Source organism: Coffea arabica, chromosome 2e, assembly GCF_036785885.1.
Source record: "Coffea arabica cultivar ET-39 chromosome 2e, Coffea Arabica ET-39 HiFi, whole genome shotgun sequence".
NCBI classification, from domain to species: Eukaryota; Viridiplantae; Streptophyta; class Magnoliopsida; order Gentianales; family Rubiaceae; genus Coffea; species Coffea arabica.
Window position 1 is genome coordinate 73,587,883 of NC_092313.1, and position 141,296 is coordinate 73,729,178.

The window sequence follows — 141,296 nt, forward strand, 5'->3', positions numbered from 1 at the left end:
AAAAGAAAAGGGGGAAAAAGGGCAAGCAGCGGGTAAGAAAAGAAGTAAGAAAGAAGAAAAGAAGGAAAGAAAGAATACAATTTTGTTTTGTTTTTTTTTTTTTTTTTTTTTTTTTTCGAGCATTCTGGACAGAATCCGGATTTATGGCTCAGAAAACGCGGCTCAAGAAAACGCGCCTCAAGGTGCGTTTTGTGAATGTCGCGTTTTTTTCACAAAACTTGCAGCATCGAAAACGCGACTACGTGAGAAAACGCGACTTTAAGTCGCGTATTTGAAGGCGCGTTTTTGGTTTCTGAACAGGCTGGAAAACGCGACTTGGTAGAAAACGCGACTTCCTGTCGCGTTTTGAAGGCGCGTTTTCTTAATTATAGGCGCAGATTTGAAAACGCGATTCTATGAAAACGCGATTCAGTGGCGCGTTTTCTTGAAAAACGCGTTTTCTGCTGCAAAATTTAGCAGAAATTCAACTTTTGAATATTTACAAATGATACCCCAATTTCCCAAAATGCATCATAGATCATTTCTATGTCAAAATAAACCATTCACGCATATGTAAAATGATCTATACATGCATTCTAAACCTCTTTAATGCATCAAAAACCACAATTACTGAATTTGAGGTATTGAGATCTTTGATCAAATTTCGCCTTTTTTGCCTCATTTGGTCACTTTTCCAAAACCTACAAATGAAAAATAACAAAATTACTCAAACTTATACTTTAAACATAAAATCACTCCAAAGTAACAGCAACTTAAAAAAAAATTGGGTTGCCTCCCAAAAGCGCCTTTCTTTAACGTCTTTGGCTAGACGGAGTCCAGAATTTGCTTAAACTAAGCAAATCGGGTCTTCCAGTTGCATCATCTCCACCCGTTCAATTGAAAATCTTTCATAATACGGCTTGAGACGATGACCATTCACCACAAATTTCTTCTCCGTTTTCAAACTTTGGATCTCTACTGCACCATAATGAAAGACATTAGTCACAACAAAAGGGCCAATCCAACGAGAACGTAATTTACCTGGAAATAGTTTCAATTTGGAGTGGTATAGTAAAACTTTTTGCCCGCAGACGAATGTCTTCCTAGAGATCTGTTGGTCATGAAAGATCCGATTCTTCTCCTTATAGATCACTGCATTCTCGTATGCTTCATTTCGAATTTCTTCCAACTCTAGTAATTGTAACTTTCTTTGAATTCCGCCTTCCTCGATATCCATGTTGCATTGTTTGACCGCCCAAAATGCTCTATGCTCAAACTCGACCGGGAGATGACATGGCTTTCCAAATACCAATCGGTAAGGGGACATGCCAATGGGTGTCTTGTATGCCGTCCTATATGCCCATAGTGCATCATCTAGTCTCACACTCCAATCCTTCCTATCGGGTCGGACCATCTTTTCTAGAATTGATTTGATCTCTCGGTTTGATGCTTCCGCCTGACCATTTGTTTGAGGATGGTAGGATGTAGAGACTTTGTGCAAGACACCATATCTCCTAAAAATTGCAGCGATCGTTTTGTTGCAGAAATGAGTACCCCGATCACTTACAATTGCTCGCGGCATCCCAAAGCGAACAAAAATATTAGACTTAACGAATTCTGCAACCACTTTGGAATCATTAGTGCGGGTAGCCTTTGCTTCTACCCACTTCGAAACATAATCTACAGCAAGCAATATATACAAAAAACCAAAGGACGAAGGAAAAGGACCCATAAAATCAATGCCCCAAACGTCAAAAATTTCAACAAAAATCATTGGGGTTTGAGTCATTTGATCCCTACGAGAGATATTACCCACTCTTTGACACTTATCACATGACTTACAAAATGAGTAGGCATCCTTGAATAGAGTTGGCCAATAGAATCCACTCTCTAGCACCTTACGAGCCGTTCTCTTTGGTCCAAAGTGACCTCCACATGCAAAAGAGTGACAATAGGCTAGAATAGATTGAAATTCAACTTCACTTACACATCTACGGATGATTTGATCAGCACCCCGCTTCCAGAGGTAAGGATCATCCCAAATGTAGAACTTTGCATCGCTCCTCAACTTGTCTCTCTTTGCCTTAGGCCATCCTGTAGGAAATTTGTCAGTGACTAGAAAATTAACAATATCTGCATACCAAGGCAAAGATGAGTTAATAGAAAATAAATGCTCCTCGGGGAATGCTTCTCTCAATGGGATGTCATCTTCGACGACTTGTACTCGACTCAAGTGATCTGCTACCAGATTCTCCGCCCCTTTCTTATCTCGGATCTCCAGGTTGAACTCCTGTAGCAATAATATCCACCGTATCAATCGCGGTTTTGCCTCTTTTTTTGTCAACAAATACCGCAAAGCTGCATGATCAGAAAAAATAATAACTTTAGCACCAAGTAAATAAGACCGAAATTTTTCTAAGGCAAAAACAACTGCTAAAAGCTCTTTTTCGGTGGTTGAATAGTTCAATTGAGCTCCGTTCAAGGCTCGAGATGCGTAGTAGATAGCATGAGCTGCCTTTCCTACTCTTTGACCCAATACCGCACCCACTGCATAGTCGCTGGCGTCACACATGATCTCGAATGGGAGGTTCCAGTCAGGGGGTTGGATAATAGGTGAGGTGATCAATAACTCCTTTAACTTATTGAATGCCCCCTTACATGCTTCATCAAATTCGAAGGATACATCTTTTTGCAAAAGTTGGAACAAGGGTGCTCCAATTTTCGAGAAATCCTTGATGAACCTTCTATAGAAACCTGCGTGACCCAAGAAAGAACGAACTTCCCGCACACTCGCGGGGTAAGGTAAAGTAGATATAACATCTATTTTTGCCTTATCAACCTCAATACCTGTAGATGATACAACATGACCCAAAACTATCCCGTGTTCAACCATAAAATGACATTTTTCCCAATTAAGCACGAGATTAGTTTCTATACACCTTACTAAGATCAATTTCAGGTTATCTAGACAGTTTTCAAAACTTTCACCATATACACTGAAATCGTCCATGAAAACCTCAATAATTTTCTCAACATATTCTGAAAAAATACTTACCATGCATCTTTGGAAGGTAGCAGGTGCATTACATAATCCAAATGGCATCCTTCGGTATGCAAATGTTCCAAATGGGCAGGTGAAAGTAGTCTTCTCTTGGTCCTCGGGTGCGATGGCAATTTGAAAATAACCTGAAAATCCATCCAAAAAACAATAGTAAGCTCGACCTGCTAATCGCTCCACCATCTGGTCAATGAAAGGGAGGGGAAAATGGTCCTTTTTCGTGACGGCATTTAGCTTTCGGTAATCGATACACTGTCGCCATCCGGTGGGCTTTCGAATTGGTACGAGCTCACCCTCTTGGTTTGATTCCACTGTCACCCCTGCCTTCTTCGGGACCACCTGTACTGGACTTACCCACGGGCTATCTGATATTGCAAATATAATTCCAACGTCCAGCAGTTTTAAAATCTCTTTCTTTACGACTTCCATCATGAGAGGATTTAATCTCCGTTGAGCTTGCCGTACGGGTTTAGCATTCTCCTCGAGTCGAATTCGGTGCATACACACCGCAGGGCTAATTCCCTTGATGTCGGCGATGGTCCATCCTATCGCCTGCTTATGTTCCCTAAGAACTCGAAGTAGTTTCTCTTCTTGCACCTTTGATAAACCCGCGGAGATGATCACTGGAAGTGTCTCCCCTTCACCTAAGTATACATACTTTAGGTGTTTCGGCAGTGGTTTTAGTTCCAAGACAGGTGCCTGCACCACAGATGGAAGTAACCTTTGGTGAGGTTCGGGTATGAAAATCGGTGCAAGATCATACCTTGTCTTCGTGGTTGGTAACGTTTGCAACGATCCAATCACGCATTTAAGCTCTTCACTCAACTCTACCCTAGAAGTTGTTTCGGACTCAAAGTGCCTGGTCAGGACGACCTCTAGTTCATCCCTGCCTTCAATTTCAAAAACCTCCTGTATAGCAGGGTCAATAACATTTATCGAGAAAACAGAGCCAATATTTGAATCGGATGGATATTTCATGGTCTCAAAGATGTTAAAGTGAACAATCTCACCATCAAATTCCATAGACAAAGTACCCTTATTAACATCAATTTTGGTTCGGGCTGTACTCAAAAAGGGTCTACCTAACAACACAGGTGACGGATCACGGGAGTGTTCATCCTCCATGTCGAGCACATAAAAATCAGCTGGAAAAACCAATTCATTAATTTTTACCAAAACATCTTCAATCAACCCGTCAGGGTATGCATTGGTCCTATCAGCTAATTGAATTATTATCCCAGTCTCTTTCAAAGGGCCTAAGTTTAAGGAGGCATAAATGGACTTTGGCATGACATTAATTGAGGCTCCCAGGTCTAACATGGCCTTCCCAATCAAAGTATTACCTATCCTACAAGGAATAGTAAACATACCTGGATCTCCGCATTTCGGTGGAAGCTTTCTTTGTAGAATTGCTGAAACATTCTCCCCAACTATAACTCGTTCATCCCCCTTCAACCGCTTGCGGTTGGCACACAGGTCCCTCAAAAATTTTGCGTACCTGGGTACTTGTTTAATCGCATCCAGTAGGGGTATGTTGATCTCCACCTTGCGAAAAATCTCCAGGACCTCTTTTTCCTTGTCTTGCTTCTTTGGTTTCTCTAACCTGCTAGGAAAGGGAGGTGGATTAGTTTTAGCTGTAGGAATTGGGTTCGAGGGTACCTTTGCATTTTTGTTGTCTGTGCCCTCCTCTTCCAATTCTTTCTCAATCCGTTCCTCGTCCTTGTCTTTAGGAATCACCGGTTCGGGTCCTTGAACTTCCTTGCCACTCCTTAAAGTCATTGCACTTACATTCTTTGGATTTGCCTCAGGTTGAGATGGCAATTTTCCTTGAACTTGGGACTCCAAACGGTTGATTGTTATAGCCATTTGATTCATTTGATTTTGCAATGATTGCACCTGTCCCAGTTGATTTCTCATGCTTTGCAGGTCTGAATCCGTCTTTTGTTGATTAGCAAGTAATTGCTTCATCATCTCTTCCATGGACGGACTTGAGTTTGAAAGTGGTGGTGGGCGATGATGGTACTGCTGTTGGTGTCCTTGCTGTCTATTTGGCACAAAGTTAGACTGCCTATTTCCTCCATAACTAAGGTTGGGGTGATCCCTCCAACCAGGATTGTAGGTACTTGAGTATGGGTCGTACGGCTTTCTTGGCGCGGGCGCGTGGCCCGCCATGTTCACCTGTTCAGCAGTTTCTTCTTGAACCATTGGACACATTTCCGTAGGATGACCCACGGCAGTGCATACCCCGCACGCTTTGACATGTGAAGCACTCCCCACAGCTAATTGTCTTACGAAAGATGTTAATTCGGAGATCTGCTGTTGGATAGAGGACGTTTCCACCTCATTCACCCTACGCGTCGGGATGTCCTCTCTTGAACCAAACTGCTGTGAGTTCTCAGCCATCCCTTCAATCAACTCCCATGCTCCTCGAGGGGTTTTGTTCACTAACGCCCCTCCACTTGCAGCATCGATTATGCTTCTGTCCCTGAAAAGCAACCCCTCATAGAAATATTGAATGAGCAGTTGCTCACTTATCTGATGCTGAGGGCATTTGGTGCACAATTTCTTAAACCTCTCCCAGTACTCATAGAGTGACTCGCCTGGGTGTTGTTTGATACCACATATCTCTTTCCTCAGGCTCGCAGCTCGAGACGCCGGAAAGTATTTGTCCAGAAATTTTTTCTTCAATTGATCCCACGTGGTGATACTACCAGGCGGTAGGTAGTAGAGCCAGTCTTTTGCAGAGTCCTTCAAAGAGAAGGGGAAAGCCCTCATCTTTATTTGCTCTTCTGTAATTCCCGGAGGCTTCATACTGTTGCAAACGACGTCGAACTCTTGCAAGTGCTTGTAGGGCTCCTCACCTGGTAGACCATGGAAAGATGGCAAGAGATGAATTAGACCAGATTTTAGTTCAAAGGGAGTGTCATCATTTAAATGTGGAAAAGTAATGCACAAGGGCTGCTGATTTAAATCAGGAGCAGCCAACTCCCTTAGTGTTCGTGCATTTGCCATAGTGACTTCCTCTTGGTCTGAATCACTTGAATTGTCACCAGACAAATTTGTCGGCTCAACCTCTGGATCAAGTTCCTGAGGTGCAATATCGTATTGCTCCTCCCTGAGCCGCCTGGTTTCTTTTCTCGTTCTACGCGCGGTCTTCTCTACTTCAGGGTCGAAAATTAATTCGCCTGTACGAGAAGAGCGAGGCATAAACTAGAAAAATACCAGAAAAAAAAATGAACTTAAAAAGAAACAAATGATTAACGCCAGTCCCCGGCAACGGCGCCAAAAATTGACAGGTGTCGAGCCTGTGCAATAATAAATAACTACTCGAGAAAAATGAATTTTCTGTGTATAGTAGTGAGTAGGGTCGAATCCACAGGGACTGGGAAAAATTCGATTCTTTTCAAGTTCGGGACACGGGGGATTTTTATCAGAAATAAACTAAAAATTAAACAATTTAACTAAAAATAATTAATTAATTAATACAAATTTAAATAGCAATCAAATAAATAATAAGTAAATTCTAGCCAAGGATACAACTACGCAGACACAGTCCATTCATCTTATCATTGATGCAAAGAAGGTTCACTTAATTTTATTAATAGGCTAGTTATAGTCGCCGAAAAACTCTAACGACCAGCTTTTCCTTAATTTATTGATAACCAAGGTACGACCGTTGATTACCTCTAACCAGGAAATACTCATAGGTACGACCGTAGGAATTAATTTCCTAATTGCATTAAAAACTAGAAAAGCCTAACCCAAATTAATAACACGCTACGAGGGTTATTTAAATCAGATTGCATGTTCTCCTAGTATGTGAAAATACTAGTTGTCACTAATATTAACCGACTAAACAATTACGGATTTAATTGATTAATTTGACAGGAGATTAATAAGTCAAATTGCACATCGGGCCCTTGATATCCAACTAACAAAATAATTCCATGGAAATTAAAATAGAAAACATGCAAATATTAACAAATTAAGGAACACGTAAAATTAATTAGATCTCACAGATATTTGGGACTGCGTCTTCGCGTTGATCCTTGACTAGATGAGAAAATTAGCCACGCCTCATAAGAAAATTCCCACGCAATTTAATTGAACTCAAAGACATTTATCTCTTACTAATAATTGAAAATAAGAATTGTATTCTCTGTAGTCTAATACAATAAAAATAGTTTCATGGAAGAGACGGAAGAAAACAAGACACGCAAGAAATCTTCACCCCAAAACTAAAACTTCTCTGCCTAGACGGAAGAGAAGAAGAAAAACTGACTCTGGCCAAATGTGCGGCTTCCCCCATAAAACACACCAATTCCCCAAACTTCACTCTACGCTGACCAAAGAAAACATTCCTTTCCCTACCTAATCAACTCCACCGAAAACAAAAGCAAAGGCTACTTTCCACAAAGGCACCGTGAATCAAGAAAGGAAATGGTCTTTACACAATGGTCAAGTCTTCGCGGTCCCCACCTAATTGAGATGTTGGCCAGCCAAATTGAATTCCCAAATGCAATTCCATTCTTTCTCGTTGGTTTGCACCAGAATTGTGTAAAGCTTCACAATAATCTTCTCAAGAGGTTTCTGCTCCAATTTCTGAAATTATATCCAAATACCAAATATAAATATATATTGACAATTAAAGCAAATTAAAGCAATATTTGGCAAGGATAAAAAGGAATATTAACAATAAAATTACTAACAATTAACACCTTATCACCCGCGGGCACCCGCCCCCATTGCCATCCCTATATTTAATATGTAATATATATTATATTTATATAAAATATTATTATAATTAATATTTGTATATATTATATATTTATATTATAACATTTGTATATTTATATTTAATTATTTATATAATATTTAATTTAATTAGTTACAAACTTATAATAATAATATTATTATTTATATGTATTATATAATGTATATTAATTTATGTAATATAATTAATATTATCCATTATACTAATAATTATACATGTTTACTAATAGAAATTATTAATTAGTTAGACTAAATTTACTAATACATTTATACTAATATATTTAATTAGTGAAGATTTCTTATATTCCATTTACAAAGAGCCAATAATTATCATTTACGATGGGGTTTATAATATATTTATTATATTCCATTCCGAAAGAGTCGACGAACCAAACATCAACTATAGTAATGATACACATTCCAGGTACTTGAACCAAACAAATGTATTGGAATGAATGACCTCATTCCAAACCCAAACTATCCGATTCCGAATCCGAATCCAATACCGATGTGCGAACCAAACGCCACCTTAATGAATCAATCGTGGGTTTCTTTTACTTTCTAGAAACAAGAAAAAGCATCGTTCCAGCGGCTAACCTCGAGAAGAAACGAAAGAGGGAGAAAATGTGAATTAGGAGAAAAGAAGCTAGAGAGAGAATAACTTTAAAGTCTGATTGGACGGGGATTTGAAACTCAATTGAAATGAAACTTTATTCACGCGATCCTCTCGTCAATCTTTACTCATTTATTGCTTTCATCCGCCGATTTCATAGATTTGAAGAATTCTTTGTTATTGCAAAAATGTCGTGTAACTTCAGAATCAACCCACTAACTAAAATTATTTTTTACCAAGTTGGTTTCAGAGATCATACCAATCTGATTTTTGCTTGCATAGTTGTATTGTTGGAAGAGTCTTACTTCTCCTTCTCCTTTTTGTTTATAAGGATTTTGCATTCAAACTTGTAGTGTCCTTCCTTTTTGCAATAGAAGCATTTGTCTTTCTTCCTTTATTTTTTATTTTTTTGGTTGACTCTTTGATTGTTGGCCTCTTTTGCTACCTTGAAATTTGCTTGATTATTCCTTTCCAATCACGTGTACTTTTGTAGTAGAGTGTTTATTTTTTTCTAGAATTTGATTATCTTTCTTTTACTATGTGCGAATTTCCTCTTCTAGATGAAGAAACTTATCAAGAGTTTTAAAAGAGATTTTCTCTTTTTTATGTTTGAGATCTCTTTTAAAATCTTTTCAAGAAAGTGATAATTTATCTGTCATGGAACACATGGTTTCATCCATGTGTAAGTTATGTTGATTATAATGGTTAAGAAGCCTTTCAAGTTCAACAAATTATTCCGTAACAGGTTTATTATCTACAATCTTGTAATTATTAAGAAACATCTTACTTGTTGCGTCCTCACGCATGTATTTTGCCTCTAATTGATCCCAAAGTTCCTTTGCGATTGTAATGGTGTGGTAGACATCAAACAGCCCGTCACTTATAGCATTGAAAATATGTCCATGACAAATTTTATTATCGTTCTCCCACTTTTGATGCTTTCGAATGCCATCAAGAGTCCCTTCCTTAGAATTGATAATGAGCGGTTTTGGAGTGATTAATACATAAACCACTTGCAGGATGTGAAAAGGAAATGAACTCATTTTTATCATCTTATGAAGTTTCCTCCATCAAATTGATCAAACATCACAATGTTGGTAGCTAATTCGTTTCATTAACTTGCCATTGTTATATAGGAAGAATAAAATCTAAAGATTAATGGGGATAATATAATAGAGAATGGCTAAAAGTTACAAAATAAATTATGCAAAAAAATTTCAATCGTGACTCAAGATCACTTTCCTTTAGACTTTATTTGTCCAAAATTTTATATGCAAAGATTTTGGACAAATATCCTTTAGAATAATTTGAAGAGTGTTTGTATTAATTCTTGCACAAAGTTAGATAAACTTACTTAAACTATGGTGTGTTCTTGCAAAGAATTCTAATAGTAGGAAAATGATTTTCTACAGCAAACCATCCCTACCAGACCTTTATAGAGTTGAGACTTGAGATTGGAAATGATCAAGAATTGCAATTTTTCACCACTAATTTGTGTATTAGTATTGGTAAAAGATTCCTTAACATCATTACAAGTGTTCAAATAGTTTTTGAATATTTAAACATCATTTGGATGATAATTAACTGTCAAAAACGTGAAGAGGTGTCAAATAAACTTGATCAATTTTTGACCATTGTATGAACCAGGGAAGGATGGGTCTTATATCGAATCCTAAAACGGACTCGTCATGCAAATGATCGAATTTTGAAAAATATCTAATATATCATCAGTCCAAAACATTCTGCAACTTACGAACCGCATGCAAGAAATTTTATATGAATACAACTGAACTGCGCATCTTCGAGGCAACCATTAAAAAAGCTAATTCTCTTCAAACCACCATAAAAAAAAAAAATAGACTCCGCTTAATTCTTCTTAGATTTGCCTTGCATGAGTGAATTCATATTGACCATCTTCCGACGAGGGAATGGTATATGACATTAGAAAAAACTGATTGTATCTCAATCGAATGAATGCGCACAGCGCATCATGCCTCTCAAATCTTGGTGTTCAGTCTAGCATTTGGAAATTTTCATTTTCCTGTCCCGAGTTTTACACAACAATGTAAGAGAATCAAACAATCTGGCAAAACAATTCGGCATAATTAAACAGCAGCTCAATTGAGCTTGCCTTTGGAAAATTATACATTACAACGATAGAAGAAAAAGCCAGTCACTTAATTTGCAATCCAGGCGGCATTTACAGAAAACCCTTTTGCTTGCAACACTGAATTGCTGCATCAAACATGTCTTCAATGCCATACTTGAATTTGAATCCAGTGTCCAAGAGTTTCTTGGATGACAGGCTACCAGATTCTCCTGATCCTGTAATCTCCTTCAAGGAACTGTAAGGAACTGACTTCCCTTAGATTTTCATTTTATCAGTATGTATTCAAATAACAATAAAACAAAAGAACTTACTCAGCAGTTGGTATTGGATATTCAGGATATCTAGCCGACAGACGCTCAGCCAACTTATCAACAGTAATTTCAACAGCAGAACATATGTACCTCCCTTTGGCTTCAGGATACTCAAACAGGAAGATGTGTGCCCTGGCCACATCATCAGTATGCACAAAAGATGTTCTATAAAGATTCTTGTAGCTGTTTTTGTCTTGATGACCTGCACAATCAGAAAAGTTTCAGGGAAATAGGATCTGAATTGAAACTTCTGATGACTAGCATTGTTAGACTTGAGACCATTCTTTGCCTTCTTCAAGTTGATGCAGAGGTTGTTGATGATAGCTATTTCTGAGGCAGCTCTGCAAATTAATTAAGAAAGCATTCTTCACTACTCGTGAAATATGTTTACCTAGTTACATTTCTTGCAAACTTCAACCTAAAATTCATGTGCTATCTGAAACTTTTCAAATAATGCAGACAAATTCAAGATAAGAAATACTTAATTTTGTCTTTCTGATGCTTGCAAACTAATTAAGAGAGAGTAACAGAAAGAAGTGAGTCATGCTATTCTGATAAACAAAAGCTTACCAATGATCATTGCCATTGAGGAGCGTACAGAGCCAGGCAGAAAAGGGCATACAAAGGGGCCATGTATCCAAGCTGGAATTATGCACACAAGATCAAGCCCATTTTTTTCTGCAAATTCTAAGGCAGCCTTTTCTGTTAACGTCTTGCTGATTGCATAAGAAGCAATCCCACTGCTGAAGCTCCTTCTAACATGATCTACATCACTCCAGATGCTTTCATCCACTATGCTTTCATTCTCATTAATAGAAATGACAGTGGATATACCGGAAGTATAAACAACTCACTTCACTGTCTTTGAATTAACGCATGCTTGAAGAATCCCAATTGTTCCCCTGATAGATCTATTGATCTTTGTTTCCTCGGTTTCTTTGCCCTCAAAATCCATAGGGTGAGCAACATGAAAGACTCCAATGCAGCCTTCAATTGCTGCATTAAAGCTATCTGGTTTATCAAGATCAGCATTGATAACTCGTAGTCTTTCTAATGCACCAGGTAGTTCTGTGAGGTGGTTAATGTTTTTCTTTGGATCTGGCAGTGAGTTTCAAATGTCAATTTTTGATAGTAACAGTCCGATAACACTCAGAACTAGCACTCAGTCTACAAATGGAGATTAAAAAACTTTCAAAATTCAACTTTTTGTCCCGTGATGTTCAATTGAGTATTCTTGGATAAGCTCAAACTTCACTCATGTCGCAGCTTTGCTAATATAAGCCTTCCTTTAGCATGTATAGAAACAAAATTGAAAAACCATTTTTGTTTAATCTGATCTCAGAGATCCAATCTCATAGATGTGCTGTTGCATGCATAAATTCTTACAGAGTTTAAGCAAGGATAGGTTATCATGCAGCATTGGTAGAATTGTAGGCTACATATACACTACTGTTTTTGTGGGAAAGTGTAGCCTAAATATCTCAAACACATTATTATTATCTACCAATATTGGTTACAAGATTCTTGTTTTTAAATCCCTCCCACCCCACCTTCTCGACTTCCATCTGCTTGGTTCAGGATTTAAACCTTGGACTCGAAACTCCCTGACCTCGGTCTCAATGGTTTTAAAAGACACCAAAATCATTCTGAAGTCATAAAGTATGGGACATCTATTTGCATCCTTGAAATATAGCTACATCTTGCTAGAACTATCGCCCTGTCCCAGCTATTGCTTAACGGGGGAAAACATCAATAAAACCATCAAGGGGAACCTCAACGGAGATCGGGTGCATTTTTTTTTTCTTTCTTTTGGTGTCTTTCTTATGGTAACTAAAATTAACAGCACATATTGTATGTCTAATCAGATGGTGTTTTGATCCTGGGAGTACATTTGTGGTTTTATCATAGCTTTGTTATCATGAAACAATAACATTACACATAAAACAAAAATGCTTCAATAGTGTTTCTGTTTCACGAGATTAGTTTGAGGGTTATTTGCCAGACAGGATAAGTACATTTTGGAGCACAGAAATTTTCATATTCACATTCGATCATCAACAACCAATTGTCTTATACAGATGAAAACAACGGCTAAAGAATAGAAAAGATTATTATCCATTACCATTACAAGTACAGGCATGCTAACGTAATCTTGGTTGGTTTTTACTTGGGGTGCTAGAAAAGAAGTGGATTTCTGGCATAATCAGCAGGGTTCAATTCTTATAGTACTTGGTTCGTTTACTAAAATGGCAAGTTGTATATAGTTGGCGAGGGAGGAAACGATACAGACAGAAATGGAAAAGTAGGAGAAGTAGAGAACTGATTACTAGTAAATTAACAAACATGAAAACCTGAAGAGGACCTAATTGTAGCGTTGACAGAATAACCATCTTCAAGAAGCCTTTTGATCAACCATGATGCCAAAAATCCAGTTCCACCTGTTACACATACTCTCCCCTTCTCCATCTTCTCCCCTTCCATTAATTTGTGTCCCTCTAGCCTTTAATACCAGTATAGTACTGTTTCGGCTCTTTGCAGTGGATTGTCAGTTTAAACTTGAAGAATTAATGGATATAATTGTTAGCCCTCAGTCAGGAATCAACCACGTTCACTCGTTCGTTTATTGTTGTCAGATCGATGTCAAATAGTACTAAGAATGCTAGTGGAATTAAAAGTCAAAATAGACAACTGTTCATTGGTTATAATCTATGTTTTCAGAACCGGACCGGGTATCGATTCGGTCAAACTCAGGGGTCAGGGATCAATGGATTCAACCGACTTCGATAGGGGTTGAACCGGATAACGTCATAAATAAAAATTATTTAAAAATTAAAATATTATATGTAAAATACCTAATAATATGTTAATATTAATAAAGGTATATTTATATATATTTGATATTTTAAATATATTTAACAAGAGAATACAAAGAAATTAGAACAATCAAGTAACAATTTATATTATTTAATGAGCATTAACAAGTTTAGAATTAAAATTATGTACTTAATTGAAAAATAATACCAAACTTTAAGAAAATATTAATAAAGTATGAAATATTTGAGATATATTAATAATTTTTAATAATCTAGGGGTCAAAACATAATATTGAAAAAGTTTGAGTTTTTTTTTAAAAAAAAAACTGTTTGAACCGGAAAATCTGATTTTTTCCGGTCAAACCCGATTTTTGATCGGCTTTGACAGGGTTTTTACTTACCCAGTTTTTAAACATGACTCGGACCGGACACTTGGCCGGTTCTCGATTCGATCGGTCGAACCGGCCGGTCCGGTCCGAGTTTTAAAACACAGGTTATAATGGTTGAAAGGTAATGCTGCTGGTCCAATAGACATACCTATTGGGAGCTGAACCAGCCTGGTAGGGCCAACATGCCAAATACTTTGTCATTAGTACTCCATCATTTTATTAGTCTTGATTTCTATTTTAACTTGTCCTAAAGTATTTGTCACAAATGCTAAAGGAATATCCATATATGTGCAACTTAAGAATAAATTAATTTTTAAGATAATTTTTTTTAATGAATTGATAGTTATTTTAGTAGTTATGTCAATTGGTAGTTATCTTGTCTTGTGGTAATTAAGGGTTAATGGATAAAGTTAACACCAAGTTAACTATACAGACACTTTGGGTCTGTTTGGTTGGAAGTAAAATATTTTCCTTGGGAAAATATTTTACGTGGAAGTAATTTTCCATGAAAATCATTTCCCTTTCATCATTTTCAGGTGTTTAGTTAGTTTATTGAAAATATTTTCTTACTTCATTTTTCTGGTGTTTGTTTAACTTTTGAAATATTTTCACTTTTATCTCTATCTTTACTTTCTACACATTATAATTACATACTTCTTCCCATGCAAAATAAGAAAATTTATCTCATTGTTTAACTTTAAAAAATCTTGGAGAAATGTATATATGAATAAAAAATATCTCCTTAAGCAATAAACAAATTGCTGGCCATTTAGTGTCAAATATTAATCACATGCAATGTTTATTGTGACATATATCTTGCACTCTCACTGCTGAAAGTTTCTCTAGAAAAGAATGTTCCTATTATACATAATTAATTACTAGCATAGGATGAGCATGATGAGGTTTTTTTTTTATTTTGAATATACTAGGGGGAGGGTTGGATTGGGTGGTACGGGGGAGGGAGTGTAAGGAAGAGGCCTTAGGTTCAAGTCCTCCTATTTACACTAAAAAAAAAAAAGAACATACTACAAGATATTTTCAGTAAGTTTGGAACATACTACAGGCGGGATGTATGCATTTCGGAAAACAATTTCAGTAAGTTTCAAAGGGAAGTTGTTTTCCATAAGATGAGTGAAAATATTTTACATAGGAAAATGTTTTCAGTAACTTTTGTGCAACCAAACACGGAAAATTAGGAAAATATTTTCCTGGAAAACATTTTCACCCGAAACAAACGGACCCTCAATGTAAAATATTTTCAACGGAAAATGTCTTCCATAGAAAATTTTATCTAGGAAAATAATTACTTTCTCCATGTTTTTTCCAATGTTTGGGAGGAGATAAGACTACAAATCTTTAGTGGGGTATTGCACAAGTGGTAGGTTTTGTTCTGAATCTTAAGGCTGGTGGGGGAACATGAATGGATAGTCTTACGATTTACGAGACGGATATGGAAAATAACTTCAGTTCATTTACATGGGAAGTCATTTTACAGCATCTGATGTAAAATATTTTCAGTAGGAAAAAATTTTCCCAAAGCAATAACCCAACCAAACAATAGAAAATCAGGAAAACATTTTCTGGAAAATATTTTCTTTCCAAACAAACAGACCCTTTATTTTTGTAAAGATAGTATTAAAAGGGAAATGAAAAAAAGACTAAGCTCCCAACTCTACCTTTCATTCAATTTTCAAAAAGAGCATTAAAATTATTTTTCAACATTAGATGCTCTAATGAACTAACATGAAATTCAAAAATTCAAAAAAATAACTAACGAAATTTGAATTTAAATTAAGGGATAATCATGAATTCAAAATGCTTTGTAATTAAGGGTTAATGGATAAAGTTAACACCAAGTTGACTATACAGACACTTTATTTTTGTAAAGATAGTATTAAAAGGGAAATGAAAAAAAGACTAACCTCGCATCTCTACCTTTCTTTCAATTTTCAAAAAGAGCATTAAAATTATTTTTCAACATTAGATGCTCTAATGAACTAACATGAAATTCAAAAATTCAAAAAAATAACTAACGAAATTTGAATTTAAATTAAGGGATAATCATGAATTCAAAATGCTTTGTAATTAGTACTCCCTCTGTTGGATTTTATTAGTCTTGATTTCTATTTAGATTGTTTTAAATTATTTGTCACTAGTACTAAAGGCAAACCCATGTATGTGGAACTTAAGAATAAATTAATTTTTAAGATAATTTTTTTTAATGAATTGATAGTTATGTCATTTGGCAGTTTCTACCTGAAACAGTAATAGAGTCCTATTGCGTAGGGCACAAGATAGGGATGGTTGTTAGATCAACGGTCCTGAACAATTTTATATTTTTGAAACGTTTTATAATTCTAAATGAGTTTCATGCAGAATAATTGTGTTTTTATTGTCAAATTTTACAAGTAATTTACATAAAATTACACGATTTAAAAAATATTACACCGTTCAAAATGACAACCGATCACCCCCTGGGTATAATTGTTAGCCCTCAGTCAGGAATCAACCACGTTCACTCATTCATTTACTGTTGTCAGATTGATGTCAAATAGTACTAAGATTGCTAGTGGAGTTATTTTCCTGGGAAAAAATTGTTAATTAAATGTGATTTGTTGGGTGACAAAAAAAATGACATTATTAATTAGTTATTAACAATTAATTGTCAAAATTGATAATTAAATGTGATTTGTTGGACAACAAAAAAAAGGAGCCCAAATTTTTGTTAATGTGATTTGTTGGGAAAAAAACAATTAATACAAAAAATCGATAATTAAACATGGTTTGTTAGGAGACAAAAAATGAAATTATTAATTAACTATTAATAATGATATATTGTTAAAAATTGGTAGCTAAACATGATTTGTTAAACAATAAAAAAAAGGGAGCCCAATTTGTTGTCAACAAGATTTATTGTTGAAGATAAAAGACCAAATTTTAGCACCATTCATCTAATCAAAACTCGCCACATCACCATTTTCATATGCAATTAGGAGGACTACCACCAATTGATCAATCACAAGGCGACACCTTATCAATTTAGAATCAATTGGAGGACTACCACTAATTGACCAATGAGGCAACACCATCTCAGCAATTGGAGGACTACCACTAATTGACCAATGAGGCAACACCATCTCAGCAATTGAACTCAATTGGGAAGTCTCTCATTCCCCAATAGACTAGATACGTTAATAAAAGTGGTAAATCAAGGAAAATACTTGGGGTTACCAATGGTCATCACAAGAACCAAAGATTATGACTCTGTTTGAATTAGCTGTTTTTGAAAGTGTTTTTGAAATATTTTACTGTAACAATGTATATGGAAAACTTTTACTGCAGATGTTTTTTGTGATATTTTTGGAGATATTTTTGGAATATATTTTAGAGTATTTTTAAAGTTTACAAATTTTTAGGGTATATTCTAAAAATTAACACTACTACTCATCACCACCACCCCTCTCCCTTCTCATCTTCCATTTCTTTCTTCGTTCTCCTCCCTCTTCCTTTTCTCTCTCCCCTCTTCTCTTCCCCTTTCCCGCGATACCCTGCTCCTTCAATTTGGCTTTGATGGGTGTGGCGGGAAAAAGGAGTGGAAGGGGAAGGGAGGAGGAAGAAAGGAGAAGGGGAAGAGAGGAGGAAGAGGGAGGGAGAGGAAAGAGGAGGAGGGAGAGGATGGCGGCGATGGTGGGTAGTGATGATCTTTTAAAGAAGAAGATGATGTAAATTTTTAAAATTTTTTTATATATTTGGAGTTCTTTTTATATATTAAATGGATGTGATGTTTTTGAAATTATTTTTATTTATGTATTACTGTGACATTATATATAAAAAACTTGTTTTTCAAAAAATGAAGAACCCAAACAGAGGCCAAGTTTTTGGTTTCATCAGAGAAAACTGTAAGAAAACTATTTCAAGCTGGAGGAACAAAATGCGAAGCTAGACAGGGAAAGAGGTTTTACTGAAAGCAATAATCATGACAATGCCAACTTATGCAATGTCATGTTTCAAGCTTCCAATGAAACTATCTGAGACATAAATGCAATTGTGGCAAACTTTTGGTGGAGAGAAGAAAATGGAAAAAGGAAAATCCACTGGTGCTCATAGAAGAAGATGACAAATGATAAGGATACTGCTAGACTAGGTTTCAAAGATCTCCAAAGATTCAACAAAGCTCTGCTGGGCAAACAGATTTGGAGGTTTCTCACATGCCCAAATCTTCTGAGGAGCAAAGTGATGAAAGTTAGGTACTATCCCATGGAGTCACCCCTGAACTATAAAGTCAAGAGCAATTCATCTTGGATATGGCAAATTTTGATGGGAGGTAGAAATGAAGTAAATAGAGGAGCGAGAAAGAAAATTGGGAACGGTAAGAACACTAAAATTTGGGAAGATGCTTGGATACAGGATTGCAAAACCTCCAGGTTGCCAGATTAGCAAAGTGAGTAAGTTAATAATCTTTGGAATTTGACTCATTGGTACTAGAGGTGGCAATTTGTCCCAAGTCCCAATAGGTTACCCATGTCCAAAAAGACTTTGGGTGAGATGGATATTGCAATTTGATATTGGGTTTAAAATGGGATGCATCCCAATTATACCCATTATTTGATGGGAAATGTTGGGAAATACTTGGGTACCCATTGGGCCCAAATATCTTTTCAAAAAATTTCATTTATCAAAAAATTCTTCTTTGATTTTTTTTTTTTTTTTTTGCAAAAATCTGATTTTTTTTCACTTCCATTTTCTTTCTTTTCCTTTCTTCACTTTCCTACAAAAGAAAACCAATTAAGTAAAAATGATTTCATTTAAACAACTTTAAAAAAACAAAGATAACAATAAAAATAAAATGAATTGGTAAAACTTTGGTGTCGACAAGAATCAATGCTTTACTAACAACTGTTAGCATCCTCTATGTTGATTTTATACTAATTGTTGAACTATCTATATAGATTTCTATATGCAATCCTGTTATCAATTTTTAATCAGGTTCTTCGTTTCTGTGCTAGCTTTATTCAACATTTAATGTGAATTTCGTTTGTATCAAATTTTGGAAATTTTAAGAATGTCAGTAAGAATGAATTTGGTGTTAAAAAAATCTTGTTTCTAGTCCTTGTGTCAGACAATATTATGGGTAAGGTTGGAATATTGCTGTATATCTATCTTTTCCTTTATTTGTTAATCCAATTTTTGGTTTAATTCAGGGAGAAGATATGTTCATTCTTACCAAAATGTTATGTCTTTTAAAAGTAACTGTTGATCGTTCTAAAGTGTAAATGAATTCAGGAAAATATAAATTCACAATAAGATCAAAAGAAATTTAATAAATAAAAATATTAAAGTTATATAAAAAATAAAAAAGAATTAAAGAAAAAAAATATAGAAAATAGATTTGGGTATTGGGCGGGATCAATCTAAACTCATTCCAAAGTGATCCCGCCTAAGTTAATCCCAAAACACATATGGGTAAGGTTAGACCCAATCCCATATGATTCGGTTTCATTTTCTGTCCAAGCAAATCCCGTCCATCCCGCCCATTTTGCCACCTCTAATTGGTACTATTTATTTCTTTTTTGATGCCCTCGACATCCGCTCCATACATTTTCATTGTTTTGATTACTTGCTTCTTCTTCTTTTTCTTTTTTTTTTTTTTGAGGTAGGGGGGGAACTTCCTAATCAAATGTGCATGCAGATGGCTAAAACATATGCATAGATTAAAAAAACGAGTAAATATATATATATATATATATATATATATATATATATATATATATATATATATATATATATATATATATATATATATATTGACAGTATATACACTATCACTGTTGAATTTATAATATACGTGTAAAAGTTGAATTTCAATTCAAATTTTGTATAATTTATCATTCATCTGACAGTGTATAGAAGATTAATTCTTTAAAAAAATCAAATATTCCAACGTAAGTCTCATCGGGAAATCAGATTTCACTTCTCAATAGCTGAGCAAAATGAAATATTCCAAATGCCCAGAGCAGCAATATTTTGACCATGGATAAAAACCAAACGGTCTAAACAAAAAAAACTTACAGAAACGAATAGAAAGGAATCCATAACAAGCCCAGAACCAATACAAATTCCACTTAGGCAAAAAAGATTTGGTAACTACCACTGCATATCAGTTTCTCCTTCAAGAAAAAATTACCAATATTTACATGTAAATATGTAATAAGATTATCTCTATAGTAGGTAAAGTTGAGATTTCAAGAATTAGACGTTTTAGATTCAAAAGTGGTGTTCGCTATTCTTTTCTTGACCGTTTGGGACTTTTTTTTCTTGTGTTGATCCTTGCCATATAACTACATATTTTCTTTTTAAGCTGTTAGTTTTAAGTTCATGGTCATGCAGAAAGAAATATAGTAATATCATGAATTGGCCTTCTCAAATCATTTGCTGGATTTTTAAGTGCAATAAGTGAAAAAAAAAAATATAGCTTAATCACAATCTGCTAAAGGCTAATTAAGGAAAGAGCATTACTACCTCAAGCACATGATTGCCATGCCAAATCAACTAATTAAGTTTTCTCTGGTGCACTCCTTTAATTGTTTAAGCGACCAAGGACCCCATTGTAAATTAATCGAATCTCCTTGGATTGATCAGGTTTTGTTTTGGCCTCTGCTGCATTATTTCCTACGAATCAACTATACAATCTGGTTTGTGTTGAACTCTTGAGTAGCAATACCCAGAATGAATGTTATTTTTTGGGGTTGTTTCAGACGTCCTATCTGAATGGAGAAGGAAAGTTTCTGTCATCAGTTTTCTCCTGAATTCGGTTTTAGAGTAAAGCAGCTTATGATCTTCTTTTGACCAAAGTAGAGGCAACGATCTTATTAGCAAGCAGGCTAATACTTTAATTTCATCACTGCATGATATACTATGGTTATTAAGAAATAAGAGTTTCATTTTCCAGTCCTCAGCGGTCAACAACTATATTGGAGAATCAAAAAAAATATCTGGTGACACAATTTTCCTTTAATTAAACGGATGCGAGGATGAAATAAGTAATCCTGTTTTCTACACTGAACAAAACGTAACAACGAGTGGTAGCCTTTGGAAAATCATGCACTATGACAGTGGAAGATAAATCAAAGTCACTCATTTTGCAATCCAAACAGCAGTTATAGAAAACCATTTTGTTTGCAACACTGAATTGCTGCATCAAACATGTCTTCAATGCTGTATTTGTATTCGAATCCAGTGTCCAAAAGTTTCTTGGAAGAAAGGCTACCAGATTCTTCGGATCCTGTCATCTCCTTCAAGGAACTGTAAGGAACTGACTTCACTTAGATTTTCATTTCATCAATATGTATTCAAATAACAGTAAGATAACAGAACTTACTCAGCAGTTGGTATTGGATACTCAGGGTACCTAGCGGACAGGCATTCGGCTAACTTATCAATAGTGACTTCAACAGCAGAACAAATATACCTCCCTTTAGCTTCAGGATACTCAAACAGAAAGATGTGTGCCCTGGCCACATCATCAGTATGCACAAATGGTGTTTTATAATGATACTTAATGCTGAATTCATCTTGATGACCTGCACAATAAGAAAAGTTCCAGGCTGAGAGGATCCTCAAGTGAAACTTTTGATGACTAGCATTCTTAGACTTTAAACCATTCTTTGCCTGTTTCAAGCTAATGCAGAGTTGATGATAGCTATTTCTGAGGTAGTGCAGGCAAATTAGTCAGACAAGCATTCCTCAGTGAAATATGTTTGCCTAGTTATATTTCTTGCAAAGTTCAACCTAAAATTCATGTGCTATCTGAAACTTTTCAAATAATGCAGACAAATTCAAGTGAAGAAATACTTAATTTTGTCTTTCTGATGCTTGCAAACTAATTAAGAAAGGGTAACAGAAAGAAGTGAGTCATGCTATTCTGATAAACAAAAGCTTACCAATGATCATTGCCATTGAGGAGCGTACAGAGCCAGGCATAAAAGGGCATACAAAGGGGCCATGTATCCAGGTAGGAATTATGCTCACAAGATCAAGCCCATTTTTCTCTGCAAATTCCAATGCAGCTTTTTCTGTTAACGTCTTGGTGATTGCATAAGAGACCGGCCCACTACCACCAAAGATCCTCCTAATATGATCTACATCACTCCAGATGCTTTCATCCACCATGTTTAGGCCCTTATCATTTGACCAGACAGTGGATGCACTGGAAGTATAAACAACTCGCTTCACTGTCTTGGAATTAAGGCATGCCTGAAGAATCCCAATTGTTCCCCTGATAGATCTATTGATCTTTGTTTCCTCGGTTTCTTTGCCCTCAAAATCCATAGGGTGAGCAACATGAAAGACTCCAATGCAGCCTTCAATTGCTGCATTAAAGCTGTCTGGTTTATCAAGATCAGCGTTGATAACTCGTAGTCTTTCTAATGCACCAGGTAGTTCTGTGAGGTGGTTAATGTTTTTCTTTGGATCTGGCAGTGAGTTTCAAATGTCAATTTTTGATAGTAACAGTCCGATAACACTCAGAACTAGCACTCAGTCTACAAATGGAGATTAAAAAACTTTCAAAATTCAACTTTTTGTCCCGTGATGTTCAATTGAGTATTCTTGGATAAGCTCAAACTTCACTCATGTCGCAGCTTTGCTAATATAAGCCTTCCTTTAGCATGTATAGAAACAAAATTGAAAAACCATTTTTGTTTAATCTGATCTCAGAGATCCAATCTCATAGATGTGCTGTTGCATGCATAAATTCTTACAGAGTTTAAGCAAGGATAGATTATCATGCAGCATTGGTAGAATTGTAGGCTACATATACACTACCGTTTTTGTGGGAAAGTGTAGACTGAATATCTCAAACACATTAGTATTATCTACCAATATTGGTTATAAGATTCTTGTTTTTAAATCCCTCCCACCCCACCTTCTCAACTTCCATCTGCTATGTTCAGGATTTAAACCTTGGAATCGAAACTCCCTGACCTCGGTCTCAATGGTTTTAAAAGACACCAAAATTATTCTGAAGTCATAAAGTATGGGACATCTATTTGCATCCTGGAAATATAGCTACATCTTGCTAGAACTATCGCCCTGTCCCAGCTATGACTTAACGGGGGGAAAACATCAATAAAACCATCAAGGGGAACCTCCACGAAGATTGGGTGCATTCACTTTTTTTTTTTTTTTGGTGTCTTTCTTATGGTAACTACAATTAACAGTACATATTGTATGTCTAATCAGATGGTGTTTTGATCCTGGGAGTACATTTGTGGCTTTATCATAGCTTTGTTATCATGAAACAATAACATTACACATAAAAAAAATGCTTCAATAGCGTTTCTGTTTCATGAGATTAATTTGAGGGTTTTGGAGCACAGAGACTTTCATATTCACATTCGACCATCAACAACCAATTGACTTAGTCAGATGAAAACAAGGGCTAAAGAATAGAAAAGATTATTATTATCCATTACAAGTACATGCATGCTAACGTAATCTTGGTTGGTTTTTACTTGGCGTGCCAGAAAAGAAGTGGATTTCTGGCATAATCAGCAGGGTTCAATTCTTATAGTACTTGGTTCGTTTACTAAAATGGCAAGTTGTATATAGTTGGCGAGGGAGGAAACGATACAGACGGAAATGGTAAAGTAGGAGAAGTAGAGAACTGATTACTAGTAAATCAACAAACATGAAAACCTGAAGAGGGCCTAATTGTAGCGTTGACAGAATAACCATCTTCAAGCAGCCTTTTGATCAACCATGATGCCAAAAATCCAGTTCCACCAGTTACACATACTCTCCCCTTCTCCATCTTCTCCCCTTCCATTAATTTGTGTCCCTCTAGCCTTTAATACCAGTCTAGTATTGTTTGGGCTCTTTAATTTGCAGTGGATTGCAAGTTTCAACTTGAAGAATTAATGGAGATATTTCTTAGCCCTCAGTCAGGAATCAACCACGTTCACTCGTTCATGTATTGTTGTCAGATCGATGTCAAAATAGTACTAAGATTGCTAGTGGAGTTATTTTCCTAGGAATAAAAGTCAAAATAGACACCTGTTCATTGGTTAGAATGATTGAAAAGGTGATGTTGCTGGTCCAATAGACACCTGTTTGGAGCTGAGCCACAGCCTGAGAGTGCCCAACGTACCAAATGCTTTGTAATTAGTTTGGTAGTTAATTAAAACCACAAAGGCTATGCGTTTTAATGAACTACAACAATAACATATTAAAAATTAATTTAGCTTTGTTTGGAGGATTTGGATATAAATAGAAGAAGATATAAATTGGGATTAAAAAGGATAAAACTAGTATTAAAAGGGAAATGAAAAAAAGACTAACCTCCCAACTCTGCCTTTCATTGAATTTTCAAAAAGAGCATTAAAATTATTTTTCAACATTATTATGTTTCGACATTAGATGCTCTAACGAACTAACATGAAATTCGAAAATTCAAAAAAATAACTAATTAAATTTGTATTTAAATTAAGGGATAATCATGGAAGGGAATTTAAATTTGAATAACAAACAAAAATAACTAGCATTAGATGCTCTAAACAAATTGTATACATCGTGGTGCATTTATTTGCTGGAGTGAGGCGTCCAACAAATTGAGACTGATTGATGTGATGCCTCTCCACATTAGCTATTCTGGGAAAGACATGCTACATATTATCCTTGCATTCCCAGAAATCATAGGGAGACACGGACTAATATCTCAGCCATGACAAGTTTTGACACTATTGTAGCCTATCTAGATAAACAGCTGCACTTTGCAACTGCAGATTCGCAAGTCATCATCTCAAAGCTTTCAATTAACCGCATCGGGTTGTCTTTCGGGCAGAGAATCAAGAAATTCTGGTAAAGCCTTGTATGAATTGAATATCCTGCTCAATGTAGGGAACTTAGACTGCAAAAGAACAAGAAAAGGGACAATATGATACTTAAAAATCACCATATTGCACCAAAGAAGGAAACTATCTTCAGAAGCACAGTGCAGGAAACATGTATAAACTCTAAAGGAAACAATGGTCGTGTTTCTGGGACATGAATATTCCTGCTTGTGGGCATCCAGAAACAAATTTCACAACATACCAAGTATGTTCTTTTAGAGGTTTACAATGGGATGCAGCTATGAGTTAACAAACAAATGGAGTAAAACTCAAAAGGCTTTGGTGTGGAGGCAAACACAAAACAAGCAATGTCTCAGTGCATGACAGGTACATGTATGTATTGTTGCGTTGGGACTTACCATGTCAATATTAAACCTTTTTATTGCAACAGCAATTTGCGGTGCCAAAAATACATCAGCCTGCAACATCCACAAGTCCAAGTTCAATAATGACCGTTGAAACCATCAGATTTCAACTTTCTGTTCGTTGTTTCCTGGGACAGATTTTTAGCTGCAGGTAGTTTCAATTCCAAAAACAACAAAGCAGTTTTCATTTCTGTTCCATCCAAATTCATTTGGTGATCTCCACATTTATACGACTTTCAGTAACAAAAGAATATTCTCACATATTCATACATGCACAACGTTCTTAACAGTTCAGGTTGTTGGAAGATGACTCTATTTGATACTCGACTATCTCCATACTCAAATCCAAAATAAAAAGATAATCAGACATGAATTACTACTATACCAAGTATATTTCATCTCCTGTAGCATATTTCCCAGCAAGGCTGTTTAGCAACTTCTCAAGAGCTGCACAGAAACAAGATCCAATTCGTATTACAACTACCCCAAAAAATTACGGCAATAGATGAACACTGAGGTGCAAAATGCAAGATACAAGCAGTGTCCATTTAAAGCATGACCCCAATGTTCCTCATCGATCAAGAATACCAGACCTCAAAATGTCACAGACAAGAATTGACTAGATCAGTCATTCTCTAGTTCCGTAAGCAACAGTTTGAAAGAGTTTTTTTTCCACATTTTCCAGTAATTAGATTTTTTTGATTGATTTATCAATTATTTAAACATCTGTTTTAGTCCATTTCATATGATAAACTCATAAAACTCTATGTTTAATCTAACAAGAATCTAAACAGTTTTTGTCCAGTTAACAACAACATCTTGTGAGTAGTCCCTGAATCAGAACCAATTTGTGATTACCATGATTCCTCAGTGATAAATCAGAGTTTTTTTGACTAACTCATCTGCACAAGTTCCAATCATTATAAGAAAGTAAGCCAGTGTATCTACATGATTGGCTTGAGTAACAAGAACTCTAGAAGACAATGCAATAGTACCAATTCTTTCTTCCCCGAAACACAATATCTGAAGATCTCGGAGAAAGCAAGGGCAGTTAAATCGTTCAATATGTCATGATGAAAGACAAAACTCTCTGCAGGACAAGTTCAAAGAATACATTGCCATTTAATTGTTTTTCCAAATACTACATTTGCTAGGATAAAGAAAGAACACATTTGGGATGTCATTTGTGTCATCTATTAAGTGGTCTTCATCCACGTATGAGATAAGAGCAGTAGTTTCATCTAAACAGATGAAAATGGCTGGTGAACTTAAAGAGCGTTGACTGTGATGTGTATAGCTGCACCAACACAGCTAAGACAGATTTCAGACCCATAGAAGCCCAGTGAAATCATAGGCAAATCTACATCATGATTTTGGACTTGAGGGGATACAAGAAAATGCGATCTCCCTTTTGAAATAGAAGAAGTTTGAGCACTTGGGATAACTAGAAAGGACAAAACAGATGGCAAAATGAAGTTTATGTTTTGAATTTTTCCTAAAAGTACTTGCGATTTAATCATCAAAACTCAGTTACTAAAGCATGGTAAGAACTAAGAAGGGATCACTTCAAGCCTGGAAACATAAGAAAAGCAGTAACCAGAATGACAGATTCCAACATAAATACTCACCAAAGAAGCCTGTCTCTATCTTAGATTGAGCCCATGATGATCTTTCTTCGGAACCAAATTTTTCCTCAATATTCCTCTATAAAATGGAAAAGAGATGAGAAACTAAACCTAAAGGTTCTATCCTGCCTAAAATATCAAAATGGCGGTGAGGAACTTTATACCAGCACTGACACCATATGCAGAGGCTGTATGCTGGAGGAGACAATGTTTGCAGCCTGTAAGAGAAACATACCTCCTCCAATGAGCGAAGAAGAAGTTTGCTTGAACAAGTAATCTCAAGCATCAGCGTTATTTACTTAGCGCAGAAAAACATCAATAGGTAAACAGCATGAGCTGTCCATGTGAAACACTTAATGTTCCTGTCTTGATGGAAACTTATGTTTGAAATAACAAGCCAGCAAATGTTGTTTTACCGCATCACAAACTATACTTCACAAATTAGTATGAGTAACTCCCTATTCTTGCTTCTCTTAAAGGTGAACTTATGTATTGGCCCCGTTGGTAATGCAATGCTTACAGGTACAACCATATCTTGGTCATCCTAAGGCCTTTCATGGAATTATTCAGAAGTCCTTGGAGCTAACCTGAAGATTGAGGGCTCGTAGTCCAGGATCAAGGGGCATTAATGCTTTGTGGGGATACTTCTCCTCCAGATACTAGCCAATAGTTGCCAGCAGAGAATTTGCACAGAAGTTAGAAAAGCATTAAAAGGAAAACCTTATCGGGGAAAATAAGTAGGAAGAACAGAGTAAACAGTCATTTAGAGCAAACCAGCAATATTGCCAATGAATCAGACACCACCAAATCTGCATCAGCCAACGCAGGAACATAATGTAGTGGATTTATTTTCTCAAACTCTGCACAACATTTCCATGAAAATGAATGAATAGCAGTATTTCTCAACCACATGTACAATAGCACGACTCTAACAGTGTATCTTGGATTACATGAAAGTAAAGAGCAGGCAAAAAACTTGATACAACAATCATTTGATAAGTACTATGAAATAGGCATCAGGTTTATGGAAATCTTATCGCACTGTTTGTTGCAGTTGACTTCTAATACTAAAATGACACATTTTATAAAATATCTGTTTTTTTGTTTGGTTCTAGATTTTTATCAAAACTTTATTAACTTCTCATTGAAAAACAAGTAAAGAATAGTTTTCCTCCAAATGTTTCACGATTCTAAACGTATCAAAACATAATGAAATTGTCGAAAAAAACAAGAAAAAGCAAAAGGAGTGATGAGTATGACAGATGCAATGTTGTTAAGAGCACTAAACAACTCAAATGACTCAATCGAAAGGCCAGAAGAAGGAGACAGAGAGAACCTGGGCTGAATTGCTCTCCTTTCCTAAGATTTACTGCTCTATAGTCATACGGAAGCCCTGTACTCCCAAAGAAAGAACAAATAAATGAGTCAACAACAGCAAAATTAAAAGAGTTCCTAGTCGCATACCAAAAATAAGTTCTTGAGCAAGAAATGAAAACAGGATTGATGGAGAACCTTTAAGATTCAAAGCAAAGCGGACTCTCCAAGAGCATGAACTCTGCCAGAAAGAGTAGAGTATAAGCTTTGGAGGGGCTGTTGATGTTGAATTATCAACAGGGCTCGCACTCTTCTGCTGCATTTGGATTGACTTAATGATTTACAATCACCAAACAAGCTAATACTGTAATCACTGGGCAAGAAGAGGTTGCTCCTCGTAGTGACTAACCAAATTGAAAGAGAAAAACGTTATTCAATGAGTTTGGTTGTGAAAAGTTCAAGAACTGTTAGGAAATAATTACAGGGGCAAGACAGATCCTAGGAAAGGCTAAACTCATTAGTCAGCTAAAATGTACAAAGGATTGGCCTAGGAGGTACGGTGCTTGGCCCTCTTGGTTTTGGATATGGTTTTGGATATGGATATAGGGGTGCTTGGTTTCTCGGTGGATATATTCGGTTATTCTCATGTATGGGGAATTTACTGAGCTATGCTGCCACTGCCCCTAATCCACTTTGTGTAGCAACTAATCCTTGTTTGGAATGTTAGTTTCCGTAGAAAAATGTTTATGTTTCCGTGAATATATTTTTTAATTATCTTTTTATCTCATATTAGGGGTGGACACATGTCGGGTACCCACCCCTAATAAGATTTGGCTGACCCGATTCTAAAATATCGGATCAGCCATTTTGCGACCCTAACCCGCTCCTAATATTTTCGGGTACTCGAAAAAAATGGACGGGTCATAGGGTACTCGCCCCTAAAAAAAACTATTTTTCAATAAAAAAATATTTTTCACTTAATATCAACATGTTTTCCAATAAAAAAAAAGTATGTTTTGCAATTAACATTGGTAGAGATATTATAATTAAAATCCATACATCACCATTCTCACACATTTCATCCAATAATCAAACCGATTTCATAAATTTAGTATATATTAGAATTATAATATCTAATAGATAAAACGAAATTTTATGATAATTTTGAGTACATCACCATTCTCACGCATTTCATCCTTTTACAACATAACAAACACAAGGATAATAAGTATATGACAACTTTTTCAACTTCCTTAAGGATATTATGGTACAAAATTGCATCCAAAATGAGTTGATTGTGGAATCAAGTCCGGAAAAGAATTGAACAGAACTAATAATTTTTGAAGAAAGTATAACCAAAATAATTTTGAAAAATTTTCCCCAACATTCTTACATCTTTGGAATAGACCTTGTTGCATTAAATGTGATGAAAAAGAAAAATAAATTTCTTGCACTAAAATAAATGAGACAAATTTAAGAGACACAATTGCAATAAAATAAATAAATAAATGAAAGACACAAATGTTTTAATTATCTAGCTAACAGAAAATTGGAGCTCCAAACACAAATTTTTGATTGAATTGAAGAAAAATTTGCAGGACAGATCGATCGAAGTAGAATAAAAATGAAAAAAAATGAAAGGGATGAACAATTTTTATGATAGAGTTTCACAAATTTTTCTTTGTTTTATTCATTTGGTTCAAGTTTCACCAAGAATATTGGTTTTTTTTAGACAAGATGAGGAGAGGCGGATCATATGAGATTAAAATATGAGATTGTGAACCACTTTACTTACACTTAGGATTAAAAATTATAAAATTATATAATGAACCCTTATTTTTTTAATATTTATATAATATACCCTGCGGGTCGGATACCCGCGGACATTTATTTTGCTGATCCGTATCCGTATCCGTTTTTGCGGGTACCCGACCTGCATCTGCCGCTCTAAGAAAACTAGGATCGAATATCCTATTTTTCGGATCGGATTGGGTTAGTCAGGTTTCGGATTGAATCGAATTTTTTTGCCCACCCCTATCTCATATTCATCAAATCGTTACAGTATATTTTTTTTTATAAAAATTCCTAAAAATAGCAATCCAAACAGAGTAGGAACCAAAAAATATATATATATATATATATAATTAGTACTTGTTAGGTGTAATGTTAGTATTTCCTAATGATAAATGCTTATCTAACTGCATTGTTATATTTGGCACTATAGTGCGTAGAACTTTTCAAATAATTGTGACAAAAACAAAAAACAAAAACAAAAAAACTAGTAATAACTCACCTTCGTAGAACTTGAAAGGAAAAGAAGAACACATCAATTTTTTGTGCAGACGATTTCTAGAAAGTTTTATACCAAATGGTAACAATGATAAATTATCTACTTTCAACTGAAATTTAGAGTTTTCCTTTAAGATTTATTATTTGCACGACCAATTTTGGTTCTCTGAACAATATTATGATTTACTATTAATTAAATATTAAATGTGCCCTTCCTATGTATATGTTTCAGTTGCACTCTAAATTACCTTGACGTATGATCATTCACTTTGGGGCCAAAAGATGCTAAGAAACACATTCGAAAAAGGCAATACTTGTTAATCAATTTAATAATTACTCCACTATTTGTTTTAACTTTTAAGTAAGTTCTGAGTCTAAATGAATCCCCCATGGTTAATTCACAAGGGTTCATCAATCGCTATCTTTCTCTTTCCCCTGACTTTTTTCCTTTAACAATTAATTAATTTTGTGAAATAAATTCTTGTGTTCCTGATTACAAACAGAAATCTATTGGGTTTCTGTATAATTTTCTAAAGTCTAGGTGCATTTCTGTTATTTCGCAAAAATATTCAGCCCTTCTAAGTAATAGCTTAGCAGCCCAAGAAGTCGAAGATCTCCCGCCCGTATCAGACCTATAAATACTCCAGGGGTTAAGAGCAGTATTAAGCCAAAGGTCCAGAACCTTCAAATCTTTGTTACACTTTCCTTTCTCCTGGGTTTGAAGATTTCAGACAGAAAAACAAATTAATCAAGCCCTGAATAGTTCAAAACTTTTCTTCTACAAGAATGGCTTTCTGGGGTCAGTTGCTGCGTTGTTATATTGGTGATATACTTTATTATTACGTCCCCAGTTTAACCCACTAACAATATTGGATTTTTTGTTCTTTTCTTTTTCTGATTACATTTTTCAGGAATTGAAGTGAAACCGGGAAAGCCCGTTACTCATTCTTTTGATAAAGTACGTCGAAGGCTACGAATTTCCCAGGTAATAATTCTCAAGAATGCATATTTGAATGATTGGTTTTTCGCATTTTTCCAGTTTGTATTTGCTATTCCAGTGCTTTTTTTTTCCTTCCTCTAAAAAAATTTCGGCCCATTTTTCGGAATTTCATAATTAAGAATTAATTGGGTTTTTCTGTGATGGATTTTCTATTGAGTATCCATGTTTGACATTGAATTTAAGAAAAGGAGAGAGAAGGGAAAACTATTAGAAGAAAAAGAAAGAAAGAGGAGAATCACTGAAAGTTATGTAGATTTTTGTGTCATATCTGATACTGGATCTGAAAATTTGATTATCTTTGTTGCACGCTTTCTTTTCTTTCATGATGGTATGGTGTACGAGGATTACATTTTTGTCATTTAATTGGATTTCTTGTTATATTGTTTAGGCCACACTGGGAATCGGATCAGCAATAACAAAGAGTTTAGTCCAATGTAATGTGGGGAACAAGAGTCCTGTTTTTCTATGTGCATTATTGCCTGATAAGACAGAATCATGCCACTTGGATTTGGAATTTGAGGAGGCGGATGATGTGGTTTTTTCTGTTATTGGTCCTCGAGGCGTTTACCTGACTGGTTACTATGTTAGCAATGATCAGCATCCAGCTCTGAACAGTGATACGTATCCTTTCCTGTTTGTTTTTTGTCTTTTTTGGTTCTCATTGCTTTCTACAAAAGCATTAGAGGCACGGCATGTCATTTGAATTATCTTTCCTTGACTTTGCTCTTAAGTCGCATAGTCATTACAATCTTGGTGATATTATGATGTTCCTTTACCACACTCCCTCCTTCGAGGAAACATGCTTTTTGTCATTTTGTTGCTTTGAGGTAGATGCTTGAAACTTCTAAATTTCCTTCATTTATTGCAAAAGAGAGTCGTATGGTGAGGATATTGCAAATACTGAGACAGAAGAATCTGGTTTGCGTAGTGATGAGGATGAATATGAAGATAGCTTTATTGATGATAGTGATCCGGTGGTGTCACCACCCTCAGCTGATGGAGGTATATGCAGCATAACCCTTCTTTAATTTCATTCTTTCTCTGCAGAAGTTCAGCATCATTGACTCAAAATCTTCTCTTAAGCTGATTGTTGATATGTTTAACAAAAATCACAAATCTTCGCTGCGTATGTTTGCACTGTTTAGTGTTTTTAGCTGATCAGATCTTCTTCAGTATAACAAATAAGGTATCAGTGTTAATCATTCGGCAGTGATGGATGATTACATTACAACAGTATGTGTTTCTAAATAAGTTGTTTGACCGTGTTGGATTGAAGCAATGGCTGATTATTTTCTTTATCTGGACTTGTGTGTTTCCTCCGTCTATCAGCTTTTTGTCATCAATTATCTGTCTTTTCTTTTTTGCATGCTTTCTGTGATATTTTTCATATTTTATTAGTCAGAATCTTACTGAAGTCTAGATTTGTTGATGATCCAGTTGTTAAGGAGATGGACAATGAGAAGGAGATGAGAGAAAGGAAAGGCAGTAAACGACTGCAAGGGAAGAAATTTGTTATAATTGATTCTGATGACGAAACTACTTCTCAGGAGAGTGAAGATGAGGATAATCACCTTATATCTGCATCTAAGAATAATATGGTTGCAAAAGACAAGGTAACAGTTGAAACAATTGCTGAGCCAGCAGATTGTGGTGCTTCTGGCCATGTATCAAAGGAAAAAGCTGATCCTGTTACCATGCCAAAAGAACCGAAGAGGTGGCTTTTAGTTGCATTACTTCTCACATTATCTCTTTTAGTGAACTTAGTTATGTTCATGTACCTCCATCAAACTAGAATGCATGTATGAAGTTTACTCTTCCTAATTTTGCTCATTTTTTCATTTTCTATGTTGCTTTCTTTGTTAACTTCAGAATTCAATCTCACTATACAGTACGGTGACCTGTGTAGTGGATAAATTCTTTCAAGTTGTTCCCCATAGTACAAATTTAGGTACTATTATTCATTGGGTCCCTGTTGATTGTTTTTCAAAATTCCTGGGTACAGGAAAACCCTACCATGTAATGCATCATTTCCTGCTGATGAAGTCAAATTAGATAAAGAGATGGAGCCACAGGAAATCAGGTGCCTCTCCCAGGAGGCAGAAACTTTTGAAGATAATTCTGTTAACCCTATTGATTCCCCTGTACATCAAGTTCATGCAAATTTGGCAAAGGTTGATGACGCATCTGGGAGTCTGCATGCAAGTAAAAAAGAAGATAAGAGGCAAGCGATTTCATTTTCTAGCACTCTTTCCTTCTGCATCTTGTCTACCTAATTTATGCATGCATATGCCATCTTTAGGAGACATGAATGCACATAGAGTAAGAAAAAATAGAACAATAAGCATTAGCAGGGCCATATTTAATCAAGTTGGCTTAATTTATCTGATCACGTTGCAAAAGAGATCAAATATTTGGTTCAGTATAATTTTGTGATCATTTGTTTTCTTGACATGCTACAGAGGTAGTATGAAAAGTTAAAAAGAATGGCCAACAGGCGTAGTATTCTGACTGGAAGAAAGAAAAATTAGAGATAGATAATTATGCATAGTCAGGCATGGAACAATCTATCATATGGATATTCATTTTTTTTTGTATTCAAGCAACAAAACCATGTGTATTAGACCATTGCTGTGTATGAGATGAAAGTCCCCTAAAACCAGGAGCACTTTCAGTTTTAGGAATTGAACTCTCCAGATTGGATGTGGATGAGTTGAAAATTTCAATGTGTGAGCAGAAAAAACTGTGATACTTTCTGCATGATGATGTGCTATCCTAAAGGTTACTTTCATCCCTCAATGTTAGCTGAGGGGATTCACTGTCATCATTGTGGATGTATCGAGCCTTTTATGATTCTCTTTAAGAAAGTAAAACAGGGGAACATTTTTAAACTTTCTCATAAGGTTTCTGACTGAACATGTTCCATCATGTCTTCCATCTTGCTCAACAATGACTCCTTTTTGCAGTGCAAGTGGGGCGGGCATCTTACTTGTATATATCTTTATGCGACTTCTGGAAGTTATTAGTGCTCCTTATATGATATTTTTAGATACATAGTAGCTGTGTCTGATTTTCATTCTGTTTACGTGAACACTACTAGCGAACTTGCTCCTTTAAACAACAAAAAGTCGAAGAGAAAAAGGAAAGAACAAGCTGATGGTGACAAAATTATTGAAGGCAGCAATAGTAATCACAAGAAGTCCCTAAAAGAGGATAAAGTCATGCAAGCTGTAGCTGAGACTGATAACAAGGAACAAGATCTTCCTATGCCCAATGAATCTAACCAAGAACCAACTATTAATGGGTAAGATATTTTTGTTATATCACTGTTGACTGTATGTTTGCACTATTTTTCTTTTAACAGTCATATGTCTACTATATATACGCTTACTTCATTGACATTAGGAGTAGTATTTTGTTTGGCAGATCTGGGAGGATTTGGTGATGGTAATTGTCTTATGTGACTTTACGCATGCAGGAAAATTGATCTTGATGGTCCTAGTTCATTGCCTCATCCTGAGAAAGACCAACCTTCAAAGAAAAGAAGGAAAAAGGGTAGCATCAAAGAGAGGTCTGATGGAAGTAATGATGCTACCTCTAAAAGAATTCTTGTGGATGATCAGTTGAAGGAAAATCTCCTAAAGGATGAGAAAATTGTCAGTGATATGCCTGCAACAACTTCAGAAGATAAGAAACAGACTGGTGATGAGTGAGAATTTGGGCTTTCTCTTTCCTTTTTCTTTATCTTTGTGCACACTTCTATTTATTTTAATGACTTATTTTTAGTTGTTGTATCACTAAACTATGAGTCCCTCTCTACCTAGAGAAAGAAGATATAAAATTCTTTTGTAGAAAGTATTCTAATTTTATCCTGATCTACAATTAACTGGTTCAGTTATGTAAAATTGCAGAGGCACAAACTTCGACTTTGCAGCTGAAGGAAATCAACTTGAGAAACCCAAAAAGAAGAAAAAGAAGGCCAAAACTGTTGACAATAAAGAAAGCATGAATGTGAGTGGATCACTTTTGTCTGAAAATGAGTCTAGAGAACCATCCAAATCATGTCAAGTAAGGACCTTGTCAAATGGATTAGTTATAGAGCAGCTGGCATTGGGCGAACAAGAAGGAAAAATAGCTGCTATTGGGAAAAAGGTAATTCTTTGTCTAATCAGTGCATTACAGTAGCATGAATCCCAACTTCTTAACACACTATGAAAAAGTGATACTGATTGTTGAAATGGGTTAATGTTGATGCAGGTCAAAGTTTATTATACTGGCATGCTAAAGGAGAGTGGACATGTATTTGACTCTAATGTTGGCAACTCCCCCTACAAGTTTCGTCTAGGTATAAAACAAAGCACATCTGTTCACCCCACCTTTTAAGAATATAAAACCCCAAAATGAAACAATAAAACGTTCTAGAAAACTGCTTTTTTTTTTTTCATTTTCAAATCTCTAAATTGGGCCACTCATTTTGTTTGGTTGAATAATAACAAACAGGAGATGAAGCAATTATTGGGGGATGGAATATTGGTCTCGAAGGTAGGCTCTTCTTGAACTGGAAATATTTCGATCTTCCCTATACATCTTTCATTGGCAGCATTATAACTCCATTGCCATGTACACAATTCTCAGGCATGCATGTCGGTGATAAGAGAAGACTAATCATCCCACCAGCATTGGGGTATATGCTTCCTTCTGTTCAGATGTTTTTAGACTGCCACTTTCTATGTTTTGGTTATTTTGAATCTCAAATATCTGTGTGGAGCTTAATACCAATATTAAGCTCGCATGTTGAAAGACATTAGACACTACTTAAAGAAATTCAATAGACAATAGACTGTACTAAAATGTTGTTTCTATGGCAGTTATGGGAGCAAGGGAGCTGGAGAAAATGTGCCGCCAAATTCGTGGCTGGTGTATGATGTTGAATTAGCTGGTGTCCGTTGATATAATGGTTTTATTTCCACAAAGAGGGAAAAAAAAAAGAACCTCATGCAAGGAGAGGCAGCCTAAAGTAAAATGGTGTTTTAATTTGGGATCTGAAGTAAGCTTGTTAGAGTACTAGATGATCAATGGGTTCTGAAAAGATGTATTTTTGTGTAACAATGGATCATGCAGGAGGATTTTATTGTGGAACACATATGTCTATAGTGATGCTAAAAGCTAGAAGGAAGACACTGGGGCATCACCCTGAAGAATATTGTATCATCACCCTACCTCAATCCTGCAACGTTATTGAATCTACAAATTTCTTATCTTTGCCAAAGGAAACAACTTGTGGAGCAATTGTCAGTATATCCATAATCAACTTATGTCTTAGGCTCTGAAGCTAATATGACTATATCCTGTTTCTTTTTATATAATATTCTGGTCTTAAAATAAGCAATATTCTGAGAAAATGTGATTGTGCCCCTAAATCTGTTCTAATACACCATCTGAGTATTACATAGATGCATCAAAATGGTGATCGCGTCCCTGATAAGTCATGTAGGAGCTAACAAGCTTCAAGTGGATGAAAAACGATCATTGATTGAAAGGGCTGGTAATGCATGGATTTGTTGGTGCACCTTAATTTCTATGTTTCGTATCACCTGAACCAAGAGAAACGCAAAAACACATTTTGACTAGCTTAGAAGGATTGATCAAACTGATGTAAAATCCGTCCACAAATTGAGATTCATTTTTGTCAACAGGAAATACTCCAATTTGCACAAACCTCCACAGCTGTCGTCTGATGGTACAGGTGCACAATTCATCCGTCTTCAGGCAAAATTTTTAATTCTGGACAAGATGGTGGGAGCAGTAGATTCATTTTATATCTGACAGGTACAGCAATCAGGGTTCATAAAATGGACTTGCATTACTAGATCGAGACGTGAGTCCAGAATTATTGGTCCTACAGCAAAACACACGCACAATCTCCTGGAAAGTAACAGTAGATGCACTTCAATTCCTTGTTCAGATATCAATAATACTTCGATATCTATGTATGGTTGATACTAGTAGAAAGGTCCATCTGCGCCTGTGTATTAAGAATCTTAAATGGAAGTAAACATTTCTGTCTTGAATACAAACTACCAACTTTTTTACATGTATCAAGAAATTGAGAACACGACCATCTTGATTCCCTATTTCCACTTTACAACAACATGCAAAACCATTCAAAATCCTTGCTCAGATTTGACAATGAAGGTTTTGGCCTCATCTTCTGTAACTTCACTGCAAGAATATGCGCATAAAAACAGGGAATAAGCAATTTCGGGCATTTAAAGAAAGAAAATTAGAAACAGAAGTACACACATATAATCAGACCTGTCAGCAGCTTCTGTCTTGCTAATTAGTGTGATACCGTGAGAAGCAAGATATTCGCAAAAACTTTTAAGGTCTTTTTGCTGACAGAATTTGTAAAGATGCAGTATGAAATCATTGAACTTTTTCGGCTCCTGCAAAAGAAGAATTGCACATATTAGGACCCGTCGACATGCATATAAATATACATGAAAAAACAGTTAACAAATCCTTATTCACCAAAAAAATGATAAATAAATAGATTCTTATGTCAAATTGGCAGAGTTTGGAAGGGAAGAGACAACAACAGATGCATGGAACCTGTATACAGGGATATTTATCTTACTGGGGGTTGTATTGTTCTGGATGTCCTTAAGCTTATAGAATAAGTTAATTTTATTCCCAGACATATAAAATTCTTCAAATAGGTACTAAAACATCACATCAAGCCCAAATTAAACCTTGACCCTGTATATGTTACAATGGTCAAACAACTATCACAAATTTATCACACCCAACTTTCTCCTTATATCATATAAGGCCACCCATAATCTACTTCACATGGATGATAAACTCTACTCTATTGTACATAAAGTTTTAAGTAATTTAAAATAGAGATCCACCAAAAATCACTTAAAGCCAATTAACTGATATGAGGATTTAATTCTGGCATCATGAAATTTAGCAAATAAAGAAGTCCTCCAAATTTCCGGATTTCCTAGAGTACTCTAAAAGGGAGGATCTCATGCCTCAATCTAGTTTATTTAAGCACCACAAGAGTACATAAATTGCACAAATTTGTAGGGGAAATGCTCCACCTTAACATTTTGAGTTCAAATTGCCATGAGAAAAATTAATACTAGGATTTGATCTTAAACAATTGCAGTGAATGTGAAATTCAACACCTAGCTAAATGATGACCTGGTCATACAGTTCTAGGCAAATTTTGAAACAATCAAACGAATGCAAGCTGCCTGATGGCAAGAGGAATAGAAGAAAAGTATTTAGCACTTGAGCATCCTTTGTTGGAAACCAGAATAGTACAAGCTGTAAGGTTACTTGGAGAATCAGAGTATTAAGCAATCGGACATCTCTTATTGAAAATCTAAATAGTAAAAGCTGCAGGATAAGTATGGTATATTTCGAGATACAGAGCAACCAAAGAGTGAATATAAGTTTACCTGTTCAAGGATACAGCCCTTCCGCAAAGCCGTTAGACATTCCAATGCTTTCTGATATGAATCACCTTCACAGGAGTTCTCCACTAATTCAAAGACTTTATCTTTCATACATTGAATAGCTTTGCTAACCCACTCTGGACTATCTCTTCTAGACATCATTGCTTCAAAGTCTTGAACAGGATTTGCATCCCCAATTTTCTCAGTTTTAATTTTGCATGGGTACTCTATTGCATCCATTGGCTGGGCATCAGAACCATTACCTAAGACCTCTCTTTCGTCGTCCGATCCAGATGGTTTTTCTTTCAATAACCTTCTAGTTGATTTCTTCAGCTGCAGAACCAATCAAGAGGACTCTGTAAAGATGAACAGCTAGCATAATTGAATTCATGAATATATAATGACTCATGAAAGACCTTTGGGTTCTCCTTGAGCTCAAAGCACCTTCGGAAGTCTTCAATAACAGACTTGTTCTGGAAAAGGATTTCAGGATCAGGCTCCGTTATTTTCTTGAGTGTCTCATCAAGTGGAGGAACAGCTGCATCTTTGTCCTTTGATTTCAATTCCAGATAACGATAAAACCGCTGCAAATTCCAAGCGAACTCTGAAAATTAGGGAAACATCACCGAAACAAAGAAAACCACCAAACAGGAACAATTTGAATAGAGTAATGCACAACACTTGGTATCAGAAATTAACTCCCAAGTATATTCCTTTGTTGATGGTGATGTAATTCATATCTTGGGATCTCATTCCAAGCCAAACTTGTCCAACATCAATATTCTGTACCATATAGCACATCTTGGCAAAAATCTCTTCAGATGTTTCCAGTCACACATCATTCCTTATACTTAGTCACTCATCTATAGCATCTATACGAATCTAGTATTTGATGAGGCATTTAATTTGCCAGTCCCAAGATCCTACAGATGCAAGTTTACAATCCATTGTAAACTTTAACAGAAAAGGAAAAAATGAACAAAAAAACTCTCCTTTTCTTTATTTTCCCACTAACTAAATATGCTTACAAGGTAGGCATATATAGGACAACCCTATCATAGTTCTGCCACCACTTAAGGTAATAGAACCATGATTTTAGGGATTACATAATCAACTCATATCCTATCTATTCAAACTTGATTGATCATAAGCAATATAATCCCATAATTATGGGAGGTAATTATGGAAGATAATATCTCCCATAATCATAGGAGATAATATCTTCGACACCCCCCCTCAAGTTGGTGCGTATATATTTATCATGTCCAACTTGCTTGTAAGAAGTTCAAAATTTGGTCTGAGGAGTCCTTTGGTGAGAATGTCAGCTATTTGCTGAGCTGATGGAACGAATGGCATGCAGATAATTCCTCCTTCAAGTTTCTCTTTTATGAAGTGGCGGTCAATCTCAATATGTTTGGTTCTATCATGTTGCACAGGATTATGAGCTATGCTAATTGCCGCCTGGTTATCACAATAGAGCCTCATTGGAAGTTCAATAGGTCTTTTCAGCTCCTCTAAAACTCTCTTCAGCCATAACATCTCACACACACCATGTGCCATAGCTCGGTACTCTGCCTCTGCACTACTACGAGCTACAACACTTTGTTTCTTACTTCTCCAAGTAACCAAATTGCCCCATACAAAGGTACAATACCCCGAGGTTGATCTTCTATCAATGACTGATCCTGCCCAATCAGCATCTGTATAAGCTTCAATGGTCTTTCGATCTCCTCTTTTAAAGAACAATCCCTTTCCTGGAGTACTTTTTAAGTACCTCAGAATTCGATATACTGCATCAAGGTGCTCTTCATATGGAGAATGCATAAACTGGCTCACAACACTCACTGAAAAAGCTATATCAGGACGAGTGTGAGCCAAGTAAATTAGCTTGCCTACTAACTTTTGGTATCGAGCAGTATCAACTGGTGTTCCACCTTTTATATCTGCTAACTTGTGATTCGGATCCATAGGAGTGTCTGCAGGTCGACATCCACTCATCCCTGTTTCCTTTAAAAGATCCAAAACATACTTGCGTTGGGACACAACAATGCCCTTCTTGGACCGAGCTACCTCCATCCCTAAGAAATATCGTAGTGTTCCCAAATCTTTGATTTCAAAGCTAGAAGCAAGACTTTTCTTCAGCCGTTCCATCTCAATTAAGTCATCTCCTGTGAGGATGATATCATCCACGTACACAATGAGTACTGCTATCTTCCCGTCCTTGGAGTGTTTAACAAACATGGTGTGATCACTCTGAGCTTGGGTATAGCCTTGATTCTTTACCGACCTAGTAAATTTTTCAAACCAGGCCCTAGGAGATTGTTTGAGACCATATAACGATTTTCTTAGCTTGCAAACTCTAGACTGAAACTTCCCTTCAAATCCAGGGGGAGACTCCATGTACACCTCTTCCTCCAGATCACCATTTAAAAATGCATTCTTGACATCAAGTTGTTGGAGCGGCCAATCAAGGTTTACTGCTATTGAGAGAAGCACCCTAACAGTGTTTAATTTTGCCACTGGAGCAAAAGTTTCAAGATAATCGATCCCGTAGGTTTGAGTGAACCCTTTAGCCACCAATCGAGCTTTGTACCGTTCCAATGTCCCATCGGAATTATACTTGATGGTAAAGACCCATTTACATCCTACTGTCCTTTTCCCTTGTGGCAGGTTTGTTACTTCCCATGTTTGATTCTTCTCAAGAGCATACATCTCTTCTTCAATAGCCTTTCTCCACTCTGGAACTTGTAATGCTTCCTGTACATTCTTTGGAATTTCCACAGAAGAAAGTTGTGAAGTAAATGTCAAGAAGGTAGGGGATAACTTTTCATAAGAGACATAGTTAGTCATAGGGTGTTTGGTACAAGAACGCACTCCCTTTCGAAGTGCAATAGGAAGATCCAAATCAGCAATCTTTGAATCAGAGGAAACTTTATCTAATGACTCAAAAACATTAAATTCTGTCCTAGGTTCGGATTCCTTGTCGTGAAGAGAAGGGGGAGCTTTATCTTTTCCTCGATGATTTTTCCGGACATAGGTTTTCAAGGTTTTTTCAGTTACATTCCCATCTCTTTCACTAAGAGAATTCGACTCTGTTATTGGCACTAAAGACAAGAGATCCTCTTCTAATCCCTGATCAATTTTTTCACGTTTTTCAAAATCCTTTTGACGGGCAAATTGAAGAGTGTCATTTGTTTTTTCAGGATTATTATCTTGAAAAGATTCGTGTTGAGGAAATTGTGCTGCAGATTCTTCTAAAAAATCAGAAAAATCAATTCTCCTATCAACAAAATTTTGATCAGGAATTTGATTTTCAATACGAAAAACATCATCATCTTCTACAAGTTCTTCTACATGCCGAGTCCCCCCCTGAAGAGGATCTCCAAAGAAAGGTTTATCTTCAAAAAATGTTACATCCATGGTTACAAACATTTTTTTCGAAATGGGGTCAAAGCATTTATACCCCTTTTGCGTGGGTGCATATCCAACAAAAATGCATTTCCTTGCTCGAGGGTCTAACTTACTTCGACCTTGTTCATGATTGTGAACAAAGGATATGCACCCAAACACCTTTAATGAGACTTCATATGTTAATCGAGACATGGGATAAATGGTTTTGAAAAAATTCAGAGAAGTTTGGAAATTCAAGGTTCTTGAGGGCATTCTGTTTATGAGATATGTAGCAGTTAAAATTGCTTCGCCCCATAGATATTTAGGAACATTTCTTGAAAAAAGTAATGCCCTCGCCACTTCTAAAAGATGTTTATTTTTTCTTTCAGCTACCCCATTCTGTTGTGGGGTATCATTGCAGGAGCTTTGATGCACAATCCCTTTTTCAAGAAAAAAACTTCCCAAAATTTTATTGAAATATTCTTTTCCATTGTCACTCCGAACAATTTTGACTTTTTCTTGAAATTGTGTCAAAACCATGCTGTAGAATTTTTGAAACACACTTGCAACCTCTGATTTCTCTCTTAACAAATACACCCAACAAACTCTTGTGTGATCATCGATGAATGTAACAAACCATTTTTTTCCAGATGAAGTTGAAATTCTAGAGGGACCCCAAACATCAGTATGTAATAGAAAAAACGGTTTTGAGGGCTGATAAGGATGTATAGAAAATGTAGACCGATGATGTTTAGCCAATTCGCAGATTTCACATTGAAAAGAAGATGAATCTTTATTCTTAAACAAATCTGGAAATAAGTATTTCATGTAATAAAAACTAGGATGTCCTAGTCTAAAGTGCCATAACATAATCTCTTTATTACTAGTAATAGAGACAGACCCGTAACATGTGTTTTTGATTGGTGTTGTCATATCTGATCCATCTTCAAGGAAGTAAAGTCCCCCATTTTCTCTAGCACATCCAATCATCCTCCCCGTGGTCAGTTCCTGAAACTCACAAAAAGAGGGGAAAAAATTAATCCGACACATGAGATCCCTAGTTAATTTACTTATGGACAGCAAATTGCATGATAACTTTGGAACATGAAGAACTCTATGAAGTGTTAGAGTAGGAGAGATGACAACGGAACCTATGCCAGCTATGACGGATAATGATCCGTCAGCAACCTTGACCCTTTTATTGCCTGCACATGGACTGTAGGTAGAAAATAATTGTGACACACTAGTCATATGGTCAGTGGCCCCAGAATCAATAACCCATATAACCCGTGGACAAGATGCATTTGATGTTTTACATGAAAGAGCAATAGTAAAAGGTTTACCATTTTTAGCAAAAGAACAGAAAGGAGTGAAGCTTTTTGGCTCAGTGACTGAAAATTGTGGAGACTTAAAGAGTTTGTACAGTTGGCTTAATTGTTCCTTTGTGAAGGCTGGTGTCTCAAAGTCAGTTTGTTGCTTTTGAGAATCCTCATTCACAGTCTGCAACACCTTGCTATCACCTCCATTTTTCTTCTTGAAATTCGATGGTTTCCCATGTAATTTCCAGCATGTGTCCTTTGTGTGCCACGACTTTTTACAGTGTTCACACCAAGGCTTCCTTCTTTTATCCCCGTCCAAATCTGTCCCCTTAGAAACCAATGCTGAAGTCTCAACTTCATCCTCTGCCTTGGACTTTGGTGATGACTTCAGCATCACCTTACGCCTTGATTCTTCTCTTCTGACTTCAGAAAATACTTCACGAATGGAGGGGAGAGGCTTCCTGCCCAAAATACGACCTCGCACCTCATCGAGTTCTTGATTTAGTCCAGCCAAGAAGACATAGACTCTGTCGTTCTCCTCCCGTTTCTTGTATCGAACACTGTCTGCACGGCAGTCCCATTCATCCTCATAACAAAGATCCAATTCCTGCCATAAAGTTACCATCTGATTGTAATAGGTTGTAACATCTCTATCTTCTTGTCTTGATTTCCACAATTTCGTCTTGAGATTGAAAATTTGAGACGAATTCTCTATATCGGAATACATATCCCGGACAGCGTCCCACACATCCTTGGCTGTGGGCAGAAATAAGTGTGGCTTTCCTATTGCTGGTTCCATAGAGTTTATCAACCAAGCGATAACTAGAGAGTTCTCTGAATGCCATCTCTTCAAATTGGGATCTTCAGCAGCTGGTTGTTGAATTTCTCCAGTAAGGTGGCCGAGTTTACCTCTGCCATCGATAGCCAGCTTTACAGATTGAGCCCATTCCAGATAATTGGAACCATTTAATTTATGAACGGTTATTTGTAGGGAAGAAGAATTTGAAGCGGAGTAATCTGTAGTTTGGATAACTACTGAAGACGAGGATGAGTCTTCTCTTGTGTGAGCAGTCGATCCAGTCATGGCTGCTCGGTAGTTCATGGCAGGAATTGGTACAGAGCCGGAGCTCTGATACCATGTAAACTTTAACAGAAAAGGAAAAAATGAACAAAAAAACTCTCCTTTTCTTTATTTTCCCACTAACTAAATATGCTTACAAGGTAGGCATATATAGGACAACCCTATCATAGTTCTGCCACCACTTAAGGTAATAGAACCATGATTTTAGGGATTACATAATCAACTCATATCCTATCTATTCAAACTTGATTGATCATAAGCAATATAATCCCATAATTATGGGAGGTAATTATGGAAGATAATATCTCCCATAATCATAGGAGATAATATCTTCGACATCCATAAATGTACATGTTTTCGTTGATAAATTAAAATCAATTTGCTACACAATGTCCAGTTCTTTTTCCAGCAAAGAGAGGGCATGGTCAGAAGGTAATTGTATTTTGTTTCCTCTGCTGATGTGAGGGAGAAAATTTTGTATAGTGATAGAAAAACTAAATTACGCATACAGATAGCACTCCACAGGCAGCATGACATAATTACCAGACATATAGATGCTTCAGAACATACACAAGTAAAGGATAAAAAGTCTTTAATGGGATACTTCCGTAATTCATTACCTCCAGGATAGGATTTGGTGTGAAGTCGGGCTGCAAAATTTCCTCTTTGCCAAGTGGTGCAAGATCAAGCATTCTAACCAATCTATCCGCTGCTTCCTGCTGTTGTTGGTTTGGCTGCATTGACGAAGGTAAATTGCTAAAAGATGGAAACTGGAATTCCCTAACATCCTCAGCAAAAGGAAGAACGTTGAAGTAAAATGAATCAGGCTGCAGTTTGAAAAGTATCAAATCAGCAGGAGAATGTGGAATTACAAACCAAACATAAATTATCTAATTAAAGGGGAGGACTTACAATATTTTCATTGTCTGAAACATTAGGAGTTAAGACCCCCACAACGACATTACCCTGTCCTTGTCTCCACACACACCGAACAATTGCTACTTTCATCATTTCCTTCATTGCCCTTGCTAGAGCAGAAACAGCAAGGATGGCTTTTGCGTTGCCTGGTTCAGCAATAAATATGTTGACATCTTTCATATAATAGTGTCTTCAAGAGCGTGAGGTTGGAGAGCACATGTACACATGCAATTATTCAATCCATTCAATTAGGAATATACCATATAAGTCTAACTCAAAGAATCTAGAAATAATTTGGCTATTTTTGCATGATGTATAAATTTCTTACCGCATTATATTTGAAGCATTAGCAAATCCTAGAAGCTTTACACTCTTATCCGGTTTGAACTTCACAGCCTCCAACTCTGCTGATGATATAGGAACAACTTGAGGACCATACCGATAACCTTTAATCCTCTGTTCTGGTGGTACAACTCTAGTAGGATCTTCAATACTTTTATATTCATAGTCAACCTTGACTTCATGTGTGGCAAATTTATCCGTTGGTGGTGCTTTGTTAGAGTATCTTTTCAAAGTGGGAAACTTTTCTTCAGATGTCTTTTTGTAGACCCAAACCTGCATGCAAAATTATAAGCAGCAATAAAACATTCCCTGAAGGCCGATAAGAAATAGTGGATAACATGTCAAAAATACCCAGAAAAGAATTCAAACCAAATATCAAGCACTCAAATGGTTATAGATTTGCGCTATATTGCATCAAAATGGAGACACGTACTATACATATAAGAAAAATAGCATAACTGCAAGATTAACAGAAAGAAGAAAGAAAGATGAACACAATTCCATTTCCATTCCATTTGCCTATATAAGAAAATCTTCTAATAGTGCACAGAAAGGCAAAACAGAAATGGTTAGTGGTGAATAATATCCCAATCCACAAAGTCTTGTAGCCATAACAAGCATTAGATACTTTTGCAAGGAAAATCAACTTATGCTATTAATATGCCTAAGAAAATTTTCGTCCACATCAAGATTACATGTAGAAACACATCGAATACCAAAGTTTTTGACTGACACATCACATTAAGTTGCACACTGGCCACAATTTCACATTGCCATTTCTGTTAAACAGCATTGCCCCTAGCAGAGGAATAACACAGAAAATTATTCCTTATTAAAAAATTACACTGAATTGTGGCCATTCGTGTCTCAATCACAACAACGCCATTAATGGTGATCAAGCATTAAGCGGGAAAACAGAAAGCAACATGATAGGAGGAAAGAAATAAAATTAACTAATTTCTTGGTACAAGTATAATGATATTCTTGTCAAACGCTGTCCCAAATCACACTATCTGTAATAAAAGATGTAAAGAATTCAAGTGTACAAAAATAATTATTCATCAAGGAGAAAACAGATCACGGATAAACTTATCCGCAATGTTAAGTCAGGCAACAATCTGTTCTCACCTTGATGTTCAGCTTTGGGCTCAGTTCCAAGTCACCTCTGTATATTGTAACAGGAGATATATTACGAGTTCTAAGTGCACCCAACAATTTTGTCGGGCTTTCCACATATACTGTTTTTGAAGATGATTTATTTGAAAACACCCTTAGCAGTAAATCATTCTCCTCCATTATTCTCTTATTTGCTTCCATATTTTGTGTTAGCCTAGCAATTACACAATCCATTTTCATGCCCTGTGCCATCATCTGTGAAGCAATGGTGCTCACTTGATCTTCTTTTGTTCCTTCATATGGATCTTTAATGGGGTGAAGTGCATTTGTGATGAGACAAAGACGTTTTTTCCCCTTGTTAGTTGGTCCAAACTTTTTAATCAGCATATCCATTCCAACAACAATAGCATCAAGAACTATCAAAATGGTTAAGGCAGCAAGGAATCAAGAGATGACAACTCTTACTAAAATACTGTCATGGCCATATGGCTGTAAGTGAAAAGAAACACAATAATCTTCGAAGTTAATATAGTAACTGCTCGATAGCTATAGTAGTAATTTTGATGGGTGCTCCCGGTAAGAGTCACTCTCTCAAGAAGTCACATTCTCCCCTAAAATTAGTCAAAACATTACCAAGTTGAAATTTTTTATTATTGTCTAGATGCTCTGTTTCAAATACCGAAATGCTATATGGAAGAAGTGAAGCACATTTCAAAGAACATTAATAAGTAAATGAGAGGATACAATCACCATCAACACTTTCTCGAGGAAGGTTTTGTAAAGCTTGAAGTAGATCTCCATCAACAACTTTTATATGGCGTAAAACCGTTATATGTTCATATCCACCAACTTCCTTTGTCAACTCGTTTTCAGTAGCTGAAGAACATTAAACACAATCAACCAACAAGGCCTTTGACAAATTTAACAAACGGGTGAACAAAAACAGATGAACTTTCAAAAACTTCATTATCAGACGTGGCACAAAGTCATGTAAAACAAGCAACCAAAAAAAATTGTGGGTGACACATTAAAAACACTAAGACAATAATAGATGAACAAGAAAACTCTGAAATACCTTCAGTTCCAAATAATACAACTCCTACTTCATCACTTTTGCTGTAAATCAGCTGCAAAGTTGTAAACAGTATCACTGCAAAAGCAATTCTTGAAAAGGGACACTATACACAACAAGCTACAGAGTTTCTACATTGAAAAGATTGAAAACCATAAAAAAGAAAAAAAATACCTTCTTCTCAATTAGCATAGAACAAACTTTTTCAATTTGTGGAAGAATAGCATGCATGGTTGGACCAACATCAAGCACCAAGACCAATGCTTCCTGTCAAAATTTGGAAAGTTAACAATCATTAAACCAAAAAAAAAAAAGGTATTATATCCATGCACTAACAAGGAGAAGGACGCAAGTTTAAAAATTCCATGGTTCTAGAGCATTTAGCTCAACCATTTTCACCCATAACCAAATGAAAAACCAAATGAAAATTTGCCGTTCCTTTCACTTTCATCAAGATTAAGGGTATAAACAACATGATGAAGTCATGAAACATATTGGTTTATAAAACTAACCGCAATTACAAATTTTGATGTTTAATCTTTCTCCTGGTATTTTGTGTGTCAACCAATCAGTAAAATTCCACATATTTTTCTCTTAATTTTCCGAATCAAAAATCAATTTTAAGCTAAGAATTATTGCACTCCTCTATATTGTATCTAAGTTTAGACTTAGCAATAAAGTTTCAATATTGCTTCTTGTACAGGCATCCTGAAATTTTTATCAATTTAAGCTAAAAAAGAAATTTTTAAAAAAAAAATCACTTTTTTGACCACCCACATTTTCAATCAAAAGTTGTTCACTTTTTTCATGTTTACATTCTCCTCCTACATCTTCTCTTTCAGAGGGGATAAAAAAACCAGATCAAACCCTGATAGAATTGAATGGGAGAATGCGAAATCAAACTTAGCACTGACCTATATATCCATATGGTTTTGCAACCCAATCAGTTTAAGAAAGGAAACCAAGATCCCAACAAAACCCCCATTCCATGGATTTCTACGTCGATTTTATAGTATACTTAATGCAATTCATATTGAAGCATACTTAAGCTGCGTTAGACAATCAGCATACTCAAAGGACTAAAGCCTACAGCAGAAACAACTTGCCCGAAACGAAATTAGAAAACCCAAAAAAAGAAAACCCACATTTTCTAATATTACAAAGATAATAAAAAACTAGCTTAATTCGTCACTGGTTTCTGATGCAAGGAAGAGGAATCCACTAAGAACTAAATACAAATTAAAACTTTCAAATAAGAAAAAGCAAAGAAAAGACTGATCAAGGGAAATAATAGAGCGATAGTTACCTTGTTTCGAGCCATTTCCAAAGTAAACAACACGTTCCAGTAGTAATTTCCTTCTAAGTTAATGGATTTTATTTTCGAACTTTTAGAAGTAGAACTCCACTGTTGGGGCACCACAGTAGTAGTTCATCTTCGGTGCTTCTTTCTTCCTTTCTTTCTTCTCTTCCCGCGCCTGGTAATATATGGTGTATTCTTTTGGTAAAATTACGATTTTATCCTTTTCTGCTCCACAGTCCAACAGTCCGTACCGCTTCAAAGCTTCCACTGGAATCCTACCAGACCACAACTAAATTGACATTTTATTTTATTTTATTTTTTAAAAAAAAAAGAGGAAAAAGGGAAGGAAGGGTTTTAATCTACGACCTTTAATTTCTCCATTCTTGAATTTTAATCATAAACTTCGTTTACTTCAATTAAAAACTAAAATTAACTTCAAGGAAAAGAAAAAAACTTCTCAACTCACCATAATTAATTAACTCGATACTATTAGAAAATTTTGTATAGTATAATTTTTTATTGTTCAGTTGCACTTTTACTAACCATTGCTAGACTATTTAGTCTACGAATATTTGGACTCTCAAATTTCCTAAAAAAAAAAAAAGTCTAGAAAGACCCGTAATTTAATTATTCCTTCCAACTTGAACTGACATATTATCAAAAGTTGAATAATTGTAAAGAAAAGAAAATTGCATAAACTGCATAATTTGATCTTATCGTTTGTGTTTTAACCTCTCAATTCATTCATCTCATCTGATTGACATATTGGATTTTTTTTAAGTAATAGTGCAGTTGACATATATTTAACTTAATACATGAATATACATATTCACAATTATTGCACCTTACATTTAGATACTTTTTCAATTAACTGTACTTGTACTTTTGTGAAGATTAATACCTCAAACTTCTCTTAATGTGAATTCAAGCACCCGTTAATCAAAACCTAACTTTTTTTTTTAAACAAACAACATGAGTTTCTTCAAAAATTTTACCAAAAACAACGGAATTGCGTATGAAAATAACAAGTTTACCGTTTATTTTGACATGACCTTTTTAGCCGAAGCAGCTTTTGAGCTTTGGGAAATTTTGCGGCTTTTAATTCAAAATCTTCAATTTTTTTTTTTGCTCTAACACCTCCTTTGAATTTTTTTTTGCTGCAGGTGGGGTTCGAACCTCCGACATACAGCTCAAAGAGAGATTTAGTCTCATTTAATAACCCAATTCAGTACTTAAATTTAATGGATTCAGATTTTAACATATTCAGACCATTTGACAACAAAAAAAATGAACATCTGAATTAATTAAGTGACACTAAATTTTCTAAACAAAATTTGATCATCCCAAAATTAAGTAATAAGCTATTCACTTATCATTGAATGTGATATGCATTCAAATGTATTAAATTTAATACTTAACAATTTAATAATTTCAAATTTCAGACTTCAATTTCAAACTTCAATCTTATCAAACACAAACCTTAGTCCCTCTCCCAAAGCTCAGTGGTTTGCTTCTGGCATTCTAATCCCCAATTTTCTAACTCATGAAAGTTGTGTTGCGCATTTTTTGGACGGTGTCGGGTACCGACCACCAACAAACACGGGAAAGTCCAACGTATCTTTAGTTTATGCTGCACACCCACGGGATAGGACTCAGAAAGGACAGGACGTAGCGTATAAAAATTGGTAATGCGAGGTGGGAAGGAATCCAGGAGGAGTCCCCCACCACCCCAGATCAGAAACAAGTCAACAACCTCCCCATCCTCCAGAGGAAGAACCTGAGCGAGACAGAGAAAGACGACGAGAACTAGCCAGCATCGTTAGCTTGCACTAATGGCGGCGTCTATGGCGACTCCGGGCATCCACTGTGCCCACAACCCAAAATACCAGAGTAGACGTTTATATGCTTTTTCCTCTTCCCGCATCATTAGAGCTGAGCAACTGCAGCCTCAGCCTCAGCCGCAGCCACAGAACCAGCAAGCGGGTCGCAGGTAGGTACCATTACCATATACACCTCGAACAGCCTCCTCCACCCCCCTATTGTCCTTAATTCTTGTTTGCCGTCTTCATCTTTCGTAAAATTGACCAGAAATGGAAACGTACTCGCAATTTTTACAGGGAAATAGTTCTCAGAAGCAGTGAATTAGCAGTTCTTGGAGCCATCTTTCACTTCAGGTTCTCCTATTTTGATGTTTACCAACACAGATGATGTTTATTAAGCCCATGCCATACGTGCATAAAATTGTTGAATGCTGAAAATTGTTTTCTTTTCTATATGTTTCTGATGCAGCGGAACAAAGCCAAACTATTTGGGGATACAGAAGAATCCTCCTAGCCTGGCGCTTTGTCCAGCCACCAACAATTGTGTGTCTACTTCTGAAAATACCAGCGATCTCACACACTATGCGCCGCCTTGGTATTTCTTCTCATCTCCATTTGTTCATACATCTTCTTCTTCTTTCTCCCGAATTTAGGACGTTCGTAGTCAAAAAGTTCTGGTCGGTGGTGTTTGGAAAAACAAATACGCACGTGTTCTTTTGGAGAGTCTGTACTGTATGAACTTGTTTGTCAAAGAGGAGGAGCGAGCAGACAACACAAAAAAGTGAAATTTGATTGCGACATGAAAGAAAGAATACATTTCTCATTTCCAACGTGGGTCGTCATTCTTTGTAGGAACTACAATCCTGAAGAGGGGCGCGGAAGTATGAACCCTGTGAGTAGGGAAGTGGCCATGCAAGAGCTTCTTGAAGTGGTAGGGAACTGCTTCAAGTGAAGCTTGAGATTGTAAGACAACCAACGATGCTACCATTCCAGTCTTTCTATCATCTGATTCAGCGCTAACTCATCTTGCAGATAAAATCAACAAAACCTGACAACTTCACTCCAAGAATAGTGGAGCAGAAAGATGATTATGTGCGCGTGGAATATGAAAGCCCTATCATGGGGGTACGTGTTCTCTGCAATAATTTACGCTACTGATTTCTTACACACTACCCTCCTGCCAACCAAAATCACAAAATCCTAAAGATCAAGAATTTATGCATATTCTCTGTTGCCAGTTTGTGGATGATGTCGAATTTTGGTTCCCACCGGGCAAGAAATCTCTTGTTCAGTATAGATCAGCATCTCGTTTGGGAAATTTTGACTTTGATGTGAATCGAAAAAGAATTAAGGTATGAGCCTCTCATTACCGTAAGCTTATCTGTATTCATGCATCTTTATGACGCATTGCTCTCCTCCACCCCCACCCCCCTGCCGGGCCCCCAAAGAAGCTAAAGATCTATTATTGACTATTGAAACAGGCCTTGAGGTTGAAATTAGAGAAGAAAGGATGGGCATCAGAAGTCAGCACTTGAGGAACTACACAGCAGAAAGAGAAATATTCAGCCTCTAATGCTACAAGATGACCATCAACTTCATCTATCAGACCTGAAATTCTTTCTGTACTGTGCCTTTCACTTGCTGAAGCTTGATTAAGTTTAGTTTACCTTTTAGCCTTTTAGAAGAAAAATCCAGGTCCTGTAGCTTCTTGGAGAAAAATAATGGTAACATGTAAGCATACTTTATTGAGGTGAGGTAATTTTATCACACGCAACTGCAATGAAAACAGAATAGTTCCTTGATGGGCTACAGCTACATACATTCTCAACAATAATACTAGTTGCCATCGAGTATGAGAACTACAATTTAACTTGCTACATAATGGTTTTCTAGGTTGAAGAATATATCATTAGCACCCAAATGCAGTAGCTTTGCAGTAAATAATTTCAAGTACAACAAAAGAAGATTAAAAGGAAAACAGGGGACCATTTCAACAGAATGGTTATGAGAAGGTGTTGGAAGTCATGATCGCAGCATTCCCTCATAAAGAAAATATTCAAATTGTATGGTCAGAAAGCCCATATGCGATTACAATCCATGCAAAAACCAGATTCTGTCCAATCAATTACCAGCTTAATATACCCTGAGCGTCCAAATTGGAGGATATTGAAAACAGAAACTGCAACATGGTGTAGAAAGTCAATCTTTTCTCAGCTCCATGTATTCACGACGAATGCCTTCAGCATTCAACACAAGGATTTCCAGCTTGTCGCCCTGTTTAACAAATAAAGTTTCAGATGAGCAGAAAAAACTGCAAACCATTCACAGATATTCAGAGAAATTCACAAATTATAGTTACACTAATGGAACTGCACTTAGCTCCAACGAGAGTTGCAGTGGAGTTAGATCACTATATAGATGCCTCTAGTAAGAATGAAATTCTGGAATTCTTGGTAATCATATCCAGAGCTATGACCACAAGAGGAACGAAGGCTAAAGAACGAAATCATAAGATTACTACCATCAGCCTCCCCCCAAATAAACCAAATTCAAATGTAAGTTTATGAAGGCAAATTTTGAGAGGACAAAATTCATAAAGAATCTTGAGATTGTTCTTTTATATGCATAGTGATGCAGGTCAAATAGAACAATAATACCCAGAATCTGGGTCATCATTGAACTATTTCTACACAATTCCAGAACTCAGTGGATTATGTAACCAATTCACTTTTACATTGGCCTGTTATGAAAGCAAACACACATATATGGATGAATAAACCATGGAAGCTCTCACCAGGTGGGTTTACTATCTCTCCTATTCTATCAGATGCTGGTTCAAGTAAGGATTCAATGCCACTGGAGCAAAATTTTTCAGCTCAGGGTCCTCCTAGAAGAATCTTGGGATTTCTAAATTATTGAACTTCTACCATTGACTTTTACATTCTCTTTTTCACAGAAAGAAGAGAAAAAAAATTAGAAATCAAACTCACAGTGTAGATATCCCTTTCTGTTGCTGAAGCAAAACATGTTTTCACCAAGTCTGCAGCTTCTGATTCTGAAAGTGGTGTAACAGCATCCTGCATATATCAAGCAGCATTAGTTTTGGAAATTTATTACTAGGCATGAGTCTGATGTAACAAGTATGGAGGTGCAGACCTTAGCAGGTAATAGCAGTGGACTTGGAGATTTCAGTTGATTGTCCAAAAAGGGCATAATGAGTGTGGAACCGGAACCTTGGGAACTATATCCAACCCTTTCATAAGATCCAACAGCATCATATGTAAAGACGCAACCCTTACCTTTTCAAAAAGACCAACATAATGATGGAAAAATTAAAAAAGAAGGAAAAAAAAAGAAACTTGGAACAAATTCACATCTCATGCAAACTTTTGAAGTCTTACCTTCACTGTCAAGACCACCTAGAACGTTGAAAGAATAATAAGGGAAGAAACGCTTGTAATAGAGGGTATTTGAGAGCAGCTGGGCCATAGCAGGGCAGCTCATCTGTTTGTTATGCTGATGTTGATATACCTACATTTTCAGACCAACATAATAAAAAGTCCTGAATTACATAACCTTGCATTCACTTGCAATTCATTTCCCTTTAAAAGATCAAGCAGCACAAGAAAAATAGGACAGGAAGCTCAAAAGAGCTCACAGAGTAAATACTGTCCTCTGCATTTCCCCATGTTTGTCTCATTCAGTTGAAACGAGAAGCATCTTACTGTTTGAGAAGAGGGAAAATTTTGATACTCATGGTACCAACCACAATAGATCACAAGGGGGAAATATTCCCAGAGTCCCAAAAAGAGAACTCTTTTGTTTTTCTTTTTATTCTGAGGTAAAACTTCCATGCATATCTCTGGGTCCAAAGCAAGCTGTTTGAATAGACTTTTAAGAACTCACCAAGTGCCTAGCTTCCAGAACCTTTTGTAAAGCCCTCACATCAGCCTGAAAACCTGAGGAAGCCATCACAGATTTGTCCGCTCTACAAGATCATCAAAGAAAATAAAAAAAAAAAAAAGAAAATAACTGAGCCTTGTGGCCAAACAAAACTTAAACAGCCTATAAAGATTGAAGCTTGATAACATATCACAAACAAACAGAGACTTGCGTAGAAACTAAGAAACAGCAGAAGTTGTAATATATGAAAAGGGGACTTTTCCCATGCTATTGGGAGGAATGACTTAAGATTGTAGCCATGTAAACAAATGTTGGCCTGACATCTGCACAGATCAAATTACAGAGAGGATTAATTAGACTAAAATAAAGCTAAAGATAGTACACCTTTTCTACTTCTGCTATTCACAGCATTCTTGTTCAACATCAATCAACCCCAATTATTTGCACTAGGCACATTTGTCATGTAGCAAACACTAGCCATTTTCAAATTTCAAGTCGTACAATAAATCACTCTAAAACCAACTGACTCTTTCTCAAATGAACTTGCTTACGTGGGTCATAACCCATGTTTTAAATTGCGGCTTGTGTTTGTGACATCTAGTGTTGTATGTGAACTACAAGAATTTTTTTCCCCTCCCAGTGAAGCTACAGGTTTTCCTTCTCTAAAATGCAGAAGCAAGATTTACACAATTCAAAACTTGAAGCAAATTTTTTTTTCCCCCCTCAATAAGCAAAGATGACAACTTGATTGAAATTGGACAATAGCTTAGTTGTTAAAAGTCCCGTTAAACAGGGTTTGGATTCTTTCCCTCATTGCACCCCTTCCCTGCTTCTTCCCTCTCCCCCCTCTCCCCACCCCACCAAAAAAAAAAATTAAAAAAATATAACAAAAAATATAATAACAAAAAAGAAATCAACTTGATTGCAGATTAAGAATGGTAAGATTGATAACGCCAACTTTCATCACAAACATCGTTCTGGAAATATAAGAACTGAGCATTTAAATCAAGTGAAAAGCATACATAAAAAGAATAAATCAACTAAAAAGGATTACAGCTGAATGATTTTGGAATAATCGCGAGTAAGAATATTGTAGCCAGTAGACATTCGAGTATCGGCCGCAATCACACAGTAATCTGCACCTGCAATCGCCACACAAGTCCTGCACATATTCCAAATTCATCATCAGATAATCACAATTACTCTTGTAAATTCGACAAATTTGGGAAGATTGTCAGATTGGGTGGACTGGAGAAGTAGTACCCTCCATTGTTGTCATACGGAGACCAGTTTGCTTGCTGAATCGGCATCGTCGAATCCAAGATATGAAAAGAAAAAAGCTGGGATTTTCAGAGAAATCTATGAACGATTGAATCGCTTAATCCAAGTTGTTCCTCCCTCTTTCTGCTGTTTTGCTGCTTCTGTTTATATAATCTATTATGGATTTTCTTTTCTTTTCTTTTCTTTTTCCTCAAGACAAAGATGTAAAGAAAATTCGAATTGGAAAAAATGAAACGAGGTCGTTTCGGTCTTTTGACACAACCCGTGGGGCAGAACAGGATTGATGTAATTTTCGATCGTCTCCCCTCTAGTTCTTTAAATTACGTTGACCTCCACTCAAGTTTCATGTTCTACAAGTGTCTTTAGGAATGGCAATTGGGACCAATGTTTTTAAACTCGGACCGGTCAGTGAACCGGAGAGGTGGCCGGTTCGCGGTTCGACCGGTCCGACCGGTCCAATCGGCCGGTTCAAAGGTTCACTGTTTTTTTTTATTATTTTTTTTATTTTAGTGTTAAGTACTAAGCAGGTTTCATTCTACACTTGAACTTTACCAACATAACTTAATTTAAGTTATGATAATAATAAATTTTCTAAAAGTTATACACAAAACATGGAATGATAAATATAATTAAAATATCATAATTCACCACAAGTTTTCATAAATTCATTATAAACATAAATAGATACAATCCAAATGTGCACCAATTATCACAAATAAAAACACAAAAAATAAATAAATTAAATATTGAAATTCTTTTACAACCCTTAAAAAAATTCATAAAAGAGTTCAAGTTAAGACAAATTATTTGAATAGCAAACTTTTATCAGTGGCATGATAAGCAACCACACCACCTTCACAATTTCATCAACTTAAGCTGAAAAAGTTAAAATTTTATTATAAAAATATAAATCTAATTTCTCAAACTAAAAAAAACTAAAAATTTTTGAAAAACAAATATACAGTTAAACACATAAAAAATTAATTGCTACTAAACATTACTAATTAACATGTTATATTAAATTCAATGATCCTATACCATTAATTATTTTAAATTCAATTATCAATAGCTTCGATTATGTGCCAACTACCATATTTTTGACCAACCCAATGTTATTATTTGTAATTCCTACCCAATTCCTACACGGATGTGCACTACTTTTGCAAAAATTTCATCCTTAATTAATCGAATAAAAATAAAACAAAAATGAGGGAAACATATGAAAATTGAGGGGAAAAAGAAGAAAATGCAAAAAATCAACTAAAGATAATAATATAGAAAAAAACCTTGAAAAGAAAAAAATTAAACTTACTAAAATGTTAGAAAACAAGAAAAGTTGAAATTTTCAACTTGTTTACAATCTGCTAAAGATAATAACTTGATAATAATGGTGAAGACTTGAGAAAATCTTGTTGTGGATATTTGGGTTAAAAATGGTTAAGAAGAAAAAATTGAAAAAAAAATTAAGAGAAGAACTTGATGTTTTAATATATTTTTTAGTCAAGTAGAATTCTCAACAAACTTAAGTACAGTCTAGCGGTAAGATTGTCATATTTAAACTTGGAGACCCAGGTTCGAATCTTAGCTACACCATTCTTGATATTTTGTTGAAGAATTTAAAAAATCGCCGGTTCACGGTTCTTAACGGTTCGTCCGATTCGTCCGGGTTTCAACGGTTCTCCATGAACTTCCGGCTTTAACATTATACCGGACCGGTGACATGGTCGGTTCGCGGTCCAACCGGTCGAAGCGGCCGGTCCGGTCCGATTCTGAAAACATTGATTGGGACAGGTATCTACAGGGGGCTAATGAGGTGGGGGTGGGGGCGGCGCAGGGGGAATTTTTGCATCCCTTTAGAAATGGGGCGGGGGGACGGGGGACACCCCACCCCCCACTCATTAAAAAATGTTAATAAATATACAAATATATATAATATTTAAATTAATTAGTTACAACCTTATAATAATGATATTATTAGTTATATATATTATTTATTGTATATTAGTACATGTAATATAATTGATACTATCAATTATACTAATAATTATATATGTCTACTAATAGAAATTATTAATTAATTATAATAAATTTACTAATATATTTATACTAAATTTCTAATTACACTTGGCACAATAACACTTTTTTCTCAAAAAATACAATAAGGATTTAGTAATTGTATTTGTATCAAAAGTGAAAACTTAATTACTTTAGTTGTATTTGTTTTGTCATGTTAGATTGTATTCAAATAACTTTTGTTTGATTGTTTTTATGAGTTTCAATTGTAAAATTATAATGAATAATAACTTTGTGATATATTGATATTTTATTACTTGATTATTTGCTAAAATTTGACTATAATAAAATTATATAACAAATTTTGATTATCCCCGAGAAGAAGCAAGGCGGGGTGTCCTACCCCCATCTTGCCCCGTTACCATTCCTAGTGTTTTTGCCAGTAATACTCGTATAATTGTCTTGTTTGGAAAAAGTTTTTGGGTTTTTGTGAGATTATTCTTTTTAACATTTTCCACCACTATTTATTTCACATATATGACATCTCAAAAAAGTTTTTTATTAATTTTTCTACAAAAACTCTTCAAAAAATCCAATCCAAACGCCCTCTAAATTTGAAAATTATCTTTATCAATAGTACAAAATGAAAGGTAAAATATAGTTATATCTCACTAGAAGAAGAAACTAGTTCTTCCATATGAAACAAACTATGAAGAGCCGGTATAATTGCAACTTAACCTTTGCAATTTGTCATAGTGAATTTCATGTATTTGTTATAAAGGATAGAAATTATAAAGAGTAGAATAATAAGAAAAAAAAAAGAGCAAATAAATATTGGCATTTAACTTTGTGGGAAATGGGTTCAAATCATTGATTTTGATTCCCATAAGTTGTATTCTTCTATCAAAACTCTAGTTATAATTTTAACTTTTCTTGTATCAATAGCAATGTATTGTTGCTATTGTGTTAAATATAAACACACCATTATCATATTTCTCAATTTTTCTTGATTAATTTAGAAATTGGAGTAAGGATTTGAAAATATAAAATCTAATACAGCAAGTAATAAAAATTTATAACCACCAAGCCCTTGGGCTGGTGGCCACCACCAAGCCCTTAAGGCTTGGTGGGGTGGGAGGCAAGGGTTCAAACCTTGCCTCCCACCAATATGCCATTCTTGTGGCTTGCTTCAAATCCAGACGGGTGCGTCGTGCACCCGTTTGGTCCGGTGGTGGTTCTGTCCCCATCGGTCCCCATAGGCTCAGTTGAGCCTCCCCGTAGATAGAGTAGGAGTAGGAGTAGGGTTGACAATTGACAAAAAAAAAAAAAAAGTAATAAAAATTTATATAAAGATAATGAATAGAGGTGGCAAAATGGGCGGGATGGGCGGGATTTGCTTGGGTTTGAGATGGAACCGAGTCATATGGGTTTGGGCCCAACCTTACCCATATGTGTTTTGGGACTAACTTGGGCGGGATCATTTTGGGATGGGTTTAGATTGATCCCGCCCAATACCCAAATCCATTTTCTACATATTTTTTTTCCTTTAATTCATTTTTTATTTTTATATAATTTTAATATTTTTGATTTATTAAATTTCTTTTAGTTTTATTAAATAAACATGCAAGTGTTTTATACTCAAGATTCCCACCAAAAATTGGATTAACAAATAAAGGAAAAGATAGATATACAGCCATATTCCAACATATATCAAGATGGCCAAGGTCCTTAGGATGTTGAATATTTATCCTTATCATTGTCCAAGGATGACAGGTCTAAACTAACTGAAATGCTGGAAATTCTTGTGGATAATGACTAGGAAGACTACTAGATTATATTCGCTGGTATGACTATAAAAATTGTTAAAGATAATTTTTGAATCTAAGATTCCGTTTGGATTGACTTTTTTTTCAAAAAATAAGTTTTTCAAATACAATGTTACAGTAATATACAATAACTCAAGAAACATCCCATCCATATTAATATATCAAATATTTCAAAAAAATTTTATAGTAAAAATTTTTCATATACACTGCTACAATAAAATATTTCAAAAACACCTACCAAAAACAGCTAATCCAAACGGAGCCCTTGCCATTTGAGCCCAATGGGTACCCAAGTATTTCCCATCCTTTCCCATTCATTAATGGGTATAGTTGGGATGTGTCCCAACTTAAACCCAATACCAAATTATAATACCCATCCCGCCCAAAGTTCCTTTGGGCATGGGTAGCCCATTGGGACTTGGGACAAATTGCCAGCTCTAATAATGAATATAGAATCTTCATCAGTCACTCTCGTAGTATAAGAAGAGTAAAATTTTATGAAGGAAAAATGGCCAATTTAGTCCCTAAACTTTTTTTCCCCGTCGATTTAGTCCTTATATATTATTTTTAGCCAATTTGATCCTTAAACTTATATTTCGGTTTCAATCAAGGAACTCAACAGCGGAGCCACCGCACAATTTCCTTCAAGCTCCTAATTGAGCAACCAAAAGGGGTATTTTTGAAATTTCAATGGTGGGGCTGTAACAAAAATTAAAAAGAAGTGACATTAAAAAAAAAATTATACACAAAATGTTGATTACTAAAATAGCAGTAAGAGGAGGAGGAGAAGAAGCAACGACCATTATCTCCTTCAACAATGCTGCTGCTGCCGCCTCCAATTCCTCCGCTAAGCAGCAGACTCTCCCAAACACAATCGGACTCCTACTTCAACCCAAAGCTTGCCCCTAAGTCCCTCTCCGCCTCCAAGAAATTTGAGGGCTCCTCTGACTTGGTCAACCTTCGCTACCACATGGGCCTCATCCTTTCCTCCCCGATGAACATCTACCTCATCTGGTACGACTGGTGGGCTGCCTCCCACCAGCTCCTCATCAAGGACTTCCTCTTCTCCATCTCCACCTCCGATCGCCGCGCCGCTCCCTCCCCTTCCGTCTCTCAGTGGTGGCGCACCGTCTCCCTCTACACTGACCAGACCGGCGCCAACATCTCCAGCTCTGTCCTCGTCACCGGGGAGTACTCCAACACCCGCTGCTCTTAGGGCACCCACCTCACCCGCCTCTCCATGCAGCAGGTCATCGCCGCCGCGGTCCGATCGAAGCTCTTCCCCGTCGACCACAAGAACCGTATCTACCTCATCCTCACCTCCGAGGACGTCACTGTCCAGGACTTCTGCCGGGCAGTTTGCGGCTTCCACTACTTCACCTTCCTATCCGTAGTGGGCTACATGCTGCCGTACGCCTGGGTGGGCAACTCCGGGAAGCAGTGCCTCTCCGAATGTGGATGATAAGCTGGTCGGGCACGAGCTGGCGGAGCTGGCATCGAACCCACTGGTGAACGCGTGGTACGCGGAGGAGGACCCCTACGGCACCGACGGAGATCAGGGACCTGTGCGAGGGGCTGTACGGGATGGGGGCGGGGAAGGGTACATTGGGCAGGTGATGAGGGACAGAGAGGAAAGGACGTACAACGTGTAGGGGAGGAGGGGTCAGAAGTTTTTGGTGCAGTGGATTTGGAGTCCTATTTTGAAGGCTTGTGCCGGTCCGAATACGTTGGATTAGGATTCCCGGAGAGGCAATTCCCCTTTTCTCTTCTCCTGTCCTCCAGAATCCTACTACTACTACAGTAGCAGTAGCACTTTGCTAGTAGCGGAGGAGTAGTTGTAGTTGTAGTATACTACGACGGTAGTACTCCATTATTCTTTTTAAGTCTGTTTGGTAGTCTATATTTTTAAATTTTTGTTACGGCCCCACCATTGAAATTCCAATAATACCCCTTTTGGTTGCTCAATTAGGAGTTTGAAAGAAAATGTGCGGTGGCTCCGCCGCTAAGTTCCTTGATTGAAACCGAAATATAAGTTTAAGGATCAAATTGGCTAAAAATAATATATAAGGACTAAATCGACGGGAAAAAAAGTTTAGGGACTAAATTGGCTATTTTCCCTTTTATGAAACATCCCAAAAGTTTAGCTCAATTTCATTCCAACTTAGGTTGTTCATCTATTCTACACAATTGCATAGCTGCCACGGCTAGTTTTCAAAACCAAAACATGAGGACTAATCCGGAACTGAAACAAAAACCTGGGGACTAAAAGCGGTAAACCCCGCAAAATATTAAACTTTGAAACCCCTGAATCTAAGCCCTGTCAAGTTGGAACTCAAAAGAAGTGGAGTTGTGAAGTACCCAAAGTTCTACAGCTTGTTTGAAGAGGAAAAGAGAGAGACAGATAGAAAATTCAATAGGAGAGAGAAAAAAAAAGCAGGAGGATAGTAACTAAAGCATGGGTGATCTAATTGCTTGGTTATTATCCTTTTTCATCCTAATTGCTCTTCTTGGTATTATCCTCTATCAGGTAAATTATATCCCTCTAAAGCCCAGAAATATTTTTTTTCCATTCATTTTTTTTTTATGTTTTACAATTAAAGATTCCCTTTGAGGTCATTATGAATAGGATGCAATAATTAGATTTCTAGAATGGGTTGCTGCACTCTGACCTGGGACGTCCTAGGTTGTAGAATTATGCAGTTAAACTTAGATAATTCTTTTTGAAATTAGCAGAATAAGAAAATAAAAGGGATTGTTGACCATGTATATGATAACCTCTAGTTGTTTTGATTTGGGAGGTTAAAGATTTGATTTTTAACATAGCAGCCTTGTGAATTAAGTTGGCCCCTTCGGTATGGAGCTTATTTTTGTACCATAAATATGATCAATTCGAGCTGGAAATTTATAAAATGGACGTGTTCTTGGATTTTGAACTGTTCCAAAATCGTCAAATGATTAATGCAGATGACTGGAACATGTTTAATGGTTAGCTACTAGTATGTTAGCCAACAGAAGGGGTATTAAATGATTGGAATGATTTTGTGTGATGGGAATATTTAATTCTTGGCTACCTAAGCGATGAATGAGGAATTGAGGCGATGGAGATTATTGAGTCTGTGTCTTGAGAGTTCTTGTCATCTGTTGCACCAACTTGCTCCTAAGACTATTCAAGGTGAGTCAGTTGGAAGAGTGCTGTCTGTACATTGTGTGTGCAGAGAGGCCCTAGAGCTTTGTAAGGAGCTAAGTATGTGAGCTGTATTATGTAATGTTGGTCATCGTTCCTTCTTTATTGTCAATGGATATGCACATGCTTGTATTGAACTCAGAAGCTATCTGTGCATGGTTAGAACTTGAATTTACTAGGTGTATAATTATTGTGCTTCTGGGTTGAGTGGAGTGCGAGGGGGAGATATCAACAAGTGTGCTCTGTTGTTTCCACTTTTAAGGCATTTTTTATGGACTTCCACTGATTTGAAAGACTAGTAGTGTAACAGTGATTACTTACATTTGCAACACAAGCTCGGCTGACATCAACTATATGGACAACTCTTCTAGGCATATGGGTTTTAACATAAAATCTGGTTGATAATATGCTTCTATGGTAGTATATGCCTTGCTATCTTTTGACAGGGTTTCTATGTTCTTCCTCCCCATGTGCTCACTATATATAGATTAGTTCATTGTTATTTGGTTTTAGAAGAATCTTACAAATGAACTTGTTTACTGCAGCTCATGTGCTTGGCAGACCTTGAGTTTGATTACATAAACCCATTTGATTCAGCATCTAAGATAAACAACGTTGTTTTGCCAGAGTTTATCACTCAGGGAGTGCTGTGTTTCCTCCATCTTGTGACAGGACACTGGATGATGTTTCTGCTATGTCTTCCATACTTGTATTACGACTTTAAATTGTAAGTTTTTACCTCTAGAAGGTAGAGAAGAATATAAGTTCAATGTGAAAAAATTAACACTCTTTAAGTTTTTCAGTTAGGGAATACATGATATCTTCATTAAGGGTGTCTTATAATGAGTAATTTATGTGATGAGGTAATTATTTCATAAAATTGTCATATTGATGAAACTACTGCAGTTTAATACATGCAAGCTTATTATCAAAACCAGCACAATTGACTGGATTCAAGACTTGGATTTGTGTGAATCTTGTTAGCATTGTCAATTCAAAGTTGAAATTAATTGGTTGCTGAATTTGTCGGACCATGGTTTGGTAGTTGCAGGTTGAAATTAGATTTCTTGATTTGGATTAATTTGATTCCCATTGATTCTGGACAAAAAAGTTTAGTGGCAGAAACAAAGCTTATTATATTTGCTTCATTGTGTAGTGTATTTTTTTAGTATTCCTATGCTTTAATCCTCATGTAGTAATCTTGCCTTTGTCAGAATATACTTGTTTTTGTGGCTTAACATAGGAGACATTGTTGGTGCTTGATCTAATGGTGTAATTATGCATCTGAGTTTATCATGAGAAGTAATTGACTCTAACAATGCATTTTATCTCAACAGTTTGAGTGCATTTAGTTTTTACTTGTTAAGTTGGTATGTGACATATGTAAATTATTTACATTTTGGCATGGGCTGTACAACATAGCATTCTGAAAGTCCTTGTTATCGCAATCTAAAAGGACGTTGGATTGTGAATCTAGTGATCAATCTAACTGGTCAATTCCTGGAGAGGCAAAGAGCATCTTGCAAAGAGTACTTGAAACATCATGCCAAGTAAAAATGGCTTTTCTTGATCAGTCATGGCTGATCCATGGTTAATACTTTCAGCAAATAGTTTCTTTTTCAACGTATTTGGATATGCAATCCTTGAGCAAAATTAGCAAATAAGCCACACGTTAGGACGCTCTTGGTAGGAACTCAAGGAGAAGGGGATTTTGTTAATTTTATATCTAGTCTACTAATGTTTTGTCTAAGCAGAATGAGTACAAAATTACCATTTACTGCAGCACTTCCGTTTAACCACAAAGTTTGTGGGTTCATAATGTAATAGGGTAGAACATACCAAAGATATCATTTTTCCAAGTAGGAAGAAGAAGAAACTACTATGGGGTTGGGATGATTTTCCTTCTGCTGCTTAACAGTTATTAGATTGAAGAAATAGGAAGAATTTGCAGGGGCTGAAGATGTCTCTTGGAGATCATATAGAAATTGTGCCTTGCTGTGATAGAAGGAAAACTGTCTTTGTTCTGACTTGACAGTTTCATATTCTTGTTTTGGCATTCAACTGGTATAATAATCTGCTTCAATTTGCATGAAATGTGCACCTCCTCTTGATTGTTAAGTTTTGATTTCCTATGAATAAATGATGGAAGATTATGATCCTTTTTAAAATATTGAGAGTGAACAGTGTGTCCAAGTTGCAAGCTAGGCCTCCCTCTACCTTCCCTATTGTGTTTTTCAATTTGGCAGGTGACATTTTGTGCAGATGGCTGATGTTAACACATGATTAGGTACACTGAACGTCGCCACTTGGTAGATGTAACCGAGATCTTCAATCAGCTTCCCTGGGAGAAAAAGATACGATTGTATAAGCTGGGATATCTTATTGTCCTTATGGCATGTTCAATATTCTGGTATGCATTACGAGTCACACTGCCACTATGTATCTTGTAGCACATGGTAAAGTATGATTTAATACTCATTTTCACCTTGTTCTCTGTCACTTTTAGGATGATTTGGAGCATTGTGGAAGATGAGGATTATTAAGGAGTCAGCTTGCAAGTCTATCCTATGTATGTGATACTGTGTTTTTATGGTCCACTAGTTTTTCTCTGAAAGCGTAATGTCGGAGTTTCTTAGTTCTTAATTTGTTGCTTTTTCAGACACAACTATTATAGGTCTAGCCTGTTAAATTCATTATCTTTTAAGTTGTCATCCTCTTCTCTGCAGTCACTGCTAATTAGCTTTATGTATGGTTTCTTTACAGGTTCTTGGTCTGGATTATCTCTATGATTGAAGACTAATGTTTTGGCGCGACTGTAAGACCATCGAACTGCTGATTAGTGTTCTTTATCGTGGGCTTTATGTGCAGATCTTTCGGTTGGGACCTGGAGATGCAAGATAAAGCTCTCTGCTCATGACGGCCCTGATTGATGTATTTCACGGCCAGATTTAGGCGAATTTTATCTTTTCAAATTTAATTCTGCATAGCCACCTTGTATTTGTACCCTGTTTTGGGAACCAAATACTGCATAGCAGCAGGGGAACTTGTGTACAATAAGAGGGCCATTGTATTGTTATTGGTTATAGAGTCTTCTTGCTTTGTGGACGTGACCCAAGACATCTTGAAGAAGGCAAACATTAATTATTTTTACCAAGTAATTAGCTCAAATCCATAATCAGAATTTTTCAGAAGATGGGCATAGTAATTTTCTCATATTGAAGAGGTAAGTTGAAATATTTGTAGTCCTCCTAGGTTAGGTTGGTACTGGCACTTGATTCCTCTTCACTTTGAACTGGACAATTTTTTGTATAGATTTTTTCTTACAGATCATTCACTCTCAACCAACCGCAAATAACACACACACTACTTAAGGGAAACCCACAGCTTAACCCAAAAGGCATGCTGACTTTCAGGCTACACTGAGGACCTTAAGTAGTATACACACAGATCATTCACTAAAACAATCTTTACATCGACAATGAGATTTAAATATAATATAGGCCACACATTGATAGTGAGATTCAATTACACGACTTTTTTGTGAGAAAGTGACCTTTTCTTGCCAACTTGGATTGGCGTCCATACAATAGACAAATGCATGAGTTCTTGCATCATGCTAAGGTTAAAGTTGGACATTGGTGATTACATATGCGAAATTACGTGAAGGTATTTGACTGTGCAACAATTTGTTTCTATTTTCTTCGGCATCAATAGGACCATCATTGGTTCTGCAGGAGGGTTTCCTTGTCATTCGGGAAAAAAAAAAAAAAGATGGAATCCAAACCTTATTCGGGAGGGAGCAAATTCCTAAACAATCCACACCCTAAAATCCAGTTAAATTAAACAGGGCTTTACACTATTACAGGCTACAAGTACAATCTGCTAACCAGAAGTTAAAAGTGACCATTAAAAAACTGCATTAAGTCGAGCTACAAGTGCAAGAAGAAACAGATGAAAAAAAAAGACGTAAGTGTATGGAGAGAGATTTGTTATCTTAACATTTTGGTTGCTTTCTAATTCTCACTAGACAACTAATTAAAAGAAAAACTAATAAATTGTAAATGCTTGTATTGATATATACATATATATATATTACTCTCTGGACATCACTGAAAGTGATTCCAAGAAAATGAAATTCAACAGCGACCTTTGTCCATACCTCAAGATGCAGTTACTTGGAAGTTTGTAAATCATTTTGTATGTCTGTCGTAGACTCGTATATGACAAAGATGACTTTCAAACTTCAGAAACAGGAGCAGTGCTGTCTTGAGTCTTCCTGAAGAACTGTCATTAAAGAAATCAAAACTAAAATGAGAGCAATGAGAAATGAAAACATCTACAAGAAGCACCACCTCGATGATGAATCATAGAATAGAACTCTTGATGTCTAATGATAAGAGAACCAAAAAAAAAAGAGAGTGGTTGGCATTGGAATTATGTGATTAATAAAGGAAAAGGTGTGGATTAAAATCGTACTAAACATAAATTTATTGTTTTTGTTGTTATAAACATGAAAAACACATATTCATAAGAGGGTCAAATCCCGTTTGATACATTAAGGGGAAGTTTAGCATTTTCTTTAGTAAAAAAAAATACCCTGCAGAAACTCAGTTAACTGAGCTTCTCCCTCCCTTCGTAACATGAGAGTAGAATAGATTGTTTACGTTAGATTAAAAAAAAAATCCTTTATAATGAACTATTATTGCTGTACAGGGATGCTCGGTACAACAGATGTCCAATCATATCGCCCCGAGATACCTAAGGTTTTTTTTTTTTTTTTCCACTAAATGGTCCATCAGTTTTAGCCTTTAGGTTTCGATTATTAGATTAGACAATTATAATCTTGTATAAATGTATAAATTAGTGTTTCCTAAATCATATAGTAGGTCTTTATTCTTTCGCTTCGCCACTTGAAAAGAATCAAGACAAAGCCTTCCTGCCAAATCCAAACATTTATTTATTGAGTTTCTTATAGATGCCAAAAGGTTACTTCTGTCCATGCGTTTATATTATTCCCTGCGAAAACCGACCACATTTACAGTTTTCTGGATTTTGAAGGTGACATATTGGTGCCCCTTCATGGTAAAAACACATATATACATAAATAAAATATTTGACACATTTGTCCAAACTAGTGTCCTTGGCACTGCTATTGATGGATCCAACTTCCAAGGCCTCTTCAACCCGAAAAGGTTTCTAACATATAATCATCAAGATTACAAGATTTACCTCTACTATTGCATGAGTTTTTGAACAGAAAAGATTCATACATAGACAGACATATCTATATATTCTTTCAACAATACATAAATGTAGAAGTTGCAGAAAAAGCTATCTGAAATGAGTGAAGATTTTCTTAGAAACTAACTCTATCCCATCATCCAAATAAACGAAGTCTTCTATGGCAGCCATGTTCGAGCAGGAGTGCCCTACCTCGATTACCTCTTTTCTCCTGGAAAAGTCCCGAAGGATGATAATTTCCCTTTTTGCACACAGCATATGCATGTGCTTGTTTAGATCTTCTTGTCGACATAGCAAGATTTTATGTAATTATTTTACGTAAAAAAAGAAACAAAAGATTACAAGTGATAACATATTTAATTTAACTCCAGCTGAAAGATGGTTTGAAATGAAGATGTGAATGTCATGCGATGATGCAACAGTGGCTGCGTCATAGGCGATGAAATGAATGAAGATGTGAATGTCATGCGATGTGAATGAAGGTGTGAAAGATGGTTTGAAATGAAGATTACAAGTGATAACATATTTAATTTAACTCCAGCTGAAAGATGGTTTGAATGAAGATGTAAATGTCATGCGATGATGCAACAATGGCTGCGTCATAGGTGATGAAAGACCCGGTTCCTCTTCTTTTTTTTTTTTTTTTTATTCCTATTCCTATTCTATCTCAGGGGGAGGGAGACCCAAAGGTCAAGGGGTACCATGGCAGGACCAGGGGCGGATTTAAGGTGGAGGCAGCGGGGAGATTTAAGGTGGGGAAACTGGAGGCACGGGCCCCACTGCCCCCCTTAAATCCCTATAATATTTATATAATTTTAATATAATTTTAAGTGTGTCTTTAGAATTCTTTTAAAAAGGATGTGAAAGAATTATATGATTTTTTAAGTTAATTCATAAATTAAAATTCTAAAAAGATACGTGGGACACAAATTTCATTTGAAATAAGCTAAAAAAAATCTTTTCATTTTAACTAGCAAGTATCAATCATATCATTTACTTTCTTTGGGCCCCACTCCCCAATTTCCCTTCCCTCCTCTGGTCCACCATTTTCCCCCACAACCGAGAGCCACTACCTTCCACAACAAAGCAGCTAGCTACTCTTTCTCTTGATCAATTCATCCAATCATATCATTCACTTCCTTTGTCCCCACTTCCCAATTTCCCTTCCCTCCACTGGTCCCCCATTTTCTTTCCACAACCGAGAGCCATTCTTACTTCCACAATCAAATTAGTTATCAAAATATAAAAACTCGCAGTGAGCAATTGTAAATAGTTTAGTTTGTTTTTGAAATAAAATTATTATTACATTAATAATTTTGAATTTGTCTTTTTATGTTTTTCATGGAATATATGCATCATTTGTATTTGTTGGTGATTTTTTTTGTTTAAAAAACTAGAAAAAAAGTAGGTAAAAAATTTTAGTGTTGCTTTTGCTCCCACTAAGAATTTTTTCTGGCTCCGCCCCTGGCAAGGACTAAACTAACACCGATTCAAACGGATACGTGCATCCACTGGCGGAACATTCTAGGAAATTCTGAATATTAGAATGTAGGTCAAAGGATTCAGGAAATCCTGAATATTAGAATGTAGATTAAGGGATTCGATCCCTTGACCTACACTCAAGTAGAGATTTAAGGCTATCTTGGTAGCCAACTACTCTAAGAGTAGTGGTTCCTAGTTACTTTCGACTTGACTAGGATTGGGAAATGTGAAACAAGGTTAAAAATAAAAGATTACTACAACTTAAAGGTTAAAGCATTAGCCTTTGAAATTGGCATTGGCATTTCTTCTTCATATTGTAGAATAATTATACATCTTATCTTGCGTGGAGCATTCGTCTTGCAAATATCTGCTTCAGCTCAGATAATTTTATGTAATTATTAATACGTATCAAGAAATTTTTTTTCCTAAAAGAAATCATACTTCAAACTACTACAGATCAGTGGCGATCGGGTTGCTCAAGAAATTTGAAACGACTTAACTTTGAGCCAAGATTAACAAGTTAAAGAAACTTTAGATTTCTTTTTTTTTTTCTCTCTCTTTTTTTTTTAAACCTGTCTGGTTGATAGAAACTTTAAAGGGTGTGTATGGATTGCATGCTACGTTTTCCGTGGACACATTTTTTCAATCAACTTTTTGCCTCATATATATTAAATCGCTACAGTAATTTTTCTACAAAAAATTCAAAAAAATTCAATCCAAACAAAGCCTAGGTTTTATGAGTCCTTCAACTTAGTATGTCATTATTAGGACTACAAACGAGTTAAGTTGAGTCGAACTTTGATCTAATCAAGTTGAATTTCGACTTAATTTTATCAAGCTCGATCTCAACGAGTTCTTAATGTATAGCTCGAACTCGAGCTCGACCTCAAATTCGAGTCGAGTCAAGCTCGAGTTTGAGCTTCAAAAAAGTAAAAAATAATTATTTTATTCTTTTTAAAAATGAATAAAATAGGAGTTTTTCTCCATAGTCACAGTTCAGTGCGCACAAAAGAATTTAATTACTAACTGAATGAAAACTTGGAAAACTTGGCTCCTGAACTTTAATTATAATGTATTTAATTTCTATTTCCGAATACAATGGGAACTCAAGTTGATGTCCTCCTCAGCCCTGAAGAAATTTGGCAAGCATATTTTCTGATATCAAAATAGTCAGATCCAAAAAAAGGTAAAGTTTGCCGTTAGAAAAACCATAGATCAGTACTAGAGAGATGCAGAACAGTTCATGAAATGATCATATTACATGCATACATGGGGGAAGACAAATAGAAAATAAACTCTCTAACCTAAAAGAGAAGAGGGGGAAAAAAATGGGAAAAGCATAATCCGGGATGGATTTCTTGGGAGCGTAGGGCTTACAAACACTAAAAATTACAAAAAAAAAAAAGAAGTATATAAAAAAAAATCTAACCAATTGTGTACAAGAAATTAGGCTGCAGATGTGTGCATGCTGTATCTGGAGCTGCCTGTCTCTGCAACATATATATATATATATATAGTACTGTAATACATTAGCAGACGATGCTATCCACATAGATCAGCTTTTCATTCTGCAACTCCTCTCTCCATTTCTTGTTATTCTCATCTATGAATTCTTCAATCCTCTTGTTGAAATCATCATCATCTAATTCACTATAACTATCATCTTCACTCATTTCTTCATCATAGTCACAGTAACCATACCTCGTCAAAATCTCATCCTTCTGTTCCTCCTCCTCATCATCTCTGCCGTGGCTCTGATGATCTTGAGCTGTGTTGCTTATAATAATCTCGTCCTTGTTATAGCAGTAATCATCATCATCATCATAACTTTGATCATGATCAACTTCGAACTTCTCTTCTTCGTATTCAACGTGCACTATTCGCGGCAGAAAATCACCGTGGTATTCACCATCCTCTTCGTCTTTCGTGCTCTTAAGACCTTCATCCAAAAAATCGATAAACGACAAGATTGAAACTTCTGGAGATGATGATGAAGACAAGCTAGAAAACTGTGCAGAAACTCTCACCAGGAGAGCTACGACAATCATGTTAAAAGTGAAAAATACTACTAAATAACTAGGCTTTCCAGAGACGAAAATTTTGGAAACAAAAGAAATTTGATCATGTTGCTCATGCTGGGGAATTGATGAGGAAAATTTAGAGGAGAAGAAGAAGTATTCTCGGATTATTAGATACAAGAGAAGAACTATTGGTGTAGCCCCTCTAACAATTTTCATCTGCTCCATTAAATGTAGAAATTTCTCAATATCTCTTTTTTTTTTTTTTTTTTTTTTTTTGGGGCCGAGATCAAATTGGTTTCAGTAGCTAGTTGCAAAAGTTCATGTGGAGGGAGCTAGGCCGACTAACACCATTTTCAGGGATTGAAATATATAGCCGTGTTGAAGATTATAGAAGTGGGAGGTGACAGTGAAAGAAACAGACTTTTTAGATCCTAGAAAAATTATTGGCTGTTTGGATGCTTTCGGTATTCTCAATACTAGCGCATGGTTGCTTTTTTTTTTTTTGGTTTGGTGCCAACTAAAATAAGAATAGGGTGCATCTTTTGTTCATACTCACTTGGTGAAAGGTATTTTATTTAGTTTATTGTAGGTTAAAATAAAGGAGAGAGCCGGACAAGATGCTTGGGAATAATTACTACTCGTCTTGAGCGAAGCCATAGCCAGAAAGAATATACTCTTGCATTAACCCTCGTTTTACGCACTTTAGGTAACTATTTTCCGCGTAATTAAATTTGGGGCAAAAAACCTGAGCGGCCATTAAACTATTGTCAGGATCATGTTTTGGCCATCAAACTATTTTTCGTCAATAATTGACCACTAAACAACTTAATCAGCAAATTCGTACCCATTTCATCGGTAATGGCTCTTAATTTCTGAATTAGCATTACACGTGGCAAACCACAGGGACAATTTTGTCCAACAATTTATTGACCGTTTACTTACATTAAACCCATCAACTGAAAAGAAAAAAAAAGAGCTGTACACGTCAAGGGTGCATGGATCACTAAGTATACAAAAACCCGCAATTTACATCGTCACATTTCACAAAAGCAAATCCAACCAATCTCCCAAACCTCACTCCAGACCCAGAGTCATTATAGTTGGAATTCTCAAAATGCCCCATCCCGGCCACCACTTTTTTTCCTTCCCTTCATGCTTCCGTACCGCCGCCGCCGCCAAGACGGTCCTTTCTGCCAATCCTAATCTCACCACCTCCCTCTATCAAACTCAACAAGGCCTCTTTGGCCTCACCTGGTCCAAAGGCCCATTCGACACTTGTTCCCTCCACATCTACCTCCTCCTCGACAACCACCACCTTTCTTTTCCACCGTACCCTTCCTTCCACCTTCAATTCAATCCGTGCTTTACCTTCTGGAAGAAACGAGGATCCAAAACACTTGTTGGTCTTCCAAATACTAGCTCTACTATTGCTCGGGTGTTCTGGGTCTTTCTCTGGCCAAATTCGGATCGAGACCCGACCCCGCATCCGGTTATTATGTCGCAATTTTCATCGGGGGAGAAATGACGCTCCTTGTTGGGGAGAAGCTGCTACTGCTATGCCAACTCCCAAGGAGCATCGCCGGAAGCGGAGGAGGCGCTGCCAGTGCTAGGCCAACTCCTAAGGAGACGGCGGCTGCCGAGATCAGAAACCAGGTAATGGTTTTGAGAAGAGAGCACGTTTATGACAACAAGAAAAGATTACATTACACCACCAGAGCTAATATTGGAGGCGGCTAACAAGAAGTAGATGTATCGATTGATTACTGGGCTATCGGAGGTGAAGGTGGCCCCACATTGTGCTTTTTTTCTTTTCAGTTGATGGGTTTAATGTAAGTGAACGGTCAGTAAATTGTTGGACAAAATTGCTCCTATGATTTGCCACATGTAATGCTAATTTCAGAATTTCAGAAATTAAGAGCCATTACCGACGAAATGGGCACGGATTTACTGATTAAGTTGTTTAGTGGTCAATTATTGACGAAAAATAGTTCGATGGCCAAAACATGATCCTGACAATAGTTTAATGGCCGCTCAGGTTTTTTGCCCTTAAATTTGTAATCCTCAAGTGAACAATGGGAACTAGTATTAGAGTACACATTGCTAAGAGACTTTTCTACTTGGGAAAATGGATTATTTAAGTCTTACAACTTTTTTCACAAAACAAATATGGTTTCTAAAATTTTGTTTTAGCCAATTTAGACCCTAAACTTTGGGCAACAAATCTCGACGACCATTAAACTATTTCCTGTGTCTATTTTTTGTCATCAAATTATTTTTCAATCAAACTATTTTTCGTCTCAATTTAGCCAGTCAACTAACTAATTGGTACACCATAACCATTTCGTCGGATTATGCTCTTAATCTACAAAATAAACTGAACACGTGCAAATTACGTATAAAAACTTAAGGGTAAATATGTCCATTGACCGTGCCACTAAATTGTTTTAATCGTACACTTTTAACCATCCAATTACTTTTTGCTTAAAATGGTTACTGAACTTACAAATATGCATATTAGTTGCCATTTTATCCAAATTCAGTGTTAATCCTAACGGAATAAGTTGCATGTGCATTGCACACGCCAAAGATCATGGGTAAATTCATCCAAATAGATGAAACAAAAATCCTAAATAGCCATGAAACTATACAAACAATATATTTTTAGTGATCTTTCATTCAAATTGGCCACTCAATTCACCAAAATAGTAAATTAGCAAGCTTTCATTAAAATCTTGTCATTAGATCTATTATTTTCATTTAATTTCAAGGTTCTTGGAAATAATTCGGCAAGAGCTTCAGCATATAATTTAGATTTTTTTGTCAAAATTTATAAATTAGAATATATTAAAGCAACTATTATAGATTTTTAATTAAAATATAAACCTCTCGATGGGAAAAAAATTCTAAAAAATTGACCTTACAAAATTGTCCTCGTTTTTTGGTGCATGAAATGCAAATGGAGCTCAATAGCATTAACATAAATATTTGATGGAATGACCACTAGTATACCGATTTAAGAGTTCAGAGATTATATTGAAACAAAAAATATTTGAGCGGCCAAAAGTGTACGAGCAGAATAGCACAGTGGCTGCTGGAGTTTTTAGGTTCGGATTGAAAATTTCAAAGGACATATTTGCCTTTGGATTTTTGATACATGAGCTGTGCACACGTTCGGTTTATTTTATAGATTAAGAGCAAAATCTGATGAAATGGCCACAGATAATCAAATATATTGATTAATCAGTTGAGTAGCTGAATTGAAATGAAAAATAGTTTGATGGTCAAACATAGATACAGGGAATAATTTAACGGCCGTCGATGTTTTTTTCCCCCTAAACTTTTTGACATTTTAGCCGATTTACTTTTTTTAACCAAAGTCCCACGAAGTAAACTTTTGCGTCCCTCAAATTAAATTAACCATCCCAACTATATTATTGAGTGGTTAGGTTACTTTCAACTAAATACTAGTATGAAATGACTTGGGAGCACCAACCAATCATTAGCCAGTCTAAAGAGCTAGTATTAGGGGTGCCTAGTCTTCATACATCATTATACACTAATGAACATTTATAATCAGAAGTACTTTCTACGCCATTAAGAAGATATTTCTTAAGACCCCACCCCACCAATTTGTTCATACTAATGCTTGTGTAACTGGTCTGGACTTCTTCTTCTTTTTTTTTCGGAGACGATAAACCTAATCTATCCTACACTAAGGGGAAGGGGGCGGATCTAAGGAGGCCCAGGAATAATCAGGAGGGGACTTAACCACCACCGGACCAGACGGGTGCACAGCACACCCGCCTAAATTTTTTTAAAAACAAGCCACTTAAATGTGACATTTTTTGTGGGATCCCTTGCCTCCCACCCTACCAACTAGATGGTGGCCACTGAGCCATTGGCTCAGTGGTTAACTGGTCTGGACTTCGTCACTAGTTTTTTTCACCACCAGCAACGGCAGTTCATATTCATAGTACAACAAACAGTCGATTATCCGAAGCTTGGAGTTGTTTTAGGGACCGGAAAATGCTAAACAAAGGAACTGGATCAGCATGGTTATCATTTAATAAATCCGACACGCTTAACAAAGCCTTTAGTTTTGCTCACCTTGCTGACAAAAGCTTGGGTTAGTCAAATTTCATAAATACTACTGTATCATGTGTTTAAGATTATTTTGTCATTTGCTTCTCAAATCACTATTCCCTATCCCATTAGTGGCCAAATCAAATCTCCCTTCAGGCCCGCCAAAATCTCCATCTTCTAAAACTTGACGCCTAACTAAACTGCTATTTCAGGTTGAAATGATTTCCAAATTCCTTTTTTTTTTTGGGTTTGTAAGACACCCATTAAGATATATTTCACACGTATTATTTTTGAAAATATAAAATTAATTAAAATAAATAAAAAATACAAAGAAGAGTGGGCAAGATTAAATAGAAAAAGTATATAAATATAAGAGAAGATAATAATTGTTAGTATATGTATATATATGGTAAATTAGATGAATATTAGATGTGTTAACGAATGCCGTAAGGATGCCTGTTAGAAAAATCTTTTTGTTTTTTTTGCCCCAATAATTTAAAAGGGGTGAAAATCGTATTTCAAATGCTTAAAAGAAGAGCCTTCACCAATCTTACTTGCACAATTATTTCACAAAAACCTTCTAAAAATAAAAATAGGGATTATGGGTACGAAACTACCAAGTTGAAGGAAGCCCAAATTGACAATCAATTTTGAGATGATTATAAGAGGAATGCAGATAAATTGAGCATTAATGAGCTTGAACGCTGCAGGTGCATAAATACTGTGATTAAGGCCCTCGCAACAAATAGAATAAGAACATTAGTACCAGACTTCCTACAACTAAGTGACAAAGTTCCCAGATAGCATCAGTCAGTTATTAGGGATTTCTTACTAATTAACGTTAACATAACTATGAGTTAATTAATCCTGCATTGACTAAAGCTGATTAATTCCGGTCCAGGCTGGGATTCAGAAATCATAAACCTTCAAGCTGTGGAACTCCATGGGGACATGAAAATTACTGCCCTTGCAAGGAAATGTTGATGTCAGTATTGGACTTTCTTGAGTCTTCCATGGAAGAAATATTTGCCCAATTAGCTGTTTGGAGGGTTGAGGATGCAACCATGCCTTGATTATCAGCTATGACATTGTTCAGGCCTTGCACGGTAGAGATCCTGTGCTCAACAAGCATGTTATTAGTACGAGGAGCAGCGGCAGCAGATCCTGCAGCAGCAAGTGATTTGTGCTCGTATTTATGCTTCTTGGGCTTCAGTTCATTGTGGTTGCTTGGTAGGAAACTGCCAACAACAACCTGGTACAGTTTTATTGGTAAAAGAGAGGGAATTATTGACCATCGCTGCGATAAATCATTCTTCAATTCATGACGAAAACATCATTACAAGCCATAAAAGTAGCAGTTGGAAGGTGAGAAAAGTGAAAAAGGGTAAGCAAGCTAGAAAGAGACGAAAACATACTGAATTTAAGGAACATCATTTTTTTAAAGAAGAGCAAAATAGATACCTGTACTGGACTGGCTGCAACCAGCAGTCCGGCAAGTGTACCACCCACAACACGGCCATCAGGACTTGCCAAAGAAATGCTCATACCACCAGTTCGGGCAACTCGAGAACCCCCTAATTCTGTAGGGGTGAAGGATCCAGATAAAGAAAGAATTTCAAATCGGCCCTACAAAAACAGACCAGGCGAAGAGATGAGGTTTTTGAATATATCTAAATTAAGATTATAACATAGTGCATGTGCAAGTGGCTTTAATTGTCAACGGTTCAAAATCATGAGGTGAAGCCATATTAGAATTGTTCCTGAGCTCCACTATCCTAAAGATTAACAACTCTCACGACGCAACAATACTCAGTCCACAAGACTCAAAAAAACTTTCAAGCATCTTCTTCAAGCTTCTGGAGAACTCATTCCCGATAGCCCGAGCTCCACTTCTTGGAGCATTCTATACTTAAAACTACCAAAGGTATGAGAACAACTGCAAAAACAAGGACTTTGTTCCATGCCTCGATCGGTCAGAATGGAAAGACAGACTAGTTTGGTATAACAGAACTATCATCCCAACAAGTTCCTGAATCATTGACAGACTTCCCAGAAGAAGTGCTGAGAAAGCTCACTACTAACAAAGAACTAATTCAGTTCGTTCTCTCAATAAAAAATGGTAGCAGCACGTAGTTGGATAAGTCACTAAAATATCCATCTGTAGGCATGCTACAGCATATTGAAATAGAAATATGAAGCAGAATTAAGAAGAAACATTTCTCCACAATTGAACAGCTGTGCAAAATGCAGCAAAAGTAAGAATTTCAAATATCAAATTCATCATACTATTACTTATGAAAAGATGACATACCTCATAAGTTAGAGTACCCCCAGAACAATTTGGCTGCCTAAGAGTAACATTTGAAATCAAACCAACAGCAGAAATTACACAAATAGCACGGGGCCCATTTTGACAGAATGAAATGATCTTCTTTGAAACATCCTGTACATCAGCGCAAACAACTGAATGGATTTCTTTTCAGAATAAACAGTTTTGCAGCTATTTCATCTTTATGTTGGGGTTGGACAGGGATTTCATGAGGCAAACTTTATGGTAAATCTTTTAGCAAGCCTTAGATTGACATTCATCTTTCCTGATGATATATGGATTCCTATCCTTTTTTTTTTTCAAGGAAAGCATGCTAGAAAAGAAATAATTACCCTCAACAATATCCAACATGTTACTAGATCTATTAATGCTAAAGGAAAACCCAATCTTCAAATCACCTAAAGAACCACTGAAGAAAAGTACATTGGTGAAACTAAAAGCAGAGTATATTGGTGAAGCTTAAAGCAGATTTATGATGCAATTGCCAAACTTCAATGGCCTCACACTTTCTTACAAATCTTTGGGAGACTGAAGTACAATCATCATATTTGGAGTTGCATTTGCATGACATGGAGATTGAACTTGTGACCAGAACACTCTAGACTGACAATACCTTTTTTTATTTTTTTTCTAGCAGGGGAGAAAACGATTTAAGAAGCGGGAAGGCGGCAAGAGAATTAGAACCCAGGACATCTAATTCTTGGGCCTCAACCTTAGCCACTAGACCATGGCCTTCTCGGTCCTAAACAAACAATACCTATTTAAAATGAAGCACTCTAGAAAACTCTACAAACAATTGTCGATATCTTACACAAATTTATAAAAGAGGACAATGTTTAACAGCAAGACACAACAGATTAGAGTATCAGATGACATTTTCATCATCTTCACTAATCTCTTAGCATTCATCTAACAAGAGTCCTGTGCTAGGATTAAAACGATATGCTAATTAATATTCTATTCAGTAAACAAGTAGGGTGATATTGGCAGGGAACTTAAGTTCCTGCTCAAACGGTCAACTCTAAAACTGCAAATAAAATCATAACCGTACAGCATTAATTACTGAAAATTGTCAGCACAGAAGTACGCCCTATCTCCAGCTTGAATCTCCAGCTTGAATATTAAAGGCAGGCTTTATCCCCAGCATGGATATGACCTATAAAATGGGGAGAAGCTTTATCCCTTGGGCAAGCTCTCATATCAGTTTTTAGTGAGCAACTTCTAGTGACAGAAACTCTCAAAATCATAATTTTTTTGAAATACTAATCGAGAAAACTGCCTTGGGCCATATTAATTTGGATCTAGGTAGGGGCAAGCTCCAATAAAAGGCTTTAGACAGAGAAAATTTTAAAGGGAGAAGCTCCTAACTGATTGAATGAAAATCAAATGGTAACCTAGAGAGAGAAAAAAAAAAACTCTGTTGGGCCTTAATGGGCATGACTAATGTCTTCAGACCTGGATATTCATTTGGACCTAGGCCCGAGCCAAATGAAAATAATTTATTATGAGGTGAAACCTTGTCATTTGACCTTAATCTAGTAGGTGAATAATTTTGGATCTAACAGTCGTCCCCCAGCCTTGGATCTAGACTAGGTCAAGGATAACAAGTGAAAGTTTTGTATGTATATAACTCCTTGTTCGCAGCAAAATATGAACTTTCCTTAGGTAATATAGTAGATTAGATTCTAGGAATCACTCTTTGATATTTGTGTTCTCCATTGATTGTAATCCTATGTAATAATATTCCTACTCTAGAACTGCTTCCTCATTAATTCCCAATCAGTTTTGAAGATGACTCGGTCAGTCGCCCTAGAGTAAGATTTTTTTTTAAATAAATTCCTACAGATTTGCGCCTAGATCGAGTCTACGTGCCACAAGCATGGCGCCTTGAAAATTTCATCAAATGACAAGGTTCCAGCCCAAGATAATTTCATCAAATCTTGATTCTTGAAAATACTTTTGCCATAGTCCAAATCAATATCCAGATCCAAAGACATAGCTCAAGCCCATTTCTCTATGCAAAGGAGGTTAGCAATTCATTCTCATCGAATCACTTTTTATTCATTCAATGACTTTAGTTTGAGAGCTTCTCTCTCTAGAATTTTCTCTCTTTCCAAAATGTTTACTAATTTAAGTATCCGAGATTCTCCGGGGGATAACACCCGATCCAGAGGTCATATTCAAGTTGGAGATAGGTCGAATGACATTACATTGGGTTGGCTTTCAAGTTGGAGATAAGTTGAATGACATTACATTGGGTTGAGTCAATTTTTTGGCATCAACAAGGGGACAATTATTACCTTTTTTGTTTTTTGTTTTTGTTTTTAAGTTTTAATTTTAAACTTTTTTTTTTTTAACAAGGGGACAATTCTTACCTAGGGACTTCACATTTCTGACTATGGGCAAATGGCAGCTATGAGTAACATGGAAATGTTACAAATAATAAGCACCAACCCATGAATTTAGACACATGGACAGAGGATATGGAGAGTTCCCTATGTAAGAAGTTTCCCTTATTAAGGTAATTGTCAAATCCAAATCTTATTGGTCTTGAAGCAAACAGTAACTGTTGTGCAGTACTCTATTACCAAGGTAATTTTAGCTCCAATGTCATGTTGTAAACAAAACTGAAAAGCTTGGTTACTTGTGCATTCCAATCTTACAATTATTTGGTTCTACCACATTTGAAGTAAGGTCCTAGGTGAGAGTGTCAAATGGTGGGAAATTTTACCCACGGCATCCCTTTTGTCGAGGGGCAATGACTGACAGACCATGCAATAGCAGGGGGTAGTGTATCAGATAAATTGCTCCCCAGCTGTTGGATTGCAGGTGCTTGCCATCAAACGGTCCTCGCTAATAAGGTATGTCTGGAAAAAGTTTCCCCAAAACAGCACCCCATAGAAGCCTAAAGATTTTCTTCTAAGGATAAACTACATTCTATCAACAGAGGGAAATTACTTGCATTGACCACATTCTCTGTGTTGGTACACAATTGTATGCAGGGTACTAACTGACAAGCCACATGAAAACCCCTAAGGCACCATTGGCCAAGACAAGAGGTTAAGATTTGAGGGAGCAAGACTAGTACAGATATATACTCAAGGGCACCATTACAATCTCGTAAAGAGCTTTGGGGGTAAAATCTAATATTTATAAGGGTATAAGTGAAAATTTAACAATCTAAGGGAATATGAAAGTATTTGTAATATCTTGGGGAAGCAAAGTCTAATTTCTACAAGGATATAAACCAAAAGATTTAATTGAGTGTGTGAAATGATATCTAAATTCTTGGATGGCCTCCAACTCTCTTGCCTCATGCCCCCATGAATTAGGTGCATGGTGCCTCATTGTCATGCATACAGAACGGACTTAGGCTGTTGCCTGTATATATTATTTTCAACCTTCCCATTTAGGGATACCAGACTGTATATCTTGAATATACACAGAAAAGGATCCCCGTACAGTCTTTTAAAATCTTAAGTTATTCTTCTTATGACAATTGCAGTCCTCAAACAACAGAATCATAATTTGATAATGAAGGAAGGGTTAATGGTAATGATACTATCTGTCTTTCTTGTATTCACCTCTGGCAAGAGAACCTTTAATAAATTCGTTGCAGTACCATTTATAACTGCTTTATTAGAAATCAGCATATATGGGGAGAGTGTGTGAAAACCTTCAGATTCTGTTTGCAATTATTTTCTGGGCAAAAGGATAAAAGCTGATACGAGAATTCTTTTAAAAACTTGAATTTAGGGGCTCAATGAGCACAATTTTGAATTTCAGAGACAAGTACTGTCCTCTACAAGCAAAATGAGGAAAATTTCAAAAGCTTGTGTTTCAACTAAGAAACTCATTCCATTTCTGATCAAACGTACCTCCCCAGCATTAACAGTGATCATGTGGGGCAAAAAGCTTCCACCAGTTGAACATGCAACCCATTCACCTACAAGACAACTCAAACAGTTAAAATGTGAAATACAAAATTGCAATTACATTGATAATTAATCTACTCAAACTTATTTGGAAAGAGTATGAAACAAATTTCATGCCAACCATCAAGCAGATCGAGAATAAACAACGAGGCATGTAGATTGAAGTTCTCAGACAGCAGAAACTAGTATGTTTGGGAGTACATATCAATTTAACCAAAGTCAAACAAAGACAAGAACTAGAAGCCATGTTGAGATTTGTATATTCCAAACTTAACCATAAGCTAAACATCAAAGTGCAAATAACATTAACTCTCACAGCACAGAGTCACAGAAAATAATAAGAAAACTTGCAAGTTAGCGGCATCTTTTGTCTGATTGCTAAGTTTTAAAAAATGCAGTATTGAGAATACTAATAATGAGACACTAACAATTCGACACAGACACTTAATCATCCCAGCATTTTCTTCTTTTGTTCACTCAGCATTCCTGGAATGAAAGACCAGTGCATTGAATTCATCTAGAATGTAAAAGCATTGAATTCAGCATTTGGAAGGACTCTAATTTCCACAAGTTGCCCTCTTAGTCAAACAATACGTTTCATACTTTTCTAAGGATCACTGAGGAGGATTTTTCACCAAGACATGGTAATAATTCACCACTGAGGGAATTGTAAATACCAGTGCACAACGAATATCCCGGAAAATTCTAATGCCTTAAAAGAATCCTCAGTAACTTTTCCTTCTTAAAAGAATCAGTGCATGTAGAGTAACTATCAAGGTAATAAAGCTAAAAAAGCCAGATTGTTCCCAACTTGCTCAGATTTTGACCTCTAGATGGCAAAGAAACACAACAACAACTATCACTGAGTCAACAGAAGCTGTCAGTCTTCAGAACCAGATTTTAGTATTCATGGTTGTTGCATTTCCTTCACAGGACTGGCAACATCTGAAAACATTCAATAAATAAATAAATAAATAAAAACCTCTCGCAATCTTGACTGCACAGGGACAAGTTTCTCCATCCTACCACAATCTGCATCTCATGATTTGGTACATCATGATGTTCAGTTACAAGCGCTAACAGACAACATAAAATCAACTTTTGCTCCCAATAACAATTTTTTTCATTTAAACTTTGGTTCTGTTTTGCTAGTTAGTAGATAAACGTGTAGGATCTGGTTTGAAAAATATTCATTACCTAAGTTTTCAACTTTAGGCTTGTGCTTTTTCTCTGAAGTGTACGGCCTCCCACCAGCAGATGTTTTGTCAGCCAAGAAGTTGCCAGCTACAGCTGGAGCAGAAGATGATATTGGCATTGGGGACAGAGGCCTGGAATTTGGCCCATCAGCACTGTACTTCCTTGGTCTGCCTCTCTTTTTCTTGTCAGAGGTACCAAACAAGACTGCACTAGCCGGGGATGGAAGTGCCGGTGGTGTTACTGCAATTGGGGTTGAATTTTCAGTCCTAGGTGCCACATGATAGCTTGACGGAGCCTCAGGAGCTATAACTGTCACCCCCGTATTCATTCCTTCCCTAGATTCCATGATTTGCCGAGATTGTTGCGCCTACAATAGTATATGCTCAGATTCCTGCTAACTCCCAGAATCAAGAAAGCACCTAGTTAGAGACATGCATCAAAGATCTTCATTACACAGTGTAACCTTAAAAAGGTTATTCTCCATAAAAGATCTCAATAGTTTGTTCTCCAGCAGTGAAGTTTCAAAAAAGATGGACAAACAACAAGAGCTTTGGGAAAGGACAAAAGCAAACAGAACCAAGACAGGGAAACAAACAGGACTAACCACCACTGTCCACCAACACAATCACATAACAGATTCGGAAAACAGGACAATAAGTGAAAACCAAGAAAATAAATGTAGCCAAAACTCATTAGAAACTTTGCATTAAGATAATACTCAATACATCATATTTTCAAAGATCAAAGTTTAACCACTCGAGGATGCCACAAGAAATGAAAAAAGCAGCCGACTTATCCACCTAAATAGCAACCAATCTTTCACAACTTTCCATTTATAGCATAATTCCGGAGCAGCATTTTATACTACCAACTTCAGACATGATGATAAAAAAAATGATCAACCATTGAAAAAGAAAAAAAGAACAACCACAGCCTGAAACTTTCCTGATAAAGAAAAATGTATTATCAGAGGGGAATAGAAGAAAAAGAAAATGATAAAAAAAAGAGAGACAGTTAACTTCTGCTTACACTACTGTCTTAAGGAACTGCTCTGCCCAAGATGTGTTCAAAAAAATCCACCTTGCAGTGACCCAAGTGAGTGAAAAAGACAATCAAATGGGAAAAAAGAGGAAAATCCGATTCTCAGCCCAAAAGCAACAGTTTTCAGGCTAAAAACCGGATTTCAGGTGAGAAAACCGGTTTTTCTTGGTTTTCAGGAGAAACTAGAAAGAGTGATGCTTTAGTAGAAAACTGGGAAGACAGTAAAAATTTTTGGGGGTTTTACTCAGCATGCATATGCAGTCGAAAAAATTGGAAAATGAAAAGGATTAAAAGGGCATGAAATTACTTTTTTTTTCTTTTTTTTTTTTGCAACAAACGGAAAAGTTGTCACAAAGATAATAATAATAAATTGCTAAATTGCTAAAACCGAAAAAAAATGAAATTTGATTAAGAAGAAAGTTCAAGTCCGGGCGAGAAAAATGAAATTAAAATGTTGAAATGATATTTTTTTAAGAGGTGATTAAGTAATTTTATTGAGATTAATTTAATGGGATTTGTGAAGAAAAAAAAAAAGGTAAAGTCTCTTTTGAAAATTTAATCTGATCATTTTCTATATAGAGCTATAAAGTAATGTGTTTTGTGGGGACCTATAGTGGGGTGGTTACAGTGGTCAACCTTTTTCCTCACCGCTGACCTGCTTTTTGTCTTTTTCAGAGTGTACATGTACCAAACTTGTTGCAATGCCCTTTTGTCAATGTTTTAAAAACCGGACCGTTAATTGAACCGGTGAAGTGAAAGGATCGAGGTTCAACCGGTCGGACCGGTTCAACCCCGGTTCAATGAATTTTTTTAAAAATAATTTATATAAATATATATATGCACAAAATAAGACATGTAATGGATAATTTAATACTTTATATGATGAAAAGTTTACTATTTTCGAATAACCTGGATTTTTAAAAATAAATTTTTTAAATTATAAGTTAAAACAAATAAATTTCATCTCAATTTCAATTATATCTATCAAAAAAATCTTAAATCCAATCCAAAAATATCACAATATTTGAAATTATACAAAATTCACGTCTATAAGAATTTAGACATTGTGAACTTAAATTTTAATTTACATTTTGGAATTTAAATTTATAATTTAAAAAAGGAAGTTTGGAGTTCGAAGAAAATCAAGAGAATTGAAAATAGAAATGCAAATTTGATAAGAAACAAAAAATGAGATAAAAGTGAGTGGTTGTGGTATTAAATAAATTGGGTTAAAGAAAAATAATTCTTTTTTAACTTTTTTAAATTTAATGGACAAAAACAAAATTAAAATATGGAAGAAAACATCAATAAATTAAAAATAAAGAGGTTTGATTAAAAAATGAGTGGCAAAAGAAAAGATGATAAAGAGAGAGAGAAAGAGTTGAAGATTAAAAAGAAAGAGCCATGAAAGGATGATATTTTGTAAGAAAAATGGAACAAAAGAAATATGAGTATTTGTTTTATATAAATAAGTTATCAAAAAAAACTAATAAGATGTGATGGTGCAATGGTTATTACATTGGTCTTCTATTACAAAGGTCTTGAATTCGAATCTTAATAACTACATTTTGCAAAACTAAAAAAAAAAAAAAAAAAAAAAAAAAAAAAAAAAAGTGGAAAACTCAAAAACCGGAAATAACCGGTTCAAATCCGGTTCGACGGTTTTCGCGGTCCGACCGGTTTTTGACCGGTTTCTTGACAAAGTCAAACCTAGCATTGAACCGGACCAGAGCCATGGCCGGTTCGCGGTTCAACCGGTCGAACCGACCGGTCCGGTCCGGTTTTCAAAACACTGCCTTTTGTGAGAGGTTTTTTCACTAATTTGAGAAGCTATTAAAGCTAGCCCCTTTGGATTGTTATTTTTTAGGCTTTCAAAGAAAAAGTATTGTAATGATTCAACGTGTGTTACACAGATAAAATGATGATTGAAAAATATGTTCTTCGTTCAATCATAACTACAGTATAATGGGTGCGTTTAATAAGGTTTTTTTTTTAGTAAATAAGATCGTACGATTATATGATTCGTTTGAAAGACGTAAAAATTGTAAAAGGAAAAAAATGACAATCCAACTAGCAAGACTATTATTGGGTAATTTAGGTAGTGTAGTTATGGTTCATTAAATGGCTTGAAAAAAATATCAAAAACATTTCTAATTAGTAGTTATCAACGGGCTTTATTGATTAATATCGAAAGAGTCCAATTATTATCCCATTCCAAGAAAATTTTTCACTCACCGTTTTATTTGCTGCTCTTTTAAAATTTCAATAAACTACCAGGCAAAACTTTACATATATCTTGTTTTTTTTTTCTTGTTATTGTTTTCAAAATTTCCTTAACACCTATTCTTTCTTCTTCTTTTTTTACACTAAAAATATGACCTTTTATTTTTGAATTGAGGGATTACAGCTACAATCCCGTGGAAAGGGGAAAAAAATTACAAATTACAATCTAGTTAGTAGATGTAAATGTAATGGCATTGTGGAAATAGTTTTCATTTTTGGAAAGCAAAATTGTCCCACGTGGTATCCATGCAGATGCAATGCGACTTCTACCATCCCCGCCCCCCCCCCCCCCCCCCCCCTTCTCCCCAACAAAAATCAATGGAAAGCAATTTCAGGTGCACCTGCAAATGTGTGTTATTCTACTTTATACATACACACAGAGTGTCCTGCATCCCGCTGAAGTCTGAGGCGCGGCCCCCAAAGGGAGTTCGTTCGATGGGGCATGAAAGGGACAGGTCAAACACTCTCTTTTTCTTGTTTATAATTATATTACGTACCATTTTCAATTGTTTTTCAAGGCTATTGTTTAGAGTTTTTTTTAATATATACATATACATATATATTATAACAATTTGATGTACGTCAAATAAAATACTAACGAAGTCTGAGATTTGGCCCCCAAAGGGAGTTCATTCCATGGCGAATGAAAGGGACATGTCAAACACCTGGTTTTTCTTGTTTATAAAAATATTACGTACCATCGCCTTTTCATTATTTTTCGTTGTTATTATTTAGAGCTTTTTGTTTTAAAAAAATATTGTAACGATTAAATGTATATAAAATAAAATAGTAACCGAGAAATGTATTGAAAAAACATAAGATTTTTTTAATAAAAAACTGCAATGGGAAGCCATTCTTTATCTTGTAAGCCAAATGCTCCGTAACCACTGGGCCATTGGCTCAGTGGCCACCACCTAGTTGGTGGGGTGGGAGTCAAGGGACCAAAAATACCACATTTAAGTGGCTTGTTTCAAAAAAAAATTCAGGCGGGTGTGCTGTTCACCCATCTGATCCGGTAGTGGTTCAATCCCCTCCGGATTATTTCTGGGCCTCCTTAGGTCCGCTCCCTTCCCCTTAGTGTAGGATAGATTAGGTTTATCGTCTCCGAAAAAAAAAATGCTCCGTATTTAAGAAATTTTTTTTTCTTTTTGTTATAAAGATAATATTTTTATAATCTAATTTATCTCATTCTATATAGAGGAAAAGCTAAAGAGACTGTATAAGGGACTAGTAGACAAACAGAATCAATTAGATCAAAAGAGTGTTGTGATACCTTTTTTGAATTTTTTTCACTATAAGTGATGTTTGATTCACTAATCTACCCTACGTTCAAAGAGAAATTTAATCTCTTTTTTGTGGGTACGAGCCAAAGCTCGGTGGTTTCCGGTATTCAAGAATCACACTTCATTCGAAGCCCAGTTTCCGGTGGGGGCCAACTGCTCAGTACTTGCAACTATTATTGATTCACGCTGAATTAATTAATTTAACCATGTACTGGTTTTGATCCTTAGTCAAACTCCAAACTGGAAAGTACCCGTCTATGGACCCATCCTTAAAGAAGCGTCTGACAGCGCGATCCCCACGCAAACGTCACTTTCTTATATAATCTTTGGCTCCCATAATTTAAGCTTTTTTTTTTTTTTTTGAGAAAACTACCAGTAATAATTTAAGCTTTATTCCACAGAAAAAGAAAATGATTGTTCATTTTATTTTTTTTTGTGGAGCAAGCCAAACCAAAAAAAATTTAAAAAATGAACTAAAAGTATTGGAAGATTAGTAGTGCTATTTCGTTTTCCAGATGTCTTTGCAAGTACGAGTACAGACTAAAGTGTTAGAGTCCATAGTTTTATTAAAAGTGTTAATAAGATTTAAGTGACATGTACGATTAAATCCACTCTATTTTGCCCGAAAGTCTTCTGACTGCATTAGCCTGTGATTTTAAATATATTACAGAATTTTACTTAGCATTTGATACTTGGGTACAGCAGTCTTTTGGGTTGTTAGTCACCGCAAAAACTTTAAAATCTCGGTGGGAGTGGGAAGTCAAGGATTCAGTCTTTGTCTCCCATCATATAATTGTCACTTAATTGTGGCTGTCATTTCAAGTGACTTCCTTCGACGGGATTCTCTGTCGGCTTCCTCTCTGACATTTCCCTAAATTAGACTAGAGTAAATTATACAAATGTTATAGTTATAAAATGTATATAACACTTTTACTTTTGTAATAAAATGTATATTTTGGATCCTCTGTTAAAGTGGACACGTTGGTTATATTATTAGATTTAGAGCTGCCATTATCATCAAAAACCTAACTTCAAATCTAAGGAACCTTTAGCTTGACTTTGAGAACAAAATTAACAATCCTAAGGTGGTTAAGCTTAACCTTGACTTGAGATATGTGTCCGAAGTTTAATTAGTCATCTTATCATTAGACTACAGTCCTGTGATCCTATCTAATGTTTAGACTAATAGTCTAATACAAGCGAAGGATCCTGACCAACATTTTAAGCGTCATAGTCCTGACTCCAGTTATAAATACTTGATTCTATTTGCATGAACATACCCTGTTGTCCAGCTTTATTTTATCCTCAAAAAAATGAACAAAACTAGTTTTCATAATATCCAGCTTGTCTTTCTATAGAGCCAAAAGGAAAAACTAAAATACACCTTAAAGGTTTCAAACTAGAATTGGGGTCTCGCTTGTGCTATGGTGATCAGACAAGAAGAATGCCTCAATCTAGTTATAGACAATCAAAGGCTACTTAAAAGTGTACAACTCAAAGCATGTGGTTACCTGTCAAAAGTTACGAAAAACATGAATGTAAAATATTGCCATTCTAACAGAGGGATGTTGTTTCTCTTTCAAACTGCAAAAGTTCCACATCTTGTCATGCTGAATCACACATGTCAAGTAGACTATCTACATCAGGAAGCAAGCAAGGGGATGAATGCAGATTTTATACAGGTGACTATCTAATTGAGAAGAGCTAAAGATTAACCCTTAATCCAAGCCTAAAATTAATGGCCGGTGAGAAACTGAAGTTTAACTTCATGGAATCCAGCAAAAAACCATTGCCTTTTGCCACTGAACAGCACGGACACTCAGAAGATACCATCAGAAGGCTAGAACAAAAGGTTCCAAATATTCAATTCCAGTAGTTCATATGACTAATATTGACCTTGAATGTCGCATTGAGACTTTGGAAGGATAAAGCCAGCTCTTCTCTCTTCAAAAGAATATTCTATGCCTCCATTACCAGGAGGAACACAAGGTGTAGCAGGGGTCATGGCCATGTGCATGGTACTGGATACTGTTGAAGGAGTCAATGGCATTGGAATCGGCATACATTTTGGGGTCTCATTCCCTTCAAAAGCAGGAATCCTCTTATTTGGCGTTACCATGTCAGCTTTGTTGCTGGGAAGTGTATCCACTAATTCTTGGTTTCTATTCTTCTCGTCTTGAAGATTAGCATAGTTGGCATTGGATGAAAATGAAGAATATAGAGGGGAAAGGGGCTTTCTTATCGATCTAAGTTCAGTTTGACGTTGATCTGATCCATAAGAGGAAGGCTTCTTTGATTGGACCCCAGAAATGTGTCTCTTACCTACAGCAATGACAAAAACAAAGAGACATAGCTAGACAGACAGACTCCTGTAAATATTTATTGAAATAGGAGATGGAGAACGTGTCAAAGGTTAACATAAAACTACTTGCTGATTTCACAATAGCTACAAACTAATTTCACAAAACGTCTCATAAGTCTCAAAGAGTGTCAAGGAATACTGGTAATATCAATTGAGATAGGCAAAGGAGTAGTAGTAAATTGGGAACAAGTTTTGAAGAAAGTACCTGAAGATAAGATTGTACCTCCATGAGGCTGAAAGTTTTGCAAAACATGCAGCTTTGAAGTGTTACTCTTGTTAGAAAACTGAGAAGTGTGGACTGCTTTTTCTGGATAAGAATTTTGAAGCATCATTCCCCCAACAGAAAATCTCTTATTACTTGAACCACCACCAGCTGAAGTCCCAAAAATCTTCCTACTACTTTTTGTTGGACTTGGTTTTGATCCAAAAAGTGCTTCCTTCTCTACCATCAACTGTCCTTGGAGCTTCTTCTGGTCCTGGAATAGAGAATATATAAGCTCTATCAACACTAAAGAACCCTTTTCTAGGCACGTAACTCAAAAATGATGCAAAAGCATTGTTTAGCAATAAGAGATTGTATACCCTCTGTCTTTGACGCTCTTGTTCCTTCTCCTCCTTTAAGATGCGATATTGATCAAGCATAGAAAGAAGGCTAACCTGGATAAAAACCAAAAAGAATAAAAGACCGAGAATCACAATTCAACATGACATACTAATGGCAAGAAAAGTGTTAGATATTGAAGCTGATGATAGGTCAAAAGCCTAAATGAGATGGCTAATCAAACTGATCAGCTGGTCTGTATAAATATGATTTGAATTGTGATATAGGTGTTTACCCCGTCATACAAAAATTCAACTCCTCTCTGTTTCTCCCATGCTTTAGCCTTTGACGTCAATGCTTCAATCATTGCTGCTCCAAAACCAACCATATGGATATGGAACATGGAAATATATTAGACAACAGGTAAAGAGTAAATATCACAGTTCCAAGTATCTACAAAGATGTGAATTGGTAACAAAATCTGCTTTACCATAACAGTGTAATAAATTATGCTTTATTTCTGCAGAAAAGATCCCACAAGATCCTAATAGTAATCTTTGCATTCTAGACAGAGCTAATCTCAGGGATACAACTTCAATGTAGATATTAAAATTTGTATTACAAAACACCAAAAAAAAGGTAACGAATTGACATGATTAGACTTCTCAAACACCTAAAGGATCATGATACTGTTGATAATCTTTAGATTTAAAGCTACTCAGAGAAAGGATAGTATACCAGGAATTTTGTTAACCAGACCTCGAGCTTTCTCAGCACGCTTCAGAATAAGATGTGCACCTCTTCCAGCATTATAACGATTATCATCCTGTAAACAAAGGTTTTAGTAAAAGAACCCAGAAGGAAATTTCAATATAAATATAAAGATAATGTCCAACCCTGTTATACTCTTCCAGCCAGCGCTCCTCTTCACAAGCAACAAGCCACTTCTCAACCTTTTCAAGTATTTCTTTCCGACTAAAGGCTTCCTCTTTAATCTTAGAAATCTGAACCTCAATTTGCTCTAGTAGATAAGAAGGATCAATTGCCCCTGAAAGATTGCAATTAATATTACTGAGAGAAAATAATATGATATCCATCAATAGTAATGAGTAAAACTAGTTTAGTAACAACCATAGAAAGAAAATGAGAAGAAACTAAACAAGCATATAGCGGTAGCAGTAAAGGATTTAAATGTAAGGCTGTCTTTTCCTTGGAAGTCAAAGACCCATGAATGTTAAAATCTGTTTTGCACTTCAGAATACGTAAAACATACTCCAAGAATGTTACCAGATTCTATCGTCTCAATGGAAAAATCTATTGAGTTATGATCTTCCACGACCATGTGAGCACCCCTGCATATTTCCTCTAGCTGCAACCTCTTTTTGAAGAGAACCTCCTTAATTTTGCTTGATTTCATCTGTTGCAGCCTTAACACTTCTGCTTCAGCCTGCAAGCAAAAAATGCAATTATGAACCACCTAGAAAGCTTTGTAGTTCAAACCAATGGAACATGCACACTGACAGGAATTCCGACTTTAGAGGAAGTCTGAATACATACATATTCTAGGAAATCCAGGGAGAGAGTGTTAGACTGAGTTATTTCATTTACTGAAGCAGCTATGTTGCATGTGACATTCTGGAACCTTTGTTGTTCCTCAACTGGTGTATCCATCAAACACCAGAGCTCCACCATGGTTGTGGCAAGATCTTGAAGCTGTGAAAACATACACATTCAACAGGAAACGAACAACCATTTTGCACATTGCACATAGGTCAAGACTAAGAATAACAGACCTTTTGCACCCTTTGTATCTTGAGGTCTTTCAGTCTGCTGATTGCGATAGACAATCTCTCAATTGTTTGCACGCTAATGCTTCTTACACTAGAAGAATCATCCAGTGTGGGATGAATTTCGCTGACAGTGAGTTTAAAATCCAAACCAAGAACCAAGCACAGTGAATTGAGTGTATTCAAATGGTCAAGCACCTGCTTCAGACGGTTACTCTGCATATGAGTTGATGGCATTCATTAATAAAGAAATAATCTCGAATGACATAGGTGTCATTGAAATCATTATGCATTGTTAAAGTTGACTAATCCCTCAAAAATATTATTCAATAACTTCAACATCCAAACTATTTTCAGGTTCATGCTTCCAAAATTAAGATTTTCAAACTTGTCCTCTCACTTTCATTCTTATAACACCACATATTAAAGTAAACAAGTAAAGTCAACTTTGATGATAGTACAACAATAATCAAGAAACAAGAAATCAAGTCAGACTACCAAATGCCAAACTATCAAACCTTCTCTTTTTCTAGAGCAAGCAACTGAGTTTTCAGATCTTCTAGTCTTTTCAATGACAGATCACTATCATCAACGATGGTCATGGACAGAGTTTCTTCAGAAGATACTGACAGCTCCTTTGAGATATTATCTATTTGCTCCACAACTTCTATAAAGTGATTCTTTCTTTCCATTTTTCTCTTCCGCATCTGTTCCAGTTCAGAAGTGACAGCCTGAAGTTCCACCTTTAGACTTCCAGAAGTCTATCCAACATGCAGGTTTAAAAAATCAGAATTACCCCTGCTACATGGTGAAATTCTCCTAAACACGAAACAGAGTTTCATTTCCTGGGATCTTACCTGCCTGACATGCATTGGGCGTTCTCCTAGTGCTGCATAGATGAATGCAAGCTCAGAGTCAGAGTCAGCTACTGCTTGTCGCAGCTGAGCTTGGCATTGGCTTGCTTGGTCCACTTTTCTCCTATACGCCTGCAGACACTCTTGTTCGAGTTCAAAAATCATTTTGTCCCTTTCCGTCTCAGGTTCTCCAACTTCGTCCCATATTTTCTGATTCCATAATACAAGGCAAAAAATTCAACTTAAAGGAAAAAAGCAAGATTCATATATTTTAAATGAATGTACGATTAAATGAGAATTTTATAATCGCAGATTAACAGTAAACATGTTCTTCTATGAGCCAAAGAAAGGACATCCTGTTTGCGCATACCTGCAGCTCAGAGAGTAGAGAACCACAAGTTGTTTCCATCTGCAAAGCCTGATCGTGAAAATGGTTATACATGATGCAATGGCAATTGCTATATTAGGGGAAAGGATTGAACAGAAAAGGAAAGGCATGAGAAACAATAAACAGGGGACAAATAAACACATGCAATCCCAAGTATCATGATAATGCTAATTCTCAATGAATTTATCTGTTCATGACAATGCTCTCTGATACCGCCTGGTAGATCCATTCCGAACATTGATTTAGAAGGAAATAGATAATGCACAGTACAAAAATCGACCCACAGGTTCCTTTCAGCCTTCTGGTTACCAATTAAATCAACAATCTTTTCTTCATCAAGTGACGCAAAGCATCAACGTAGCCAGCAATTCCCGAAGTAAAACAGAAAAGAAGAACAAGGCCGAAAGACACATGCGTAGAGTTTACAATACCAACTGAAAAGAACCAGTGAAAAGCATAAAACTTGTTAGTTCTCATTTTCTTACATTCACAAAATTAACGAGGAACTACCTCGAAAACATATGAAATTACCGTCAAATGCAACCCTAAATATCAAGTGCGCTCACGTTCCAGCAGCGAAAGGAATCAAAATCCAAAACCTATAAGCGTTTGTTCTTCTTCCTTTACTCCTAGAAAACAACAAGGTACCAAAAACAAAGTTGTCCTCTTTGTTCTTACACCAATGTCGACGATGACGATGAATCTTCGTTTCCACGATTTCTTAGCATGCAATCAAAGAGAAAAAAAAAAAAACAGAGCACCAGTAATTGAGATTAAAAATGAAATAGGAAAAAACCTGAGAGTGATAACCTTGAAATGATCGACCGAGTAGCGAAGTTGAAGGTTATTGCCGCCGGCGAGATTAATTTTCCGGCGAAGAGTAAAATCTGTACTGGAAAATGAGACAATATCCTGTATGGTACTAGTAGTATTAAAACAGAGTTACTATATCTATCTATCTAAATTATGGAGGATTAGTATGTGATGAATGGAGAATCTGTAACGCATATTAGTAGTACTATTTATGACCTTTTTTCAAAAGCAAAAAAAAAAAATTTTGAAATGAAAGGCGTAATGATGAGTTTATGAGCGTCTACTTTAGAGCGGGGGGAGGGGAGGGGCGGAGCGAGGCGCGAGGGAGGGAAGGAGGGAAGGAGGGAAGGGAGTTTAATAATTTTTTAATTTTTGAGAGAGGGAAAAGAAGGAAAGGAAAAGGCAAAAGGCGTCAACGGGGAAGAAGCGCCGGAGAGCGTTTTTATTTATTTTTTATATAAATATAAATATATATATTTTAGTTTTTGGTGCCTTTGGTTTTCTTTTCTGTTTCAGTGCTCCTTCCTGTTTGGAAGGAGATGGGTCCCAAGTTTTTGAATTTCAAAAAAGATTTTATTCTTCATGACTTGTGTCTCGTCATTTTTAGATATGAGTTTGTTTGGACAAGCCAAATTTGGTTTGTTTAATTTGTTTTCACAAATCCCAATCACCTTTTTATCTCACATACATCACATCACAAAAAGTGCTACAGTAAATATCTCAAATAAATCATCCAAATAAACTCTTATCCAAACAAACTCTATGATTTCTTTCCTCATTTATTTTTTCTTTCCTTTTGATGAACATAAATTACTTTTTTTTCCTTTTTTTTCTTTGGATAAAAAGCACTTTTATTTCTCTTTTCTTTTTTGGGTTCAGTCAACCTCAAACGAGTTCTTGTCAAGCACAAACATGATATTGAAAAATGTCAACCTTAAGCACTTTTTTTTCATAAATACATTTCTCAATCACTTTTTTTTTCTCATATACATCAAATCATCTTTTTTTTTTAACAAAAACTCCAAAAAATTACAATCCAAACAGGCGATTAACTTGATTACAATTCCTCTCAAGCATGTTCATTCCATTGTCTATTTATGCAGTATATTCATGAAGAAATACATTTTCATTCATGAAAGCGTTCCAAACCTAAATGTTGTTCCTTTTTTAAAAAAAAAAAAAAATTTCTTGTAGAACCATTATTCCATGTTTTCTCCTATATGTGTGTTGAAGAAGGGAGGTAAATTTATTTGTTTTTGGAATCCCCAAAATACATTGGTAATTGTCTTAATGAGCCTATCGGGAGCTTTGACGTTCTATTTTGCATAGAATGCACCTTCTCGACAAGCCTGTAAATAAGCGCTACTGAAAGAATTACGTGAACTTTAACACGTTCAGAGTCGTCGGAGGAGAGCGTAATCTTCGTCGGTCATATTGACACTAAACAACAAAGACAGGTAATGCGATTACCTAAACACCCGTGCTTCCGGGATCAATCTCAACTGATAAACCTAGAAAAAGCAAATGATAGGGTAAGCACGTAATCTCCTTTCACAATCTGCTGCCGCCTATTGTTCAAAGATTAATCATGCTGACAAAACAGCTTAGCAGAACTAACAACAGTTAAGCAGGAAGAAAGGTGTGCATCCTGCACTTTCCAGTTCCATTCACCAGCCAAATCAAATTCTTATTAACATTTCCTTGCTGGATGATGTGGATGCACCCTATGATGGGCAGAGCAATTACTCGACATTAGCAACATTCAAGCATCAAAATGCGGAAGAACTGCCGTAGGCCATGGCTGCTAGTAATAATATAGCCCAGATGGGACAGTGCAGCCTTCAGGTCCTTTTTATTCTTTTTTTTTTTCACAGGGCCTACTATTTTTATCACAGCTCCAATTGCCAATCCCATCTTTACATATCAAGAGTTATACGCAGACAAGAACAAGGCATCCTTTGAAATTGATGGAGGAGATGATCAAAAAGCAGCCAGTTGCAGCCTGCAATTAGTAGACTTGACAGCGGAGAGCCCCACCTTTTACTGTTTCACTACCACAAGTATCCTGCTCCAAGAATATCAAAACTACACCAGTGAAAGTTAATATGTCTTGATACAGGAAACAATGACTCAGATACGCATAACCATCACATGCTCATGTGCAAGATGCTATGCGTGGAGGTAAAAATGCTCATGAGAACCTATAAAAGAGGCATTGTCAGAACACACTGACAATGGTTTCCTTTGTCTTCATATATCAGAAGATTGATGCATCTGCAACTTAATATCGGTTGTACTTCACCCAAAAAATGAAAGGCAGCTGTATGGAAAATTTGAATAAAATCAAATAGAAAGTTTAAAATATTGCAATAGTTTAGCTCAACCTGGGAAAAAAGAACAAAAGATAGATTTAAAACCAATAATCATTAGTCAAAGACAAACCCAATGAGTTTGAACTATATTTCAGAAAATGCGACAATACATAGGCCCAGTTCAGTGTCAGTGTAGCAGCATGGCAAGAAGCATGCAAACGAAGTGCATAATCTTAAATGGCCACAGTTCACCCATTTGAACCAAATGCTGAGATCAGAAATCTAGAACACTACCAACAACCAGGTCCGATATGTGCAAAGTGGATATACAGGGTTTTTCAATTTTTCCCATGGAGAGGTGTGCATTTAGGGTTCACAAAATATAGGTACTGTGAGCTTAAAAATAAATCCTGAATTTTTCCCCAATAAAATATTAAAAATCACAGACCCACAGTCACCATCTTCGTCATTTGGATTCCTGCATGTGTTTTGGAGTATGAAAGCTACACACAGTTATAGGAATTCAGACTTTAATGCATCACCAGCATCTTGTAGCCAACAAAAAAAGAGGGGGAGAGAGAGAGAGAGAGAGAAGTGAATAAACAGGAATTTTTTCAACAAAAGCAGCTTTCTCCTGGGACCCGCCTTACCTTCGGTACTCCGTATAGGTAATACTTGATCCCCGAAAAGGGTCAAGGGATAGGCTTGATGCCAGATCTGCTCTTAGAGCTGACTCAGCAGTTGAAGAAGGTTGTAGTTTTACTAGCTGTTCTCTCTTTCCCGTGCTCTCTAAGCGCTTTAATCTGTGATAATTGACTAAAGTGTGTCAGGTGCTATCTACGGACAAAGCACCTAACTTCTTTCAGCTGTTGCATGGTATTTTCCAGTCAAAGCATTCCCTCAAGTACAAATGCCACAGTGAAACTTCAGAAACATGACCTGGCAACAAACTGTAGAGTCTCCAAACTGGACATTGTCACTGCACGTTAACAACCACGATATAGAGCCAAGTGAAATAAGTTAATAAAAGCCTCAAAACATGGTGGAACAGCAAGGAGACTAAACACAGATAAGCAGAGACAAGTGAAAGCAACTAAGAATAAATATTTGCAATTTCAGAAACCAAAAGGAGAAAAGAGAACCAGTTGAACATACTAATATAACACAGAATAAACGAGCCAAAATTTAAGATAAAAAATGAAACACAAACATTTCTGAAGGGACCAAAAACCAGATCCAAACCTTTGCTTAAGCAGCGTATAAAGAAAAGGAAAAGAATAGACGGTGGCATATAAAGGAACACGTTGTACCTTACAACTTTAAAAAAAAAAAAAAAAAAAAAAAGTGACACAACCTCAGTAACAATCTCCGAGTAAACCAAGCAACAGAAAAGGTCAAAACATGCAACACTGCACTAAACTATGCAACTTAATTGACATCTACAAAAACAAAAGAAAACATACAACAATGAATGACATAATGAGAAGTATAAGCCTGGTAGTCTGGTATAATGAATTCTTCCCCTAAAACGTCATAATGGCATTTCAAGGGAGAAAGTTTAGGAAGACACTCACCATAAAATTTGACCATGTGCAACTAAATATACTTAATATTTGATCTAATAATCATAAAAATCATTAGGGTGATGATCAACATCACGTCAAAGCTGAAGAAAAAGTCACCGAATGATTTGATTGGCTCTTACCCATTGCTTGCATTTTGCTGATAGGCAACTGATGGATTTCTTGCCATTCTTGTCCATTTTATACCCATTCTGCATAGCAACCTCATGTTGCAGTCCTCACAACACATCGTGGTGTCTAATATTGACCAGAACAGGAAATCTGTTTGTGACCTGCTTCCAGAACATGGAGCCGTTCCCATATGATGTAACAAGCCCGAAAGACAGAATTTTTAGCTGTCAAACAACTGATCTAACAAGGCCAATGAAAGAATTTTCCATTTAGTTTCTTTAGACTTCACTAGTCATAAGCAGATGCACGTGCTACAAGGTTTAGGCACCACTAGAAGTAGTGATCAACAGCATCCTAAATAATCAGATACACATCATGCACCAGAAATCATACTTGCAGCATTTGATAATCACTTAGTGAGCCAGAACATCCCAGAGCCCGCATCTTCACAAAACTTTCTAGACAAGACCTTCTATAGTGCATTCTTGATCCTTGTGTTGCACAGACTTGATCTGAACACCTTCGCCAGAATTAAGGTTACAAGTATGCTTGCTCAAGAAAAAATAGACATGGGGTCAACACAAAGAAAGTAACGCAATGGTATTAAGGACATTTTGTTTACCAGGAGGAGGAAAACCAACAAAGGACTTCTTTTTTTGGATACATCTTAATAATTTAGCAAAGAAGTAAAAATGTGCTAGTAAAGCACTTGCAACACAAATAGGACTGATCCCCAATCCATACTGCAGAAAGCCATCAAAAGCATAAGAAATTCTGATTCTCAAAACAATGGGTAGGCTTAACATTTGCAGTTGTGACAACAGCATAATAATACATTTTTTATGAGCCAGTCTAGCATTAATGCTATGAGCAGGCTGAGATACTAAAGTTACACAATCTGCAGCATTGATCATTTCCCAAGATGCCTCATGAGTATATGGTGCAGCACATAGTGTGACCCTGAATTTGTTTTGAATTCTCTCACATTATAGTGTTTAAATGCTTACTGTAGTTGCATACGCACAAAGGTCAAACAGATCCAAGTACATTTCTGTTTATGGAATATTCAAATAAATGTGCCATGGTGTAGCAGGATAAATGAAGAACAAGGAATACATAGGTTTTTCGATGAGCAGTTAACAGGAAGAACATCCGCTCTAACAATTCCGTCACTGTCCACCAAAACAACCGGATATGTTTCAAAAAGTAGGCATACCACGTACAAAAAGTTCCCGCCGTTCTTTATCTCTAAATATGCGGTGTCCTAACCATCCAATTGTTCACCGTCATCCATCGAGCCTGCCCTGAATAATCCCCCTTTTTCCGGATCTATCTGGTGTCCGCCACTCTTTATCGCTAAATATCGGGTGTCCTAACCTCTTCCTCATAATCTATGGGTAGATTACACTAACCTCTCACTTAATGCATAAATGTATAATCCTTCACATTAGTTTATAAAGTTACCATTAAAACTCCACCATTACTATTTTGTATTGCACAATAAACAAGTTTACCACTCTGTCCCTCAAACATGATATTCATTTCCAAATTTTAAACTTGACTTATCAAGAAAGCATGAATTGAGCTGCTGATACATTGCTTTTTCTTTGCAAGTGGACAAGGTGAAATAATTTAGATGAGTGTAAATATGAAAACCATGACAAATGAAAGAAAAATTATGAAACAAAGGCAAAATGGTCGGCTTTAGGACTCTATAAGTAACAATCATAGAAACACAACAATAACTATTAGTCATCTGTGCTTTGATTGTATTCTGGCATCCCCACCAAAACCCTAAACCACCTCATAATTCAGTCCTTAGCAAAAAGGTAAAATGACTTCCATAAGTATTAGTGTATCAGCAATTTAGGTGCTGATATACCATGTCTTACTAAGCAACATAATAACATTATCTGTAAGAGAAACATATAAAGTACCATTCGCAACAGAAATAATAAACAACAATTACTGGTAACAGAAGGACCAATGTGCCACATGTACCTACTAGTTTGTGCATGCATGTACACGTGTATCAAAGAACAATAACGCCATTGGAAAGCACCGAAAGAAAAAAAAAACCATCAGCAATGAACCCATGAAGTCCTCAAACACTTAAAAGACACCATAACAAGAGAAGTATAAGAGAAACTGAGTTTTAGATTTGAAATCTCCGCAAAAGAACTTAAAGCCAAGTTAAGAACAGTCATTAAAGGTATGTGCAAAGAAGCCTAATGGCTATACTTTACAGAATTACATGAAGCACAGACCCAGAAGGCTGTGAGAAGCTTCAATCTTCAGTCTACACAACTATACAACCCACTTCCAAGGATGAGAGATGGATGAATGGCACCCGAAAACTCAAATAAGTTGGAGTAAGTTTCACCAGATGAATAAATTCTACACAATCCCCCCAGGCCTGAATTCTCCATCGCCACAATCTGCACCAGAGTCCAAGCCACAAGGGGAGTCAAACCACTTCGGATTTTCAGGATAGAAGTTGTCTACCTGTAAAGCAAGACCTACATCCGGATCTATAGTCTCATCATGCCTTAAGGGCTTAGTCAGCTTGGAATCCCCACAGTCAAGGATACTCTTCTCGTCAAACTCACCTGGATTCAACCATTTTTCCGCTTTACAAGTTTCACTGAGCAGATCCTTCTCAGTCCTACAGTCAGTCCTCATTGGATCCCAAGGAACAACATCACCAAGGGTTCTTCCAAAGCTGTCCTCATCATCATCAAGTAGATCCACATCCTTGCCATCCCCATAGAGCCTCTGGTGGTGATGTTCAGTCCACTCGGCCAAATCGTTCTCTCCCACCAGCACACCATCTGAATCATGTTTGTCTGAAAGCAAATCCAGTGATTTAGGGCCATAGTCCCCAACATTTCTAAGCTTGTGCACAATATCAAACAAATCACGAGATACAGAAGACAATAATTCAGCTGGTAATTTCCCAATTTTTGCCTCAAGCAACCCAACCTCGTTTCTTAATTCCTGCACCTGCTGAAAAACAGCTTGCTGCAGATCACCATCATCCTTGCCCAAAAAAACAAAAGTCTCATTCTCTGCTTCCTCACCCATCCCGTACACTGCATCCTGATCCATCATAACTCCCCCTTTATGCCCCACAACACGATGCATAATCCTCGCGTTCCCATCAAGTGGGCCAGGCTCGTGTCCAGAATGCTTTGCATACAACTTAAATACAGCTGTTCCCTCTTCCTCATAAACAAATGTCTTATCCTTCTCATTGTAATTTGAAATTGGCACGATGGCCCTTATCCGAAACCCACATCCACAGCGCTTAGACGCATACGGCTCTCGCTTCAAGATCCTGGATTTCTTTGAAGATGCTGGCTCACCAGCCCTATGACATGCGTAATCTTTCACCTCTGCCATAAATGGCTTATACCTTATATATTTCTGTCTTATACACAACACAACTTTATGTTTAGCAGCTAACTGTTGCAGCCGAGCGGGTACTTCCTTAGCTGGTACCTCAAATGACTCTGTATACTCAAATCTACGCCTTTTATTACGCGGTGCGCACCCTGATGACTCATCCGAGCAGATGGGGCATGCAGAAACACACGTCCTAATATAACTCTCAGGAATTCCATAAAACTTAGCACCTACAGTCCAGGTTTGTTTAATTCGGTCTACAGTTTCCTTTAACCCTAGGTGTTTAAAATCCGCATCGCAGTGAAAGTTCATAACAATGTCCTGCCACTGATCAACATGGGAAACGAATTGATTCGAATTATTCTTGAAGCAGAGAAATTCATTACCGTTGGTAGGATTGACATGAATATTGAGCTTGTCCTGAATCCTCTTCCACGCAGTGAGGTACGCCGTGTCCTCATTCCGGTCCTTCCAGACCGACCGCCAGCTGGAAAGCACAGGAACTGGCGTAGCGGCGCGGATCTCCTCGGGCGTAGCTGGGCGGCCTTCGCGGAGGCATTGCAGCATCAAAGCATGAGACTCCTTGTTGAAAGTGTAGAATTGGGAGGAAATATGAGGCTCGGGGCTAATGTACGTCGGCGGCGGGGTATGATGATCACGACTATGGTTATGGTTATGATGATTCACCTTTCCGACGCCGTTGGTATTGCTGCCACTAGGGTTATTAGGGTTAGGGTTTGGAGAAAGGGGCGGAGGTGGAGTGGGTAAATTAGGGTTAAGGGAAGGTTGAATTTGGGGAATTTCGGCGTCGGATGAGTTCTGGCTGATGTCATCCTCGTCGTCCTCGCGGAAGAGACCCATTTCAAAGTGAAAAGCTTCATCGTCGGGTTGTTCGCCGTCGAATACCGATACCGACGGCTGAGATTGGCCATGATGATGGTGGTGATGATCTACTATAATATGATGCGGGGGCCCCAAGTGACTGTGGTGGTGGTGATGATTGAAGATTTCATCTTCCACTTTGCTTGGATTCATGTCAGGACAGCAAATCGTCAGCAGCAGAAGCAGAAGCAGAAGCAGAAAGTAGAAGAATCAGCAGCAGCAGCAGAAGTAGGATGAGGAGAAATTTTTACACTTTACTGTGTGAGTGCGCGTTTTTCTTTTTTCTTTTTTTTTTTAATTTCGAATTTTTTGGCAAGCGATTTTCGGACAGGAGGAAGTTCAAACTTCCAGCTCAACTCGATTTGAGAATTCTTTTTTACTTTTCTCTAATTTTTAGTTGGAATTACTTACAGTAACTTTTTTATGTCCGGGGGACAGGGGATTGACCTGACAAGAAGCAATTTCACGAGGGAAAGTGGAGAGGCGCAACCGTGCAAGTGTTTTGACTCATGTCCTACACGCACTCTTGTCTTGTATTGCAATTTTGGATAGGAGATTATTTTGAAAAAAAAAAAATTAGTGTAATATTTTTTTAATATAATATACGTGAAATAAAAAATAATTAAAAAATATATATATTTATGCTACAGATAGGTAAATTTGTACAAGTAATTTGCTATCCAAACACACTTATGTCCCATGGCATTAAATTTGAAATTTTTTATTTTATGATTTTTTTTCTTTTTACTAAGTATTAATGTGAAATTAAGTGTCAAGTCATTAGAAGATTTTTCCTAAATTTGATTTACTAATAAATCTCTTCAAAAAAAAAAATTCTAACCAAAACTTCTCTACTAGTTTTCTGTTCCTGTGAGAGGAGCCTTCTCTCTAATTTCTTTTAATTTATGTGAATAAGGTTTTTCATAAGATTTTTTAGTGACAGATGTTTCTCTTCTAGGGCTGCTTGGTGTGAGCTTTCTTTCCTATATTTTTGTAGTGAGAGTTTTCTTCTATTTTAAAGATTTCTAGTGAGAGTTTTAGATAGTTTTTTTCATTATTCTTTTATTAGATCTAAATTTTTTTAGATTTTAATTATTAGATTTTGAAGTTTTTTGATCTATTCAATAGATCTCATCATAATATCTGGATTTCAAGTAGTTAATATGTAGATCTATCGATTAAAAACATGCAGAGATGTTCGTGAGGTCACAGTTATTTTATCTTATTTTTTTAAAATTTTTTTTGGAACTTTGCAGTATAACTTTTATATGAATGTATAGTATCTATTTTTCAAATCTATTTTTTACATCTGTGTATGTTTGATGATATAAACTCTATCATTAGTATAGATTTTAATGACATTGTGATGTTTTATTAAAAAAAAGTTCTATGTCAAATAATTAATTAAACCATATCTTTAATGCTACACAATCCATTGGATTGATTGCAATGAGCTTTAGGGGATGCTAAAAACCTTCAAATTGACATGATACATCACAATATTAAATGTGAATCGATTAAATTGATTGGTTTGAATATAAAGAGAATGAAGGATTTTATTTTATAAAATATCATAATTTCATTAAAATCTGCACTAATGCAGAAATTACATTATCAAACATACACAGATATCAAAGAACAAATCTGAAGAAATGATACTCTAGATATGAAGAACAATAAAAATTACATTATAAATCTTCAAATTTAAAAAATGAGATAAAGATAACTCTACGAACATGTGTGCGTGCTTTCAATCATTAGATCTGCTGATTAAATACTTTAAGTCCAAATATTATGATAAGATCTGTCGAATAGATATAAGAAATTTCAGATCTGATAATCAAAATTTAATAAAACTCAGATCTAATAAAAGAAAATTGAAAAAATTATCAAAAACTATCACTAGGAATTCCTAGGAGAGAATAAAACTCTCATTAAAAAAATTTAAGAGAGAAGAAAACTCTCACTAGACAACACTAAGAGAGAAGAAATTTTTGCTAGAAAATTTTAGAAAAGATTTTATTCATACAGATAAAAAAAAACTATATTGAGGGCTCCTTCCATGGAAAAGTATCAAAAAAAAATCTAATCTTTCTCTCATGGGAGAGTTGAAGGGAGTTTTAATTAGAGAATTTTTTTCTAGAGAGAAGGACGAGAGGAGAAGAGATAACAGTGGGAAGATAACCTATAGAGCTAATTAGAATAGATTATAGTTGTTGTTGGTGCAATGGGAGAAGGAAGGATTTTAAATGAATGGAATCAAGATAAATTCATTTCAAATCCACACTAATCTAAGTACCTTGTTTGGATGACAAGGAGAATTTCTTATTGACAAAGAGATTGGAAAAAAAAGTGAAGAACATGAGAAGTTTAGGGGTTAAATGATGAATACTCTATTTTTCTTATTCTTGTCTAACGTATGCTGCTTCTGTTCGGATTTCCAGCACAGTAGTTCTCGTTCTAGTCGATGATACCCAGCCACTCTTTTGCACATTCTCACATTAAAACTCTTAAACACCACGCTTGCAGAATCCTTATATCACTCTCTTTAATACCAAAAAAAAAAATTTTTTTTTTGTTTAACAATCTTTACCTTGTGTTAGTGATTTCCCTCCCAAGTGAAAGGGTACACAAAGAAATCTTGCTTACGTCTCTGAAACTCGTTTTAACTGATAAGATCATTAATCAAATGACTATAAGATCTCTATTTCTTGAGACGTGAGAAGAGGAAAAGTTTTGAAATTACATCTAATTTGGGAGCATTTTAAATTCCATAGTTATAACTCAACAAATCATTCCAACTAATTGAGGATGAGATACAATGGCAGAGAAATCTCAACTACTCAACCTCAGAAGAGTAGGAATGATGGAGAATAGTATTCGACAGATTTTGTCTAATGATGGCGTATTGATGATTTAGAGAATACAAAGAGAAAGGAGGCATGGTCACGATGAAAAAATTAACTAGAACAAAAACTGCCTTTCTTTCCTTCTGACCCTTGTTCTTTATACAGCAGAAATTCTGCCATTGCCTATATGAGATATTCACTGTTTTTTTTTTTTGGGTATGAGTTATGACATATTCACTTTTATTTACTTATATTTATTTTGTTGCTGCCACCGTTTCAATCATGCGAAAATGATGATGTCGTAGTTGGAGCTTCCAATAGTTTTTTTTTTTTTTCTGGGATCAAGGAATTGAAGATTTGTTTTATTCCATGGTAAAGCGGGCTCTCTTCTTCCTCAAATCTATTGGTAGAGAAGAAGAACATAAATTACATTCCTGATATAATGACCGTGAAAGAAGGATAACTTGAAAACTGATGTAAGTTAATTATGATCTTATCGTACCGGAAATTATTTGTTTCATTGATGTCTTATTAATTACATATGCTACAATATTGCAGATACACAAATTCGCAATAATGATGAAGTATCTTAGATTGGATTGGTTCACAGCGAGATTGGCGGTGATCCAATGAGTCTTTGACCTGAAAAGAAAAGAACTGAACTTTCTTCTCCGATGTGACTCCGACGTCCAAGTTAAAAGGGGAAGAGGAAGGAAAGAATATGAAACAAAGCATCGGGCATGTTCTTTGTAGGAGAGAGGACGATCTACCCTTTCTCTCTCAATTGGATCAATGTATTTGTATTTGCTTGCTCCATTGTAGGTTCGGGGGATGCGCCGTTGCTACGGTGCCACGTGCAACCTAATATCTCGAGATTTCGAACGAGGCGTCACTGAAATTAATCTCCATCATTTAGTTGCGTCGAGTGACTCATGTTTTCACTTTTAATCAATTGACATCTGGTGGATGCGTGTCAGCTTATCGCGTGGGTGATTGACACTTGTCCTCCTTCAATATATTATTTCATTCTATACATTTTTTTTTGGAAGCAAATGTCATAAATGTTGAAGTCATAACTGTTTGAAAAATAATTGCACTCTAATGCTGCACAAAGTCTCTTACATATTGAAGTGACAAGTGAATTAGTACATTAGCCGAGAGAGACAATTTAGCCACAAAGAGAGGAGGGTGGGGGAGATAAAATTAGAAATCCATGCATTGTTTGCCGTTTTGGGAGTATGTACAAACAACAAATTGACATAATTCTTGAACCATTATAGCATTAATAGAAAATTTGGTCCAGCAAAACTTGATGGGAAGGGAATTCCCTTTCATTTTTGCTGTCCGAAAGAATTCAAAACTGGACGAGGCTGATGTTGATATTTGCAGTTTCAAAAACAGTTTTTTTAAGGTTCAGAAATGCCTTCCGGTTACATTTAAATTACATACAAGAACTGCTTGAAACTTAACCCCAAAACAACAAAAACGTTGGAAGTCTAATAGAATTTCAAGGGGAAGTACAAGGCTTGAATTTGACTTCAGGCAAGTATCTAGAAACAAAACCCTGAGCTAATGCATGGAGGTCGTCTCCACCTCCCAAGTCCTGATCATTTACTGGGTTGGAAAAGCCCTCCATATCCATGGAAGTTTGCTCCGATGGCAATGGATGTTCAAGATTGTGGATTGAAGATGCATTGGCAGTACAAGATTGGAAATTGCCCGGCGAGGGACCCTGAGCTGGTGGAGGCAGCATCGAAGGTAGCCGCTGCAGTGTGGAAAGTCGGGCTTGAGCACAAGCCAACTCCGCCTGCAGATTCACAACCTATACATAACATGCAACAATGCAGATCCAAATTACCAGCTTTCCCAAGCTTATGATACAAACATGTAATTTGATGAACTTTGCTTAGGTAGAAAGAACCACATGCAACAACAACTTTTTTTTTTTTTTGGATCATAACGGCAACTTGTATATATAAAGACGGTCATTGCATCAACAGTTGTACTGAACAAATGCCCAAAAAAGCTAAAAATAATTAATAAGTAAAAGAAATGATTAATAATTAATAAGATGCTTGATGTGACTACGAATTTGATATGTCATATCAGACACTAAAAATAATTTTTTGGCCCACTTTTTGAAGAATAATCAAGGGCTTGAGTTGAATTTGGCATATAAAAGGTCAATCATCATACTAATTAATATCTAGTCGATGAGAATTGTACAGCAATTAGATTTTTTTTCCCTTTTTTTTTTATTTAAGTATAAGTGTATATATGTTGATCAATTTGTGATGTTTGTCTTCAAAGAAGTATGAAAATTTTCAAGTACACACTTCATATATCTTCCAAACAATAAACTCTCAAAACTATAGATGAACCATATATTTCCACCCTAGACATAGTGCTTCATCTATGATCTAATCAATTGGTGGAGGAGCCTTGGCATATTACAACAAGACTGGATATGAAATGTCCCAACTCTCAACCCTCTAGTATCAGCATGGAGGGTAATTAATCCTGTCAAATAAGTGAAACTTTTTTCTTGTTTTCTCAATGAGTCCATCCTAGCTAGGCTAGGCTCCTGTGGTGTATCGTGGAGTCAACTATAAGTGGTATTGCCATCTTACCTAATTAAAGCCACGAGCAGTCCTAATTTCATCTGCAAATCCGGACACCACTGAATATTATATATAGTAGTGTATTCAACCATTCTAGAAAAGGAATACAGGCTTGCAACTTTCTCTTCTCTAGATATAAATTCGTCAAGATGCTACTATAGGACAGGATGCAAGAAAGTTACCTATTCTGCAAGTAGTATAATTTGCTTCGGACTAGAAATGTCTTGGAAATCACCATGCTCAATTGTTGGATGTCAATCAAAGACGACATTATGCATTAGTTAGCCAATAATGTATGGTTTGTAGTACATATTTTACTTGAAGTTAAAGATAACAACTCGAAAGAGAGCAGGAAAGTCAAAACATCCGACAATTGTATATTTCTCGAGCTGCAAATTGCAGTTTAGTTTGGCCACTCCGGCAAGCAAGAGAAATGGAACTCACAAATCCACAGGTATCCCTATCACTAGTCGACCATCCCCACTCCCCCTTGGGGACCCCAATAAAATACTCCCATCTTTTTCTAGAGTCCTCTCAATGAATTGAAGTTGCAGTTCAAACTAGTTAACGTGACTTTGATTGAACATGAGAAGAATTATTATAAGAAAGAAAGACAGAAAGAGGAAATGAGCTCAATACCCTGGTTAAGTAGATTATCACAAATGGAGAAAATTAAAGTAACATGACAACTAACAAGAGGAAGCTTTCTTAATGAAACAAATCATGTTTAACTACTAAACATAAACGAGTATGAAATTCTCAACAATCAGATCCATAGTAACATCACCCATGATTAAAATCTTAAGCATTTCCAGTGTTCTTCGATTTCACAATCCCAAAGTCAAACAGCTATGAACTTAGTGGCTTCATCATGGCTAAAAATAGAAAATCTACAAGAAAACTACTGACCACATTCACCATCGAATCATAGTTCCCATAAAACTAGTTTATATACTTAAAGGAAGAAAAAAGCGAAGAAAAGAAGAAAGAAACAGGACTCCTCCATATATGGCAGATATGGAGGTAGATAATTAGATAAGAAAATTAAGTTCTAAGTGAGATGGATAAGGAATATATACCTGCTGTTGAAGAGTAAATAAGTGGCCAACACAGCCATAGACAGGGTCTCTAATCCTAGCCAAAGCCTCATAACAAAGTGTAACCACGGCATCCAGACGCTTATGAGCCGGAACTCTCAGCAGCATCTTGGAAGCGTTGCTAGCTCCGAACACTTTGTGGACTGCAGCAAAGTTAGCTGTACCTTGTTCCGGGTCAAAATAGGGTGCAAATATGCATCCCTTTAAGCATTTTCGCCTGAGAAACTTGCAGGCACCACAAGGACCACTTCCATTATGCCCGGTACCACTCATCTTTCTTTCTCTCTAGTCCCGCCTGATACAACTAATTTTCTTTCTTCTGTGGGGTCTTCAAAGTTGCACAAGGGGGAAAGAACAAAAGATTTGGAGAGAGGGAAGAAGAGCTTTGCATCAAAAGAAAAGAGGGTTTTCTGTCTCTGTTTGAGGCTGATAATAGTTTCCTAGAAAAAAAAATTATTGTGAAGCTTTTGGTGCTGGGTCAGTTCACGGACCCAGACCTTTTTATAATGCGTATCTAACTAAATAATGAAAATTAATTTATCTCCACGTAGAGTAATTATCAACAAGGGTATTCTTAGATTTTAACGAAATTTTTTTATTTGCTAATTATGTGATACACGTGACTAATGAGTTATTATGCGTAACCGACGATGAAATGCCCGCTGTCACGCTTTATTTCAGGTCACAAGTTCGAGTCATCAATTACTTTAATGATTACGCGTAACTGATGTACCGTCTAAAAAAATTAAAATTAAGAGATTTTCAGAGTTTTAAATTTTAATTGCTTATATATATATATATATGTCTATATATTTCTATTTTAGAAAACAAATATTGAGTATATAATAAATTTTAATCATGGAAACCATAATATACTATATAGCTTCATCTATTGTTTAACACTACAATTACTTAGGTAAATTTCACTTTAGACTCTTAAAATATAAATGTGCTTTTTCAATTTTAGACACTTGAGTTCCTAATTATTAAAGTATGACATGTGTCATGGTTCATCAGTACAATCATCGATGGAGTTGTCAAAAATAATGGACTAATTGGCAAGTGATGTTGAAAGCATGACAAAATATTCCTTCTGTTTTGATAATTTCATCAATGATTATAATGAAATGATATGGATATCATACTTTTGAAGGTAAAGTATCGAATATTAAAGTTTAAGAATCAAAATGAAAGTGCAAATGAAATTTATGCTGATGACTCTGTACCTTAATTACTTACTCCTTATGTCGACAAATGGAACATAGGATGAAGGGAAGGAACGTTATGCGTCACACCTCACTCTCCTCAAGGTTCAAGGTCAAAAGCGAAACAAAATTTTATTTTCAAGGATGTGCAGCTTTGATCCCAAATAGAGCTCAAAATTTACTGCTCCAATTTTATAGATCATGCCTTATTTGGATTGTCATTTTTTTTTCAAAAAATTTTTAATGTTTTTTATGAATTCATTTATCAATCACTTTTTAAATCTCGTATGTATTAAATCAATACAGTACATTTTTCTACAAAAACTTCATAAAATAGCAATATAAACGGGCTGTCTTGTCCATGATTCAAATTGAGAGTTAGTTTTCTATTATTGGCCTTGTTTGTAAGTAGAGCTGTTAAATGAACCGAGGTGTTCGGTAACTCGGTTCGTTTCGACTCGTTCGTGTTCGTGAAAGGCTCGTTCGAAATCTTAAACGAATCGAGTTCGAACGAACTTTTTTGTTCGATTAATAATCGAGCGAACACGAGCATGTTCGCGAGTTTTAACGAACGTTCACGAACATGGACATAATTATCATTTGACAAATTTTAGGGTTAATTTTATGGCTGGACTTTTATATTTGGAGGACAAATTATTTTGTTTTATTTGTTGTTTTTATTTTAATGTTAGTTATATATTAATGAATAATAGAATTTAGTCACTTAGTGTTTTAATTATTTTTTAGAATGATTAATGATTTGCATGACATATTTAAGGTTTAAAATAATTTGGATTCGAGCATTTCAAGCATGTTCGCGAACGGCTCGTTTATGTTAAACGAACCGAATACGAACACAGGTTTGGAGTTCGAAAATTAACGAACGAACACGAATGTTGTTCGAATCGCTTAACGAACAAAGCTCAAACATGAAATACTCGGTTCGATTCGACTCGTTTACAACTCTATTTATAAGCAAGTTTTTGGTTAAATTTATCTGCTACAAGTTTTTTAACAATTTTATCTATAGTAACCTCAAAAAATTTCTCAAAATTTTTAAATTATACATTTCAAAATATTAAAAAATTACACACTTTTAAAAAAAATTTACAACTGTTACAGTAAATTATATTAAAATTTTAAATAAATACTCAAAAAACTCACTTGCCAAGTGGACCGTTATCTTATCAAAAAAACAATCCCCAAACAATGGAAAGCATAATTAGCAGTAGCGAGTAGTTAAGGTGGTGGTGGAAGCTAGCTGCGAAGTGGAGACTTTAAAGCCACGGCAAGGGGCATGAAAGAGAAGAAATGGATGAAGGAATGGGGGCCGGGGTGCAAAGATTGCGTGAAGCAAGCACACAGACATGCGATGACAGAAAGTTGGAGCAGCAGCAGCAGTGGCAGCAGCAGCGGCCAGGGACTGGTTTCAACATTCATTTCATTCATTCGTTCATCCAAGTCCAAGCCAAGTCAGTACTTAGTACTTAGTAGTAGTAATTTCCATCAACCGCCGCACAGCCATGCTAACTTCTTGATGATTATGAGTGTCTACCCACGTGCGAACTCCACGTGGGACAAACATCCCATCTTATCATCTTCTCAGTTCTCACTTGTCACTTCCATCGAATCACTATCAAACACAAAATTACACAAAGGGGTGACAGGGAAGAGAGGGAGAATTCGTAGTAGTAGCAGTAACAGTAGTACTGCATGATAAAGAAGGCTCAAGGTCAGGGAGAGAGACCCCTAGTTGCATGTCTGTGGTCCTTTGCACTTTGCAGTATTGTACGTACTTACTAGTGCTACTCTAGGTCGTCTAGGATAGTGAGAGAGCTAGCGCTGTTTTATTTGCAGTCGTTGCCATTCTTGCAGCTGCATCTGGATGTCTATCTCTATCCCGCTCACTCTTTTCATCTTCTGAATAAATTACTAGTAGTTCACGGAACGAGTAACAAAATGATTAGAGCCAGGGAAAATTGTTGCAGGCCATTATTAGTTGGTTTACTGGCAGATAACTAGTCAAGATTACTTCTTGTTTCAATTATGTGTATATGTAGTATAACTTAAGCCTGTCTCAAGATCGTAGTCACTTCTACTACTAGATTTCGAGTTCAGCATCTAGGTAGATAGCATAGTGTAAATGCAATATATTTTAAGGTAAATAGCATGAGTAAATGCAATATTTTTGTTGATGGATTGTTAGGTAGGTCATTTTTTTATTGGAAAATAATTAATTGAGTGTACTTGGATAGTGTGTTATCTGAAATAATTATTGTAATATTTTTTTATGATGTGATATATGTGAAATAAAAAGATAATTAAAAATATAAATAATTGGTTAAAAAATATTTTTATAGTACAAACAAAATAATATTTTTTAAAAAATATAATATCCAACACATTGATTTGAAAAGCACATGGGTATTAGTCCATGAAAGATTGCTGTATCTGCCCGTCTAGGAACTTGAATAACTCTTTAGTAGGTAAAATTATTTATCTTTTTTTACAAAAAAGATAATTTCCTTCCAATATCTGCACTAGTGACAGTGTGAATATCAAACATGATACAGATATATAGATATGAAAATTATTTGATACAACAAATTAAAAAATAAAAAAACATGATCACAATATGGAAACTCCAAAAATATTTTGTCATATGAATATCATAGCAACCCAATCAATCTATACGCATAAAAATTGCTTCAAGTGCAAAGAAAAATTTTAATTTGATTTCTAGATTTGGTTTTTAACATCTACCTAATCTCTAATCGAACCCATTGAAAAAAAACTCTGAGGGATATTCTAAGAGAGAATAAAACTTTCGCTAGAAAAATTTAAGGAAGAAGAACTTCTTACTAGAAAATCTTGAAAGAAAACAATCTCTCACTAAGAAAGTTTAAGAGAATTTATTCAAACAAAGAAAGTAAATTTAGGGAAAGGCCCTCCCACATACCAGATCATTTGGTCTCTCTCTTATAGAAGAGTCAATTGAGATTTTAATTGAAGGAATTCTAAAGAGAAGAGTGAGAAAATGAGTTGTAGAGAAGATGAATTCTTAGCACAATCATTTATCTTTTTTCTTTATAAATGAAAGATCTTGAATCAATGATCTTCTACTTATAATCTCCCTCCCTTCTTACCAAACTTAACCCTTCGCCGCACATTCATTTATCTTGAACAACTTTTTTCTAAACAAAATCGTTTATCTCACCGTGCATTGGCTATTTTGCTGCACTATCCACATTGTCATTTAAACCTTTTACTTATTGGAAGTTATTAAGCCCTAAAGACTAGGTCACGCCCCCAGGGCATATGGCGCAGCGGTTGAAGGGTCGGTATTGAGTTGCCGCCTTTCTCACTGACCGGGGTTTGATTCGTGCCCGCTGCGCTGTACATCCTGACTCGCCTGGAAAAGCTGTATGGGGCTATCGGCATCCCTCCGGTTTGGTGTGCCGGCTCGGGTCCTAATGATTCGGGTCGGGGCATGTTCCGGATTACAAAAAAAAAAAGACTAGGTCACGAAAAAACATATGTAAACTTGATTCAAATGGCAATTACAATATGGTCAATTGCTCATTTTTTTTCCTTGAATGTCAATATGATTAATTGCTAAATACATCCTTAAACTATTATCAACTGCTAACTTGCACTTAAAACTGTGAATTCTGATAGTGTAGTAGTTTCATCTATGAATTTTTGGCACAGTATTTAATTATCATTAATTTGCTGCTTGTTTGGATTAATATTTTCAAGAGTTTTTGTAAAAAAAAAAAAAATTTATAGTAATTTGATATATATAAGATGAAAAAAAAGTAATTAAAAAATATGTTTACAAAAAATGTAAAAAAATTTCGATGAAAAACCACAATCACCACCATCACCACGACTTACCCCACGCTGCTTTTCCACCGCTACTACCACCACCATTCAGGGACCTGTGCGGCCTTCAAGACCACACAGAGAAGACAAAATCCCCAAAGTTCGTTGTCATCCAATTTACGTCCGCAAAAATCAAAATAGCTTTTCGCCGCCAAGAGAAAACCAAAAAGGAAAATTGGTGTTTCCATACTTGAGTTTGTATCAACAGCTCTCAATTAATTGTACAAGGACTACAGTTTGGACTCGATGCACACTCTCAACCTATGACAAAATCACATTAAAATGCATCTTATTCAAATCTAAGAACAAACGTACGAAATCTTGGATGTAAGAGGCTTGCTAAGCTTGTTTGGATCGTTATTTTCTAAAATTTTTATAAAAAAATATACTGAATAACGATTTGATATATATAAATTAAAAAGGTATTAATTAAGAAATTGGTTTACAAAAACATAAAATTTTGTTTTTAAAAAAAAGGCAATTCAAACAAATTGTTATGAGAATGGTAAAGGCTTTTAATCCTTTTGTTTTTTTTTTAAATGAAAAATCGAGCCTTGAGCTCAAATTGTATAGACCTTTGTATGATCTTGGAGCACGAGGATAATCTACACGAGCCAACTGCAAAATTTCTGTTCAGGTGATTGACTGAAGCATATAAATGAAGAGTGGCTTTACCGAGGTAGCTAGTGGACATCTTAATGACCAATAATGGATCCATATGTCCATTATAGTTGGGTTTGTCAATGACCAACAACTGATGATTGTTCTCTTACTTTTTGTGCTAATGCTGACGAGACTTTGCTATTAATTAACTTCTGGGTAGCTGAATAGTGATTTTTGTGGATCTTTCTTAGATTGCTTTCGGGCCGTTCTTCGATTAACTCCTGCGTTTGTTTAAATTAGGTGGGTGTATGTGCGGGTTATCTATCGATTTCGATAAAAAAAAAAAAACTTCTGGGTAATTCCAATTGCATGAAAAGACCAAAAAAAAAAAAACTTTGGGTTAATCCCGGAGCACATAGAAGGTAATTCATTCTACGCAACATACCATGCTTTCTCCTACTTCGAGAAAAAAAAATTAATATTATTTTATTTATATTATAAACATATTTTTAATCATTTTTTTTATTTTTTGATTATATTTTCATTTTCAGTACATCACGTTATAAAAAATTTTATAATAAATATTTCAAATAATCTTTTATCCAAATACGCATAAATTTTACTAACGGATATGCATGATTTATCATAGTATTATCCTCTGCTTTTCCCCTGTCTGGACTATTAGTCCTAAGGGAGTAACGATAAAACACCAAATTGTATGCACAGCGGGGTGTTTTATTGCTTGGATGAGTTTTTCTTTTCTTTTTTTTTCTTTTTTGGTCAAAAACAAATACTACATGCAAATTCTTTCTTTTTAATTTGGATTTGAGAAACTTTGGATGATTTGGCTATACTGCACGCAACTTTATTGGGGCTGAGGATCATAGTTCTCATTGTGTTTGGACAGGAAATTATTTAAAAGATTATTTGAGATAACACTATAGCATTTTTTTTGTAATATGATTTATGTAAAATAAATGTGTGGTTGAAAATATAAAAAATGTGTTTGAAAAATATGTTTATGATATAAGCAAAAAAATTTTTACAAATAAGATGATATCCAGGCGAATCCAATTGAATTGTAAATTTTTAAAATTTCTATAAAAATATATATTGTAAAATTTTTCATACTATATTAGGTAAAAAATAATTAATAGATATGTGAAGAGAATTTTCTTGCGAAAACTCGGAATCCAAAGAAGTCCAGCATTTGTGGACTTGTTTCACGAATCCAAATGGCAAACACTGACTTTCTTTTGTCACAGGATACATTAATGCTGCAGCTGGGCGTGAAGGAAACAAGTCCAGACTTCTTGTCAACAAACCCACACTGAATCGCACGGTAATCAAAGTTGGAACTTTTATTTTTTTCTGTGAGTGCACAATTCCCCACGTTAACATTAGAGTATCCACAATGGTTCACACTCTTCAGAATGTAATTCACATGCCACATCAGTATTCCATTTTCTCCTCTTTTATTATACTTCCACTCACAATGGATTATACTCCTCAAGGAATAATAGCATGGATCCACAATTAAATCAAACATTTATTTTAATAATGCATAACTCATATCCCATAAATAAATAAAGTAATTTTTAAAAATAATTTTGTTATTTTTAAAAAACAAAGTGTTAACTTTCATTAAATTTTTTACCTTTTGAATTTTTTATTTTCTAAAAATAATATTATTAATTTCTAAGTTTGAACAATATATCTTTTTCTATCTCTCAAAAATAATATATTGTTATTTTTTGCAAAATAATTATGCAGAACATTAAACAAATATGTGATACCTCAAATGCGAAGATATCATAATAATCCATACTTAATTAATAATTCTTTATGTAATTAGTTGAACTCCATAACATAATATTACATAATTTAAATCAAATAAAATACAAATAATAAAATTGAAACCTTCAAATAAAATACAAATAATAATATTGCAAAAAATGAACGTTGATACCTTCAAGATTGCTGGGCAAAATTTTGTCAAACTACTAAATTTGGACCCTGGCTAGCCCACCCGTTACACGCATCATCAAAATAATGCATGTAATGGGCATTACACGGCCACCCATTGTGGCCGTGTAATGGACCCATATTTTATCAGGCATTGCACTCCTTTTTATACTCCGTTCATTGTGGCCGTGTAATGGACCCATATTTTATCAGGCATTGCACTCCTTATTATACTCCGTTGGAGATGCTCTTACACGCAGCAATTCTTAATTAAGTAAGCGGGACCCAGGTTACTGCCGGTAGGAAGGCCGGCAACTTCTTCTTGTTCCTTCTGCCCTTTTTCATATTGCTTCAATTGCAAGGAAAAATTTCAACAAATGTTCTTTCTGTTCAATTTGCACGGAAAATCTTCGACAAATGTTTGTGTTTAGTTCCAACTTCCACATGCAACTAACTATACAAGAGAAAGATGTCCTCAAATGGAGATAGATGTCCTCAAATGTTTAGGGAAACATATATATATACACATATACATATACTTTAGTTGTAACGATATAGAATTTGTTTGGATAGTGAATTATTTATATAAATTTATTTACTTGTATTATAAACACATTTTCGATCTATAAAGAGGAGACTGTCGAATTCTTACTGAGCAAATGTTCCAAGAACCCTGCTTTTCATTTTCATGCATGTTATTAAGAATCACACTGTGGACTTCGAATGTCTTGCCCAAAGAAAAAAGAAAGAGAAAAACACAAATTCGAACAAGAAATTTACCCTTTATAAACAAATTATAGCGGGCTCGCTTCTTATTTTGTGCTGTTAAGGCACCAAATATACAAACCCGTGAGAATTTAACTGCTTACGAGAAAGCAAAAATATCAACTTTGTTTTTTGATTTGGATTTGCATGATTTCATCTCAGCACAGGATGCGAAAAAAGCAGAGAACTGCAGAAAGGGTTCGAGTACGGTACTCGTCCACGCCGTCCGGCATGCTGCTGGAGTGGAGACTCACGTTCAAAGATGAAACTGAAGTGATTGCTCCTCGATCTCTTTCACTTGCATTCGCAAGACTACCCTATACCCGCTAGAGTACAGTGGGTTTTCAGTTCATAGGCTTGGATTTGGACCTGGACCAAAGTTAATCAACCAATAATTACTGCCTAGTGATTTGTTTCATTCCTGACTTCTGATCATAAAACCCAATTCACACCTGTTTCTTTTCTTCAATGAACTTGAAGAAGGAAGACTCTGAAGACTTTCAAGCAAAAATAAACCCACAAATAAGCACAAGATATATATATATATTTTTTTGTGATTTACTACATCTTATTGATAACCATCACCGACAAGCGAAGAAGAGTCATCTTATTGACTAATGTGGCACATGAATATTAATTTTTCACAAGTAGAAGATAGTGAAGTCTTGATTCACAAGCTATAATGACATGATCATATCCCATGTACCCAATAAGGCATCTCATACTTCTACTAATTAAAAGTTTATGGATAATTCTAGGAGTTAACCAGACGAGGTACAGTTGCATCCCTTGAATTTTGAGAAAATTACGTTTTAAGCTTAAAAAAAATTAAAAATTATTCCTTGTTTACCCCTTGAAATCTTTAGAATTCTCTATCCTATCATACAGTGCCTCTTGTGTGATTAAGAGTTTTTAACTACTACTGTTCACTAGAGTGTTAGACTTGCTAATAGTTAAATATGGATGTTAATTCAAAGGTAATTTTCACTGCAAATGTTAAGCACAACTTGGATTTGAAAGCTCATGTAATATAGGAAAAATAAATTTTTAAGATAGACATGTTTATTAATTTTAAACTCTACTATATATCACTACAATTTTTGTACTATCAGGGTTTGACACCCCTATCTCCAGGGTCTTGACTCCACCACTGAATGTAAATTCAAATCCAAACAAATTCCAGCATTTTACTTAGTTTGAAACTTTATGTGTATGTCTATGAGTGCGGATGTAGATACATATAGATATAGATATAGATATAAATTTACTATCAGTGCAAGTATTTGAATTCCGCTCAAAGCCTCAAAGCATTTCATACAAATATAAATTCTATCAATTAATAATTTTAAAAAATGTGTGATCATGAAAATATTGAGTCGAAGTTGTCGAACTCTGAACGGCCTTGTTTGGCACTTGAGTTTTTTGCCAAGTTTGTCTGCTACAAGTTTTTTTAAAAACTTTTAGTTACAGTAATCTCAAAAAATTTCTCAAAGTTTTTAAACTATACACTTCAAAATATTCAAAAATTTACACACTTCAAAATTTTTTTAAAAACTTCTACATCAAGCTACAGTAAAGTTTTAGACAAACACCCAAAAAATCACTTGCCAAACGGGGACTTCAGTTCACCATGATATCTCATAAGCTTTATTGGCCCATTGGTTGCATAAAGTTTTTCGATTGGTCTTGATATGTCCATAACCTGAAAAACTGCTCGAACTTTCTCTCTCTAATGTACCAGTTAACCAGATTGCGAGCATTATAGATCACCAGATTAGGGTTACTTGAATTTTTGTACTTTGAAATACACCGGATTAATTAGGTGTAATTATTAAAACTTCAGGAGTACTAGGTGTAATTATTAAAACCTTAAGGGAAGTTTCTGGAAATTTTCTTTTATTTTTTGGGATTTCACAAGGAGAGAATTAAAGTAAAATCTACAATAAATATTAGATAAGCCTCAAAGTTATTGCAAACTGCAATTCCTCCTAATCGAGAAAATAGTGCATCTGACCTTGGCCCGAAGGCAATACTATTGATGCCCAAATAAATTCGTTTTAAATCCAATTATGTTCGCTCTACTCTTTTAGGTCCATTTCACAAGACACTTGTATTGCCAATGACACTTGTACTGCTGGCTTCCAACAACTAAGGTTGTGTTTGGATTGTATTTTTCTAGATTTTTTGTAGAAAAATTAATGTAGCGATTTGATATATGTGAGGTAAAAAGGTGATTGGGAAATGCGTTCATGAAAAACGTAGCAATTTTTCTTTAAGAAATGGCTGTCCAAACAAGGCCTAATATACGAGTTTGTCCAGAAGAGAGGGTTAAATTGGGTGGTAAGATAGAAAGAATAGTAAATAAGAAATTCTGATTCAAAACCTCCTATTATGTGTATATACATATATATATATATGTGTGTGTGTGTGTAGGGATAGTGAATAAGAAATTCTGATTCAATACCTCCCATTTATGTGTGTGTATACATATACAGACACAAACGCACACACATTGGTCTGTCCAAAATATAAGAAATATGCCAGAGTTTTCTTCTTTTGTTCTTAAATATAACAAGAAGGCATTAATCTAAATCCAGGGTTTGTATGCTGACCTAAAATCCTTGCAAATCCCTTGGTTCCATATGGAAGCAAAAGATGCCAACTTTGTTCCTTTTGCGCTAACATAAAGAGAGCCAGATTGATTATATTTGAAATACATAAGAAAGGAGATTCGTCCACGAAAGCAAAGAGGGAAAGGAAAATCAAATAACAAATCGTATCAGATTTTATAATTCTTTGCAGGAATTCCTATTAATTTCTCGGTGTATCTTGCTTCAATACTATATTTAGAATGGTTTAACTTTTCTTCTTTTTTTTTTTTTTTTTGACCTGGATAACCATATGCTAAAGAGTTCAGAATAATTTTACGTAATTTTTCAGCATGCAGTTTTGTTATTGTTGAGTACAATAAAACTAGCTCCTACTGCCAGAGACCAACTTTATGTGTGTGTGTGTGTGAGAGATAGAGAGAGTTTGCTATTTGAGTTAAATTATTTTCCTCTTTCAGTCAATTTAATGGGCCTAATTACTTGATTGAATTTTATCAATTATAGTATTCAAGTCTTTCTCTTAAGTAGCCATTTAAATGCTAGATCATATTCTTTTCTTCTCAAACAATATTTTTTTTACTATTTAGCTTTGTTGTAACAATATTTTATTTTATTTTTCTTACGTGTCTTTTTAAGCATATGAAGTAACTTTGTACAGTAAATCGTGTAATAGTAAATATCTTGCTTGATAAATACACAAAAAAAATTTCTAACAAGTGCCAAATGAACAGGTATTAATTAGTACACCTAAATTATACCAAACTAACGATGTGAATATATGCATTTACATCTGCTTCTATATTTGGAAACTTTTCTAAAATAATTTTATTTTTTTTAAAAAAAATTATACTTGAAATCTCTTTTAACGCTTGTCAGCCAAACCCTTATACAATTGCTCTACAAAATTAAACAGTGAATATTTATTGAATCTATTTCTTTAAAGGGTTTTTTTTTAATTCCTCTAATTCTTAAGATAATAAATCTAACCAACTGGGAAAGAAAGCAAACGAGGAAGAAAGGGCATGTCAAAACCTCCAAAGCAGTGGCTATGAAATTGTCCAATAGGCAATAATTTTTGATATACTATTTTTTTCAACTCCAGTAATAGACTTTTGTTGATTAATTTAAACCTAATCCCAGATTGAACTCCAAAAGCCGGCAACTCTTGAAGCCAACCTAGGGACAAGTTTTTGATATACTAAGAGGCTCAAACTTCCTACCCAGAAATCAACTGCAATAGATTATTAGTATGAGCCAGCAAAAGCTTGCTGCTGGATCACTCCATGGAACATGATTATCGAGTCTCCATGGATTAGTCTATGGCTAAACTGATCTGTTGGATTGACCAATTCTACCTTCAATCTCATAAATTAATCCTTGGAATCTATTATTAGCATCTTTCAAACTTCATGCTGCTTGACTACTACTATTGCTAATACTTTGACTCTACTTTTGGGGTTCCCTTTTCATTAGTACTATTTAATTAAGACTGGATTGGTCTATGCTTTGCTTTCTTCTTAAAGCTAAATCCAGCCAATTGACTCTAATCCAGAGCTATCTTTGCCTAATGTCGGGGCGACATCCTGAAATTAAAAACAAATATAAAGTTTCCTTCTTCAATTTGTAAGCAATTTTTATGATTCCTAGGATTTGACCACACGAGTGGGAGAAAAGGAAAACCTTGTAGGCCCCAAATCAACGCACAATCTGTCTCCATTTATTTTTATTGTGTTATATATATTTATATATATATATTGGCAATTAATAATACTTACCTCCGTTTAATAATACTGTAGAGGATGAATTATAAACACCTTGGTTGTTACAAAAAGTTGGGACAATTTGCAGAAGTTTAGTTGCCCTTTTTACTACATGCAATTCAATAATATGGATGGTCACACACACACACACACACACACACATATATATATATATATATATATATATATATATGAGTGACTCCGTTAAATTACATGTGGACAACAGAATATTGCATAATTCAGAATAGGGAAACTTGCTTTCCAAATGGACAAGAATTTTATACATTTTCTGAATTCAAATATTCACATTGCATAATTCAGAATAGGGAAATGATATTAATACTCTTCAAAAAAAAAAAACCTCAGTCACTTCTCAAAATTTCATCTAATGCAAAAGAAGGGAAAGAATGCTTGAGATTTTCTAAGAAATGCTAATGATATTTCCTTTCAGAATATGTATTCTGATGTTAATATCTAGTCTTAAATGGGCTACCTCCCAAAAAAAAAAAAAAAACGCTAGAAACCAATGAATGAAGAGAAAGGTATTGACTGAAATGTCCCCTTTCTTTTTTGAGTATGTAGGTAGGGGATTCCTTAAGCCCCTATCCAAATAATTAGATATTTCTAAGGGTGCTTAATCGAGCAGTCGTTAGCAGACCTAAACCACACTTAATCTATCATATAAATACACACATTAACAATTATTACGTTTCTTAGTATATTTTTCGAAATATCAACACTCGAACTTCATCTGTAGACATCGTTAGACAAATCCCTAAATAATTAACTCATCAAGCTACAAGCCAACAAAGCTTTATGATAATATATCTCATTGTTAGTAATTAAACATTTAAAAGTGTCAATTTTTCTCCTACCTTAGAGTGTACGTTTTGACAAATGCACTTTCGTTGCTAAAACAAGAGACAGGCTGTTGGCTAGCTAGCTACTCCTTCATTTCTGTTTCTTCGTGGAAATTTACTTGTCCAATCTTCTTCTTATTATTATTGTGAATAAGATCTCGGTTTAGCTAGTAGCTAGTAATATAAGACAAAGCTTAAGCAACCTACAAACTAGTACTTATGTTAATTCTTACCATTAATCTGAACAACTTCCACAAGCTAAATATGCATCGTATTCTACGAAACCAGGAGTCCAATTATTGAATTCTTGTTCGTGCTTAATTATGAGTCGGTGGGTGTTCTGATGAGATGCTAAACACCTAAATTTGGCTAATGATTTTGCTAAATTCTGCTGATGACATGCTAAATGTTACTACATGATCATGCATGGTTTTGCTAAATTTTGACAAGGACACTCATCACAGTTGATGATACATAGCATGGCTCTATGCAAACTAGTCAAAAAGGATGCAGATTTGGCCCCAGTTTTACATTTATTCTAAATTCAAAGTAACCAACATTTGTGGTAACAAAGTGGCAAGAATAAAGGACATATTTTTCAAAAGGAAAAAAGAAAAAGAAAGAAAATTATGTAATTGTCATCATACTTGACCATCTTTTTCAAGCACAGGAATGTTGGGTGTAACTCCTTTTTTTAGTTTTTTTTTAAGTCAAAGGTAACTCGTGTAACTTACTGAACTAATTAACTTGTATGGCTTGCTATACTTTACCATAGTTAACATTAAATACATACAAAAGCACACATATATATATATATGTCCATAATAAATGTTAATTGCACTTCATATTTTTATAGTGGCACTTTTAGTATTTTTTTTTAGTATATAGTCTAATAAATAAAATTCATATAATAAAAATGTCACTCTAAAAAATAAAGTGCAATTAACATTTGCTAATTTTTTAATATTTTACCTCTAACGGTAATAAATATTCTGGGACGTTGTGTTTTCCATATTCACTAAAACACTAATCACAAACTGCGGGTACATCGTCATGGCCATATGGTTCTGTACATTTAAGAACCTCCAACAAATTGTCTCATATACTGGTACATCCATTTTCCCCTTTTGACTCCTTGCAATCGACGAGAAGAAAGACACAGATAAAGAGGGGAAAAAATATGAATTGACTTTTTATATGCTGACAATACAATAATTTTTTTTATACTAATAATTACATATTTGTGATTTGAATTTTATATTTGAATTCATATTGTGTGACGTAGTCTAAATCTGTTAGTATAAAAAAAGAAAATTGTACACTAATAATGTATATTAAAAAAAAAACTTAAAAAGTATTGCACATTGATTTCTACCGAACCATACTGGCTCACTCAATAAAAGCCGGAAATGGGAAAATGAATATCATTATGAATGATATCATAAGAACATTGTTCAACCTCAAAGTAAGTTTGATGTATGGAGGCTTTTGCCAACATACTTTAGAGTAAATTGCCCAACCAGCTCTCAAACTATAGCTTTTCTACGTTTTTGGCCCTCATGAATTTTATGTAGTTATTAAGCCCCTGAACAAATAAGTGCGAATGAATTGGGCCCATACGTCCAAAAAAAAGCCGTTTGAACTCGCGAGGGAGTTTCGTCCCTTCACAAAAAGCAAACTAAAGGGCGTGCAGTAAATCACCTAACCGGCTCTCAAACTATTGATTTTGTACGTTTTTAGCCCCTCATCTATTTTTATTTAATATTTAAACTCCTAAACAAGTCAACATGTATGAATTTAAGCTTTTCATCCAAAAAAATCGTTTTAGTAAAACTTGATTATTTTTCTTTTCTTTTTCTTTATTCTTTTTCCTCATTTTTCTTCTAAAAACTGATCGGCAGCCATGGGGTTTCTAGCAGCGTCACCACTACCAAGTAGGGCTGCAAACGAATCGAGCCGCTCGCGAGCGGCTCGAGTCAAGTTCGAGTCGAGCTCGAGCCGGCTCGAGTCAAACTCGAGCTCGAGCTCGAGCTTAGAATATTAAGCTCGTTAGCTCGCGAGCCGGCTCGCGAGCTTGGGTATATATATATTTTTTTATTTTTATTTTTATTTAATAATAAAATTACGTATATTATATATATATTTTTTTATTTTTTATTTTCATAGTAAAATTACGTATATATCCTTAATATTTTATTATTTATTAAGAAAAAAATATTATTTTATTAATTTTTTTAAAAAAATTTAATTATTTTTTATTTTTTCTCGAGCTCGAGCTCGGCTCGACTTGATTCGAGTCGAGCTCGAGCTCGAAATTTGCCGGCTCGTCGAGCTCGAGCTCGAGCTCGAACTTGGTAAAATTTAGTCGAGACTCGGCTCGATTAGCTCAAAGTTCGACTCGACTCGGCTCGTTTGCAGCCCTACTACCAAGCCATCGTCGGCCGCAATGGATGGCCGTCGGCCACCAAAAATTTCGACTTAATTATTATATAAAATAGATGAGGGGTCAAAAACATATAAAAGCAATAATTTAAGGGCCGATTGGATGATTTACTCCCTTCTTTTGTTTCTATTAGGATCTAGTATAGATACATTGTCGCCACCGAGATTGACTTATCTAGTAAGGCTCATTCTAATAAAGTAAGGAAAAAGTAAGGCTCATTCTAATAAAGTTTGTTCATCTTATTTAAGGGAAACTCAAATACGGGCCTTAGTGCATAGAAAAGTATATATGTATGTATGTGTATACATGTAAGCCTCATTGCTAATTGTCTCTTGTTGATAGTAACTTATAAGAACCATTGTAAAAGTTAAAAGAAGTGTCAATTTCTTTGGCCTCCTTCTAAACTTTATGCTTATCAAACAAAAACAGGAATGTGTGCAGTTTTATTCAATGTAAGATTTACAGTTAAGTCTTAGGGTAAGTTTTTTTATACACTGTCAGCATTCATTTTTTTTTATATTAATATGTTTAGATCATGCCACATAACATGAATTTAAATTTAAAATTCGAATCACACACATGTGACATATATCTATAACTGTTAGTTTTAAACAAAATCACTATAGTGTCAATGCATAAAAAAATAAGAGTAAATCTTATATACACTGACAGTGTATACACCGTCACCATTAGATTTATGACATTTATGCAAAAGTTGAATTTCAAATTCAAATTTTGTATAATTATCGTTCATCAAATGCTGTAAGTGTAGAAAAATTAATTCAAAAAATAATCCTAATTCTTACGTTCCCGAGTTAGTTGACTTTAAAGTTATAACTATAATGAAACTGTCTCCGCGAAAGCAATGGAAATTGAAAACTAAACCTTGTTTAGATTGCAAACTATGTGGAAATTCTTCTTGGAGTTCTTAACAAATATTTTGTCGAAAAATTTGGTAATTACTTTATATTTTATATGTATCACATTTCTTTAAAAATTTATAGTATTATTTAAAAATTCCCCAAAAAAAGGCAGTCTAAACAGGCATTAATTATATGGACATGGATGTTCCATTAGTTGTGATGCTCTGAATAGTTATGGGAGCTAGTTACCAATTGCCAGCCATGGGAGCTGTAACTAAGGAATCAAATCGATCCTTTTTTTTTTTCTTCTTCTTTTTGGGCAAGAATTAAATCGATCTTTTTCCAGAGTTTGGTGGGACAGAAACTGCTCTAACGTAAGCAAGCGGTGAAGTAAGTGGGTTCCACTAAGACACGTGTCAATCGATTACGGACTTGAAAGGCCTTTCTGTCATTGCTTCCCCTTCACCCCACAAGGATTAGACAATAGCCGGACGGCGCGGTGATAGCGCCGTTACCAACTGTTACTGATTCTCTCGTCAGTCCTCACATTTTCTTTTCTTTTTTTTACTTACACTACTTCAAATCTTGTATTCATAAAAAAAAAAAATATATATATATATATTATACAATTTTAATTTATCAATATAAATCTCTTATTTATTTTAATAAAAGAAACGGCGTGTGGGACATAGGCATGCTGAGGTCAGCAGTTCCCGGGCCGTTACGTTAATCGTCAGCCTGTCCTGGCTGGCAGCTTTTCAATGGCTTCGACATGTAACGCTTGCATTGTTCCTTTGAACGCCGAATTGTTGCTTTGACTGACTTTGTGCCGCAAAGCTGATGCTGCTGAGTATTGTTTTCCTTTTTTTTTTTTGGCCTTTTTTAAAAGCAATGATAATAATTAATAAATTTGCCAACCTGTTGCGGCTCAACTGGTAATACTTTGACCTTGTGTTGCCACAATTCGAATTTGAGTCCCAGCTAGCAAGAGCGTCATCAGTGGGCAATCAGATGCAAAATTCCTGCCCATATGCGTCGTCGTCCGGTGAACGGTTCAAGATCGAGCCAACAAAGCCTTGATCTATTTCAATTGCCCATTTGAAAATTAATCTGCAGTAGACAATTGAAATTGAGCCGGATCTTGTTAACTCGATCTCGAATCTTTCACTAAATGAGTTGAATCCTCCTCTAACTGCAGAGGAACCGAATGTGCCTACTTCCCTCCTAGATATTTTCATTACGCCAGGAGAAAAAAGAAGAAGAAAGACAGAGAGAGAGGGGGGGGGGGGGAGGGGAGGGGGCTTGGTGTTAAGTATCACAAAAGATTAATTTATATTTTTTGAGTCTCTAATTTCTTTTCTCTTCCCATCTTTTAGTTTTTGTATAGCCATATATGATATATGTGCCAATAAAATCAATGTTGTTTTATTATTCACCAAGAGCTTGTTTGAATTGCATTTTTGAGCAATTTTTAAAGAAAAATTACTGTAACACTTTTTTAAGAATGCGATGTATATGAGGTAAAAAAATGAGTGAAAAATATGTAGATGGAGTATTGACAAAAAAAAAAAAACTCCAAAAAATCACAATCCAAACAAGGTCTAAAGATTATATTTTTAATAGGTATAAGAAGAAATCTCTTATTATAAGTTGGTGTCTTTCTTTTTGTCCACTTTCACTTTTGAACAATCGATTTGTTCTAATTGGAAAACATGATATGATTGCTCATATGAGAAAATTATAAAACATTTACTGCTAGGAAAGTTCATTTTGCATTACCTTTTGTGTATAGTATTTACTACTAAATTATTAGTCTTGGTTATTTCGTGGTTCTCTAATCTTGTACAAATCTTTTTTTTTTCTTTTTTGCTTTAAACTTTTCTCCAATGAGGAAATGGTGGGATGACATAAACTGTTAAACATCGAGGGCAAGGGGAATCCAAAATCTCTAATTTTTAGAACCTCAACCTTGTGTATAGTTTTTTGCTATAGGTGTTATATGCATCTTGTAAAGTACCTATAACAAACCAACGGGTACTTTTTTTTGTACTAGTACTATGTATATTAATGAGTACCAAAATTCGTTATAAAAACAATATATGCTTATACAATAATAACAAGTTGTTAAAGTTAAATAAACTCCATATTTTGAACATGTATAATTAATTTTAGGAATAAAAAATGCAATTTTTTTTATTTTGTTAAATTTCAGTTATGTTTGTGTCTTACAACTAGTGTTTATCCATATAATTAAAAGCTATTCCTTCACAACAATTTGAAAATCTGCAATTTCAATTGTTTGAGCTTTTTTTTTTTTTTGCTAGCAACGATACATTGTATAACCTATTCTATCCTAATTAAGGGGGAGGGGGAGTCTAAGGAGACTTGTGTTAGGGGTTAATGGGTATACAGATCCAACTAAATCAATAGAGTGCTATGACACTATTCTTAGATTTTTTTTTTTGCTGCAGATGAGGTTTGAACCCTCACCTACAGCCCAAGGAGGGACTCAAGTCCTTTTCTGATAGCCACTGAGCTTAAGAAATCAAATTTTGATTCATATACAATAGGGAAGAGTAGGAGTTAAGAAAAAAAGGACACATTACTACACTAATCTAGATTAGCGCAGGGTCCAACTAGGTCAATGAGATTACAAGAGAAAAACTCAACTCCAATCTAATGCACCCCTAACTACCAAAACTACATTTTTTATTTTGGCTACTGGCCAATTCTCCTAAAGTGAGTTGATTAACAAACTGACATATAAATTTATAACAATGTATGTTTATACATAAACATAAATTTGGAAACCAGAAAGTAAGAATTACCTTTTAATTTTTTCAATAAGAAAAGTTTCAAAGAAGACACACTGCTATTGTTGTTATTCACATATAGGAGATAGTTCTAATATTGAAGAATTTAGAACTTCTCCCGAATTCTTGCAAAAATTATTTACAAAGCACAGGGTGTAAAGTAATTTTGATAGAAAAAGGCAACCAATATGAGTTTCGTTTGATGCAAAACAAAAGCATGAATATATAACAAACTTTTGGTTGATTTTTATTATTTTCTATTTCATGTCACAATTGAAATAAAATGTAAACGTATTAATTTTGAGAAATCCCATAATTATGCCCTCGTGAAATCACAAATATAAACATAGATAGAATAAGAAGGTAAATTTGGTAGTATTATTTGTCCATGCTATTGTCTTCTAGCCATTAAAGGAAAGTTGATGAAACCTTTTTTTTAAAAAAAAAGAAGCAAAATTCAGTAAACCGATACAAAAGCCACAAATGAGGTTGCTTTTTCTCTTTGAAACAATTAAGGAATAACCAAAGAAGGTATAGTTAAATGTTGATGCGTAAAAGAGAATAAGCCAAGTGAATAAAAAATTAGAGAATCAAGAATTGATGAGGTATAATTAGCCAAGAGAATAAAAAATTAAAGACAAAGCCTAGTTAATAATTGACAATGAAAGATAATATAAGATGGATTGGAGCATTAATTACGTTCAACATGATCATGTATAGACTTTAAGTCACATTACATCAAATGGCGACTTGGTGAAGGTAAATTTTAAAAAAAAAAAAATTGCCCTTTAACTTTATTTTCTCAAAAAGCTAGCGTGCAAGATCTTCTATGCCTTCTATAGATCATGAAATCTGGACCCTTTTCTAGTTAATCAAGAAAAGAAATTCTATACTTAGTAAAGTCCAGCTAACTGTTGAATGAAATTTCACCAATACAATCAACTTGACTTGATTGATTATTTGATAACAGAACTAACCAAATTGAGCATATCAGCATTTCACACCAGTGCGATTGGTAATTAGCACTTTCGAAATTTCACAGAGGTAACCATCATTGTTTTCCAGAGTGAAATGAAAGTGATTGTGCTTCCAATTAAATTTTATCTTGTTCTTGTCGAAAAATATATGCTGTGGCAATTTTTCTTTGATGTATGCTTAAAACGACTCGGATTAATTGGCAATGATGAGCAACCAATAAGGGTTTCTAATTTTTTTTTTCTTTTTAGAATGAGAGTGTACTTTATGTAAAAATGTGAAAACCCCAAAGGGTGATTTGATAATTAGCAACTTCCTATACATGAACGGAAGTCCCTTTTGTCATGAACTTCAAATCCCAAGTCATGGTCTGGAAACAAGAATGTATTAGAGCAACCTCCACTAAAGAAATGAACAGCCCTCATACGTAAATTTCATGCTAGAGATTATCCTTTGTCAAAGGCAAGTAAAGAAAACTAACCTTTTTTAATTTTTGTTTTAAGTGGAAGGTCTTGGGTCCAAGACCAATTCCTCCGACCTCACTGTCCAATCCAACCTGCCCCTACTACTAGAAAAAACTAATTTGAATATCATTCTAAAGAAAACTAATTTGAATATCGAATGAACACAGAGAAATGTACACCAAGATTGTGTAAAACTATGTGCAACAATTAAAAAGATCGTGTAAAACTTAGGCCCAGTTTGGATTGCGATTTTCCTTAGAAAAATTGTTACGTTTTCCGTGAACACATTTTCCTATCACCTTTTTATCTCACATATATCAAATCGCTACGGTAATTTTTCTACAAAAAAAATCCAGAAAAATGCAATCCAAATTCCATGGCCCCATCTCATATAGTATTATTTATTGCTCCATGAAATTAACTTTAGACCTAATTTTTACAATAATCTAAGTCCAGCTTTAATTACCACACATTGCACTTTAATCATGACCTTTACTATTAGGCAAGGCAATATATGCAAGTTGTTCTTGGATATAACTCAATATTCAACGTATTTCTACAAACTAGTTATCAGATAATTATCGCTGTCATCATCATTCCTATCTTTTTCAGCCATTTCCAGGGTGCAAGTGCAGCCGTACCAACTTTACAAAACTGGATATAGTTAGACACTAGCCAATAATTTACCACATGGACTTCGCTTGAAATGCTTTTCTTTCCCTTTGTCCCTCTCACGTATATAGTAATTAACCATTCTATCTTCGTTTAACATGATATTCTGTAATTCCATTCCTTGGTATAAAAACAGATAACACCTGAGATGCTAAGCTAGCTAGCAATTTCACAAAAACGTTAAAACCCTTTGATCTGACTTATTAATGCATCATCTATATATATATATATATATATATATATATATATATATACTCGTAGTTGTACATACATACGGCTGTGTGTGTGTCTGTGTGTGTTTTGGGTAATTATGTCATTTTAAGTTGTAACGGACTCTTGTTGATCCAGGAATGCAAAGCCGTATTCTTTAGTCGTTTGTATAAAAAGGGAAAATCTGTTTATAGAGAAGGTCTTTTTCAACGTCGAAAGGGAGAGAAAAAGAGAGGGATGGAGTTGGCGTCTTTTGCCCTCTACGCAGCTTAAAACACGCCGAGAGAGGCTAATATTCGAGAGACAGTCCCATTGACACGTTTCCACTTCTCAAAAACAGTATCGATTTATGCTAGTAATATTTTGCATTTCATTTCAATATTTCTTTCTTATTTTTTAGCCGTAAGGTGGTAGTAATCTCATTCAATAAAGCGGAAACAGTACCGAGTATATATATATATGCACTTGTTTGTTTGCAAGCCTCATCTTATGATCATCACCTGGCTATGTATAGTTGCATACATATCTTGAAAGAAAGCAAGAAAGCAATAAAGAGAAGAGAAAGAGAGCCGAGGAAGGAAGAAAACATGAGTTTAGTTAGGCAAATTCACGAGATGAAGGAAGATAAATTAAAAAGGCAGTTGGCTTATCGCATGTTTGCTTCACGCAAGCAGCTAAATGGGGTTTGCTTCATCGCGTGGCTTTAAAGACTTCATTTAGCCTTCAAAATCTCCCCCCCGTCCCCCCACCCTTCTTCCCCCCCCCCCCCACTAAAAACAAAGACTTCCACTCCAAACCCTACAAAACCCACCTCTCACCTCTCTATTTCTCTCTCGTTCTCTACATCTTTTGATCTCCATCTTTCTCTCTTTTGAGTCTACAGGTCACAATCCAGCAAGAACTGCAAAAACCCTAATTATGTGAGGTGAAAACTGCTAGGAAGGAAAACTGATTTCCACCCAAATATATACATATCATGAGTGCCAATACTAGCAGCAGTGCAAGTGGTGGGGCTGCCGGAAGCAGCAGCGGGAACACTGGCGGAGGGCCATGCGGGGCATGCAAATTCTTGAGAAGGAAGTGTGTGGCTGGCTGCATATTTGCACCTTATTTTGATTCAGAGCAAGGTGCAGCTCACTTTGCAGCTGTGCACAAGGTGTTTGGAGCTAGTAACGTTTCTAAATTGCTTCTACACATTCCGGTTCACAAGCGGCTCGACGCGGTCGTCACCATCTGTTATGAAGCTCAAGCTCGGCTCAGGGACCCTGTCTTTGGCTGTGTTGCTCACATCTTTGCTCTTCAGCAACAGGTAATTACTTAATTGTCTTACTAATAATAGAGAAGAATGATTTTCTTGGTTAAAGTTCCTTTTTCTGGGAAAGGGACTCTCAACTGTCCCTGCAAATTAATGTACAGTTGCTTGTGGTTTTTCACCTTTATCCTAGGAGGTCTTATCATAGTTGGTGAAATAAGGACATCCCAGGTCACTCTTCTTCCGTTACAATCTTCTAGCTGTTGCTTTTGCTTCATTTACTAGTCTTCTGTGGCCTGATATCATTTTTTAATCCTCCTCTTTTGTCTATGCAAACTGTGAACTTGTCTTCGTATATTTGTCTATGTATAGACAGCAAATGAGGTACAAATTAAATGAATATGCAAACGCAGGCAAGGTCAGGTATATAAGCGTCCTCTACAGAATAAAAGTATAATCAATAAATATATGTAAACTAGGACGATCCTTTCGGTTTCTAGGCTCTTGCAGCCAACCTTCTCTCCCATTTCTTTCTTAATTACTTCTTCGTCTTCTTCTTTTTTTTTTTGGTTTCTTCTTCTCAAGAATATCAATTTTTAGGACATGGGAACCGATTTATCAATTTTTTTTTTTATGGATGTAGATTAGAGTTCTCCATTGTCACATATAAAAATAGACGCACAAGTGTGTAACTGTCTGAATGCAAAAGTATGGTTGTCGAACATCTTTGTTTGGGAAACCCCATTATCGATGAGTTGATTGTGGAACTAGGGGTACCTGGGATCTGGTTTTGGTTGTCAGGATTTAAGGTTCCATTGAGTAAACCTTAAGGAGCAAGTTGGCACTTGGTACAGTACTATATAGTGGAGTATTTGGAATGTGGCTTTACAGATTGTAAACCTGAATAAATGTACTATGTTTGGATATAATGTTAGCGTACGTTAGGAAGATGCAACTAGGTACGTAACTCCCTTTTTAGTGTAAATAGTCAGCCCAGTTAAATTGCCATTTTCTGAAGTTTTTTTTTTAAAAAAAATGCACCGTAGCGATTTGACATGTGTGAGTTAAAACGACGATTAAAAATTGGCTGTCCAAACAATAAGCTTAGAGAAGAATGAGAACACAAGAAATTGTGGACCATGAATGTGGTGCATTGAGGATATAGTTTTATGCTTCGCTGAAATCTAGAAGGTTGATTGAATAACTTATGTTAGTCGGCGAGTAAGAAAATACTGTGGGGAATCAGTGGCTCCTCTTTTTTGCTGCAAAGATAGACGGTTTTTGCTGGTATTAAGGAGATGGTCGGCCGTGGATGGTACTGAACTGCTGTATCTTAGCTAAGAGGTCCAGCGTTCCACAGACATTGGGGGATAAATCCGTAATTTCTCCACAGAAATGCTCCATCCTCAATCCTTAGATTGCCTTTTTACGTTACGGATGAGTTTGGAGTTTGGAGTTTTATTTATGGAGAAGAAGACAAGCCTTTGGAGTCTGGAATTTACCAGATGTTGTGTTTTACAGTAAAGAGGAAAGATTAGAGCTTAACTCTTGATCATGTGGTTCTTGAATTTCGATCTTTTGGATTTTCTGAATGTTCCATTTAGTGTTCAATCTATGATCATCTTACCAGAAAGAGAGTGCAAAAGACAAAATATTTCACGATTATTTTAGTAGTTTTCGTGACATGAGGATCTCAAAATGATGCTCAAATGCATATCGTAAGCAGTTCTTAAATGCCCCCACAGAAAACATACGAATATAGGTATCTTCAACCAGCCTTTTGTTTTTCCTTTTTTGCTCTTGAATCATCAGCAATTGATGTCCCATGTGTTTGTTTAAACAGAAATGTCGTCTATCGCCTAATCTTGCAGTTCAACATTTTCCTTTGCTCTCTTTTATCACTCCAGCCCTTAACCTTTTTCTTTTGCTTTTCCTGTTTCACGTTTGGAAGATTAGGAGTTGGTGATGATCTGGTTGGTCTATCTAATCTTAAAACTAGAAGCTCAAAGCACATCATCGTTCGATAAATTACACACGGGGGAAGGGTTGGATTAAATGATAGCGTGGGAGAAATCATAAGTAGAAAGTTTTGGATTCAAAATCTTTCACTTACCAAAAGAAGAAAGTGCGAAAAAAATTGCACAATTTACTACCTTTCGATCTTCTGTAACATCTTATAGTAGGATTTAATCTTTGTACGGAGGAGACAGTCATGATAATAATCATTAGAATTTGTAAGCAAGTACAATGAAGAATATTCTTGTGTTCATTAATTCCAATTCTTACCTAATATTTGGACGTACGGTCCCTGTCAGGATGAATCAGGGCCTATTTATGTAGAATGGTGCTTAATATACATTAGTTTCAGGAGCATCATAATGTTTCCTAGCCTGTAAAGCATGCCATTTTATTTTGTTTTAGTTTTTGCAGATTCTGGATATATACCTCGAGTTTATACTTTAATTTGAACAAATTATTGAAGAACATCCATTGAAGTTCGATTTTAATTGTTAGTTTACCAACTTATTTAATTTGATTTCTCCATGTTAGGCGTCTCATTTGATCTTAGTGCTCATGTTTTCTTCTGAATTTGTGATCGCAGGTGGTGAACTTACAAGCAGAGCTGTCTTACTTGCAAGGCCACCTAGCAACCCTAGAGCTTCCTCCACCACCACCACCATCGGCACAGCCTCAACCAATCATTGCACCGCCTTCGCTCACCATAGCAGACCTGCCGACGGGTTCATCATCAGCACCAGCAACGTATGACTTGTCGTCACTTTTTGACCCAGTGGTGCAACCGCCGTGGACAATGCAGCAGCCACGCCAGATGGATTCTCATCAGTTTGGTGCTGCAAGAGCTCCGGCCGAGGCATCATCATCAGCCGGCACCGGTGATCTTCAAGAATTGGCCCGGGAACTGCTGCATAGACATCGGACGTCCTCCACAGTGCCATGCAATGAAGTACTACCTTTGCCACCCCACTCAAAATGAGACTCTGACCTTATTGACTAGTAGCATTAGGTTTTTGCATTATGGTCCCCCGGTTAAATTCGTCCTAAAGGCAATTTAACTATGATTTTTTCTTTTAATACAAAGGCAAGTAATTTCTATGGTTAATCTACTTATTTTATATTATTTTCTGTTCATACTTCATAGTATTGTTTTGGCTCGAATTTAATTCAAATTTAGTGTATACATGCTTTTGTAGATCATACTACTATGAATTTCTTTAGTACTAGTTACAAGTTGATGAATATATATATTGTGGATGCAAACTTAGCTAGCTGTCCGAAATTTTTCATATAAAATAGGACTTGATGGTATGCCATCCGTTGCAGAGAGGATATGAGGCTATTTGCTATGCAGTGGATGGTGTTGGTCTAATTAAGTGGTAAAAATATCAACATTAACAACTTTTTTTTTCAAAGTAGGTAGAAGAAGTTTTGATCTAGTGATTAAAGTTAAAATTTCAAAATTTAGAGTTTTAGATTCAAATACGTTAAAGTTTTGAAGGGGTTTTGATCCAGTGACTAAGGTTTTTTTTTTTTTTTTTGATACAATAGACTTACAATTTTTTGTATTTTTATGCTACGGGGAGGGGAGGACTAGGGCTGTCAATGGGCCGGAATTCATTATTCCGAATCCGGACCAGGACCCGGATCCGACCCGTTTACCCGACGGGTCTTTTATTCTATGTTCCGGATCCGGCGGGTCCCGGATCCGGGTCGGGTCTACCCGAACAAATTTAGCAAAATTTATAATTTCTAATAAAAATGAGAAAAACATATATTTGTAAACTAATTTCTAACTAATGCAAAGAAAAAACCAAATAGGAAAAGAAATCAAATTGACTTTACTCAAATACATCACCCTAATCAAATTATATTGATAAATATATATATTTTAAATTATTAATTCATTTATATCCGGATCCGGGTCTAATACGGGTCGGAATACTATATTCCGTATCCGACCCCTTTTTTTGTTTGACAAAACGGATCCGGGAAACGGAATTAAATCCCTACCCATACCCGCAATAATTTCACGGATCCGGTCCGGATCCGGGTCTAGACCCGACCCGTTGACAGGCCTAGGAAGGACCTAAACAAGTCGGGAGAAATCGAAGGAGACTGAACTACCTACCGGCCCAGACGAGTGCACGACGCACTCGTCTGGAAGCCACTCAAAGTGGCTTGCCACATTTTTTGTGGCCAATGGTGGGACCTCCTACCCCACCAACCTTGGTGGTGGCCACTGAGCTTCAGTGACTAAGGTTGAGATTGCAAAATTTAGAGGTTTTGGATTCGAATGTTTCAGTCTGTTTCCTCATTTTTTAAATTCTATCCATCTCTTGTTAGGAAATTTTTTTTTTAAAAAAAAAAACTTTTTATGAATTATGATTTTTTTTTTTTTTTGAAGGAAAGGGCAGAGAAGAAAAAAGTGAGGAGAATTCATAAAAAAGGCTGAAAAAAGAACAAAGAACAAACTCTCCTGTAAGCAAACGGCATGTTTCTACTCAAATGCCTCCTTGTGAATCATTCGCTCCGTGCAGCCATAGCCTGGCCTAAAACTACTAGTTTCGGTTTAAAAATTACTTACTGGTTTCCATTCTTTTGAAAGGTGAAGCCAGAATTAGTCATTGTAGGGACAATTACAATTACAATTTTGGAATCTCCGGTTTCGATTATAGTTACTTATTTTTTATTACAATTTCGGTTTTTTCTAGTTACGGTCCCTATTCTTTGAGTTATGTGTAAACACTTGTTATTATAATATTAATTCTAAGAAAACATGACAATGAATATAGAAAAAAAAAAGAATTTTATTGTATTATCGTGCGACAAGGAAAAGAACAAATGATACAAATTCTATGAAAAAACTTCAAAATTTATTGAATGTTTTAAATTAAATAAAAAGATACATAATTTTCTCATTATCGAAATAGAGAAAAGAAAAAACATCTGAGTTAATCAAGCATCGTCTAGGTTGAACCAATTTGGCCCAAGTTAATTTTTTTTTTTGTAAGATGGTTTGAGCCCAACATGAATCGCCATTCCAATTCAAATTTTTGATAAATCGAAACCTTTAATCACGGTCATGGTCCTCGTCCTAATTTCGGTTTTCCAGTTCTGGTTCAATAAACTGCCCATCTTTCCGATTCAAAGCTAAACCGTGGCCTAATTCTATATAGATAACTTAAGTTTTAATTTCTTTTATAGAGATGCACGAGTTAACACATAAGAATATGTGTTTCCAAACCTCATAATTAAGAAAAACTTCTATGCTTAGATCATAAACACGTTTTCTGATTATCTTTTTATCCTTTTAATCACAATTTTATATCTTATACATCATATTACAAAATCCTAGTACCGTATTATTGCAAAAAGAAAAAAAGAAAAAAAAAGCCTTTCCAAATAATGAGGCATCTAAACACTACTATAGGATGTTGATCTAGTATTGCATTAGGATCTAGGATGTTGGTCTAATGTTAGCTTACACAACCAGGTCAAAAGAGCAAACAAAAAAGAAATCCATTAATGTACACATATACAAGGGGTATTGGACAGAAGCTTGTAGAAAAATCGATAATTGGAGAAGCCCATGTAGGCTCTTCGTCCAGTCTTATTTGTCTGTTTGATAGTTGATACTACTAGATTAGTGTTGCGAACTAGAGAAAAAAGTACTAGCAGTTGGAAAGGAACAAATTAGTAAAAGGAATAGGCTAAGAGAAAACCACTCAGTGCACACCAAGGTGGGTCTTAAGATCCTGCTTGAACTGTAGGTGAGGATTCAAATTCCACCTGCAGCAAAAAAAATCTAAGGATTATGTCAAAACACTTCCTTGATCTAGTAAGGTTTGTATATCTACTAGCTCCCAATACAAAGCCTCGTTAGACTCCTCCTCTCCAATAATTTAATATGTAAAGGTTATACAATTACCGTCTCGATAAAAAAAAAAAAAAAAAAAAAAGTCTAAGAGAAACATAAAACCCCCATGGCGTCCCGTGGCCTGAGAACCCCAGACTTCATTAAGCTGCAGTCTTTCCTGGCCAACTCAAGGATATGGGGCTTCTTGCAGTTGCTCTGCATTGCCTATTCCAAGCCGAGGTGCCAGTGGTCTTGAAGCCAATTTGCAAGCTAGAACAAATCTAATGTCCATTGTAACAATTAGTAAGAAAAGGGCTGCTGTTGGACTGTGCCGCCACCACGAACTCGGCTTAACATCAGTTCACCTCCATAACAGCATGATTTCTACCATCAACCCTCAGTCCAATCCATTTTACTTGCAAACCGGAGAAAGAAATTACATCAAGAGTAAAATTGAATGGCTAAATGAAATAATTTAAACAAAAACAGAGTAGTATTACTGCATTGGATGTAACGGATGAAGGATACTCTTCCTTTCTGTTCAAATTGGAAGCCTTGAATTTTAACACAACTTAAAACCAAACAGCAGTCAAATCCAAGTTAGAATCTTTGTGCAAGCCACCGTCTCACAGGAAGAGTCAAATCAATCATTTACACATTAGCTACCTGTACTTGTAGCCAATTACATTAGCTTAAAAAGTCTCCTTATGCCTGATAACTAAATCAAGGTGCCCTAACCCACCAGCAGTGTGAGGTGCTGAGTCACATTTTTATCTTTTTATATCAGTTGAAAGAGCCAGTCCCAGATGACGCATTACAAGTTATTTTGCCAAACAACCAGTAGATGCTTTTAGGCTTCAGCAGGCAGCATTTCAGATATAGTCCAGCATATACAGAGGCAACTCACTGTCAACATGCGTATGCGAAGCATAATACTGTGCAGCAAAGCACATTGATCCATTGCTTCCCAGAATTCATAGGTATAGTTGTGTGAACCACAGGAGAGACCTGAAAAGAGCAGCCAAGACCAAGGCCACTAAGTCAAAGCAGAACATGTACAGCTGCTGTTTAAGCTAAATAAAGACAGCCCATTTGGAATCCAATGCAAGAGAAGAAGGCTGGATGCAGGGAGGTGGGAAAGAAGGCAGCGTAGGAAATGCTATGAGAGGTTTACAATCAACACTTACCTTCTAAACTCTCCAAGTTGTACTGTTCAAAGTTCGCTGTTTTCATTTTTCATCACCTCAGCCTTTAAGACTGTTCTTCAAGTAGATCAAAATAAGCAGAAAATTTTAAAGTGAAACCAAAAGCAATGCTTATTATTGAGCTGTCCTCAATGCATAATCTCTCAAAATCTGCTCTACTTCCTCCACAACCCCTAGCCTTTGAAACCATTTAACCAGTACTTCTGAAGCTTCTTTTCCCAGCAGAAAACCATCCCTCTCAAGGTCTGTCAGAAAGTCAAGTGCCTTGCTCAGCTTGTTGTCCTTTTCATAAACAGCCAAGACTAAGGAGACACACTTATCATTTGGTTGAAGACCAGATCTCCTCAAATTCTCAAAAACAATACAGGCCTCACTGCTCTGACCTGCCACAACGTATGCATTTATTAGAAGTCCACATACCTTGGCATCAGGTATCATTCCTGCTAACTGAATAGCGTCAAAAACCCTTTGAGCTCCTTTGCTGTCACCGTTCATGGAATATGCTCGCAGCAGTGCTTTGTAAACTTCTCTTCCAGCATAAATATTTTCAGCTTCCATTTCCTTTAGCAAACTCTCTCCCTGGCTAAGCCTTCCAGCTCTTATGTAAGCCATGATCATTGAACCATATGACCTCCTGTCCAGTGGAACACCAAGCAGCTTCATCTCTTCAAATGTATCTTCAGCTAACTTAAGGTTACCAGCCTTGCTGTACATATGAACTAAAGCTGTTAGAGTAACCTGATCACAAATAAAGCCTCCTCTCTTCATGGCCAAGAAAGTATTTTCAGCCTCTTGCACCTTTTTTAGCTTTGC

At 35.8% G+C, this 141,296-nt stretch overlaps 13 protein-coding genes, 1 non-coding gene and 2 pseudogenes across 24 annotated transcripts in view; 6 read left to right on the forward strand and 10 right to left on the reverse strand.

Annotated features, from left to right (window-relative positions):
* Window positions 1–826: 826 nt before the first annotated feature.
* LOC140036463 (uncharacterized) lies at window positions 827–6,244 on the reverse strand. Its single transcript, XM_072077891.1, has 3 exons — window positions 4,072–6,244; window positions 3,310–3,927; window positions 827–2,835 (listed from the first exon to the last, which is right to left on the reverse strand). Exons 1-3 carry the CDS (start codon window positions 6,242–6,244, stop codon window positions 827–829), a joined length of 4,800 nt encoding a protein of 1,599 aa, XP_071933992.1.
* LOC113713106 (small nucleolar RNA R71) lies at window positions 5,571–5,677 on the forward strand. The gene has a single exon (XR_011841313.1). It is a non-coding gene; the product is annotated as a small nucleolar RNA R71 (small nucleolar RNA).
* Window positions 6,245–10,364: 4,120 nt separating the features above from the next.
* On the reverse strand, window positions 10,365–13,457 carry LOC113727922 (vestitone reductase-like; annotated as a pseudogene).
* A 7,585-nt stretch (window positions 13,458–21,042) lies between these two features.
* LOC113727923 (vestitone reductase-like) lies at window positions 21,043–24,009 on the reverse strand. Its single transcript, XM_027252331.2, has 4 exons — window positions 23,743–24,009; window positions 21,987–22,517; window positions 21,425–21,626; window positions 21,043–21,348 (listed from the first exon to the last, which is right to left on the reverse strand). The coding sequence occupies exons 1-4, from the start codon at window positions 23,870–23,872 to the stop codon at window positions 21,204–21,206; spliced, it is 1,008 nt and encodes a 335-aa protein (XP_027108132.1). The 5' UTR covers window positions 23,873–24,009; the 3' UTR covers window positions 21,043–21,203.
* Window positions 24,010–24,558: 549 nt separating this feature from the next.
* On the reverse strand, window positions 24,559–28,800 carry LOC113727924 (glutathione S-transferase zeta class-like). Of its 2 annotated transcripts, none has more exons than XR_003457938.2 (9): window positions 28,438–28,754; window positions 28,262–28,318; window positions 27,700–27,785; window positions 27,513–27,584; window positions 27,090–27,143; window positions 26,929–27,004; window positions 25,686–25,747; window positions 25,295–25,428; window positions 24,559–24,952 (listed from the first exon to the last, which is right to left on the reverse strand). XR_003457938.2 is itself a non-coding variant. In XM_027252332.2 (9 exons), the coding sequence occupies exons 1-9, from the start codon at window positions 28,559–28,561 to the stop codon at window positions 24,854–24,856; spliced, it is 690 nt and encodes a 229-aa protein (XP_027108133.1). In that variant the 5' UTR covers window positions 28,562–28,800; the 3' UTR covers window positions 24,559–24,853. The 2 variants fall into 2 exon arrangements, 1 of the variants encoding a protein (XP_027108133.1); XM_027252332.2 differs by having other exon boundaries at window positions 25,295–25,354; window positions 28,438–28,800.
* Window positions 28,801–31,149: 2,349 nt separating this feature from the next.
* LOC113727925 (peptidyl-prolyl cis-trans isomerase FKBP43) lies at window positions 31,150–36,814 on the forward strand. The gene is made up of 13 exons (XM_027252333.2): window positions 31,150–31,327; window positions 31,440–31,513; window positions 31,917–32,149; window positions 32,400–32,530; window positions 32,966–33,242; window positions 33,531–33,749; window positions 34,626–34,829; window positions 35,004–35,234; window positions 35,437–35,677; window positions 35,783–35,870; window positions 36,026–36,067; window positions 36,161–36,209; window positions 36,394–36,814. The coding sequence occupies exons 1-13, from the start codon at window positions 31,315–31,317 to the stop codon at window positions 36,473–36,475; spliced, it is 1,884 nt and encodes a 627-aa protein (XP_027108134.1). The 5' UTR covers window positions 31,150–31,314; the 3' UTR covers window positions 36,476–36,814.
* Window positions 36,815–51,186: 14,372 nt separating this feature from the next.
* On the forward strand, window positions 51,187–53,154 carry LOC113727926 (uncharacterized). The gene is made up of 7 exons (XM_027252335.2): window positions 51,187–51,522; window positions 51,650–51,706; window positions 51,822–51,947; window positions 52,205–52,283; window positions 52,385–52,477; window positions 52,591–52,704; window positions 52,834–53,154. Exons 1-7 carry the CDS (start codon window positions 51,365–51,367, stop codon window positions 52,885–52,887), a joined length of 681 nt encoding a protein of 226 aa, XP_027108136.1. The 5' UTR covers window positions 51,187–51,364; the 3' UTR covers window positions 52,888–53,154.
* Window positions 53,155–53,261: 107 nt separating this feature from the next.
* Window positions 53,262–56,699, reverse strand: LOC113727927 (proteasome subunit beta type-1). The gene is made up of 7 exons (XM_027252336.2): window positions 56,519–56,699; window positions 56,310–56,417; window positions 55,259–55,340; window positions 54,754–54,883; window positions 54,509–54,651; window positions 54,343–54,429; window positions 53,262–53,626 (listed from the first exon to the last, which is right to left on the reverse strand). Exons 1-7 carry the CDS (start codon window positions 56,563–56,565, stop codon window positions 53,552–53,554), a joined length of 672 nt encoding a protein of 223 aa, XP_027108137.1. The 5' UTR covers window positions 56,566–56,699; the 3' UTR covers window positions 53,262–53,551.
* A 4,493-nt stretch (window positions 56,700–61,192) lies between these two features.
* On the forward strand, window positions 61,193–62,111 carry LOC113724673 (protein EXORDIUM-like 5; annotated as a pseudogene).
* A 569-nt stretch (window positions 62,112–62,680) lies between these two features.
* LOC113727928 (protein cornichon homolog 4) lies at window positions 62,681–66,642 on the forward strand. The gene is made up of 5 exons (XM_027252337.2): window positions 62,681–62,902; window positions 64,105–64,286; window positions 65,847–65,969; window positions 66,066–66,128; window positions 66,323–66,642. The coding sequence occupies exons 1-4, from the start codon at window positions 62,831–62,833 to the stop codon at window positions 66,100–66,102; spliced, it is 414 nt and encodes a 137-aa protein (XP_027108138.1). The 5' UTR covers window positions 62,681–62,830; the 3' UTR covers window positions 66,103–66,128; window positions 66,323–66,642.
* A 10,436-nt stretch (window positions 66,643–77,078) lies between these two features.
* LOC113727929 (AT-hook motif nuclear-localized protein 1) lies at window positions 77,079–85,101 on the reverse strand. 5 transcript variants are annotated; one of them, XM_072081056.1, is made up of 6 exons: window positions 84,877–85,101; window positions 83,848–84,214; window positions 82,594–82,661; window positions 78,698–78,829; window positions 77,848–78,012; window positions 77,079–77,638 (listed from the first exon to the last, which is right to left on the reverse strand). In XM_072081056.1, the coding sequence occupies exons 2-6, from the start codon at window positions 84,191–84,193 to the stop codon at window positions 77,345–77,347; spliced, it is 1,005 nt and encodes a 334-aa protein (XP_071937157.1). In that variant the 5' UTR covers window positions 84,194–84,214; window positions 84,877–85,101; the 3' UTR covers window positions 77,079–77,344. The 5 variants fall into 5 exon arrangements, with proteins under 5 accessions (XP_071937157.1, XP_027108139.1, XP_071937156.1 ...); XM_027252338.2 differs by having other exon boundaries at window positions 83,848–84,238; XM_072081055.1 differs by having other exon boundaries at window positions 83,848–84,245.
* A 4,874-nt stretch (window positions 85,102–89,975) lies between these two features.
* On the reverse strand, window positions 89,976–95,611 carry LOC113727931 (65-kDa microtubule-associated protein 3). Of its 4 annotated transcripts, none has more exons than XM_027252342.2 (13): window positions 95,197–95,611; window positions 94,369–94,416; window positions 94,002–94,208; window positions 93,663–93,905; window positions 93,151–93,360; window positions 92,915–93,070; window positions 92,645–92,804; window positions 92,254–92,405; window positions 92,096–92,183; window positions 91,653–91,726; window positions 91,399–91,473; window positions 91,022–91,292; window positions 89,976–90,776 (listed from the first exon to the last, which is right to left on the reverse strand). In XM_027252342.2, exons 2-13 carry the CDS (start codon window positions 94,405–94,407, stop codon window positions 90,340–90,342), a joined length of 2,112 nt encoding a protein of 703 aa, XP_027108143.1. In that variant the 5' UTR covers window positions 94,408–94,416; window positions 95,197–95,611; the 3' UTR covers window positions 89,976–90,339. The 4 variants fall into 4 exon arrangements, with proteins under 4 accessions (XP_027108143.1, XP_027108142.1, XP_071937159.1 ...); XM_027252341.2 differs by having other exon boundaries at window positions 95,183–95,610; XM_072081058.1 differs by lacking the exon at window positions 95,197–95,611 and adding an exon at window positions 94,918–95,147 and having other exon boundaries at window positions 94,369–94,820.
* Window positions 95,612–101,344: 5,733 nt separating this feature from the next.
* On the reverse strand, window positions 101,345–103,999 carry LOC140003775 (uncharacterized). The gene has a single exon (XM_072081059.1). It carries the CDS (start codon window positions 103,643–103,645, stop codon window positions 101,603–101,605), a length of 2,043 nt encoding a protein of 680 aa, XP_071937160.1. The 5' UTR covers window positions 103,646–103,999; the 3' UTR covers window positions 101,345–101,602.
* Window positions 104,000–107,717: 3,718 nt separating this feature from the next.
* On the reverse strand, window positions 107,718–110,587 carry LOC113727933 (LOB domain-containing protein 19). Of its 2 annotated transcripts, none has more exons than XM_027252350.2 (2): window positions 110,042–110,587; window positions 107,718–108,148 (listed from the first exon to the last, which is right to left on the reverse strand). In XM_027252350.2, exons 1-2 carry the CDS (start codon window positions 110,330–110,332, stop codon window positions 107,849–107,851), a joined length of 591 nt encoding a protein of 196 aa, XP_027108151.2. In that variant the 5' UTR covers window positions 110,333–110,587; the 3' UTR covers window positions 107,718–107,848. The 2 variants fall into 2 exon arrangements, with proteins under 2 accessions (XP_027108151.2, XP_027108150.2); XM_027252349.2 differs by having other exon boundaries at window positions 107,718–108,163; window positions 110,042–110,583.
* Window positions 110,588–132,905: 22,318 nt separating this feature from the next.
* On the forward strand, window positions 132,906–136,560 carry LOC113727935 (LOB domain-containing protein 30). The gene is made up of 2 exons (XM_027252352.2): window positions 132,906–133,460; window positions 136,006–136,560. Exons 1-2 carry the CDS (start codon window positions 133,128–133,130, stop codon window positions 136,396–136,398), a joined length of 726 nt encoding a protein of 241 aa, XP_027108153.1. The 5' UTR covers window positions 132,906–133,127; the 3' UTR covers window positions 136,399–136,560.
* A 2,723-nt stretch (window positions 136,561–139,283) lies between these two features.
* LOC113727934 (uncharacterized) overlaps window positions 139,284–141,296 on the reverse strand; it is a 3,853-nt gene continuing 1,840 nt past the window's right edge. Inside the window, exons 2-3 of one of the 2 annotated variants that reach the window (XR_003457940.2) lie at window positions 140,466–141,296; window positions 139,284–140,286 (exon numbers count right to left, since the gene is read on the reverse strand). The exon at window positions 140,466–141,296 is cut by the window's right edge and continues 75 nt beyond it. Coding sequence is in view for 1 of the 2 variants with exons in the window: in XM_027252351.2 (XP_027108152.1) it covers window positions 140,598–141,296 (699 nt within the window). In the remaining variant the exon portion in view is untranslated. The other variant, XM_027252351.2, reaches the window with a different exon arrangement.

What these genes read in the sequence shown, in the direction of transcription:
- LOC140036463 (XM_072077891.1), bottom strand. Translation starts at nt 6,244, where the DNA reads ATGCCTCGCTCTTCTCGTACAGGCGAATTAATTTTCGACCCTGAAGTA. An exon ending in CAAAATTGATGTTAATAAGG is followed by an intron (nt 3,928 to 4,071) that starts GTACTTTGTCTA and finishes TTGAAATTGAAG; the next exon opens with GCAGGGATGAACTAGAGGTC. An exon ending in TGAGCTCGTACCAATTCGAA is followed by an intron (nt 2,836 to 3,309) that starts AGCCCACCGGAT and finishes GTCATGTTGTAT; the next exon opens with CATCTACAGGTATTGAGGTT.
- LOC113727927 (XM_027252336.2), bottom strand. Translation starts at nt 56,565, where the DNA reads ATGCCGATTCAGCAAGCAAACTGGTCTCCGTATGACAACAATGGAGG. An exon ending in TATTCCAAAATCATTCAGCT is followed by an intron (nt 55,341 to 56,309) that starts GTAATCCTTTTT and finishes ATGATCTTGTAG; the next exon opens with AGCGGACAAATCTGTGATGG. An exon ending in CAGAAAGGGATATCTACACT is followed by an intron (nt 53,627 to 54,342) that starts GTGAGTTTGATT and finishes TTTGTTAAACAG; the next exon opens with GGCGACAAGCTGGAAATCCT.
- LOC140003775 (XM_072081059.1), bottom strand. Translation starts at nt 103,645, where the DNA reads ATGAATCCAAGCAAAGTGGAAGATGAAATCTTCAATCATCACCACCAC.
- LOC113727926 (XM_027252335.2), top strand. Translation starts at nt 51,365, where the DNA reads ATGGCGGCGTCTATGGCGACTCCGGGCATCCACTGTGCCCACAACCCA. An exon ending in GGAGCCATCTTTCACTTCAG is followed by an intron (nt 51,707 to 51,821) that starts GTTCTCCTATTT and finishes TTTCTGATGCAG; the next exon opens with CGGAACAAAGCCAAACTATT. An exon ending in ATGAAAGCCCTATCATGGGG is followed by an intron (nt 52,478 to 52,590) that starts GTACGTGTTCTC and finishes CTCTGTTGCCAG; the next exon opens with TTTGTGGATGATGTCGAATT.
- LOC113727925 (XM_027252333.2), top strand. An exon ending in CAAGAACCAACTATTAATGG is followed by an intron (nt 34,830 to 35,003) that starts GTAAGATATTTT and finishes TTACGCATGCAG; the next exon opens with GAAAATTGATCTTGATGGTC. An exon ending in ATCATCCCACCAGCATTGGG is followed by an intron (nt 36,210 to 36,393) that starts GTATATGCTTCC and finishes TTTCTATGGCAG; the next exon opens with TTATGGGAGCAAGGGAGCTG.
- LOC113727931 (XM_072081058.1), bottom strand. Translation starts at nt 94,440, where the DNA reads ATGTATAACCATTTTCACGATCAGGCTTTGCAGATGGAAACAACTTGT. An exon ending in CTCTACTCTCTGAGCTGCAG is followed by an intron (nt 94,209 to 94,368) that starts GTATGCGCAAAC and finishes TTATGGAATCAG; the next exon opens with AAAATATGGGACGAAGTTGG. An exon ending in GCCCAATGCATGTCAGGCAG is followed by an intron (nt 93,906 to 94,001) that starts GTAAGATCCCAG and finishes CATGTTGGATAG; the next exon opens with ACTTCTGGAAGTCTAAAGGT.
- LOC113727923 (XM_027252331.2), bottom strand. Translation starts at nt 23,872, where the DNA reads ATGGAAGGGGAGAAGATGGAGAAGGGGAGAGTATGTGTAACTGGTGGA. An exon ending in TACAATTAGGCCCTCTTCAG is followed by an intron (nt 22,518 to 23,742) that starts GTTTTCATGTTT and finishes ACTCACTGCCAG; the next exon opens with ATCCAAAGAAAAACATTAAC. An exon ending in CTCAATGGCAATGATCATTG is followed by an intron (nt 21,627 to 21,986) that starts GTAAGCTTTTGT and finishes CTTATTGTGCAG; the next exon opens with GTCATCAAGATGAATTCAGC.
- LOC113727935 (XM_027252352.2), top strand. Translation starts at nt 133,128, where the DNA reads ATGAGTGCCAATACTAGCAGCAGTGCAAGTGGTGGGGCTGCCGGAAGC. An exon ending in TCTTTGCTCTTCAGCAACAG is followed by an intron (nt 133,461 to 136,005) that starts GTAATTACTTAA and finishes TTGTGATCGCAG; the next exon opens with GTGGTGAACTTACAAGCAGA.
- LOC113727929 (XM_072081056.1), bottom strand. Translation starts at nt 84,193, where the DNA reads ATGGAATCTAGGGAAGGAATGAATACGGGGGTGACAGTTATAGCTCCT. An exon ending in GCCTAAAGTTGAAAACTTAG is followed by an intron (nt 82,662 to 83,847) that starts GTAATGAATATT and finishes GTTGTCTTGTAG; the next exon opens with GTGAATGGGTTGCATGTTCA. An exon ending in TCACTGTTAATGCTGGGGAG is followed by an intron (nt 78,830 to 82,593) that starts GTACGTTTGATC and finishes GCTGATGTACAG; the next exon opens with GATGTTTCAAAGAAGATCAT.
- LOC113727924 (XM_027252332.2), bottom strand. Translation starts at nt 28,561, where the DNA reads ATGCAGCAGAAGAGTGCGAGCCCTGTTGATAATTCAACATCAACAGCC. An exon ending in AGGAGAGCAATTCAGCCCAG is followed by an intron (nt 27,786 to 28,261) that starts GTTCTCTCTGTC and finishes AATGTTGTGCAG; the next exon opens with AGTTTGAGAAAATAAATCCA. An exon ending in GATAGAGACAGGCTTCTTTG is followed by an intron (nt 25,748 to 26,928) that starts GTGAGTATTTAT and finishes GTTTCTGTGCAG; the next exon opens with CTCTTGAGAAGTTGCTAAAC.
- LOC113727928 (XM_027252337.2), top strand. Translation starts at nt 62,831, where the DNA reads ATGGGTGATCTAATTGCTTGGTTATTATCCTTTTTCATCCTAATTGCT. An exon ending in TTGGTATTATCCTCTATCAG is followed by an intron (nt 62,903 to 64,104) that starts GTAAATTATATC and finishes TGTTTACTGCAG; the next exon opens with CTCATGTGCTTGGCAGACCT. An exon ending in TTGTATTACGACTTTAAATT is followed by an intron (nt 64,287 to 65,846) that starts GTAAGTTTTTAC and finishes ACACATGATTAG; the next exon opens with GTACACTGAACGTCGCCACT.
- LOC113727933 (XM_027252349.2), bottom strand. Translation starts at nt 110,332, where the DNA reads ATGAGTGGTACCGGGCATAATGGAAGTGGTCCTTGTGGTGCCTGCAAG. An exon ending in TATTTACTCTTCAACAGCAG is followed by an intron (nt 108,164 to 110,041) that starts GTATATATTCCT and finishes TGTTATGTATAG; the next exon opens with GTTGTGAATCTGCAGGCGGA.